This window comes from Carcharhinus amblyrhynchos, chromosome 1 (assembly GCF_965287045.1).
Source record: "Carcharhinus amblyrhynchos chromosome 1, sCarAmb.v2.hapA, whole genome shotgun sequence".
NCBI lineage: Eukaryota > Metazoa > Chordata > Chondrichthyes > Carcharhiniformes > Carcharhinidae > Carcharhinus > Carcharhinus amblyrhynchos.
Genome location: NC_137324.1, coordinates 88404065 through 88548243, shown reverse-complemented (window position 1 = coordinate 88548243; position 144179 = coordinate 88404065). Strand labels below are relative to the sequence as shown.

The 144179-nt window shown below is 40.9% G+C and overlaps 1 protein-coding gene across 5 annotated transcripts; it reads left to right on the top strand.

Moving 5' to 3' along the window:
- Positions 1–27553: 27553 nt before the first annotated feature.
- LOC145343028 (kelch-like protein 5) lies at positions 27554–143299 on the top strand. 5 transcript variants are annotated; one of them, XM_080188784.1, is made up of 12 exons: positions 27554–27625; positions 52588–52664; positions 72545–72730; positions 73402–73538; positions 76355–76551; positions 89405–89617; positions 123080–123266; positions 126738–126962; positions 128530–128692; positions 132074–132286; positions 135410–135581; positions 138830–143299. In XM_080188784.1, exons 3-12 carry the CDS (start codon positions 72588–72590, stop codon positions 138884–138886), a joined length of 1707 nt encoding a protein of 568 aa, XP_080044910.1. In that variant the 5' UTR covers positions 27554–27625; positions 52588–52664; positions 72545–72587; the 3' UTR covers positions 138887–143299. The 5 variants fall into 5 exon arrangements, with proteins under 5 accessions (XP_080044910.1, XP_080044920.1, XP_080044900.1 ...); XM_080188794.1 differs by lacking the exon at positions 27554–27625 and adding an exon at positions 28027–28187 and having other exon boundaries at positions 72548–72730; XM_080188774.1 differs by lacking the exon at positions 27554–27625 and adding an exon at positions 28027–28187.
- The last annotated feature ends 880 nt before the right edge of the window (positions 143300–144179 follow it).

The window sequence follows — 144179 nt, the reverse complement described above, 5'->3', positions numbered from 1 at the left end:
GGAACATCCTAGAACTGAGATGAATGGTCTTTGACAACCGCAATCGTCTTCCTTTGTGCTAGGTATGGCTCCAGGCAGTGAAGCATCTCACTCAATTCCCATTGACTCCAGTTTTGCTAGAGGTCCATGATGCCACATGCGGTCAAATACTATCTTGATGCTAAGGGCAGACACCACCATCTCACCTCACCTCCTTTGTCCATGTTTGGACCAAGGTTGTAATTAGATCAGGAGCTGAGTGGGCCTGATGTAACCAGTCAGATGCTATCACCTCCAAGTATTTATAAATTTGCACTATGCAACACTGCTTTTGAATGTTATCCAAAAAGTGCAAATTGGGACCATTTGATAGGCTTTTGATTTTGACATAGGTGCAAGATTGGTCCATCAAAAATCTCCATCTTTTATCTTGTCAGTGTACAGGAGGTTAGGCACATTCATTTTGTCGCAGGCACCCACATCATTTTAGACACACTTTGGCACCCACTATTGTAGAGGGACAGAAAACAGTGGCAGAGGCTGGCTGCTCTGAGGAAGTTGGCTCCTCCACAGGAAACTAAAAGCTGTGTGCGGAATCTGCAGCAGCTCCATCTCCCAGGGAGGCAATTAATTAAAAACATACAAAGATTCAGCTAGAGGATCAGACTCCACTAAGTAAGTGGTTTGTGCCCCTCCAGCAATCTAAGTACCAGCCATCAGTCTTCTACCCAAAAAACATTGATTCCTGGGATACCCCTCCTTTTACCTGTGTGGCATGGGGAACAGAGGTTCCATTCTAAATAAGGCTTTGTTGAAACTTGACATAATTATCAGGAGATAGCTAGATCCCATTAATTTTGCAGCTTTTCCATCATGTTCTCCACTTGTGTTGATTTGGCAGAAGGGCCACAAGTATTAAGCACAAAGAAATAAATTTTGTCTGTCTTAACCTTTCCTAGTTAAGATCAAGTGTTACCTTTAAGCAAGAAAGAGTAGTTCATCATAGCTTCCATGTAAAATGTATCAACTTCAGTAAAGATTTCCTGGTTTGTGTTGGCTATGCACACAAGTATGTGGCTTTCCTAGTGCTGGTTTAAGCAACTATCATAGGGTTTGTAACAATTTTAATCAATCAATTGAGGTTGGCTTGTCTGAGTATGAATTCCCTGATTAAGGGCCAAATTGATGGGCCAATCAGGGAGGCCCATGCTCTGTATTTAAACAGGAGTGTCAGTTACTCTGGCACTCTGGACGTAGACTGAACACTCTGTACAGTGTTGTTGGCTCTTGTAAATAAAGGAATTTTGGTTAAAGGAAGGACTTCTGCCTCTGAGAACTTATTACAGAATGATAGAATGCAGAAGAGGCCCTTTCGCCCATCAAGCCTGCACTGGCACATCAGAATCACCTGAACTCCTCACCGAATCCCATCTGCCAGCACTTGGCCCATAATGCTATGTTGTACCAAGTGCTCATCCAAGCGCTTTTTAAAGGATGTGAGATAACCCTCCTCTAACACGCTCCCAGTCAGTGCATTTCAGACTGTCACCACCCTTTGGGTAAAAAAAAAAGCTTTTCCTCACATCCCCCTAAATCTCCTGCCCCTCACCTTGAATCTATATCCCCTCGTGACTGACCCTTCAACTAAAAGGAACAGCTGTTCCTTATTCACTCTGTCCATGTCCCTCGTAATCTTGTGCACCTCTATCAAGTTGGCCCTCAGTCTTCTCTGTTCCAAAGAAAACATGATGTAGAGATGCCAGCATTGGACTGGGGTAAACATAGAACATAGAACACTACAGCACAAACAGGCCCTTCGGCCCACAAGTTGCGCCGACCACATCACCTACCAACCTACAGACCTATCTATAACCCTCAATCTCATTAAACCCCATATACTCATCCAGAAGTCTTTTAAAAGACCCCAGCGAGTTCGCCTCCACCACCACTGACGGCAGCCGATTCCATTCACTCACCACCCTCTGAGTGAAAAACTTACCCCTAACATCACTTCTGAACCTCCCTCCCCGCACCTTAAATCTGTGTCCTCTCGTAGCGACCATTTCAAACCGGGGAAATAGCCTCTGAGAGTCCACCCTATCTATTCCTCTCAACATTTTGTAAACTTCTATCAGGTCGCCTCTCAACCTTCGTCTCTCCAGGGAAAAGAGTCCCAGCTCCCTCAACCTAACTTCATAAGGCATGCCTCCCAGTCCAGGCAACATCCTTGTAAATCTCCTCTGCACCCTTTCAATAGCTTCTACATCTTTCCTATAGTGAGGCGACCAGAACTGCGCACAATACTCCAAATGGGGCCTGACAAGGGTCTTATAAAGTTCCAGCATTACCTCCCGACTCCTAAACTCAATCCCTCGATTAATGAAGGCCAGTACACCATACGCCTTCTTGACCACCTCCTCCACCTGCGAGGCCGATTTAAGAGTCCTGTGGACCCGGACCCCAAGATCCTTCTGCTCCTCAACACTACTCAGACTTCTGCCCTTAATAGTGTACTCGTTCATCCCGTTGGTTCTGCCAAAATGGACGACAACACATTTATCCGCGTTGAAGTCCATCTGCCACTTCTCCGCCCAGTCCTGCATCCTATCACAGTAAGAAGTCTCACAACACCAGGTTAAAGTCCAACAGGACTAAAGAAAACACCCCAAGCCTACCCAACCTCTCTCCATAACTTAAATGTTCCATCCCTGGCAGCATCCTGGTCAATCTTATCTGCAGCCCCTCCAGTGCAATCACATTCTTCCTATAATGTAGTGACCACAACTGCACACAGCACTCTAGCTGTGCCCTCACCAAAGTTCAATACAACTTCAACATGACTTCGCTGCTTTTGTAATCTATGTCTCGACTGATTAAGACAAGAGTCCCATATGCCTTTTTCATCACCCAACTAACATGCCCTTCTGCTTTTAAAGATCAATGGACAAACACGCCAAGGTTCTTTTGTTCCACAGAATTTCCTAGCATCATACCATTCATTGAATACTTCCTTGTCAAATTACTCCTTCCAAAGTGTATCACCTCACACTTTTCAGAGTTAAATTCTATCTGCCACTTATCTGCCCATTTGACCATTCTGCGTATATCTTTTTGTAGCCCAAGACACTCTGCCCCACTGTTAACCACTTGGCCAATCTTTGTGTCATCTGCATACTTACTAACTTATCCCCCTCATAGTCATCTATGTAATTTATATAAATGATGAATAATAGCCGGCTCAACACAAATCCCTGTGACACGCCACTGGACACTGGCTTCCAGTCACTAAGGCAGCCTTCTGTTATCATCCTCTGCCTCCCATAATTGAGCCAATTTTGAATTCACTTTATCAAATTACTCTGTATCCTATGTGCATTTACCTTCTTTACAAGTTTCTCATGAGGACCTTGTCAAAGGCTTTGCTGAAATCCATATAAATACATCGGCTGCACTACCGTCATCTAAACACCTGGTTACTTCCTCAAAAAAATCGAATAGGCATGACCTCTCTCCGACGAAGTCATGCTGACTATCCCTGATCAAGCTTTGCCTCTCTGAGTGGAGGCTGATGCTCTCCTTCAGAAGTTTATCCAATAGTTTCCCTGCCGCTGACACTGGTCTGTAGTTCTCTGGTTTATCTCTACATCCTTCTTAAATAGCGGAACCACATTAGCTGCTCTCCAGTCATCTGGCACCTCTCCTTTGAGACAGAAATTGAAAATTTGGGTCAGAGTCCCTGCAATTCCCTTCCTTGACGCTCACAGCAGCCTAGGACATAATTCATCTGGACTTGGAGATTTATCCACTTTAAGGATAAATCCTTTTTGGATTTTGTCAAGGTATAAAAGTAACATGGTTGTTGTGGTGGGAGATTTTAACTTCTCCCATTTTGACTGGGACTCACTTAGTGCTAGGGGCATGAATGGAGCAAAGTTTGAAAGGAGCATCCAGGAGGGCTTCTTGAAACAGTTTACAGATAGTCCAACTAAGGAAGGAGTCGTATTGGACTTGATATTGGGGAATAAGCTCAGCCAGGTGGTCAATGTTTCAGTAGGGGAGCAGTTCAGGAACAGTGACCACAATTCAGTAAACTTTGAGGTACTGATGGATAAAGATAAGTGTTGTCCTCAAGTGAAGGTGCTAAATTGGGGGAAAGCTAATTACAACAAAAAAGGCAGGAACTGAAGAATGTAGATTGGGGGCAGATGTTTGAGGGCAAATCAATATCTGGCTTGTGGGAGGCTTTCAAGTGTAACTTGATAGGATTTCAGGACAGGCACATTCCTGTAAGGATAAGTATGGCAAGTTTCAGGAACCTTGGATTACGAGAGATATTGTGAGCCTAGTCAGAGAGAAAAGGAAGCACTTGTCAAGGCTAGGAGGCTGGGAACACATGTAGCAAGTGTGGAATACAAGGAAAGTAGAAAAAAAACTTAAGCAAGGAGTAAGGAGGGCTAAAAAGGTTCACGAAAAGTCACTGGCCAGCAGAATTAAGAAAAATTCCTTAATTCTGCTTTTTATACATATATGAAGATTAAGAGGGTAGCCAAGGAGAGGGTTGGCCCACTCAAAGACACAGGAGGGAATTTATGCATGGAGCCAGAGAAAATGGGCAAAGTATTAAATGAATACTTTGCATCAGTATTCATCAAAGTGAAGGACTTGGGGGATGATGAATCTGGGGAAGGGTGTGTAGATAGTTTGAGTCACGTTGAGATCAAAAAGGAGATATCGGGGGTCTTGAGAAACATTAAGATAGACAAGTCCCAAGGGCCTGATGGGAATACCCCAGAATACTGAGAAAGACAAGGGAAGAAATTGCTGGAGCCTTGAGAGAAATCTTTGCATCCCCACTGTCTATAGGGCCCCCAGAGGATTGGAGAATGTTGTTCCTTTGTTTAAGAAGACTAGCAAGGATAATCCATATATTTATAGGCCGGGTGAACCTTACATCAGTGGTAGGGAAATTATTGGAGAGGATTCTTTGAGACAGGATTTATTCCAACTTGGAAATAAGTGAACAAAGAACAACACAGCACAGGAAATAGGCCATTCAGCCCAACAAGCCTGCGCCGCCATTTTAACATTCAGTGAACGCCTCATTCCAATTCTTCTTCTAAACGTATTAGCGAGAGACAACATGGTTTTGTGAAGTGGAGATCATGTCTCACCAACTGGATCGAGTTTTTTGAGGAAGTGACGAAGATGACTGATGAGGGTGGGGAACTGGATGTCGTCCACATGGACTGCAGTTAGGCCTTTGACAAGGTCCCTCATGGCAGACAAGTACAGAAGGTGAAGTCGAACGTGATCAGAGGTGAGCTGGCAAGATGGATAAAGAACTGGCTCAATCATAGAAGACAGAGGGTAGCAGCAGAAGAGTACGTTTCTGAGTGGAGGGCTGTGACACGTGGTGTTCCTCAGGGGTCAGTGCTGGGACTTTTGCTGTTCGTAATATATATATAAACGCTTTGGAGGAAAATGTAACTGGTTTGATTTATAAGTTTGAGGACAACACAAAGGTTAGTGGATTTGCAACTTGTGATGTGGACCGTCATAGGATACAGCAGGCAATAGATCAGTTGGAGACTTGGGCAGGGAGATGGCAGATGGAGTTTAATCCAGACAAATGTGAGGTGATGTATTTTGGAAGATCTAATAAGGATAGGAAATATACAGTAAATGGCAGACCCCTTAAGAGTATTGACAGGCAGAGGGATCTAGGTGTACAGATATACAGGTCATTGAAAGTGGCAATGCAAGTGGAGAAAGCAGTCAAGAAGGCATATGGCCGGAGCATTGAGTTTAGAAATTGACAAGTCACGTTGCAGCTGTAAAGAGCCTTTGTTAGGCCGTACTTGAAATACAGTGTTCAATTCTGGTCACCACAATACCAGAAGAATGTGGAGGCTTTGCAGAGGGTACAAAAAAATTTACCAGTTGCCTGGTATAGAGGGCATTAGCTATGAGAAGAGATTGGAGAAACTTGGTTTGTTCTCACTGGAATGACAGAGATTGAGGGCGACCTAATAGAAGTCTACAAAATTATGAGGGGCGTGGGTAGAGTGGATAGTTAGAAGCATTTTCCCAAGGTAGAAGGGTCAACTACTAAGGGGCATAAGTTTAAGGTGCAAGTTTTAAAGGAGATGTACGAGGCAAGTTTTTAAACACAGAGGATGGTGGGTGTCTGGAACACGCTGTCGGGAGACGTTGTGGAAGTAGATATGAAAATAACTTTTAAGGGCATCTGAACAAATACATGAACAGGATGTGAATAGAGGAAATGGTCCCCGGAAGGGTCAGGGATTTTAGTTCAGTTGAGCAGCATGGTTGGTGCAGGCTTGGAGGGCCGAAGGGCCTGTTTCTATGCTGTAATTTTCTTTGTTTTTAAGGTTGCCAACAGCTTCAATACCTTGTTCTTCCCAATGAAAATTTGCAAAATTAGTATTCAAAAGCAAATGTTGTATCATCATATCTCCAATTCCACATCAAAGAATACATCCCCAAAAATGTCTGTAAGGATAAAAGCGATCACTTCTTAAAAGCTGTAAGGTGTCACAGAATGTAAACATTCAAGTCATAACATAACGAACATCCTTTTGATGCTCATGTGAAGGATTTTTCATAAGCTACCAAGAAGAGACAGTTTGAAATTTTTGTAATGCATCTCCAGAAATGGATCCCAACCATTTGTGTGGAACAAATCATATTTAAGATCCCATATACCTTGATATTGCCATAACGCCATGGAGTGACGAATTATTCTACTGAAAAATATTGATGGTAACACATGTAGGTAAAATTTCAAGTAAAGTTTGACAGCCTTCTAAAACTAATTTAAAGGTTGTGTCGCAATCTCTGAGATTATTCAGTCCCACAAAATACGTACAATATCTCAAAGGTGACAATGGCTTGAGATGCTATCAGTTTTGTATAAGACTGCCATAACTTACGAGCACATCATCCTCTGTTAAACTCTTTACTTTCTCACAAATCATTTTAAAAACATCTCAGAGCAGATGCAGGAGTAGTACAATGGCAGGAACAAGAAATCAATAATCAAGTGAAGTTGCTTTTCTCATATGTAGATAACAAGATCCAAAATTTACAGTTCAGATATTATTTGTTGATGGCAAGGTGTTATTTAGACTTGTGCTAAAGGATCTTCTATCTCGTTTGTCTTTCGTTACAACGTTAATGATGTTCATCATCTGGGGTGTGTGATCGAGTCCAGTGGGTATGTAAATTCTTCTGATAGGTTCTGGTCATGGACTGAAACCTGGGCTCGAGATAGGGCTTTCTTGGAGCAGGCTAGTACATTTCTTCATGCTGTTCATAAGGCAGTTCATAAACGTACCAAAGCTTGCCTGTAATTTCATTAAAATTAGAGAGAGTGCAACACCTGTTTTTCAGGCACCAAATGGGCTCCAAAGTCTTCAATAAAACAGAAGCGTGTACAAACTCACGTCTAACCAGACCATCATGTTGGTACTGTTAAGTCTATCGGACTCAGGACAGCATATTGGAATTATGATAAGAGCTAAATATCTATTTAAATTATTGCAAGATTTTTTCAATTTTGGCATGCTCTGGCATGTGATTTGCCACATACTGAACTCTCCCAGCAACAATTGGTGCTAACAGGACTCCTCGTCAGCACTAAAGGGATTGTGCAATACTTACAAGTTTTGTACTGTCTTTTCAGAATGTTGGTTATCCTCTGGCTAGCTCACCTTGCTTGCACAGAGCAAAATTTTACTGGCATTGCAATGTTGTTGGTAGTCACAAAGATAGTTTGCCTGTAATTATGAATGGTCTCACAGGCTCTTCATGAAAATGGAGATGAGGGGGAGGAGCAAAGAAGAATTCAGGAACAGACAAAGCTGCTACAGGAAGGAGAGAAGAGGAAACTGGTGTTCAGGGAGCACTTCTACCACACCTTCTTGAGAATCAATGATTGAGATGCCTTTGTTTCATAAAGGAAGCTGTCACTGATTTGCTGCAGCGACAGCTTGACCCTCACTCTGCTTGTCGCTTTCAAGGTCACCATGGTCCTGAGCTCCCAGAGACCAGGAAATCAAGGAACCTTTCACCAACTCATCACTCCTATTCCAAGTGCACCTCAATTCTTTTCACCACCATCATAGTGCGTTCCTTCAATCTATACTCATGGGCCTTGCCCCCTGTGAAATACAAATATGAACACTACCCTCAAAGCCATAACAAAAATAAACACATACACAAGCTTGTTTGAAGGTTGTGCAATACAACCAGCATTACATCCATCAGCCTCATTTGGTAGATAGGGTAATTGAAGTCAGACTCAGTGCATTTGCAGCAAAACTTGGATATTACCTCACCCTGCAATGAGTTGGCATTTACGATCTCCTATCCCAAAGCCTTGGCTTTTGCATACTCTTGCACAGTGATTCACCATGTAAGTGATGCTCATCTAAACTAGCCAGTAAAGATGCACAGTGTCAAAATCTGAAAAGAAAAATGTGTTCCAAACGTGGATAATAAAATTAAAGATAACATCAGATCAAAGAAAGAGGCTATAATGTTGTCAAAAGGGGTAGTAAATCCAAGAATTTAGCAAAGGAAGAGCAAGAAATTGATAAAGAAAGAGAAAACAGAATAAGAATAGACTAGTAAGGACCGTTAATCAGATCATAAATATTTCAGAGGTACGTAAATAGGAAGAGTTTAGTGCATGCACTCTGGGACTGAAGACAGGTGAAATTACAATAGAGAACAAGGAAATAGCAAGATAGTAAGCAAATACTTTGCATCTGTCTTCATGTCAAAGACACAAAACATTCTGGAGATAATAGGGAACCAATGATCAAGTGAGAATGAGGAACTTAAAGAAATCAATATAAATACAGAAACAGTACTGGAGAAATTAAGGGAACTAAGTGGTAGCAAATCCTCTGCACTTTGTGACCTTCATCCTTGGATTTTAAAAGAGCTAACTGCAGAGATAGTGGAAGCATGGATATTTACTTTCCAAAATTCCTTGGATTCTAGAAAAGATCCCAAGGATTCAAAGGTACAAATGTCATTTTGCTGTTTAAGAAAGGAGAGAAAACGAGGAACTATGGACTAATCAGCATAAAGTCAATATTGGGAGATTGTAGCATAAATGCAAAGATGATGGCATAGAGATTGGACTAACAACCCAAAATTCCAGGCTAATGCTCTTGGAACATGAGTTCAAATCCCATCAAAGCAGCAGGTGAAATTAAATTTTTTAGCTGCAGTTGTATGTACAATTCTGGTCTTACCTAAGGAAATATACTGCTCATAGAGGGAGTGCAACAATGTTCACCAAACTAATCCCTGAGATGGTGGGGGCCTGCGAGGAAAGTTTGGGAGATTAGGCCTGTACTCTTTCAAGTTTGAATAAATGAGAGGCCATTTCATTAAAGTGTACAAAAGTTTTACAGGGCTTGACAGAGTAAATGCAGGAAGGATATTTCCCCTAGTTTGGTGGGCGGGGTCTGGAATCAGGAGACACAGTTTCAGAATGAGAGGTAGGCCATTCAGCATCAAAATGACGAGTTCTTCAGACAGAAGGTCTTGAATTTTTGGAGTTCTGTACCCCAGATGCTCTGCAGGCTCAGTCACTGAGTATGTCCAAAGCAGAGGTTAGTAGTACTCTGGATACCAATGACATGAAAGGATATGGGGAAAGTGTGGGGAAGATGATATTGAGATGGAAGATTGGTCATGATCTTGTTAAATGGTGGAGCAGGCTTGAGGGGCCAAATGGCCTACCCTTATTCCTATGTTGAATTTATTATTAGATATGTGGTAATTGGTCATTTAGGAACTTCTAATGTAATTAAAGAATCAATCTGGATTTATGAAAGGGAAATCGTGTTTGACAAATCTGTTAAAAGTTTTTTGAGAAACATAAGAAATAGGAGCAGGAGTAGGCCATCTAGCCCTTCGAGCCTGCCCCGCCATTCAATAAGATCATGGCTGATCTGTCGTGGCTCAGTTCCACATTCCCGCCCTCCCCCCATAACCCTTAATCCCCTCTCTTATCAAAAACCCATCAACCCGCGTCTTAAAAATATTTAGCGAGGTAGCCTCCACCACTTCAACGGGCAGAGAATTCCAGAGATTGACCACCCTTTGAGTGAAGAAGTTCCTCCTCAACTCCGTTCTAAACCGCCCCCCCTTTATCTTGAGGCTGTGCCCCCTAGTCCTACTATCCTTTCTGAGCGGGAAGAGTCTCTCCACCTCTATCCTATCCATCCCATTCATCATCTTATACGTCTCAATGAGATCTCCCCTCATTCGTCTAAACTCCAACGAGTACAAGCCCAGTTTATTCAGCCTCTCCTCATAGCTCAACCCCCTCAACTCCGGCATCAGCCTAGTAAACCTCCTCTGCACTCCCTCCAAGGCCAAAATATCCTTGCGTAAGTACGACGCCCAAAACTGCACACAGTACTCCAGCTGCGGCCTCACCAATGCCCTATACAGCCGCAGCAAGATCTCCCTACTTTTATATTCAATCCCCCTCGCTATGAAGGCCAGCATCCCATTCGCCTTCCTGACCACCTGCTGCACCTGCAAGCTGGGTTTTTGCCACTCGTGCACAAGGACCCCAAGGTCCCTCTGCACCGTTGCCTGCTGCAGTTTTTCGCCACGTAAGTAATAATCCTTCCTACCATTATTCCTACCAAAGTGGACCATCTCGCACTTGCCAACATTAAATTCCATTTGCCAGTTCCTGGCCCATTCGCCCAGCCTATCTAGATCCTTCTGTAGACTCTCCACACCCTCCGCACAATTTGCCTTTCCACCAATCTTGGTGTCATCAGCAAATTTCGACACCCTACACTCGGTTCCCTCCTCCAGATCATCTATATAAATGGTAAATAGCTGAGGCCCCAGCACCGACCCCTGAGGCACTCCACTAGTCACCATCCGCCAATCCGAATAGCATCCATTGACCCCCACTCTCTGCCTCCTATTTGACAACCAATCCTCTATCCACGCTAACACCCTACCCCCAACTCCATATCCCTCGACCTTCTGCAATAACCTCCTGTGAGGTACCTTGTCAAACACCTTCTGAAAATCCAGAAAGACCACATCCACTGGCTCTCCTCTATCCACCGCCCTAGACACATCCTCAGAACTCCAGTAAATTTGTCAGACACGACTTCCCTTTAATGAAACCGTGTTGCATCTGCTCTATCAAGCAATTCCCCTCAAGATGCCTCGCTATTTCCTCCTTGATGACGGATTCTAACATTTTACCTACAACAGACGTTAAACTAACCGGCCTATAATTCCCTGCCTTTTGCCTGGCACCCTTCTTAAACAACGGCGTAACATTAGCCGCTTTCCAATCTTCCGGCACTTCCACGGAATCCAGCGACGTCTGGAAAATAACCACCAAGGCATCCATTATTACCTCTGCCATTTCTTTCAGAACCCTCGGATGCATTCCATCCGGTCCTGGCGACTTGTCCACAATCAGTCCCTCCAGTCTGTCGAGCACCTCCTCTCTAGTAACAGTAATGTCATTGAGGCCCTCCAGTCCTACCACCTTTCCATCTCTAACACCCGGCAAATTATTCACGTCCTCCTCCGTGAAGACAGAAACAAAAAAGTTATTCAGGACCTCAGCCACATCCCCATCCCCTACCACCAAGTCCCCCTTCTCATCCTCTAAGGGACCAACGCTCACCCTAGCCAGCCTCTTCCTTTTTATATATTTATAAAAACTCTTGCTATCCTTTTTTATATTAAGCGCTAGCCCAGCTTCATAGTTTCTCCTACCCTTCTTTATCATCTTCTTTATCAATCTTTGTTGACATTTAAACCTCTCCCAATCCTCTTCTCGCCCACTACTCTTAGCTACTCTAAACGCCTCCACTTTTAATTTAACACTTTCCTTCACCTCCTTCGTTATCCACGGCTTATTACCTCTCCTCCTACTGTCCTTTTTGACCATCGGAATAAATTTCTGCTGAGCACCAAGAAAGATCTCCTTAAAGATCCTCCACTACTCCTCAGCAGACCTACCTTCCAACGCGCTCCCCCAGTCCACATTTGCCAATTCTTCTCTCATCCTACCGTACTCCCCTCTGTAACATAACTAGTAAGATGGATAAGGGAAAGTAGATACAGTGTACTTGGATTTTCAAAGAGCATTTAATATGGTGCTACACAATAGATTATTTCACATAATTAGGGCTCATAAGATTGGAGTAATATATTAACAAAAAATGAAGATTACTAATGCACAGAACACACAGTAAGAATAAACAGGATATTTTTGAGATAGTGGACTGTAAATAGCACGGTACCGCAAGAATCTGTGCTGGGATATCAGTTATTACAGTCTATAATAAATGACCTAGATGAGGGGACTGAATTTAATGTATCCAAGTTTGTTGATACAAAGTTAAGTGATGAGGAGGACGTAAAGAGGATACAGAGCAATATGAACAGGATAGGTGAGTGAACAAGAGTTTGGAAGATGGAATACAAAGGGTGAAGATATCCACTTTGATAGGAAAAATAAAATATAATATTTCCATTTCTCTGACCCTGCATTCAACCCTGGAACACCTAGCTAACAAGGACACCTATGTCGGACTCCGATTTATTGACTACATCTCAGCCTTCAACACTATTACTCCCATGAAACTCACCTCCAAACTCTGTGGCCCAGGCCTCAGCATCTCCCTTTGTGACTGGATCCTGAACTTCCTAACACACAGACCACAATCAGTAAGGATAGCCATATACATCCCCTCCACGATTATCCTCAACACTGGTGTCCCACAAGGCTGTACTCTCAGCCTCCTACAATATTCCTTATACACCTATAACTGTGCAGCCAAATTCTCCTCCAATTCGACTTTCAAGTTGCTGACAACACCATCATAGTGGGTCGGATCTCAAACAATGACAAGACACAGTGTAGGAATGAGATAGGGAATCTGGTGAACTGGTGTGGCAACACCTCTCTCTCTTAATGTCAACAAAATGAAGGAGATTGTCATCCGCTTCAGGAAGTGTAAAGGAGAACATGCCCCTGTCTACACCAATGTGGATGAAGTAGAAAAGGTCGAGAGCTTCAAGTTTTTAGGTGTCCAGATCACTTGTTCTGGTCCCCCATGCCTACATCATAGTTAAGAAAGCCCACCAATGCTTCTACTTTCTCAGAAGACTAAGGAAATTTGGCATGTCAGCTATGACCCTCAGCAACTTTTTCAGATGCACCATAAAAAGCATTCTTTCTTGTTGTACCACAGCTTGGTATGACTCCTGCTCTGCCCAAGATTGCAAGAAACTACAAAACGTCATGAATATAGCCCAATCCATCACACAAACCAGTCTCCCATTCATTGACTCCGTCTGTGCTTCCTGCTGCCTTGGCAAAGCAGCCAACATAATTAAGGACTCCACGCACCCTGGGCATTCTCTCTTCTACCTTCTTCCTTCGGGAAAAAGATACGAAAATCTGAGATCACGTACCAACTGGCTCAAGAACAGCTTCTTCGCTGCTGCTGTCAGACTTTTGAATGAACTTACCTTGCATTAAGTTGATCTTTCTTGACACCCTAGCTATGACTGTAACACTACATTCTGCACTCTCTTACCTTCTCTAGGAACGGTATGTTTTGTCTGTACAGCACTCAAGAAATAATACTTTTCACTGTATGTTAATACATGTGACAATAATAAAATCAAATCAAATTTTTTGAACGCTGGAAGATCGAGGCATAATTGCACTTGAGGGGAATATGGGTATCCTTTGCAGTGCAGAGGACGTACCACCCTGGGTGGGGGACAATGAGAGAACAGAAGGCATTACCAAGACTAGGCCTATATTCCCTGAACATTAGGAAAATGAGAGATGATTGGATTGAAACATAAAATTCCTAAGGAGCTTGACAAAGTCGATACTGGGAAAATGTTTCCCCTATTTGGGGAATTTAGAGCACTTGGTCACAATCTCAGAATAAGGGGCTAGTTTAGTTTATTTATTAGTGTCACAAGCTGTGTTACAATGTGGAGGTTGACCCCCTTTTAAGAAGAAACGCCAAATGCCCCAAAAAGGAATACCTCACCTGGTAATCTGATAAAAGTGTGTGGGAATATGAACTGTTCTTCAGTAGTGTTTAGTGGTTAACCAACAGAAGTACCTGACACTCACTTTAAAATGAACACTTAACAATTTATTTATTTAACTAACAAGGAATTTTAAATAACAACTAACATATCAAATAAAATAAGATTCTAATAGAATGCTGTTCAAATAAATACAATACTCATTCATTAACCAAAAATATATAATAATAGAATCAGTAACTCAAAAAAAAACACTTTTTGTGGCTTTTGGAAACTTTTGGAGTTCCTCTGTTGATTCCTCTGTCTGCAAGTTCTTTCTGATTTGGTACCTTTCGCTAGTTAGATGGTGCATTCTCTTAACAGAATCTGAAGCTGACAGAGTTGAGAGCTACTCTCTCTCCCTCTCGGCGCTTGAGAGGTGGCAGTTCTGTCGTTGCTCTCCTGTTCGTTCCCCCCTCCCCCGCACTCTCTTTTATACCTGTGATGAGCTATCAATTTTCCTATAATACAATTGGTTTGAAGTTGTCAACATCTTCAGATTCAAATCTTGTAAGTTCTTGGTAGGTGAGTGCCTGCTTTAAATTGAATGGGCAAAATTCAAACAAAAGCAGGTTGTCTTGTCAAGACTACTGCTTGACTTATTAATATAAATATTTCAGCTTGGACTCTGAACGTGCTTTGCATTTTAAGTCTCCAAGTACGCAAACAAAACACCAACTTTTAAAGGGACCATGCAATGTTTTGTCTTCTCTAGCATTTTTACAAATTTTTACATCTTTACCAACATCAAATTCCAACTTCACAAACTCAACTTTGCAACAATAGGCTTACATTAACATTGCAATTAAGTTACCGTGAAAATCCCCTCATCACCAGACACCAGCGCCAGTTTGGGTACACTGAGGGAGAATTTAGCACGGCCAATACACCTAACCAGCACATCTTTCAGACTGAGGGGAAACCGGAGCACCCAGAAGAAACCCATGCAGACACAGGGAGAACATGCAGACTCTGCACAGACAATGACCCAAACCAGGAATCAAACCCAGGTCCCTGGCACTGTGAGGCAGCAGTGTTAACCACTGTGCCACAATGTTGCGATTTACAACTGAGATGAGAAATCTCTCCAGTCAGAGCTTTAATCTTTGGTTTTTCTCTCCTAGAGAGCTGCAAATACTCGGTTGTTAGGTACATTCAAGGCAGATATTGATAGATTTGGGGTATTTAGGGAATTAAGTGATTTGGGGATAATTCAAGAAAGTGATGTTGAGGTAGAATGGTGGGGTAAATGTGAAGGGCCAAATGCCTATTTAAGCTCGTATTCCTTATGTTGTAATGACCGAATAGCTCCTACACCCTGGAATGACAGGATCTCTCGCTTACTACCCAAATTTGCACCAAAAGGCTTGCAAGATAGCACTGAAGAATTGACAGTCTCTCTCGGAACTTCATTGCAGATATTTTTGCATTAGACAGAGTGTATTCAGAGAAGTGTTAAATACATTCTATAACTGTACCAATGAACAAAGAACAAAGAACAACACAACACGGGAAACAGACCCTTCGGCCCAACGAGCCCGCGCCGCCACTTTAACACTGTGAGTTCCCTCTTCCACCCATGACCTTTGTCTACGCCTATGGCACTTCACATTGGAAACCAGATTGAGGGGAGACTAATTTAGGGACAATTTGTTACACCAATCAGCCTAAGAGCACATCTTTGGGATGTGGGAGGAAACCGGAGCACCCGGAGAAAACCCAAGCAAGCACGGGGAGAATGCGCAAACTCCCACAGACACTGGCCCAAATCCATGTATCTGCACAGCAAACAGTGATAGTCACTGAGCTGTCGTGTTGCCCACCAGCTGGTCCAGTTTAAGTGTACACTAACGACATGAAGCACTAGGTTACTCTCGAAACATCCAAGAGCAGCCCTCGCACGACCCACTGCGTGTACGCATAGCACATGCAATACTGGCTGCAAACCTGAATAATTATAATCAGCAGACAAGTGCCTTGAGCTGCTAGAGCCAACAATACACGTCCTGCACCCCCATTTTCAGATTTGTCTGAATTTCTGGGTCATAATGTTCTTACAAAAAATTGCAGCACTCAAAGAAAACCATCAAAAATGTAGTTAATAGCCTTGACATTGAAACTTTCACTCCTAACGCAGCTGCTGATCAACACTCACCTGAGCAAGCCCCAGTGCATTTTTAAAAGCTTATATTGCCAAAAAGTCACCTGTATAATAATTTAACAAAACTCCCATAATAAATCAACTGAAGCTGTTAAAAATCATACTGATTAGAACTAGAATATTAATTACAGCATAGTCAAAGGCATCTGGAAACAAGAAGATTAATATTTTATCAGGAATTTATACCAAAACCTTAAAGGTGAAAAATGACTAGGGGAGTTAGAAAGGCAACTCCCCTTCCTCCTGCACACATAATGAAAGCTGCTCCATTTTGTTAATTAAAGAATTATAATTGTTATAGGCTGCTGGCTGAAGTTAATTAACTCTATCTGCAATGTCTGCAGTTTCATTCTACATAATCTTACTATATTGTATTGTCTTTTATGACTAAATACAATTCTAACTAAGGTTTATTTTCTGAATTGAATTCAAAACTAAGTACATTCGGGACTCTTTTATTTTCCGATCTTTCTTATCGAATTGGAAAATAACTGTTGACCAAAGTACTAATTAGAATGCAATCCTATTTGCATCCAGTAATTGCATCAAGCATTCAAACATAGTTTCTAATTCATCATATTAACAATCAATCTTTTGGGACACTATACATACATTGGATCGACTCTGGAGAATAGTCTTAAATCCAAATGGGCTGATGAGTTTAAAAGTGCTTTTCGGTCTAACAAAGAAATGAGTTTGGACATCAATCTAATTCCTAAATGAAAAAGGGAAACTTCAGTGTTGGTCGTTAAGCAAGCAAGAGAGTCCATATAAACCAACATGGAAAACAAGAATAAGCAAACTAACAATGCAAACTCAAGATAGGAAAATGGATGCAGCCACAATGAAAATGTACAGAACTATCATAGTTTAAACTGAGGTGCATCCAACATTTCAGCAATTGTACAGCATAAAACTGGCAAAATTGCATCGTTTTCTTCATTTCTTGCAGAAAAATCTGTTGTTGATATGATCATATATTGCTAAATTGGAATTGTTAAATTGTTTAAAAAATATTTAAATGAGCCAAAACGTCACATTTTATTTCCCAGCCCAATTCACAGTAGCACTTTTCTTATTTTTAAAATGCTGTTGTTTTTCTTATGCAGCTATATTTCTTTCAGGATGTTGAAGTGTCATTTTGGAATGGCAAAGTGCTACTCCCACCATTGCCAGCTCATCTGAGTTGGTTACCTATTTTGAACTTTCTGCAAATGAAGACTGTTCGTCCTGTGTTTTTACATGAACCAAATCCCTGCAATTTGGGATAAGATCAACACTAGAGAACAGTAGTTGACAGAAGTCAGTGCCTTGTTAAATTGAGAGGGGAGAGGGAGAAGAATGGCAAGTTCAACAAGGTTGGTGGAAAAAAATCCTTCTTCTGCAAGATGGTGAGAAATTGAGCAGACTTCAGTGAACTTTAGTTATGATGAGGGTGGATGTGATAGAATAACTACATGGGTAAATTTTGGGGAATTTGTGCTTGGCTCTTCTGATGAAAATCAAAATGTTGCTTTGTTTTTCAAATTTATCATATTTCATTGGTGAAGTATAAGCATGCTTCATTTTTCATGTAAAGGTTCCCTTTTTTCCCAGGGAAGCATACTCCCAGCACCACCATTCCTGGCCCCAAAACAGAAATGCACAATCAAATGCACCTTTAATATCTGGATTTCTCCCTTTCCTTTTTCATCTATTTATTTATTTTCTCCATCAAAAATTGAATTGATTTATTGTCATGTATTTGGATACAGTGGAACATATTGTTTCTTGTGAGCTATAAAGACAAAATATACTATTCATAGAGTACAGAGGGGAGAAGGAAAGGTTAGGGTGTGGAAGGTAGTGTTGCAGTTACCGATTGGGTAAGGAGCAACATCAGCTTAATTTGTGATGGGATCAAAGGTCTGATGGCAGCAAGGAAGAAGCTGTTTTGAGTTGATTGGTATGCATTTTCAGACTTTGTATTTTTTTCCTGATGGAAGAAGGTGAAAGTGAGTATGCCCAAGGTGCATGAGGTCCTTGATTATGCTAGTTACTTTTCTGAGGCAGCGGGAAGTATAGATGGGAGGCTGCATTCACAACTTCTTGTAATTTCTTGCAGTCTTGGTCAGAGCAGGAGCCATACCAAGCTGTGATGCATCCAGAAAGGTTGCTTTCTATGGGGCATCACAAAAATTGGTGAGAGTCGTAGTGGACGTGCCAAATTTCCTTGGCCTTCTGAGAAAGTAGAGGCATTGGTGGGCTTTCTTAACTATAGCATCAGCATGAAAGTACTAGAACAGATTGTTGGTGATCTGAATACCTAGAAACTTGAAGCTCTCTATCATTTCCACTTCATCATAAGAACATAAGAACATAAGAAATAGGAGCAGGAGTAGGCCATCTAGCCCTTCGAGCCTGCCCCGCCATTCAATAAGATCATGGCTGATCTGTTGTAGCTCAGTTCCACTTTCCCGCCCTCTCCCCATAACCCTTAATCCCCTCTCTTATCAAGAACCCATCAACCCGCTTCTTAAAAATATTTAGCGAGGCAGCCTCCACCACTTCAACGGGCAGAGAATTCCAGAGATTCACCACCCTTTGAGTGAAGAAGTTCCTCCTCAACTCCGTTCTAAACCGCCTCCCCTTTATCTTGAGGCTGTGCCCCCTAGTCCTACTGTCTTTTTTGAGCGGGAAGAGTCTCTCCACCTCTATCCTATCCATCCCATTCATCATCTTATACGTCTCAATGAGATCTCCCCTCATTCTTCTAAACTCTAACGAGTACAAGCCTAGTTTATTCAGCCTCTCCTCAGAGCTCAATCCCCTCAACTCCGGTATCAGCCTAGTAAACCTCCTCTGCACTCCCTCCAGGGCCAAAATATCCTTGCGCAGGTGCGGCGCCCAAAACTGCACACAGTACTCCAGCTGCGGCCTCACCAATGCCCTATACAGCTGCAGCAAGACCTCCCTACTTTTATATTCAATCCCCCTCGCTATGAAGGCCAGCATCCCATTTGCCTTCCTGACCACCTGCTGCACCTGCAAGCTGGGTTTTTGCGACTCATGCACAAGGACCCCGAGGTCCCTCTGCACCGTCGCCTGCTGCAGTTTTTCGCCACGTAAGTAATAGTCCTTCCTACCATTCTTCCTACCAAAGTGGACCACCTCACACTTGCCAACATTAAATTCCATTTGCCATTTCCTGGCCCATTCGCCCAGCCTATCTAGATCCTTCTGCAGACTCTCCACACCCTCCGCACAATTTGCCTTTCCCCCAATCTTGGTGTCATCAGCAAATTTCGACACCCTGCACTCGGTTCCCTCCTCCAGATCATCTATATAAATGGTAAATAGCTGAGGCCCCAGCACCGACCCCTGGGGCACCCCACTAGTCACCAACCGCCAATCCGAATAGCACCCATTGACCCCCACTCTCTGCCTCCTATTTGACAACCAATCCTCTATCCACGCTAACACCCTACCCCCAACTCCATGTCCCCTGACCTTCTGCAATAACCTCTTGTGAGGTACCTTGTCAAACGCCTTCTGAAAATCCAGAAAGACCACATCCACCGGCTCTCCTCTATCCACTGCCCTAGACACATCCTCATAGAACTCCAGTAAATTTGTCAGACACGACTTCCCTTTAATGAAACCGTGTTGCGTCCGCCCTATCAAGCAATTCCCTTCAAGATGCCTCGCAATTTCCTCCTTAATGGCGGATTCTAACATTTTACCTACCACAGACGTTAAACTAACCGGCCTATAATTCCCCGCCTTTTGCCTGGCACCCTTCTTAAACAACGGCGTAACATTAGCCGTTTTCCAATCTTCCGGCACTTCCCCGGAATCCAGCGACGTCTGGAAAATAACCACCAAGGCATCCACTATCACCTCCGCCATTTCTTTCAGAACCCTCGGATGCATTCCATCCGGTCCTGGGGACTTGTCCACAATCAGCCCCTCCAGTCTGTCGAGCACCACCTCTCTAGTAACAGTAATGTCATTAAGACCCTCCATTCCTACCACCTTTCCATCGCTAACACCCGGCAAATTATTCACGTCCTCCTCCGTGAAGACAGAAACAAAAAAGTTATTCAAGACCTTAGCCATATCCCCATCCCCTACCACTAGCTCCCCTTTCTCATCCTCTAAAGGACCAACGTTCACCCTAGCCAGCCTCTTCCTTTTTATATATTTATAAAAACTCTTGCTATCCTTTTTTATATTAAGTGCTAGCCCAGCCTCATAGCTTCTCCTACCCTCCTTTATCAACTTCTTTGTCAATCTTTGTTGACATTTAAACCTTTCCCAATCCTCTTCTCGCCCACTACTCTTAGCTACTCTAAATTCCTCCGCTTTTAATTTAACACTTTCCTTCACCTCCTTCGTTATCCACGGCTTATTACCTCTCTTCCTACTGTCCTTTTTAACCATCGGAATAAATTTCTGCTGAGCACCAAGAAAGATCTCCTTAAAGATCCTCCACTGCTCCTCAGCAGACCTACCTTCCAACGCACTCCCCCAGTCCACATTCGCCAATTCTTCTCTCATCCTACCATACTCCCCTCTATTCAAACAAAGGACGCGTGTCCGGGAACCCACTTTCTCCTCCTCCATCTGCACCAGAAACTCCACCATACAATGATCACTCTCTCCAAGAGGATCCTTCACCGCAAGGTCCCTAATTCTACCCGCCTCATTACATAGCACCAGATCCAAGATAGCTCGCTCCCTCGTCGGCTCCAACACACACTGTTCAAGGAAATTATCCCGGCAGCATTCCAAGAACTCCTCCTCGAGCCCACCTCGTCCAACAGGGGTCGACCAATCAATATGCAGATTGAAATCTCCCATAACTACTGCCGTCCCATCTTTGATGTAGACAGCGACATGTCCTCCACTACATTTCCTGATGACAATGACTATTTCCTTTGTTTTATTGACATTAAAGGAGAGATATTGTCAAATGAAGCAATAACATCCAAACCTCTAGTTTTAAAATACAAAAACATATAACTACCTGTCTTGAGATGTCATAGATTTATAATCATAGCTATGCTTAAGTCATCTACATTTTGAAGCTGTGTCACTTGTTTTGAAGATACTAATGAGCCAATAAAAATTCAGAATAAATTCTTAGTTTTAGTTTATTTATGAGTGTCACAAATAGACTTACATTAACACTGCAATGAAGTCACTGTGAAAATTCCCTAGTCGCCACACTCCATCACCTATTCGGGTACACTGAGGGAGAATTTAACATGGCCAATCCACCTAACTTGCACAACTTGGACTGTGGAAGGAAACCGGAGCACCTGGAGGAAACCCATGCAGGCACACACAGTCCTGAGACCGAAATTGAACCCAGGTCCCTGATGCTATGAGGGAGCAGTGCTAACCATTGCACCACCATGTTGCCAATTTTCTTGACTGAACTGATCTCAAGTATGGAAAGGTAAACCTGAAGTGCACAATACACACACTGGTCACCAGAATTAATGTTATATGCTGAAAATACAATATGAGGCTAGTTACTTGGTGGATGATGCGCCTATTTTTAGTTATCTTTTTAAAACCCATTTTGCTATCGAGCTTGACACAATAACTTGCATTTATGTAGCACACTTTACATAATAAAACATTCCAAGTCACTTCACTCAAAGCACACAAACAAAGTTTGACACTGAGCCACGTAGGATACTAGGTCAGATGACCCATGAATTTTAAGGAGCATTTTATTGGATGAAAGAGGCGTAGTGAGGTGGATGGTTTTAGGAAGATATTTCCGCAGCTGCCAGAGCTGAAGACATAGCTGCCAATTGTAGACCAAGTAAAATTGCAAATTTTACGAGGTGAAAATATTGGAGCAGCGCAGTTTTCTTGAACTGGTGGGCATTAGATTACTGAGGAGCCAGCCCATTGTGGCACATGTGCTAGTGAAGATATGGGTAGCAGATTTTTGAATGAGTTCAAGTTCATTTCGGATAGAAGATGCGAGCATTGGATCAGCCGGCTGCAAAGGTAACAACTGCAACCTTAATGGCCACTTTAAGAAGATGGTAGAGAAGGACACAATTGACAAAAACAGTTTACTTAGACTGCAGAAAAACTGACTGAGGGGCTGAAAATAGAATTCTGAAAAAGAAAATGGGAGACAAAATTGGCAAACGACAATGGAGGTCAACAATGGGAAACATCTAAAATGGTGTTCAGAGTGCAGGAAAATTAACTAAACATTATAGAATCTCCATGGATCAATAAAGACAAAAAGGAACAATGAGTACTTCGGAAAGAGGGTTACATTAATTACATATACAGCAAAAAACCATATGATAAAATATAATACAAAGAGATTGGGAGAATAGTCAAAAAAAATTAGGAAGGCAAAGAGCAACCATGATATTAAATTACCAAGAAACAAAACAAAATGGTAACATATTCTACAAGCACATCAATAAAAAAGAGCACCATGATGAGAATACAGGAAGATTATAGGATAGGCAGGATAATACCATAGGTAACAACAGAGTAATATTAAATAATTATATTGCTTTGATATTTACCAGGAAGATGGCGCAGGCAGACATGACATTGAAAGATGAGAAGTGCATTTAAAATTAAAAAAGGGATATATTGAATAAACTAATCAAACTCAGAGGATAATGCCACTGGTCAAGATGAATTGCATCCATATATTTTTAAAGAATCCAGGAAAAAGAGAGTAGAGGCATTACTACACATAGTTAATAACTCACTAGATAAACGTGTAGTACCCGAAGACAGGTGGATAGCCAATGTAATTTCTGTATTTAAGAAAGGGGACAGATTACGCTCATCGAATTATAGACTGATGAGCATGATTAACATGATATATTATGGTCCCTGTAGAGACCAATAACATTAAAAAGTATATTTATATTCCCAGTGACTGACTTAAAGGAACTGCACAACAGGATTTCAGGTTTAAGACTTTTACAGTTACAAACAAACAAACTAAAAGCAACATTTTCCGAGCATTACATAGTAGACAACTAGTACTCTAAACTATAAAGAAGAAAACCCCCTTTAAAATTTCAACAAACCCCTGCCATAGTTACATTTCATTGCCTTTTATCTGCAGAATTGCATCTTTTTTTACAGGAACCAGTCCAACATCAGTCCTCGTTACCCAACAGGTTTGCTTCTGCTCATTTCACCAAATTGTGACATTGAATGGCAATCAAATGGCACTTCTCCCAGTTTTCACACACGTCCTGAGTTGAATAGCAGTGGTAAGGCCTATCCTTGATGATTCCTGTTCACATAAATGCAAATTTTCCAGAGTCTTTAGTTTGCCATGATATACATCATCTCCAAGTGTTCGCTTCACAAAAAGGCCACACTCTCCTCTCTATTGATCACACCAGCTGCAACCTTTGTCGCTCTACAAGACTGCTCTTCCTGTCTGAAAAACCATAAGCAAAAAGTCTGCCCACAGTCAACCCCAACTGATCCAGCCAGGAGGACTGTCTACCTTATTTGTTTCAGTTAACATTGTGAAGAACAACACTGTCAGCAGGGTGTTAGCCTTTTAATATAGTACTTAATCTACTCTGATCATGTTTTAATTTCAGAATTGCACTCTCTTTCACAGCTGCAGATCTTTTAATGTCCAAGTCTGTAAAGAAATATCTCAGCCAATTATAAAATTAAATTATTCTCCTCCTGTTTAAATGCAGGGTTACTTGATCATTAAATTTGTTCCTTAATTTAATCTTAATATATTCTTCTCCTGGAGATGTAGGTTTTAACACCATCTCTTTAGCTGTTTTAAGAACATCATTAAGAGTGTTATCAATTATGAGTCAAAAAAAACATTTGTACTCTTTCTTGCTCAGTTCATAAATGATAAAAAAATTCTTTTGGTTTTCATTTTCCCATTCAGTACTGGCCCTAATTCCTTTCTTGCAAGAGTAACTGCGTTCTTCATTTTGAAGTTTTAATGTTCAACATGTGCACATATTCTTCCTTGTAGCTCTACGGTATCACTATTAATTACACCAGGGTCATTTAGTTTTAAAGCACTGACTTCCACTGTTCCACCATCAGGAATGCGTTGAGGGTTTAAGTAAGTTTTTTGCCTCGGTCTTCACAGAGAAGGACACGAATAGTTTGCCGGATGTTAAAGATAGAAGGATGGTAGGAGATGAGGGCCTTAATGCAATAAATGTCATAGAGAGGTAGTGCTCCATAGACTAATGGGACTGAAGGTAGACAAGTCCCCGGGACCGGATGGAATGCATCCCAGGGTTCTGAAAGAAATGGCAGAAGTGATAGCGGATGCCTTAGTAATTATTTATCAAAATTCACTGGACTCCAGGGAAGTGCCGGAAGATTGGAAAAAAGTTAATGTTACGCTGCAGACAAAAGGCAGGGAATTATAGGCCGGTTAGTTTAACGTCTGTAGTTGGAAAAATGCTAGAATCTGTCAAAGAAGAAATAGCGAGGCACCTAGAAAAGAATGGTTTGATCGAGCAGATGCAGCATGGATTCGTTAAGGGAAAGTCGAGTTTAACGAATTTATTGGAGTTCAATGAGGATGTGACTAGTGCGGTAGACAGAGGGGAACCAGTGGATGTGGTGTTTTTAGATTTCCAAAAGGCATTTGATAAGGTGCCTCACAAAAGGTTGCTGCAGAAGGTTAGGGTGCATGGAGTTGGGGGTAAGGCGTTAACATGGATAGAGGATTGGCTGTCTAATAGGAAGCAGAAAGTTGGAATCAATGGATGCTATTCTGGTTGGCAGTCGATGACCAGTGGAGTGCCGCAGGGATTGGTGCTGGGGCCTCAACTGTTTACCATTTACACAGATGATCTGGAGGAGGGGGCTGAGCGTAAGGTGACGAAATTTGCTGATGACACGAAGATGAGTGGAAAAGCAAATTATGTGGAGGATGTGGAAAGTCTGCAGAGAGATCTGGATAGGCTGAGCGAGTGGTCGAGGACCTGGCAGATGGAGTATAATGTTAGCAAGTGCGAGGTTATCCACTTTGGCAGGAATAATAGTAGGGGGGATTATTATTTAAAAGGCGAAAAGCTGCAGCATGCTACGGTGCAGAGGGACCTGGGGGTCCTTGTGCATGAGCTGCAAAAACCCAGTCTGCAGGTGCAGCAGGTGATCAAGAAGGCAAATGGAATGTTGGCCTTTATAGCGAGGGGGATTGAATATAAAAGCAGGGAGGTCTTGCTGCAACTGTACAGGGCGCTGGTGAGGCCGCAGCTGGAGTACTGTGTGCAGTTTTGGTCGCGACACTTGCGCAAGGATATATTGGCCTTGGAGGGAATGCAGAGAAGGTTCACTAGGCTGATACTGGAGATGAGGGGGCTAGCCTATGAAGACAGACTGAATAGACTGGGTCTGTACTTGTTAGAGTTTAGAAGGCTGAGGGGAGATCTTGTAGAGACGTATAAGAAAATGAAGGGGATAGATAGGGTAGAGGTAGAGATTCTTCCCACTTAGAAAGGATAGCAGGACTAGAGGGCACAGCCTCAAGATAAGGGGGGAGCAGTTTAGATCGGAGTTGAGGAGGAACTTGTTCACTCAAAGGGTGGTGTATCTCTGGAATTCTCTGCCCGTTGAAGTGGTGGAGGCTACCTCGCTGAATATATTTAAGTCACGGGTAGGTTTCTGATAGACAGGGGAATTAAGGGTTATGGGGAGAAAGTGGGAAAGTGGAGCTGATCTACTTCAGATCAGCCATGATCTTATTGAATGGCGGGGCAGGCTCGAAGGGCTAGATGGCCTACTCCCGCTCCTATTTCTTATGTTCTTATCAGTTTTGATTGTTGCCTTTATCTACTTTGACACTTCTTGCTCAGTATCTGCTTGTAGGTTGAATTCAGACAACTAAAATTAATTTCCAGCTGCTCCTTGTTGTCAGTCTGATGTTCCATGTCTTAGAGTGTCTGAGGTTTTTGCATCCTTAATTGAAACTGCAATTTCCATAGCAATTTTACAGATAATTACTGATTTCTGTAAACGATTTGATTGCTATTGTACATGCAAATCCCAACAGTTGCACTGGACTTGTCTGACATCACTGGAAATAGCAGTACTTTATCTGCACTGATGCCATTTTCTATATGAAATTGATACCATTAAGAGGCATCTTCAACACAATTTTCACAACTACAATACCAGAAATTAAACCACATTTTAAATTAACTTTACACTAAAGAGTGGTTAACAACACAATTGATACCCTTAATCCATACATGCTTAAAAAGTGTACTCTCTAGAAGGAGTTTCATCTACCACCAGTGACTGAGCTGATCCTGTGTCTCTAAGAATATTAATATGTTTGTCGGAAGAAAAGATGAGAAGACCTTTGCCCAAACATGCTTATAACTCTCTATGCTCAGGTCTTTTCCTTCATTAATACATTTAAAGTTAGTGGTTTTTCCACAGGCACCACCTACTGGTATAAATATTTTCTGTAGTCACATTATGCAAGCCCACAGATGCTACCATTTTGGATTTTACTTTCCAATAATCCATTTCAGATTTTAAGTACAAAATAACATATTTCACACCATGAATCATACTTATCCTTCATAATGTCTTTTTTTTATTACTGAGTATTTTTTCATTTGTTTTCTTCCTCCCTATAACCAGTATTCTGTTCATTATCATGTCTCATCTCTTCATTTCGCCATGGATTTGCAAAGGTCTGCTGCTAGTCAAATGTCTGAGAGACAATTTATAGCCATCAACTATAATTACAACCCTTATCTTTACGATATAGGTGGGAGATTATTGCAAAGAAGCATTTTTTTAAATTTTTCCATTAGCATCATGTAAGGTTTTCAAAATCTGGCTCAGTCTTCATTGCCATACACCACCTGCCAAATATCATTTCCTTTTCTCTAGAAAATTTCAAAAAAGTCTGATTATGCCACTACCATAAATTTTTTAACTTTTCCTTGTAAGCTTCCGGCACCAGCTCATATGCGTTGAGAACAGAATTTTGCAATGAAGCATAATCGCTAGGCTGCTTGCCTGAAAGTTACAAGTACACTTTCCCTTTGAAATAAGATTGTACAGCTTTCCTTCAGCCATTGCAACTTAATACAATCTTAATGGTACCAGAAATCCATGGAAAAACATTTCAGGAGAAGATTGACAATCTATCTCATTTTTCTTGAAAAAGATGATCTTTAAATTGTGGAAGTTTTACTTGAGTGGATACAGAATGTTTCCTTCCGTGATTATGCAATAACATAAGCGACCGTCACTACAAGAAATTCAACACGAAATTCAGAAGAAGCTTCTTCATCATATGGGGAAAGAATGTAGAACTTGTCACCACAGGTTTGAAGTGAATATTCAATACATGAAACATTTAATGGAAACTAGACAAAACAAATGAGAGGGGGAAAGATGAATAGGCAGTTGATGTACTTAGATGAGGGAAGATGGGAGGAGGTTTAAGTTAATATGGGCTGGTCTGTTTTTGAGCTGTTGTATATTCCAAGTGAGGTATGAATGTTGGGGCTGGTAGGGAATAAAAGTGAGGGACATCATTAACCTATTAAAAATGTAGCACTTGCATTTTTTGGCTGTAACATATAAAAATTCGTTGCATTTACAGTGAAACACACGAATATTTAAACGACTGCTTTTGCGCGTAACCAACTAATGGGGAAAAAACTACTCACACCTCCAGCGCGCTCCGTCCTGAATGCGCAGGCGCGCGCGCGCAGTAGCGGAGGCGCAGTAGCGGAAGTGCAGCGCGCAAGCTGGGACTTGCTCAGTGTTTGTTGTGGTGGCAGCGGCGCGGGAGCCCATTGGAACGCCGAGTTTTCAAACGTTTATAGCAAACGGCCGGAGTCGCACTCTCAACGGCCATCGCCGGGAGCGTGACGTCAGCGCGGTGAGTACACGGCACGTCAACAGCTGACGCTCAGTAAGAGGGGAGTGGGGGAGCGGCTGGACGAGATGTCTCAACTTTGAGGGAATTTAAAACGGGCGTTACATCTAACGTCAAAGTTACTACTTACTACCCCTGTCTGCTACATGCAAGTTGACGTGCTTACTCACCGACCTGTGTTTAAATGGGGTTGTCTGCTGGAATGTTACTTACCCCAGACAGCTCGCGTTTAGGGTGGACAGGGCGAGAACGGAGACAGAAAGTAGCAAAAAAACTCCTCTCGATCCGATAGCCCATCCCCAGCACCTCAACATTAGCCTTACTCTTTGTCTCCTTCCACTCAGCTAATTTCCTAATCAAGTCATTTATTTGCCTTCAGTTCCATGAGCTTTAACCTCAGCTAACAATCTCTTATAAGGGACTTTATCAAATGACTTTTGTAAATCTGTATAATTAGATTCACTGGCATTTGCCCATCTACAACTTTAGTCACCTCTTGAATCTTTGAGGTTCTTCATCCCTGACTTACCCTTTTACCCTCCTTGATCAGCTGAAAATTTTTTGAGTTACCCTGTCCCTAATCTTGCCTGAAAGGTTAATTCTATTTGTCTCCAGACAGATGTTGCCAGACCAGCTGAACATTTCCATCATTTTCTGTTGTTATTCCCAATGATAGATGTTAGGCTTACTGATCTATATTTCCCTGGTTTCCCTCTGTCACCTTTATTAAATGATGTGGATATGCTGGAGTTGGACTGGGGTAAACACAGTAAAAAGTCTGACAACACCAGGTTTCAGTCCAACCGATTTATTTGATAGTAAACTCACTAGCTTTCAGGTTAGCCCCTTCGTCAGGTGAATGGAGAGTTCTGGCCTCAGACAGAGCATATAAAGCACAGACAGTTTACAGATTACTGATTAGAATGCGAATCTTTACACCTAACCTGCTGTTCAAGTCTTAAAGTGGCTAACAATGTGAGTGGAAGGAGCACTGATCACAGGTTAAAGAGATGTGTATTGTCTCCAGACAGTACAGTAAGTGAGGTTTTGCAAACCCAGGCAAGTCACGGGGGTTACAGATAGTGTGACATGAACCCAAGATCCCTGTTGAGACCACCCTCATGTGTGCGGACCTTGGCTATCAGTCTCTGCTCAGCGACTCTGCGCTGTCGTGTGTCATGAAGGCCGCCTTGGAGAATGCTTACCGACACGGAGGAATTCATCAGGCGAATGAGACTGCGTGAGTTTTTCCACAAACCCCAAGAAGCCAACAGCTAACACAATGAGACAGCCAATGAACCAGAACAGCCGACAGAGATCCGCAGTGCAACAACCGAAGAGGAAAGAGTCCAATTGGACTCCTCCGGAAGGCCGCTGCCCTCGACTGGACTTGTATGCCCAAACCATCAGGAGGTGCGTTAACACCAGATTCATCAGCCGCACTCACAAGACAGCCCCGAACATCACCCGAGCACAATGCAACGCCATCCACACTTTCAAGACAAACCACAACATTGTCATCAAACCAGCAAAGGAGGGGCCATCGTCATACTGAACAGAACAGATTGCTGTAAAGAAGTGTACCGACAACTAAACAATGAGGAACACTACAGACAGTTACCCACAGATCCAACCAAAGAACACACTCGTCAACTCAACAATCTGATCAAGACCTTTGATCTGGACCTTCAGAGCACCCTCCGTGCTCTCATTCCACGTACTCCCCGCATCGGAGATCTCTACTGCCTCCCAAAGATACACAAGGCAAACACACCTGGTCGTCCCATCGTATCGGGCAATGGGACTCTGTGTGAGAACCTCTCCAGCGATGTCGAGGGCATCCTGAAACCCATTGTACAAAGAACCCCCAGCTTTTGTCGTGACACTGCGGACTTCCTACAGAAACTCAGCACACATGGAGCAGTTGAACCAGGGACGCTCCTCGTCACAATGGATGTCTCGGCCCTCTACACCAACATCCCCCACAACGATGGCATTGCTGTGACTGCCTCAGTACTCAATGCTGACAACTGCCAGTTTCCACATGCAATTTTACAACTCATCCGCTTTATCCTGGACCACAATGTCTTCACCTTCAACAACCAGTTTTTCATCCAGACACACGGAACAGCCATGGGGACCAAATTTGCACCTCAATATGCCAACATCTTCATGCACATGTTCGAACAAGACTTCTTCACTGCACAGAATCTTCAACCGATGCTATACACTAGATACATCGATGACATCTTCTTCCTTTGGCCTCATGGTGAACAATCACTGAAACAACTATATGATGATATCAACAAATTCCACCCCGCCATCAGACTCACCATGGACTATTCCCCAGAATCAGTTGCATTCTTGGACACACGCATCTCCATCAAGGACGGTCACCTCAGCACCTCACTGTACCGCAAGCCCACAGACAATCTCTCAATGCTCCACTTCTCCAGCTTCCACCCTAAACATGTTAAAGAAGCCATCCCCTATGGACAAGCCCTCTGTATACACAGGATTTGCTCAGATGAGGAGGATCGTGACAGACACCTCCAGACGCTGAAAGATGCCCTCATAAGAACAGGATATGGCGCTCGACTCATAGATCGACAGTTCCGATGCGCCACAGTGAAAAACCGCACCAATCTCCTCAGAAGACAAACACAGGACACAGTGGACAGAGTGCCCTTCGTCGTCCAGTACTTCACCGGAGAGGAGAAGCTACGACATCTTCTCCGGAGTCTTCAACATATCATTGATGAAGATGAACATCTCACCAGGGCCATCCCCACACCCCCCCTTCTTGCGTTCAGACAACCATGCAACCTCAAACAGACCATTGTTCACAGCAAACTACCCAGCCTTCAGGAGAACAGTGACCACAATACCACACAACCCTGCCACAGCAACCTCTGCAAGACATGCCGGATCATCGACATGGATACCATCATCACACGTGAGAATACCATCCACCAGGTACATGGTAAATGCTCTTGCAACTTGGCCAACATTGTCTACCTGATACGTTGCAAGAAAGGATGTCCCGAAGCATGGTACATTGGGGAGACCACGCAGACGCTACGACAACGGATGAACAAACGTCGCTTGACAATCACCAGGCAAGACTGTTCCCTTCCTGTTGGGGAACACTTCAGTGGTCACGGACATTCAGCCTCTGACCTTCGGGTAAGCGTTCTCCAAGGCGGCCTTCACGACACACGACAGCGCAGAGTCGCTGAGCAGAGACTGATTGCCAAGGTCCGCACACGAGGACGGTCTCAACAGGGATCTTGGGTTCATGTCACACTATCTGTAACCCCCGTGACTTGCCTGGGTTTGCAAAACCTCACTTACTGTACTGTCTGGAGACAATACACACCTCTTTAACCTGTGATCAGTGCTCCTTCTACTCACATTGTTAGCCACTTTAAGACTTGAACAGCAGGTTAGGTGTAAAGATTCGCATTCTAATCAGTAATCTGTAAACTGTCTGTGCTTTATATGCTCTGTCTGAGGCCAGAATTCTCCATTCACCTGATGAAGGGGCTAACCTGAAAGCTAGTGAGTTTACTATCAAATAAATCGGTTGGACTGAAACCTGGTGTTGTCAGACTTCTTACTACCTTTATTAAATAGCAGACAAATAGGTGCAGTTTTTCAAATCCAAAGGACAGTTCCCAAATTGAGAGAACTTTTGGAAGACTATACTTAGGGGATGTCAAATGTTCATAACTATTTTTAAAATTCTTGGATGGAATTTGATCCTGGATATTTGACACTCCTTTGAAACTCTTTTTGATTTCTTCATTCCGTTTATCTTGCTTAATTTTGTAGGGTCCTGGTCCCTGCTTTGTGTCCCTGGGGTGTCAGCATACTGACCTACTTGTAAAATTACATGTAAAACCAGTATTTTATTTAGAATTCAAATATCTTTCATCCAAAGGCAGGGAAAAGAGGAATGAGCCTCTCCATCATAATTTTGCAGTTGCTAGTAAACAACTGTAGCTCTGAAAAGAGGATTGGTGGGCAGTCTTTATTCATCCTGTTGGTAAAGGAAACCATGAAGTACAGAAAGACCCAAGAAGGGAAAAGTCAAGTAATAATGTAAAATTAAAAATAACCATCTGCTTAATAGACAGTTGGATAATACATTAATAATTAAGAAATACTGTCATTTTAATGGGGGGGGAAGAGTGTGAAAAAAGCCGACAATTCAAATAGACTTTTAAAATGTGTGGATTAGAAAATAAAGGAAAATATAAAATAGTTTTTTAAAAAGTGTAAAAAATAGAAAAAATTGATAAAGCCAAAAACAAGATCCATTCAACTGCATGAAAAATTATTGTAATTGCTGAAAAAGGAAAAATTGTAAATATTTTGAAAAGGAACAAAGTAGAGTCAAAAGGAAAAAGCAGGGAATGGGTTAGCCCTATCAAAAAACTGTCATAGGTATGATTATTTTGGATTTTTTAACTTGTTAATGAATTTGGTCTTGTTGGTAAGGCTAATATTTATTGCCTATTCCTAATTAACCCTGAGAAGACAGTGGTGAACCACCTTAACTGCAATCTGTGTAATGTAGAAATACTCAGTGTTTTAGGGAGGAATTTCCAGGGTTTTGATCAGGTGACACTGAAGGGATGGCAATACATTTCCAAGTCATGATGGTGCATGATTTGGAGAGAAACTTACAAGTGCTGATGTTTCCATGTATCTGCTGCCATAGTCCTTAGATGGTGTGGGTTTAGAAGTGCCGTTGAAGGATCCTTAACGAGTTGCTGCAGTGCATCTTGTAGATTGGTGATGTAGGAAGTAAATGTTTAAGATGGTGGATGGGATGCCAATCAAACAAGCTGTTTTATCCTGGATGGTATTGAAGTTAGAACATAGAACACTACAGCACAAACAGGCCCTTCGGCCCACGAGTTGCGCCGATCACATCAACACCTACCAATCTATAGACCTATCTATAACCCCCAATCCCATTAAATTCCATATACTCATCCAGAAGTCTTTTAAAAGACCCCAGCAAGTTCGCCTCCACCACCACTGACGGCAGCTGATTCCATTCACTCACCACCTTCTGAGTGAAAAACTTACCCCTAACATCACTTCTGTACTTGCCTCCCCGCACCTTCAATCTGTGTCCTCTCGTAGCGAGTTCTTGAGTATTAATGGAGCTGTTCTCTATAGGCGCAAAAGCAAAATACTATAGATGCTGAATGAAACAAGAACAAAAAATGTTGAAAATATTCAGCACTTCTGGCAGCATAAATTGAGTTCTGATGAAAAGTCACAAACTTTCCCCACTCATCCTGGTAAGTGCAGAACATTCCAACACAGTCCAGACTTAGCTGATTATAGATGTTGGACGGCTTTGGGAAGTCAGAATTCCCAGCTTCTGACCTATTCTTGTAGCACAGTAAGAAGTCTGACAGCACCAGGTTTAAGTCCGACCGATTTATTTGATAGTAAACCCACAAGCTTTCGGGGTTTGTCCCTTCGTCAGGTGAATGGAGAGTTCTGGCCTCAGACAGATCTCCACATCATGAGTTCTATCTGAGGCCAGAACTCTCCATTCACCTGACGAAGGGACAAACCCTGAAAGCTTGCGAGTTTACTATCAAATAAATCGGTTGGACTTAAACCTGGTGCTGTCAGACCTCTTACTGTGTTTACCCCAGTCCAACGCTGGCATCTGCACATCTATTCTCGTAGCCACAGTATTTACATGGTTAGTTCAGTTAAGTTCCTGCAATGGTAATCTCCCCCACTCCAGAATGTTGATGGTGGGGTGATTCATTGATGACATAAGAACATAAGAAATAGGAGCAGGAGTAGGCCATCTGGCCCTTCGAGCCTGCCCCACCATTCAATAAGATCATGGCTGATCTGTCGTGGCTCAGTTCCACTTTCCGGCCCTCTCCCCATAACCCTTAATCCCCTCTCTTATCAAAAACCCATCAACCCGCTTCTTGAAAATATTTAGCGAGGCAGCCTCCACCACTTCAATGGGTAGAGAATTCCAGAGATTCAGAACTTTAAAGTTTATTTATTAGTGTCACAAATGTGCTTACACTAACACTGCAATGAAGTTACTATTGGAAATCCCCTAGTCATCACAGTCCGGTGCCTATTCGGGTACACTGAAGGCGCAATGGTTAGATTATTTCTTGTGGGAGATGGTCATTTCTTGGCACTTGTGTATTATCAATGTTACTTGCCACTTACCAGCATAAGCCTGAATGTTGCCTGCATGCAGCCACTGCCTGCTTCAACGTCTAAGGAGTTGCGAATGGAACTGAACACTGCACTCATCAATGAACGTCATCACCACACCTGACCCTGCATTAGAGGAGAGGATGGATGGATGAAGCAGCCCAAGATATTTAGGCAGAGGATATGATTGAGATGATTGGCTGCAACAAACACAATCCATCTTGCTTTTTGCTAGGTAAAGCTCCTATCAGAAAGTTTTCCTTCTGATTCCCATGGACTTCAGTTCTACTAGAGCTTCTTGATGCCACATTTGATCAAATGCTCTCTTTGCATCAAGGACAGTCAATCACACTTCATCTTAGGTATTCACCTATTTCATCCATGTTTGGACCAAGGCTGTAATGAGGTCTGGAACCAAGTGGCCCAAACAGAACCTAAATTGAACAGCAATACCAGGTAAAGTGGCTGAGTGCCACTTTATCAGACTTAACAACATTTTCCATTATTTTATTGATGACTAAGAATAGACTGATGAGAAGATTACTGGCAAGATTGATTTTTTTTCTTTTTCTGGACAGGACACACCTGGCCAGTTTTACATAATGCCAGGTAGATGCCAGTGTTGTAGCTGTCCTGGAATAAATTGATCTCCAAAAAAATGCTGTGCCACTAGTCAAGCCTTCAGCACTACTGTCAGGACATCGCCAGGGTCCATCCATTCTTTACTCTACAGAGCGTCTTCACCCGTTTCTTGATATCATGTGGAATAAATCGAATTACCTGAAGAAAACCTCTGATGCTGGTGATCTCAGGAGAAGAGTGAGATGATCATCTACTTGGCAGTTTTGGCTTAAGACTGTTGCAAATGCTTCAGCCTTGTCTTATGCACTCATGTGCTAGACTCGATCATTGTTTAGCATGAGGGTGTATATGGAGCCTCCTCCTCTTCATGATTTAATTATCAACTACCCTTCACAATGGACCTAATTACCTCCTTTTGCACTGTTTATTCTGTGATTCCAAATATTGATTAATTCACTTCTTCTGCTTTGAAGAGGGAGGTAACCTGAAAACATCAAATTGATGATGCATTCTGCAATAGTGCTTTGGATTGTTGTAATGCAGTGGAATTTTGCCTCCTTATCTTCCACCGCAGATAATTTTTCCGTGATATAACTAAGTTAAGATCTAAATTGGAAGAAAATCACTCTGCAGAGCCTCCATTTTAAATTTGCATTACATTGTGCAACATAACTGGAAAATCACCAAAATAGGAAAATGGTGTTTAGATTTAGGCATTTTTGGCAGGGTCTCCCAAGTTTCCTTAGTAGAAATGTAGCAACAACTTTGAATAGATGTAGCATTAGAATTTCTTTACACAGAAATGTGTTATTTGATTGTTATGTCCTGATTAGAGCAGGACTTCAGTTTAACGTCCCAAAGCTTCTACTTTTTATTAATGCATGTAGCTCGCGTCAACCATTAGGACTTCACGCTGAAGGAACTGTTTGTGATTTCGCAATCTTGCCTTCTCAACCTTGCCCCCCCACCAGAGATGTGATGATCCTCGGGTCAAAATCACCACAGTCAGCTCTCTTCCTCAAAAGGGGAGAGAAGCCGATGGTCATCTTGGACTATGGCGACTTTACCTTCCCTTCAAACTAATTTAGAAAAATACAGCCACGCTCAAAGTATAAGGATTTTAATTTTTTAATTTATATTTTAGTTTTACTTTTCTCATAAATTTTTATACTTAACCTATTCTGCTGAAATGAAGGGCTAAAGACTTTTTGTTGTTTTCACGTGTGTCTAAATAAGCAGTTATTTGCTGATAACTGTGATCTCTGCGACTATTACACTCGTTCTTTTTAAAATTATTATTTTTTTCTCTGTTAAGTCCTTTGTCTTTGCTTGAAGATTTTCTTACAATGTATGATTGAGATCAGGAACTCATTGTACATTGAAACAGAAGCATAATGCTCTCCCCAGCATATCACTGCATTGCATGTCATCCATTTCCACAATGTTATTCAAAAACTCAGAACAAAAAGAAACTGATTAAGTTTAAACTTATTTTATTTAAATACTGGTTACAATCAGTAATTAAAATAAAATGTTTACCAAAATAAATTGGAAAAGCATTTCCTGACTTATTACTGAGCTTAGCTTTTAGTTTTTATACCAAAAAAAAATTTTCTTTGTGCATCATTTGGCCTAAATGCTTTCTTTTAATGATAATTGTAAGATACTGAAAATACTGTAAAGTGGTTCTTTAAAGACCTGAATAGTTCTGATTTTCTGTGGAAACTGACAAGTTTAAATCTATAGCAGTTGAGTTATGTATCCCTACACTTACAAGGCTGCTGTTGATATTGAGATTTTGAAAAAGACTTGCAAATGTTTTGTCTCTTTCTGATGAACTTGAATTTTACCAGTGATGAGTTGTGTTCTGCATTGGAAAGATTTAAGAAATCTGTAATTGTGGTTATTTTATGTATATTACTGTTATGTGTTTTCTACTCACTATCTGCACAGAACATTTGGACCTTATTTAACTTTGTGGACCACAGTGTATTTTTTTTGTCAATAATTGGCAAGCAAGACACTTTTTTTGTTATAGATCATGCAGTAAAGAATTCTACTGGTTGATGTAGATACTTCACACACGTATTCATGATTTTCTCTTTTGGTCTTTCAAGAAATTATAAACTTAGAAGTCTCTGAGATGTCACTAGACAAAGCATCCCATAGGTTTTTAGATGCAGGTTAAATGTACAATATTTCCCACTTGCTTTTGTATAATGTATAGAATTGTTACACCTCTGCATAGAAAATATCAGCTAAGAAATGCTCCTTTATGCAAAATAAATGTCATGTTCCCTCTTAGCTCCTTTTAGCAAAATGGAAATTTTATACGTCCATTTTTGAAGATATATTTTGCCACCCTTAGTTATGAGAAATTGGTGAACCATCTTGTGATTCACAGTTGTCTATGTGGTGGAAGTGCTCTGACATTGATGTTAGGTTATGGTGCATAAATTGGAGGTGACTGTGTAACCGCATTAATGCTATTGTTATTCTTCTTGATGTAGAAGTTCATAGGATTGGGTAATCATGGTAAATTGCTACAGTGCATCCAATGAACATTGCATTCTGCAGCCGCAGCAGAAAGGATTAGATGAGTCCTGAGTGTCAGTCAAAAGGACTTCCCTGTTTCTTAAGTATCATTGTAGTTGTGCCCATGTAGGCAAGTACTGTGCATTTCGTCAAATTTACAGTTGTAGATTGAAAATGTAGGAGATACATTAACAAGTCAGGAGGTAAACTGTTCATCATGTATGCGACCTTGTTCAGATATTAGTTTCTGTCAACATTAAAAGAAATCTGGGCAGCAAGTGACTAACTGAAAGAATTATGCCATGAGGTTTCAAGTTTCTAAACAAAAACAAACTACTGTATATAAAGAGAAATCAAATACAAACTTAAAACAAAAGCTTATAAAGACTTCTGGCTATAAACTCAGCTCTACTTATTACTTTCTTCAAGATTTTCTTTGTATATCGTAAGAATCACTTTTTAAATTCACTTTTCAGGACCAACCCAAAGATATGCTATAGCCCTCTGGAATTCACTTTACTTATCCTCAGTATTCCAACTTTCTCTGAAGTATGAAATTTCTCTGAAGTATGAATCCTTCCATTAGCTTTTGGATAAGTTATCCTCCAAAATCTCTTCAAAACCTCACAACTGTGGGCTTTTTAATTCAAACTTTGGATTTGTCTCATTCTTCAAGCTAACAGCTGATCTTCATTAGATTTCTTCCTCTAGCTCCAAGTGAGGCAAATCTTCCACAGCACTTTTTTTCACAAAGCCTAAACCAAGCTTGAGCCCCACTTGCATTCTGCACAATGAATGATAAAGTTAGTATTTTCCCTGCTCAATCTGTAGATCCAAGTCTAGATGACCCTTCGTCAGAGCTGAGAGGAAAGAAAGTCAGCAGAGATTTATCACAGAGTGAAAGAGCCAAAAAGAAATTCTATCAGAGAGAAGAGCAGCACTTCTTCAGTGAAGGCATTCCTGGAAGAGAAGTGACAGTGAGTCAAACAAAACCGAAACACTGCGGATGCTGGAATCTGAAACAAATACAGAAAAATGCTGGAAAATCTCAGCAGATCTGACAGCATCTGTGGAGAGAGTAGAGCCAATATTTTGAGTCTAGATGAGCCTTCATCAGAGCTGAGAAGAAAAAGAATCAGCAGAGTTTTATCACAGGGTGAAAGAGACAAATGGAAATTGTGACAAAGAAGATTTCTTCAGGGAAGGTTTTCCCAGAAGAAGTGGCAATGAGTTATACAAAAACAAAGTACTACAGATGCTGGAATCTGAAACAAAAACAGAAAAATGCTGAAAAATCTCAGCAGATCTGACAGCATCTGTAACAACCATAGCCACAACTAATAGGTGAAAATTGATTTGCATTTTTCAATAAATTTGAATCTAAAGACCCCCATCGCTAGATCTCCATCTCCATCATGAGATTTTTGTACTCGTGTTGACAAGGTGTTACAATAGTTTCGCCCAGATGTGAAGCTGTTGTGCAGATACCACCACCACCACCACCACCACCACCACACACACACCCCCCCCACACACACACACACACACACACACACACACACACACACACACACACAAAGGTTACTGTAGCTATCAGGGGAGGACTTGGCCAGGCAGTGCCTTGGCACATTTTGGCATTGCAAGCGATGATAATGTTGGCAATGGTCAGGAGGAAGGGGGGAGGAGGAGTGAGTTTTTTCACCAGATTCTCATAAGATTCCACCCTATGTATATGACCTCCAAGGCTTTACAGACACTGAAGAGGTGACCAAAAATGTTGTTGAAATGACAAAGAACTCAACTTAGATTTTGCACCTGAGGATGTTGATGAATCAATGACATTACGTCTTGTAGAATTAACTATCTCATTGCATTGAAACAACAAAAAGTGGCAGAGGGAAAAGAAGATACACCCACTATTGAAGAGACTCCTCCTCATAAACTCTTGTCAGCACACATGTCGTTTGAGGCCATTAAACAATTGGAAGCTGTCATGTTATGATTTGAGGAACATGACCCTAACATTAAGTGGAGATGCTGGTGTTGGACTGAGGTAAACACAGTAAGAAGTCTCACAACACCAGGTTAAAGTCCAATAAGTTTATTTGATAGTAAACGCCACAAGCTTCCGGAACACTGTTTCTTTGTTAGGTGAGTGCAGATTTCTGATCGCTGGCCAGCATGGGACCCTCGTACTGCTGCCCCGCCAGTCCCTACCACTCCGTCTCGGAGTGCCCCAATCTCCAGCATCCCCACCAATTGTCCCCTAGGCCCCGCCCTTTGATACTGCCTCATGCCCAATAGTCAGTACCAGGGGGCACAGGCTGGTATTGCCAGGGTACCATGCCCAGGGACACTGCCTCCTTTCCATCTGTTCCCTTAGAGGGTCCTGATTGCCCCCCCTTCACTCCAGCGGGGTCTCCTACTAATTCCGTACAAGTGGGGAACCATTCTAAACCCCACCAGAGTGAACTACTGCTGGTGAGGTGGGAGATGCTATCAGGCCCAGAGAATTCCATGCTGGGCCGAATGATCACATCTAAAATACATTTAAAATACATTTTTAAAAGATTTAAATTACTTACCTCTCCTCCCACTGGCTTCCGGCACGGACCTGACTGCACCTCTTCTCTGGCTGTGGGAGACATGCATGTGTTCCCGATTGCATGCGTGAATCTCATGAAATGCCGACACGCGATTCTCCCATCATGACACACCAAAAAAGATGCGCATTGGGATGGGAGAATCAACCCCCAGGGTTTTTAGGCATTGGCTCAGAAACCAATCACCCATTTATAACATTGTTCTTCTGGGAAAATCAGTTCCGAGTTACAACATTTCGACTTGCAATTGGCTCCTGAAAACTGCATCTTGTTATATGTCCGAGGACTGCCTGTATTTTCTGTTAATACTGTCAGGCCTCTGGATTCTTGTTACCCTATGCAGCTGGATCCCCATTGATGGACTGTGGCCCTCTCCAATCCAGTCACACATGCACCCCTTCCCAGCTTTGACTCTTCCATATCCCAGGGCAACTTTCTCAGTGCAGCAGAATCCTCTTTACCTTTGTAGTTGCCCATGTATCCTGTAACTGACTCCAAGATGCCATGCCAAATTTAGCCATAAACCACAGGTATCATAGTGCTGCCAAGCCCAGAAATTCATCAGCAAGCTAAACCTCCACATTCTAGCCCCTACATTCAGGTGCATATAGTAAATACACCTAAATTCAGGTGTGAATTAAACAGTAAATGGTGGAACTCTTGGGAGCAATGATATACAGAGGGATCTGGGCATACAGGTCCACAGCTCCCTGAGAAGGGGCAACACAGTTGGATAAGGCAGTCAAGAAGGCATACAGCATGCTTGCCTTCATCAGCGGGGCATTGAGTATAAAAGTTGGCAAGTTATTGTTACAGCTGTATAAAACTTTAATTAGGCCGCATTTTGAACATTGCGTGCAGTTCTGTCGCCACACCACCTGAAACATGTGGATGCTTTGGAGTAAGTGCAAAGAAGGTTTACCAAAATGTTGCCTGGTCTAGAGCGTTTTGGGTATGAGGAGGGGTTAGATAAACTCTTATTGTTTTCACCGGAAAGGTGGAGGCTGAGGAATGACCTGATAGAAGTCTACAAAATTTTGAGAGGCATGGACAGAGTGGATAAGCAGAGGCTTTTTCCCAGGATGGTAGGGTTGACTACAAGAGGGCACAGGTATAAGGTGACAGGTGGTATGTTTAGGGAAGAAATGGGGGGAAAGTTTCTTGCGGAGTGTGGTGGGTGCCTGGAACGCTCCGCTAGTGGAGGTAGTGGAAGCACACTTAATAGCAACGTTCAAGGTGTATCTTGTTAGACACATGAACGGGAGGCAAACAGAGGGATAGAAACCATGTATCGGCGCAGGCTTGATGGGCCGAAGGACCTGTTCCTATGCTGTATTGTTCTTTGTTCTCTTTGCTCTTCAGCTGGAGCACAGATTCCTACACCTAGCAGTGCTTACAGTGCTAAACAGCAGCTCCCAACTCACTTCTTCCTAAACTCCAAAAGAAAAGAAGTAACAGTGCTTCCCCTATAATCCCTTCACTCCTACAGAGTTGTATTCCAACTCACCTTTTCCATTTTTAAACTTCTTTCACAGGATGTAGGGGGCAGGCTCGAAGGGCTAGATGGCCTACTCCTACTCTTATTTCTTATGTTCTTATGAGGCCATCATTTATTGTCTATCCTAATTGCTTTTGAGATGGTGGTGGTGAGCTGCTGCCTTGAACCATTTACAAGCATTTGCTGCTTTTATTTCAGATTTGAGCATTTGCGGTAATTTGCTTTGTCTCACTTATCCCAATTCCGTATAGGGAATAATTCTTGCTTCACACTCCATTCCTCCATCCTTTGTTTGAAGCCTTGCCGTGGAAGGGGCAAATTTAATTTAGTCATGGATTCTTTCCTGTAGCCTAAAGCTGGCCCTTGATAATAAAACTGGCTTTACATAGAGGAAATGTGCACTTTTACCCACGGTTTTATTCTAATCCTTCTTGTGTGGTCCCATACACAGGCATTTCATCAGCAGGATGGAGGGAAAATTTAAAGTCAAATAGTTAAAAGCCATTTCCTACTGAATAATGCCATAATGTCATTGCGATGGCCTGGGAGATGGATCACCTGCTTGCTCTGTGAGTGGAGAACAATATTTGAGATGGTATGAGAGAAGGACATTCAAAAAAAACTCCCATATGTTTTAAAGCATCATTTGGCGCAAATGTGTTTTAAAATATTTTTAAAATTCAGATTCATACCATTCTATGTAAATAGAACTAAAGCATTTTACAGCAAGCGGTTCTGTTAGTGGATTAAATATGTAACCTCTAAATTTAATTATGTTGTGATTTCTGTTAGACATTTTCTTAATTTGCATGTAGCCTATAAATGTAAGTATCATGAAATAATACTTTGACAAGAAAAAAATTCACTGAAGTACACAAATACCTATTTAACTAAATACTGCAACAAATTCATAATATTTTGTTTTCTTAATTTTGTTGTAAATCTAGAATATAATTTTTTTAAAAACCCAGGTTACTTCATTACAGAACCATTATTTAGTCTGGTTGAATACTGTTGTGCTTGGTAATTGTATGATTTAAATTTGTATGGCTCAATTACCACGCACTGCTTACAAAGTTGTTGTATTTAAAATATTTATAAGTTTCCTGGGAATATTGATTGAGTGTAGAGTAGTCTTTCATAACGGCTATCCATTAGCTGTTATTACAGAAGACATTTTGACCTTTTTAATAAACCATTTGTAAATTTGATTATTTTCTTAAAATAGAATCTAAACTCTTTCATCCTGTCTCATTTTTCGAACTTAAGTGCTTCAGGAAGAATTTCAACGAACTAGGTTGAAGTTTCCCTTTCCATCTCCCCTTTCTTAATAGAAAAATAGTGCACATTACCACTGTGCCTCTTTCTTTTCTGTGAACTTTGAGGCATTTTCTGCTGCAAGTACCTGTACCAGGGCTGAATTTTTTTATTCATTTGTGGGACTTAGGTGTCACTGGCTGGCTAGCAGTTATTGCTCATTTGTAGTTGCCCTTGAATTGAGTGGCTTGCTAGGTCATTTCAAAGGATCGCTCTGGAATCACATGTAGGCCAGACCAGGTAAGGACAGCAGATTTACTTCCCTAAAGGACATTAGTGAACCAGATGGGTTTTTCTGACAATTGACAATGATCATCAATAGATTCTTAATTGCAGGCTTTTTTTTATTGAATTCAAATTCCATCGTCTGCTGTGGTGGGATCCGAACCCGGGGTTCCAGAACATTAGCTGAGTTTCTGCATTAATAATCTAGTGATAATACCACTGGGCTATCGAACTCCAGGGCTGAATCAGTCTTGTCTATGATTTTTCATGTCATATATGTGTTTAAATCTGTTATTCATTTAGAATTAATTTGAATGTTGATAACATTTGCTGGTGTTCAGAAGAGTAAGAGACAGTTTGATTGAAACATATAAGCTCCTGAGAGGTCTCATGGATGTGGAGAGGATGTTTCCTCTTGTGAAAGAAGCTATAACTGGAGGTCACTTTAAAGATAAGGGGTCAGCCAGTTATGACAGAGATGAGGAAAATTCTTTTCTCTTGAAAGATCATGAGCCTTTGTAACTCTCTTCCTCAAAAGACAACGGAAGCAGAGTCTGTGAAAATTAAGTGGTGGTAAATTGATTCTTGATAAGGTTAATGGAAGTAGGTGGCCGTGTGAAGTTGGGATTACAACCTGATTAGCCATGATTTATTAAATGGCAGAGCAGGGGCTGAATGGTCTAATTCATATGTGAGCATGATAAAATAATGTGGACCAGATTTTACTCCCTTGATTAGAAGTTTTGTAAGTGCAGGATGGATTTTGTTGAAGCTCATTTAAATCTTTGAATTTAATTGCATCTTTGTTGAAGGGTTTCAAGAAGCAATTGCCATTTAATCCAGAATTTATTTTTAATCACAAATGTTCTTATTTTGTTTAAGTTCATATCCAACATTTGGAAATTCTGAAGACAGTGCCTCACTGAAAATGAAATATTGATGGTTTAATATCCTCTGGTTGCATACTGTTTGGTACATTTGAGTAAAATTCCTTTGGGCGCTATTTTAACACTGTCCTTAACTTATTTAAAATAGTCAGTTGTTAAACACTGTTATTGGCGGAAATTAAACCTGTAGAAGTTTTATGACTTAAAAGATAACTTTCTACTGCTGGTTTTGTAAAGTAGTAATTCTAGTCTTTGTCTCATCCCATTCCTTTGGGTTCCCTCTGTAATCTTGTTCTAAAAAACTGTAAATAATGAAATTTAATGTTTGTAATCACATTATGTTAATGTTACCTCCTTTTAGTTTCCCAGTTTCTTAACTGAATTCCCAATTAGATGAACACTGATCTGTAATGTGCATTTTCACTTTATAATAAGATTATGCATGCTTTCCACATGGCCTCAAACTTAAAAGTTTAAAATTACTTTGCATTTATGCTGAAAAATTAGCATTCCCATTCCATTGGCTTTAGCCTCAGAGGAAGAAAAGTCATTTTTTCTAGAAGGCACTGCTGATCCTTAATGCATTTTTGTTGTTTTCTAACTTCAAACGCAAGTGACTTTTTTAAATTCCTGGAGAAAAATCTGTTCCAGCTTTAGCACTTACCATAAAGAGCATTTATAAAGCCATTTTGAGATATATAACTTCCTTGGAATCCAGTTTTCAATAATCTTTTGAATCGCTATGATTTTTGTCAGATTGGAATTGAATAGAACCCCCTCAAGCAAATGACTCGCATTGTATGTACACAGTGAATATTACATACATCACAATTGTATGGCAGCACCCTAGAGTGCAACTTGATCTATTTAGGCAACTTAAATACCATTGCACCATTTGTACTGACCATTTTGAAATGCCTGTAATGTTTCTTTGATTTTATTGAAGTACCTCAGAATGCAACATGTATGTAGAAAATCTGAATATTATTGTACTTTGAGTGATTGCCATTTTGAAAGATATGGTAATGTTATTTCTGATATTTTCCAAATAAGGTATATTTTTGCAAACCAAAAGGTAAATATTTTGACTTTTGTTTAATATTAATGAGTTGGAGCCACTTCTGGCTGTATTGTGAAAATTCTAGCCACAATTTTGTGTTGGTGAAAATTTGGCATGAGGTTGGTGGGGCAGATATTATGCTTGTTTGTTCTGCTGCTGATCCTGGCAAATCTTCCATGGTCAGACTAATTTGAGTAATTTCAGCAGAATTCCCATGTGTATTGGAAGCCTGTCTCAGACAGGGAAGGAAATGAATCTAGAGAATATCAGGACCTACATCATTAAAAGATGGCCAACTTCCTTCAGGGCAGCTGAAACATTTTATTTTTGAATTTTCTAAACAAGGGATTTTAATTGTAATCCACTATCTAGCACAGCATCAGTATTGCCAGGAGTGTACTGATGTTTCTAGTACTGGTGTTGCTATTGCTTTAATGACAGGAAATGCCATCGTATAGTTTTTCCCATGATTAACATATTAACCCCTCCTCCCGCCTCCCCTTTGTCTTGTTGTATAACTTCTCTTTTGGGATTTGGAGCAGTGGGAGTAGCCGCAAATCTGAAGCCTGATGACAAGTCAGAAACTGTACGCAGTTGTATAAAAAAAAACATATATACATGTATATATCATTTCTATATATAGGTTTATTTTCCTCAATCTTCACACAATAACATGAATTGTCATCATCCCTTGAGTTTGTGTGTATCCGAAGAAGGGAATGCATTTAACAATCTTAATGGTTTTATGATTTCAGGCTTTCTTGTGTTGTCTGTGAGGTGAACTGCCAGTATCAGTTACCAAAATGTTCATATAAAATAGTGTGACAAATGCTCAAACATTCAAGTGCTTAAACTCAATAATTTTCTTAGGCTCCATTCATTCAAAAAACATTCTCCATTTGTTGATGTAACGGTGCTTGAATTCTTTATAAATTATAGTAGTTGGTAATTTATCAGTTATTTGACCTATGAAGATATACTGCCAAATTAGTTTGAGAAATCAACAAAATACATTGATTTCATGAGATATATAACAAATTATGCACGTTGTTAAATAATGATTTCCTGTGCCTTGTAATTTTGCACAAGTATGTCAACAACTATAGTCACATGACAGCTGGTATGCCATTTGGCGCTGTGCACTAGTCAGGATAATGTTTGTTTGGGGAGCTGGTATAGAAAAGATGGGCCAAATGGCATCTTTTGGCACTTTAATGATTCTGTGATTAGGCAGGAGAGAGATAGTGCTGAGAGGCAAACAAATACAAAGAACAACTTAATAATTAGGCTGTTTTCATTAGAACTGGGGTGATTACAGATTTCATAAGTAACGAAACAAAAACCCAGCCTGCAGGTGCAGCAGGTGGTCAGGAAGGCTAATCGGATGCTGGCCTTCATAGCGAGGGGGATTGAATATAGAAGTAGGGAGGTCTTGCTGCAGCTGTATAGGGCATTGGTGAGGCCGCAGCTGGAGTACTGTGTGCAGTTTTGGGCGCCGCACCTGCGCAAAGATATTTTGGCCTTGGAGGGAGTGCAGAGGAGGTTTACTAGGCTGATACTGGACTTGAGGGGGTTGAGCTATGAGGAGAGGCTGAATAAACTAGGCTTGTACTCGTTAGAGTTTAGAAGAATGAGGGGAGATCTCATTGAGACGTATAAGATGATGAATGGGATGGATAGGATAGAGGTGGAGAGACTCTTCCCGCTCAAAAAAGACAGTAGGACTAGGGGGCACAGCCTCAAGATAAAGGGGGGGCGGTTTAGAACGGAGTTGAGGAGGAACTTCTTCACTCAAAGGGTGGTGAATCTCTGGAATTCTCTGCCCGTTGAAGTGGTAGAGGCTGCCTCGCTAAATATTTTTAAGACGTGGGTTGATGGGTTTTTGATAAGAGAGGGGATTAAGGGTTATGGGGAGAGGGCGGGAATGTGGAACTGAGCCACGACAGATCAGCCATGATCTTACTGAATGGCGGGGCAGGCTCGAAGGGCTAGATGGCCTACTCCTGCTCCTATTTCTTATGTTCTTATGAAACAAGATGGATTGAAACAAAAGTACTCCAGGGATCGGGGAAACCTGAAACAAAGGAATATGAATAGAAAATTAAATATAAGGTTTAGGACTGAAAGCAGGAGAAACATTTTTTCGAGAGGGGTGAGTGCTGTAATATGCACTTTCAGGGTTGGTGATTGAAAGCAGAAAGCATGTCGACATTTAAGTATGTTAAAAAATGGTTCAAGGTAAGGAAAATAAAGGGATTTAGGAACAGTCAGACAGCTAGGATTAGAACTACAGTTTGTGTGCAAGATGAGTAGATTGATGGAGTGGAATGGCTTGTTTCTGTGTCATAGTTTGTGTAATTCTATTGAACAAAACTCCAAGGTTATTGCATACAGCTGTTTGGCTGTAGTGCACTTCACACTCTCGCTCTTGAGAAAACCAGACAAAGACTCGGAGTTTCAGACAATGTCTTTAATACAGACTATGGTACAGGCCAGTTCTGGTGCTTCAGCAAGTCATACACCCAGGAAAAAGCCTCAATCCAGGAATTAAGCCATTATTTATGGTTAAGATTCAGTTACAAGAAATTAGCCTATACCAATCAAAGATTTATATTTGCACATAAGTTATAAGCATATAGACTCACAACTATCGATTAAGAACATAAGAACATAAGAAATAGGAGCAGGAGTAGGCCATCTAGCCCTTCGAGCCTGCCCCGCCATTCAATAAGATCATGGCTGATCTGTCGCTGCTCAGTTCCACTTTCCCGCCCTCTCCCCATAACCCTTAATCCCCTCTCTTATCAAAAACCCATCAACCCGCATCTTAAAAATGTTTAGCGAGGCAGCCTCCACCATTTCAACGGGCAGAGAATTCCAGAGATTCACCACCCTTTGAGTGAAGAAGTTCCTCCTCAACTCCGTTCTAAACCGCCCCCCTTTTATCTTGAGGCTGTGCCCCCTAGTCCTACTGTCTTTTTTGAGCGGGAAGAGTCTTTCCACCTCTATCCTATCCATCCCATTCATCATCTTATACGTCTCAATGAGATCTCCCCTCATTCTTCTAAACTCTAACGAGTACAAGCCCAGTTTATTCAGCCTCTCCTCATAGCTCAACCCCCTCAACTCCGGTATCAGCCTAGTAAACCTCCTCTGCACTCCCTCCAAGGCCAAAATATCTTTGCGCAGGTGCGGCGCCCAAAACTGCACACAGTACTCCAGCTGCAGCCTCACCAATGCCCTATACAGCTGCAGCAAGACCTCCCTACTTTTATATTCAATCCCCCTCGCTATGAAGGCCAGCATCCCATTCGCCTTCCTGACCACCTGCTGCACCTGCAAGCTGGGTTTTTGCGACTCATGCACAAGGACCCCGAGGTCCCTCTGCACCGTCGCCTGCTGCAGTTTTTCGCCCCGTAAGTAATAGTCCTTCCTACCAATCTTCCTACCAAAGTGGACCACCTCACACTTGCCAACATTAAATTCCATTTGCCATTTCCTGGCCCATTCGCCCAGCCTATCTAGATCCTTCTGCAGACTCTCCACACCCTCCGCACAATTTGCCGTTCCCCCAATCTTGGTGTCATCAGCAAATTTCGACACCCTACACTCGGTTCCCTCCTCCAGATCATCTATATAAATGGTAAAAAGCTGAGACCCCAGCACCGACCCCTGGGGCACTCCACTAGTCACCATCCGCCAATCCGAATAGCACCCGTTGACCCCCACTCTCTGCCTCCTATTTGACAACCAATCCTCTATCCACGCTAACACCCTACCCCCAACTCCATGTCCCTCGACCTTCTGCAATAACCTCTTGTAAGGTACTTTGTCAAACGCCTTCTGAAAATCTAGAAAGACCACATCCACCGGCTCTCCTCTATCCACCGCCCTAGACACATGATGTAACCAGATTAGGTTACATCATGCATATATAAGGGTATAGTTGCTTTCATCAAGACCTGTGGTTTTCTCTCAGTTTTCCCCATGTGATACAGCTTGCAGCTTATGTGATTATTAACCCTTTCGTGCATCCAATGTTACTTTTAAGCCTACCTACAGTGAGCTCAAGGAAGACAGAAACTTTTTTTTAAACATTCCAACCTGAATCATAAGTATAATGAAATAAGAGCGTTAAGCTTGATTTATTATTGTCGCTCAGGATTTGTCCATTTATTTTGTGCCATTTGATCTGTGAAATGGTGTGCGACAGGGCTGATTCTGATACTTAGTGGCAAAAGTATTCCTGCAATTAGAAAGTTTTCAAAGGATTTGATTTGTTGTTCCACTTACGAAAAATAGGTGTTAACTCTGGCTTAAAGATTTCCTTGCACATTGCATAATGACCACTTTTCCTTTTATGAAAAGCTGTTAATTGACTCAAAATAGAAATGCAGTCTGTACCACCATATATCCTGAGTACAATGGCAAACTAAAGACCACTATACTGCCAGCTTTATAGTTGTAAGCACTTTACTACATTTAAACTTTGCTTTCTCCCACAGTCCTGATTTTCAATGAATCTAGGACAGGCAGAAGCAGAAAGCTACATTGGCTTTGCTGTCTGCCCACCTTCTTTGTTTTCTGGGGGTGGATCCTGTCAGAGAATGCACGTGGGCCTTTTGTTCATGAATGTGTTTGATGAAGGTGAGTGATACACAGTCACTGCTATGTTTTGCCCAGCATTCAAAAGACCATCAGAGGAAGCCTCAAGGCTTCAAAATAACAGGAGCTTATACCAGCATGTTCTAAGAAGTGTACGAATTCCATCAGCGAACATTTTAAGAAGATTTATTTTTCCCGACAGCTTGGCAGCTGCCTCTTGCTCCTGCTCTCACAACTTTCCACTCTGCCATAAATGTCGCCATATGAAAAATCTGAGCCTATTTTTTGTTACAGTAACTGAAACATCTTTTATTGCAGTAAATGTAAAATGACATCCTGAAACAATAACCCTGTAGTATTTTCTTTGTCTGATTTATGGTTTATTTTCTTCTTGAAGTATTTTTGTATTTCAGACACAATTTACAACCAGTGGTTTAATTTCAGGTCTGTTTGGTTTCTGGGACATAGATTATTGGAAGTATAAATGTCCTAGATTTGTCTCAATGGTAATGTCAAAGAAACATCTGAACAAAGAGTCAAGAAAACTTGTTTGTAGATATGAATCTTATGTCAAATATGACCAGAAAAAGTCTCTCTGATTTTAGAATCATGGAACTAAATTTCATGCTCCCCTGCCAGTGGGTTTTTAGATAGAGGACTGTATGAAATTGAAGGAACAGAATTCCCTCTGGTTTCCTGCCCACCCCAACCTGGCAGCAATTTTGCACTGGGGTGAACAAGGTCACGGATAGGACATCTGCCCTTTCCCCAATTGAGGCCCTGAATTTTTAGGTTTTACCTGGGGGAGACACTAAAATAAGCCGGCTTAGATCTCGGGCAGAAAATTGGGAGTGCTTCCATTAGAAACTGGAAGTGTTGGCCATTGCAGGTACTGCAGTGCAGTCCAGGCAGAAGATCAGCGATAGAGATGCAGAGGTAAGGCAAGTGGGACTCATATGCTGCAGCCTGATGGGGCATTTAGGTATGAATGGTGGGTTGCAATTAAAGAACTAGAAGGGGGAGATGATGTGATTACTTAAGACAAATCTGTAACTATTCTCAGCTAGATGTGCCTAGTGAATTATCCCCCTCAGTCTCCTCCTGAGATCCCCATCATCATAGATGCCAGTATTCGGTCAGTTTGATTTACTCAACTTGGTATTAAGAAATAGCTGAATGCTTATAGGCAGTGGACCCAGACAACATTATGGCTGTAGAACTGAAGATGTGATCCAGCCCAAAACCATGCCCCAAACAATTGCTTATCAATTTTTAATGGGGGTATGTATTTTTGGTGTGTTATACTACAAATGAAGAGGGTGCTAAAGTATATCTTCATTCATAGTTAAAGATATTTAGTTGGTCCACCCTCCTCCCAGTGTATAACTGAGATGTCGGCACTCTTCTAATTCCAATGTCTTGAGTGTCCCTGATTTTAATCCCTCCAGCATTGGTAGCCTTATCTTCAGTTACCTAACTTTAAGTGCTAGAATTTCATCTTCAAATTTCTCCATTGATTCCCTCCACTAAGACACTCCTTAAACCCTACCTCTTTCTTGGTCATCTGCCCTAATTTTTCCTTCTGTGGCTTGCTATCCTATTTTGTTTCATAATGCATCTGGGAAGTACTGTGGCATGTTTTATTACATTAACATTGCACTTTAAACACTGTTGTTGTTGTCAAGGGACTTTGAATAAATAAGGAGATGTTTTTTAGTGGCAGAATATTTTAGATAATCAGCAGAAGAACCAGTGGGAGACACATTTTTTAGCATGCAGTAAGTTGTGATCTGGAACGAACTTTCCCAAAAGGCAGTGGAAGCAACTGAATCGTAACTGTTGAAAGGGAGTTGATATGTACGTGAAATGGAGCATGTTGGAAGAGTTGAGGAGTTGGACTAATTGGATGTTCTTTCAAAGATCCAGCACAGGCACAATTGGCCTCTTTCTTGGAATCATAGAATTCCTGCAGTGCAGAAGGAAGCCATTTGGTCCATCGGGTCTACACCGACTCTCTTGACAGAGTATTCTATTCAGGCCCTGTCCCCCTAACCCCACACATTTAGCATGACTAATCCACCTAACCTGCACATCTTTGGACTTTGGGAGGACCCTGGGAGAATGTACAAACTCCACACAGACCATCACCCAAGGCTGGAATCAAACCCAGGTCCTGGTGCAGTGAGGCAGTAGTGCTTGCTACTGTGCTGCCCTCTCTGGGTCAAAAGATTCAGGCCAAGATTTTACAGCCTTTCTTGCCTGGTGGGATATTACGGGCCTACTGAACAGGATGGAGGTTTAAATGGCCCATCACATGTGCCGAGGTGAGGTGATTTGGGTGGGGGGTGGGTGTAGATACACCATGGCAGGGCTGTAAAATCCTGCCCTCTGTTCCTGAGATTGACACTTGCCAGTTTTATATTTAGTTTTGTGATTTTGTTTTTAATATCTACTCTAATTGTGCTGCCTAGCAATTTCATAATTATGAATAAATCGTCATAATAGAAGTCCTCTACAGTTACCAATTGAATGTATGAGGTATTGGAAAAATCAGAAAATCATTGAGAAATTAAGATGAAACAGATGGGATTATACTGATAGCAGATGTTTAAAAGTTATTTGATGATGGGAGATGTTTTTAAATGGATAAAGACTGGCTTTGGAAGTAGTTAAGTATAGTTCTGTTGTATTTGATATCTTTTGGTCACTTTAATTCTTGTAAGGATATGAATGTGTCTATTTTTCAGATATTTAGTTACTGCAGGACCCTGTCATTGAATAGCACCCAAATTATCACTGCTTAAAATTGTGAATCATGCAAAATTAATTATACAATAATGTGAGATTTAATATGAAACCTTTTGTTTTTCAGACTGACTGGAGTGATTGCACTGATTCTGTCTGCATTTTCTCACATTCAACCGTAGGAAATTAAAAACCTGAATGTCGGTAAGTGATCTTAATTTCATTTTACATTTTTGCTCATCGCATGGTGTTACTGCATATTTTGTAAGGACAATTGTGTATTATTCCAAGTAGGTATTCCGATTTACTGCATAACTTATCTTAAAAAGAACATTAACATCTTTTATTTTTAAAACGTGCAAAGGAATATGGAATTTGTCCTTTCTAAAATGATGAAACATTTTGATAGGGTTAACAGCAGCACATAGAATTATGCTGTATCCATTGCTGATGAATTGATAAAGCTATAGCTTGCATTTATATCCAAGATACTTTGAATTTGACAATTCTAATGCACTCCTGGCCAGCCTCATCTCCCATATTTATAAACTTAAATTCATCCAAATCTCTGCTGACCATATTAGAATTAGTGACAACAAAAACAGAAAATGCTGGAAAATTTCAGCAGGTCTGACAGCATCTGTGGAGAGAAAACAGAGCCAACGTTTCGAGTCTGAATGACCCTTCATCAGAGCGGGTTGCCCACATTAGAATCAGTGGTAAACTCAAATCAAAAAATCCTCCTGTATCTTAATTCTCTCAAACTCCCATCCACCCATCACACACCCTTGCTCATGGACCTACATTGATTCCCATTTGACCAATACGTCAATTTTAAAATTCTCATCCCTGTTTTCAAGTTCTCCATGGTTTCTGCACTCCTCTAACTCTGGCCTTTTGTGCATTCGCAATTTTAATTGTCTCAATATTGCCGATCATTCCTTCAACTGCTGAAGGCCAAAGCTTTGAAATGCCTTCCCTGAACTCTAAAAATCCCTCTGAATGCAAAAGGAGACTATTCAACCCATCAAGCCTGCACCAGCCACAATCCCACCCAGGTCCTAACCCATAACCACATGTATTTACCCTGCTAACCCCTGACACTAGTGTGGCCAATCAGGTTAACCTGAACATCTTTGAACTGTGGGAGGAAATCAGAGCATCCGGAAGAAACCCATGCAGACACTTGGGGAAGGTGAAAACTCCACACCGACAATCCCCCAAGGCTGGAATTGAATTCGGGCCCTGGCTGCAGTGAGGCAGCAGTACTAACCACTGTGTCACCATGCTGTCCATTTTTCTATTTTCTCTCCAGATGCTCCTTAACATCTACCTCTTTGACCAAGATTTTTGTCATCTGCCCTAATATCTTCTGTGGATTTGGTATCAAATTTTATTTAATAGTACCGCTATGAAGTGCCATGTGCCATTTTACGTTGTAAAAGACAGTTGCAACACGGATACAAAATTAGCTGAGTGACAGAAAACAGAATAGCAGTTAAAGGATTTTTTTCAGGTTGGAAGAAGGTTTGTAGTGGAGTTCCCCTTGCATCAAATCCTTGTTTTCCTGATTTAAATTTTTGACCTAGAACTTGGTGTACAGGACAGAATTGGAAAGTTTCCTGATGATACGAAATATGGAAGTATTGTGAACTGTGAGGAGGACTGTTGCAAGTCAGGATTGTATGTGGCTTGGAGGGGAACTTGCAGGTATTGGTATTCCCATGCTGCTTCTACCTTTGTCCTTCAAGGTGGCAAAGATCATGGGTTTGAAAAGGATCAATGGATCCTTAGTGAGTTGCTGCAGTGCATCATGGTACATACTGCTGCCACAGTGCATCGGTGGTGATGGGAGTGATTCTTTAAGGTGGTAGGTGGGGTGCCAATCAAGCAGGCTGCCTTGTCCAGTTTCCTGAGTATTTGTTTAAGCTGCATTAATCCAGGTAAATGGAGACTATTCCTTGTAGATAGTGGATAGGCTGAGGGGAGTCAGGGAATGAGTAACTTGAAGCAGAATCCCTGGTCTCTAGTCTCTGATTTGCTCTTGTAGCCACCGTATTTATATGGCTGGTTCACTTGAGTTTCACGCCAGTGGTAACTCCCAGTATGTTGGTACTGGGGATTTGCCAAAGGAGAGGTGTTGGAGCAATGGTATTGTCACAAGACTAACAATTTCGAGACCCAGGGTAATCCTCTGAGGACCTGGTTTCAAATCCCACCATGGCAGATGCTGGAATTTAAAATCAATAAAACATCTGGGATTAAAAGTCTAATGACGATTATGATATCATCGTCGATGATCATATAAACCTACCTGGTTCACTAATGTCCTTTAGGCAAGGAAACATGCTGTCCTTACCTGGTTTGGCCTACATGTGACTTCAGACCAATAGCAAAGTGGTTCACTCTGAAATGCCCTCTGAAATCGCCTGGCAAGCCACCCAGTTGTATTCAATAACAACAAAGAAAACTCAAAGGAATGAAACCGGACAGATCATCAGCATTGACCTAAGCACCAGAAATGACAAAGGCAAACCCAGCCCTGTCTACCAGGCAACGTCTTTTTTCCATTTGTTTATGGGCTATGGGCATCATTGTCTAGGCCAGCATTTATTGCCCTTCTCTGAAGGCAATTAAGAATCAATCAGATTGCTGCAGATCTGGAGTCATCTGTAGACCAGATCAGGTAACTTTGATTATTCACAGTTTGCCATTTTTGTTTTACATAATTAAGATCATTGGAAGATCCTTTATGCATCAAGAGCTAACTACATTTCATTCTCTTGCCAGAGAGAAGGAATTGGAACTAGCACACGGCTTTGCAGGGGTTGCAGGGTTTCCCATGGTGCAGGATGTCATTTACCCTTTGCACATCTCTTTGGGAACACCAGATGTCAATTTTGCTCCCTACTGAAACCAACAGGGATTCAATTGCTGTCTAACCATAGGCAGAAAATAATTATTGATCAATGTTTGGCATCCTTGCAGCAGTATTGATGCCTTCACCTTGCAGCAGTATGTCATGTCAGCTGCATTTGAGCCAACCAAAGGTTGGAAACAGGGTGACACAGTCTCTCCACTGATGGTGTGGATGATGGATTTTGGTGTGACATCCATGCACACACTGAGCTTGCCATTGAGGTTCAGGTAAGAGAATTGCTTCATGAACACCCTGGACACAATCTGAGAGATCTTCTTTCCCCACCTCCTCTCTGTTCCAGCAGTTTGTCTTGCTTTACATAACCTCTGCCATTCTCCAATTCACATTGCATTCTAAGGGGAATGTTATTTGTCTATCTGTATCTCAAAGGGACCGGTTTGTGCAGAAGCCCTGGAATCATCAAAAAACGTCTGTCAGCACTGCTCGCTAAAGACTTTTGAAACAATGCATACAATGTTAACCATGCTGTATGTCTGCTGTGTGCTGCACAACCTCACGATCATGAAGGGGAAAGCCTTTATAACCAGGTATATGGCAGTGATGAAGTGAAGGATCAGAATGGGATGAAGAGGAAGAGAGGAGGTGCTCTCAACCACCCCTTTTAGAAGAACATAAGAACTAGGAGCAGGAGGATGCCATCTAGCCCCTCGAGCCTGTTCTGCCATTCAATAAGATCCTGGCTGATCTTTTCATGGACTCAGCTCCACTTATTCGTCCACTCACCATAGCCCTTGATTCCTTACTGTTCAAAAATTTATCTTTTTATCGGGGAATCTAAAGAATTCATCCAAATTCAATACTAGTAACAGTTTCACACCTTAACTATCCTCTTGTGTTCACTTGGCCACAATGCAAAAACAAAAGCCATGACAAAAGAAAAATTCAAAACCAAATTTACAAATGAAAACATACCATTTTGTATACATATGTTAACTAATCACCTTTGTATATTTTCTTGATACTTGTGTTATGCGTGCCTTTGCCTATTGTGAGAATCACGCAATATTGACTTTAGATTTTTGGAAAATTGATACTTCACTTTGCATCGAAAAGATAAGTGAATACACTGCATTTGAAACAAAATGGAATTGAGGGGTCAGGTGACCTTTTTCTTTTCTGTCAACATGCATGGATCTACACAAGACCTTGGAAGAACCCTGCATGCCTGGACAAGACAAGATATGAAAGATCTTTCAGACCATTTTATTGAGAAGGCATTACAATGCAACAAACCTTTCCTTTGGATTAATGCTGCCATTATACAAATAGTTAGACAAACCAGTTCACATTATCCTTGCAGACTTCTTGGCTGCAGAGTGGAATTTCAAAGAAAGAATGTGGTTTTGTCACACCCAATCAGAAGGATATTAAATGAGTGAAACTCAGAAATTATGGCCAGGATTCTCCCAGAAGCACAGCAGGCCGAGCAACATCAGCCTCTAGTGGGGTTCGCGATTGGCATCTGGTCAATTGTGAGTCTCCCAGGCCCTTTTTTCCATGCACTGACTACCATATGGAAATCATTCTGAACCCGCTAATGTCTCCCTGACTGTCCCCCAGGAGAGGTCCCCACCAATGGAGATCACAACTGCTCCCCACCAACAGAGAATAGAAATGCTCACCCTGCTAGTGGGGACAGAGACCACTGAAGAATCCTTGGAAGGTCGGGATGGGGGGGGTGCCCCTTGGGTGATGCCAGCCTGGCATCTTGGCCCTGCCCACTGGGCAATGCCAAGAGGGTGGAGCAAGAGGGCAGTGAGGCCTACTGGAGGGACGATCGGTGATGGTGGTGGGCGGGAGGAAACCCTCTGCCATTGCAATGGGATCGAATGGTGAAGGGATGTTCAAGGCTGGTCATAAGAGGGAAGCAATTGGGGCTAGCTGTGGGAGGAGGGGAGATCGGGCTGGTCATGAGAGATGTGGTCCAGGCTGGTCATGGGGGTGTGGGGGAAATCAGGTCTGGGCAAAGGGTTGGGGGGGTGGCTGGTGATTGGGGGAGGCCAGCAATCGACTGTCCAGCAATGGGGTAGGGGGGTGGGGGGAAGTGTGCATGTGCTGATCTCTCCACTGACAGATCAGCTCATGCACGGTGGCTCACTCAGCACAATGCTGCTGGTGTCTCCAATGGGATGATGCCCCACCCTCCACTTTCTGGCATGAATCTTTCTGAGACATTCTGTGTAGCGTGGCGATTCATTCAGCTAAGTATACCCAAAAACAGGAGGGGATATTTTCCAATTTCCCCACCCATTGGGCAGTTCGGTTTTTTTGGGAAACTCCTGGTCTATATGTCAATGGCCAAAGCATCAGTGACCATTTGTGAAGATAGTGAAAGACGGATACGATGGTCACATGACGGAAGTCCAGTTTCTGACAAAGAGCATTTAAGAAGACACAGTTTTTGGAAGCAGGAAGCAGAATGAAAGAGCTCCAGATGAGCAAAACAGCAGGGCCCTATCTAAAATGCATCAGGAGTCAGTGAATTCAGGTTGGCCTTTACCCACCTATCTGAGGACTGAAACTAGGTTTTTGATGCAGAGGTTGGACTGCACCTCGACCGGAATGAAGCTAGAGGAACCTGCTACTCCGAGCAATAATCCACTGCAAGTCTGTCTTCGTGAATCTCCAAATTCTATTTCTGGAGTGGGCCAAGAAGGAAATCACAGCAAAGTGTCCAGCCTTCATTTTGAAAGAAGCAAGTGTGACAGTGAAGCTTTGAACTTTTAAGCGTTAGGTGCATGCTATATCCTTTGTAATCACCATTTATTGTGTGTCTGTGCGAGTGGATGTTATTGCATATACATTTGGAGTGTGGAATTATAAATTTAATTCTTTCTGGAAAAAAACTGTCAATTGTCTGTTCTTGAGTGTTACAACATTTCAGGAGCTTAAGCAATTTTACTTTAGAACAACTGTCTTTGGTCAGTCGAGAAATAGAAAATGAAGGGACCGTCTGGCCATGGGGACGATTCTACCAGTCCACTGTGCCGCTCCAGCAGCGCAGCAGGCCTGGAGGAATCTACAGAGGCTGGGCGGTCCTTGCTGAACATCACAACCTCCATGGCATAAGTTTCAGTGTCATTTCAATACTTAAATTGGGATTTACATCCCACTGGACCCGCTAATATCCCCACCCCTAGCGTGGTTTACTGTTGCTCCCCATGAACAGGAAACAGGCAGCCCGACCCACTGGTGTGAAGAATGGCCATGGGGGCACCCCCAGAAGGTCGGGGCTAAAGGAGGGGTGCCCCTTGGGCAGTGCCAGCTTGGCTACCTAGCACTGCCCAAGAGGCAAACTGGCAATGCCCAACAGGCACCTTGCCACTGCCCACCAGGCTGATGCACCCAGGCAACCAACAGCGCTTTTAGAATTGGCTTGATGGTGAGATAATTGAAATGAGCATGTTAACATGCTGGCTGCATTGCAGTAAGCAGGCTCGGGTTAATCTTATGTTGCAATCACCTTATCTGTTTCTGGAAGGCATCAAATTTAACCCCAGATTTTTTTTTACTTCAGATAGCCATTAGAACATGAAATAATTGATCAGACTGCACAATTATTTGCAAAGAAGGCGTATTAATGAAAATGGGGAAGGGGCACAGGAAAGGTATTAGATTGATAGTTTCAGCAGTGGCAGAAATGTGAAAGACTGAATAGCATCCAGTTATGTTGTAATTTCTATCATTCTAGTGTTAGTTGCCATAAAAGCTACACAATACCCCAAAGAGAATAAGTCGAAGTTTCAGTCTGAATTATGATGATATCGAAGCACTGGTTCTAGTGACAGTCAGAATATAGTATATTACACCAAAATAACAGTTCTGGAGCTGGATTCAGACCCAAAAGAAGCCAACCGATTTGTGATTTTTATCCCATCTGAGCTGATTTCAAACGCTGCAAAAATTGTGAAACATCTGAACTTTAATTTTAATATGTTCAATTACTTCTACAAATCTGGGTCAATATTTAATAGATATGTTCTGTAATTATAGAGGATCATCAATTGTTATAGTAAAATATGAGTAACTGGTAAAGATCCAATCAGGCATGTTATCTATTATTTCAGACAACCAAGCACTCAGAATCTAACAACAAATTCCTTTAACGCTTAATGTCTAGCCCTCGACAGCAAAGGTAGATTTTTTTCAACCAATTGCGGAAGTGAATTTTTTTAAACTTTTATTTAACTAAATAAGGTTTATTATTCTTTGAAATGCTATGTTTTTAAAATAAATTAAGCATATAAACTTGAAAGAAAGATGCTCAAAAACATGAGATGTTAATATTGCTCTGCATATTGCAGTAAGATGCCAAGGAGAATATTTAAAGGGTTAATGTAATAAAGAGGAGGGAATGTGATTGGAAAAGACTGTGATAGGTTGCTACATGTAAGTTACTCTTACATTCATTTGTGGTTCAGAGGAAGGGGAGTGGTGGTGTTCAGCTTTCAAAAAGGGTTTAATGAATGCTGTCAGTGTTTTTTGAAAGCAGCTCGCTGGGATGTAGAGATGAAGGTGATGTAAAGTGCATTGATTGTAACAGTGTAAGTTGATTAAGAGGTGCTCTTGATTGAAGGTGCAGGCTTGTCCCTGTCTCCTCTTCACATTATCCTCATCATCTTTGTCATTATTTGATGTTCTGATGGTAGAGATTTAAGAAGATTTTATTTCCATGTGAAAGCAATCTTGTTTCAGTCGGGCAGAAGCAGGATTCTGGAAAGCATATCTATTTGGACTGAGCTGTGCTATATACTGTGCTGCCTTACGATACAGCAGAGCCTCCTCTGTTGCCTTGACAATTGCTTAGGTGAACAGAGAATGTCTGTTTCTCGCAAAGAATTTGATGTGAAGCAGATTTTACGCATCCGGTGGAGGTGGTTTGGTCACCCTGCATCCCAACCTGCCACATCCAATGACAGCCGCCGGGGAGAGTTTTGGAACAAAGAGCAAGGTGCATCAAATAGCGGAAGGAAATTCTTAGACCCTGGGCACTTGCCTCTACCATTGGCTTCCATTAACCACCAGAGACCCAGCCAACAGGAAATTCAAAACTCACCACCTTGGCATCTGCCCCACGCCCCAGATCTTCCTGTCTTTGAGTTTACCGCTGACAGTTATGAGGGCACACGCTGGCATGACAAACATGAAGCTGAAGATGAAGGGAGTGAGGAAGAGAATGAAACAGACAGCAGTTCTTGCAGGTTAGGAATAAGGATTTTAAACAGGCAGTGTTAATACTGATAATCAGATGCATTTTATTTTTATCATCCCATTATTTTGGTGATCTGTAAAATGCCCCTTTTAATACCTATGTTATAATTGTAATGTATAGCAGTGTAAAACTTGATCTGATCGTGAAGAATTTAATTGAATATATATATATATATATATAATTGAATATAGATATATATATATATCTATATGCATTAATTTTATTGGTATCATATTAAATACATAATGTATGAATATATTGTGTTAAATCTGAACTTCTATAACATGCAAATAAAATTTAGGGTTAAATGGTTAATAAATTGTCTGGTAAATGAATAATAGATGGCTGTATATGATGTAGTGTACACCCGAGAGTAAATACTTTCTTATCTTAATCTGAGAGATTACAGTGCAGCAAAAGGTGATGATTTTTTTTACAATCTAATAATATATAAGCACACTAATGTGTGTGTCAAGTGAAAATTATTACTCAGAAGATCCTCTGCTTAGCTACAAAATAGTACCACAGTGTGGATCAGGAAAATATCATCACACGGTTTTCATTTAAATGAAATAAATGTTTTTCAAGGAAATAGATATAGATTTTATTTAACTTCTTAATACTACATATTTCCCTTTTGCATGTATCCTCTCTTTAAAGTTCTCTGGTTCTAATATTATAAAGAAAAAATGATTTCTGATTTGCCAAAGGTACCCTGCAAGTACCTACAATAACAAAGTGCTTGTTACATTAAGCAAAATCTAATTGTAAAGTTAGATAATAAAATGTTCTTTTTTAAATCTTGACAATTTTTTTAAATTTGGTTTTATCCACAACTTGATGCCTGTTTGATGTACAGCGTGCACAATGCTTTTGTATTGAATAAAAATGTAAAGTGTACTTTTAAAAGATAATCTGATTTGTCAAATGAAAGCAGCTAAATTACACAGGAAGTTTAATACAGAAACTCAGTAACTGCTGTAGTATAATATTTCAGGCTGTTCAATCAATTTCAATTAGTCTTTCATTCATACACTCGTAGAATCATGGAATCCCTACAGTGCAAAAGGAGGCCATTCAACCCATCAAGTCTTATACCAACAACAATCCCACCTAGACCTTTTCCCTGTAACCCCATGTACTTCTACTACAATTTCCCTGGCACTAAGGGGCAATCTACCTAACCTGCACAACGTTGGACTATGGAAGGAAACAAGAGCACCCCGAGGAAACCCATGCAGATGCATACGGTCGCCCAAGGCTGGAATCGAATCCAGGTTCCTGGTGCTGTGAGGCAGCAGTGCTAACCACTGTGCCATAGAGCACTCATTATACATTATATAGTGTTGTAAATTTTCATAGTGCTAAAACAATGTTCTAATTGTATTTCCTTTAAAGAGATTGTTCTGGAGAGAAAATACACACACAGCAAAATTTTCATCATTGCTTTCTACAAGCATCACAATTGTGTTACAATAGATTGCTATTTGAGGAGCACAATATTTTAGAAAATGATTAATGTAATTGTTGCATTGATCAGCTGTATCAACAACATTATCAAAGTTGAAGATTCCCTTATTTTTAAATAGAGAATTGTTTCAATATACATAAACAGGCATTGTTTACATAAGGCTTTCAGATCTAATACAATTGTTTTCTCTATTTAGTATAATAACTATTAAATCATGTGTGTGTGTATAGTCTTTTTTTACTTATAGTAGATGAACATGGTTAGTGTAGTAAATTTGGTAAAATATTATGAACTAAATACATCAGATAGTGCCACGACAAACTCATATAACGCTATAGGTAAAACCTATTTTAGATCTTGGTGGTGATCCAAAATTTGCCACTCCCATGTATTCAGAGCCGGTTCTCTCCCCTCGCCTCCGAATATCACCAGTATCGGATTCTTTCCCCCTCGATACTCCATCCAAACAGCTATCCAAACTGGCATTCCCAGCTCCCTCCCATCCCATAAGTAAATGAACACCCACCACTCCCATTTATTCTGACCTCTATGGCACCATCTGGCTATGTTTCTCTCCCCTGAGGCTGTCCTCACCTTTACACCCCGGTGGGATCACCACGACAGGTTCATGTGGGTCACAGTGGTTAGCACTGCTGCTTCGCAGTGCCTGGGACCCGGATTTAATTCCGGCCTCAGATCAATGTCTGTGTGGAGTTTGCACGTTCTCCTCATGTCTGCATGGGTATCCTCTGGGTGCTCTGGTTTTCTCCCACAGTTTAAAGATGTGCAGGTTAGGTTGGTTGGCCATACTCTGGGGATTAGCAGAGTAAATATGTGGGGTTACAGGGATAGGGTCTAGGTGGGATTGTTGTCGGTGCGGACTCAATGGGCTATATAGCCTCTTTCTGCACTGTAGTGATTCCATGATTCTATGTCTGGGAACCTGATGTAAACTGTGTCAATGTGATGTCACACTAACAAGGTTTGAAATTACGCTTTGGGTTCCATATATGACAAAGGGTGTGGTTAGTAATATATTAATGCACTTAAATGTATTAAAATCAGGTGCATGCCCGTTGTGGGTGTCAGCCTGATTATGTTACCGCCAAGAGCTACTGAAAATCAAAAATTGTGATCTGGCCAGTGAGAGTCACAATTTCTGGGTTTCGCCAGATCTTGAGCCCCCATTGCCATTCCTGTGGACAGCATGAGTGACCTCGAGATCCCCCCCCAATGTTTCAGAAAATTATAAATATTTGCCATTTCATTACATATATATGATCTAAAATAGTTCCTAACACAAGATTTAAAGACAATATACAAATGCTACAAATGTATTTTACCAAAAGCTGTCAAATAATTGCTACAGCAAAATATTAAAAGCAACTCAACTGAAGTTTAAAGTTGCTAATAAATTGTTATTGGTACAAAGTTAGCCTTTGGCCTGCCTGCTGTGTTTCAGACACAGGTTTATAACTATTTTCTAATCCATTAGGACATTTGACATAGCAATTTATTAAAATTGATGAATTCATAACTAAGATGTGTGGATTGATTTTTTTTTCAAACCAGATTCCCCAACCTGCAGTTCTTGATTTTAGGCTTTTTGTATGAATAATGTGAATTTTTTTTTGTAGCCAACTTGATCTTTGTAAGTGGTCATGTTCTGAAGTGTTGTTGGATAGAAGTGTAGTCTGATGAGTAGTATTCTGTGTTGTGTTTATCAGTACAGCATTGTGGACAATCAGAGAACTGGGTCAGGACTACTGGGAATGTGCAGTTGCAGTGTTTCCATACTAATACGAATCTAAGATTGCTGTTTTTGAAATAATTTTTTTTGAGCAAAGGTAATTTACTAGAATGCTCAGCTTGTGGTCATGCTTCGTGGACCAAAAAAAACACTATTATTTGTCAAGCCAAATAAAATATGCCATTTTGTGAAATGGACACAACCGATGAGCTTCTTTGTTTGAACTCTGGGGAAGAGTGGATTTTCAGAGTGCTTAGCTGTCCTCATGTTTCCCTTGCTAACCTAATCGGAAGAATGGATTCTGTCACGGATATTGGAGGTCACTGTGGGACAATTACAGGATACTATATACGTGCACTGTCTAAGTTATGGTCAAGGTTCAGGCAGTTCAGTATTGACTGGGAATGCATTACAGTAACTTTATATTTTGCACCATATCGCTTTTAATTATAGGAATTTTTTGATGAACTTAAATTTCTTTAAAACTTTATATATAACAAAGATAAAGGGTTGAGGGATTGAGGAGATACCCCCAATTTATCCATACAAATTTTGGTTTTTTTAAGTAGAATTTTTAATGGAACTGTTTCTACATCAGAACAGGATTCAAATGAACTTTCCCAACCACTCCAAGACTATGTGACCCCAACCCAATAACTTATTAATTACGTAAGATGGATTCCTGTTGGAACCCTCATTACCAAAAGGGAATCAGCAGCCTTTAGCCCTGTTTTGACAGTGTTGCAGTGTGACACCTGCTATGGCAGCAGAAGTGGATGGAGCATGATTGTAATGGCAGAATTTCTAATCCAGACTCTCCATGAACCGATTGGCCAGGAAGAGGTGAGTGATCTTTTGGGAGGGAGACAAGACTGCTACTGAGCGTACTCCTTCCAAAAGGCTTTCTGACACTGCACCAGGATTAGCTGCCAATCCCCCCTGACAGCCATGTGAGTTGGCTGAGAAAGTGGGCAGGGAAGTTGGTGGGATGATGGGCTGTGGCACCATTTACACATGCTAGGTGATGGTTAGTCTACCTCCATACAGAAGAGGAAAGGAGTTCAATCTAAACCTTGACTTTACAGTAGGGGAAGAAGAAGAAAGTAAGAACAGAGTGTTAGGAGATTTATTAATCAGGGGAGCAAACAGGCATTTCTGTGGCCAAAGACGTGACTCCAGGATGGTGTGTTGCCTCCCTGGTACCAAGGTCAGGGATGTCATTGAATGTCTGCAGGACACCCTGAAAGGGAGGATGATAAATTTGAGGTTGTGGTACATGTTGGTATCAACAATATAGGTAAACTTTGAAGTCTTGCATCAAGAATTTAGGGAGTTAGGCAGCAGATTAAAAAGCAGGACCTCTAAGGTTGTAATCTCTGGATTATTCCTGGTGCCACAGGCTGGCGAGTATAGCAATAGGAAAATAGTGCAGATGAATGCATGGCCCAAAAGTTGGGCCATGATTTTAGATTCCTTGATCACTGGGACCATTTCTGGGGAAGGTGGGATATCTACAACAGGATGGTTTGTACCTGAACCACACTGGGGCCAACATCCTTGTGGGTAGTTTTTCTTGTGCTGTTGGGAGGAGTTTAAATTAGCTTGCCAGAGAGAAGGGACACAGAGCATAATAAACTGGAAACACATCATCCTGAAGGACAGAACTAACCTCCATGAGAACTTCTTTCATCCACAAGCAAGTCAGAGAGAGTTCAGCTATGTTGAGTGTCAAGAGAGTTGCACAAGGATGGATGATCTTTACTTTATTGCTAGGGGTATAATAATAAGACTGATGATTTAGGGTCATGGGTTAACACATGGAAGTGTGATATTGATGCCATCACAGAGATATGGTTGAGGGAAAAGCAGGACTGGCAACTCAACATTCAGGATATAGCATCTTTCGGCAGGACAGAGGACGGTGTAAAAAGGTTTTGCACTATTAATTAAGGAGTCAATTATTAAAATAAGGAGAGATATGTTGGAAGGGTCTTAAAAGGGAACATCCACATTACTAGGAGTTTACTAAGGGCCCCCAAAGACAAAATGAGAAATAAAGGAGCCGATATATAGACTATTCACTGAGATGTGTAAGAATAATAATCGGGTAATTATAGTGGGGGATTTCAACTTCCTCGACGTAAATTGGAATAGCCATAGTGGATTTTTTGAAATGTATTCAGGGGAGTTTTTGTGTTTTTAATGTAGAAGGCCGAAGAAGAGGTGGAGCAGTGCTGGATCTGGCTCAGGGGAATGAAGCTGGACAAGTGTTCAATGTGGCAGTGGAGGAGCATTTAATAATAGCAACACAAAAGTTTAAGTTTGTTATGGACAAGGAAAGAGATGGTCTGCAAAAAATGGCTTTGTAAATTGGGGGAAGGTATATTTTATTAAAATAAGGTAGGATCTGGCGATAGTTGACTGGGAACAGCTCCTTGTGGGAAAATCTCCAGCGAAGCCTGGGTGGCATTCAGAATGGGGAGAGTAAGGTCCAACATATTCCCACCAAGGGAACTGTAGGAGCAATAAGTTCAGGAACCCTGGGTGTCTAGCCCAAATCAGGAGTGGATAAGGAAGAAGGGAAAGGCTTTTAGCAAGTCCAATGGGAACAATTCAGCTCTGGCCCTAGAGGAATATAGAAAGTGCAAGACAGAATTTAAGAAAGCAACTAGAAGAACAGAAAGTGGGCATGAAAAAGGACTTTCGAACAAGATTAGGGAGAATCCTAAGATATTCTATAAATACATTAAGGGAAGAGATTAACCAAGGAAAAAGGAGGGCAGTTTGTGTGTGAAGCCGCAGGACATTAGAAAGGTGCTAAATGAATACTTCTGGTCAGTCTTCACTCAGGAGAAGGAAAAAGATGGAACAATGCCAAAGGACTGGAGGACAATTAATGTGGTTCCACTTTTCAAGAAGTGTGGTAGAGATGAACCAGGGAATACAAACCAGTGAGTCTCACGCCACTGGTAGGGAAATTATTGAAGAAAATCCTGAAGGGGAGAACTGATCTCCCCTTGGAACGGTATGGGTTGATTAGAGGAACATCACAAGGTTCAGCGCTGCATCCTTTCTTGTTTGTTATATACATAAATGATATAGGTAAGAATGTGAGGGGAATGATAATTAAGTTTGTAGTCGACATCTAGATTGGTAGGCTGGATAATAGTGAAGAAGATGGTTATAGGTTACAGGAAGGTGTAGATGGGTTGGTCAGATGGGCAGAATAGTGCCAGATGGTATTTCACCCTAATTGCGAGATTATGCATTTAAGAAGCAGTACCAGAACAAGGGAGTAGTTAACTAGTGTTTCCAAGGCAGAACACTGGGAATCCCAAAGGATCAGATGGATCTTGGGTACTTATTCACAGATCTCTGAAGATGGTAGAGCAAGTGAATAGCTTATTTAAGAAGGCATATGGGACACTTACTTTCGTCAGTTTGTCTCTTCTTTGGACACAGGTGAGGTCCCAGAAGACTGGAGGGTAGCAAATGTGGTACCGCTGTTTAAAAAGGGTAGTAGGGATAACCCTGGTAATTGTAGACCAGTGAGTTTGACATCGGTGGTAGGAAAATTATTGGAAAAAATTCTTAGGGATAAGATGTATGAGCATTTGGAGCGTTGCGATCTGATTAGGGATACGCAACATGGCTTTGTTGGGGGGAGGTCTTGCCTTACGAATCTGGTAGAATTCTTTGAGGAGGTGACATAAATGGTTGACGATGGGAGAGCCGTTGATGTCATCTATATGGATTTCAGTAAGGCGTTTGACAAAGTCCCTCACGATAGGCTGGTAGAAAAGGTTAAGGCACATGGGATACAAGGACAGGTAGCTAGGTGGATCGAAAACTGGCTGGGCAATAGGAGACAGAGAGTAGTTGTCGAGGAGTCCTTTTCTGGCTGGAGGCCAGTCACCAGTGGTGTGCCGCAGGGCTCAGTACTGGGACCTCTCCTCTTTGTAGTATATATAAACGACTTGGAAGAGGGCTTAGGTGGTGTGATCAGCAAGTTTGCAGATGACACCAAGATGGCAGGATTGGCAGATACTGAGGAAGACTGTCAGGTGACACAACAGGATATAGATAGGTTGGTATATTGGGCAGATAGATGGCAGATGGAATTTAATCCTGACAAATGCGAGGTGATGCATTTTGGAAGGAATAATGCAGGGAGGAGGTAATGTGATAAAAGGTAGACCGATTAAGAGTATAGAAATGCAGAGGGACCTGGGAGTGCAGGTGCACAAGTCTCTGAAGGTGTCAACACAGGTAGAGAAGGTTGTGAAGAAAGCTTATGGAATGCTAGCCTTTATACAAAGCGGTATAGGGTATAAGAGCTGCCGTCTAATGCTTCAGTTGTACAGAACGTTGGTTAGACCGCATTTGGAGTACTGCGTCCAGTTCTGGTCACCTTACTACCGGAAAGACGTGGAGACCCTGGAGAGGGTGCGGAGGAGGTTTACCAGGATGTTGCCTGGCATGGAAGGACTGAGTTATGAGGAAAGGTTGGAGAAACTGGGGCTCTTCTCCTTAGAAAGACGGAGATTAAGGGGGGATATGATAGAGGTGTATAAAATACTGAAGGGAATAGATAGAGTCAACAGTGGTAGGCTTTTCCCTAGATTGGGGACAATTACGAGAGGTCACGATCTAAGGGTGAGGGGGGAGAAGTATAATTTGGATATGAGAGGAAGGTGTTTCACGCAGAGGGTTGTGGGGGTATGGAACGCGCTACCGAGTAGGGTGGTGGAGGCAGGCACGTTGGACTTGTTTACTTAGATAGACACATGAGCGAAGCAAGGATGGAGGGTTATAGTAGAGGGTATTAAATAGGGTCAGAGCCTCGGGACGACACCAGAAATGTAGTATTACATGTTAACGTTTTGTCTTTTTATTCCACGGGTGTCGGTCCACCTTGTTGTCAAACGAGGGACATGCACACGGTGGGTCGTGCGTGGGCTGCTCTTGGAGGTTCCGGGAGTGGCCTAGTACTTCATGTCGTTGTGTGTGCATAATCCTGGACCAGCAGACGGGCGCCGCAACAGCTCAGTGACTATCACTGCTAGCTGTGCAGATACGTGGATTTGGGCCTGTGTCTGTGGGAGTTTGCGCATTCTCCCTGTGGTTGCGTGGGGTTCCTCCGGGCGCTCCGGTTTCCTCCCACACCCCAAAGATGTGCTCTTAGGCTGATTGGTGTACTAAATTGACACTGTTCTCCCCTGAATCTGGCTACATTAGGGGTTCCACTCACATACACACAGGGCAGGGTAGGTGTGGGAAGATGCGGCGGCGCGGGCTTGTTGGGCCGAAGGGCCTGTTTCCCGTGCTGGGTTGTTCTTTGTTCTTTGTATAAGAGCAGGGAATTAATGTTGGAGCTATACAAACATTGATTAGGCCACAGTTGGAGTACTGTGTGCAGTTCTGGTCACTTCACTAAAAGGAGAATGTGATTGCATCAGAGGGGTGCAGGGGAGATTCACCAGAATGTTGCTTGAACGTTTGAACTATACAAAGAGACTGGATAGGCTTGAGTTGTTTTCTTCAGCGCAGAGAAAGCTGAGAGGAGATGTGATTGAGGTGTATAAGTTTGAGGGTGAACAGTTGGAAGATATTTCCCAGAGCAGAAATAACAATTACAAGGGGGCACAAGTTCAAGATAAGGGGGAAAAGGTTCAGTGGAGATGTGCGGGGGAAGTCTTTTACACAAAGGGTGGTGGGGCCTGGAATGCAGTGCCAAGTGAGGTCATTGAGACAGTTACGTTGGCCACATTTAAGACTTATCTTGATAGGCATATGAACAAACAGAGAATAGAGAGATATAAGTGATTGGTATAGATAGATAAACATGATTGGCGCAGGCTTGGAGGGCCAAAGGGCCTGTTCCTGTGCTGTATTGCTCTTTGTTCTTTGGATCAAGTTGGATCCCCAAATTATTGTGTCTAAGACTGGACCCTTTTCATACCAGAAGAATGAATTATTTGTAAACATGTGGACCACTTGAGGAGTAAAGAGGTAATGCAGAAGTCAGTGTTGCCATCAAGAAATGTTTTTGAAACCGTAAGCACTGAAATATCTGGTCAACATGTTATCAACATAACTGCTGTCTCCATGGAAGCGTATAGTGATCAATTGCTGGTGCCAGAAGCAGTATCTGTTCTTGTAGTTCCTATTGATGTTGATCCTGTGGAAACATCTCAGTCTATAGAACTACACCACTCTGCGAGGAACAGTAAGTTCCCTCAAAGATTCTATTTATAATTGCCCAACTTCATCTATATAATGTTTGGTAAGCATTTAGGATGGAATGAATTAGTTATTGAAGATTGTATAAAGGACTTAAAGGGGGAGGAATGTGGTGATTATGTCTTTAAGGGAAAAACAGCAGAGTAAGGATTACTTGGTCTGGGTGACCAATTGGGACTCGGTGTGAAATCACCCCATGATGAAAGGGGCTCCTAGGCAGAAACACTTTTTGGGAGCTAAATACAGCCATGAAGCTTACTGTACAATTCCTATTAATAAATACCTTTCAGTGTTCACTAATGAAGTCAGTGAAAACATTTCTTTACAACTGTACAGGGCATTGAGACTGTACTTCAAGTACTGTGTACATGGTCACCATAAGAAGGACATACTTGTATTAGATGCAGTACAGAGAAGATTTATTAGGCTGATTTTTGGATGAGGTTTGTTTTATGAGGAAAGATTGAGCAAGTTAGGTCAAAACTAATTGGAGCTCAGAAGAATGTGAGGTGATCTTATTGAAACATAAAATATTCTAAGGGGGCTTGATAAAGTAAGCGCTGAGAGCACTTTTCCCCTTTGTGGGATAATCTGAAACCTGGAGTCGTAGTTCAAAAATAGATGGTCTCCCATTTAAGAGGGAATGGGAAAAATTTCTTCTCCCAGGAGGTCATTAGTGTTTAGATTTCTGTTCCCCAGCTAGCAGTGGAGGCTGTACGTTGAATATATTCAAAGCTGAATTAGAGAGATTTTTGATTAATAAAGGAGTCAATGGTTTTAGGGGTCAGACAAGAAAATGGTATTAAGGCCACAATCAGATCAACCATAATCATCTTGAATGGCGGAGCAGGCTCAACTGCCTACTCCTGCTCCTATTTTTTGTGGTTGATTTATTATATTTTCTCACTCCCTAGAGATAAACCTCCACTCATTCCCATCTTTCCTGTAGCATGAAAGGATTAGAAATTTGCCTTTCAATCGTGTATGTGTCTCTCATTCCATGCTACAGTGCATCGCAGTAGCAGTGTGCTCTACCATGTCCTCTCTACCTCATTCTTAAGAAATGTTTTAAATGCAGGGAACGATATCATCAAAATAACCTGTACTCACGAAGCATCTTGAACACATCTGCCTTGAATTTTAATTCAGTATTTTTTAGTCAGAATGTTAAAAGGGTAACCATTGCCAATTTCAGAGCCCTCAGCATTTTTCCCTTGCTGTGATAAGACCCATTTAGGTCAGTCTGCACTTGAATGCAGGGTAAAGCCAGTACTTAACAATCCTAGATTTAAGGAGTTTTTTTTTGTTTAATCATAAATGCCATGTCCAGAGAACATTTAGGATGTTGTATGAATATTAAATTGGTTATACCATGTGGTGTTTGTAAGAAGGCATTTCAGCAGGTTAAATTTGCCAATGGATTTTACTTCTTATTTGTGGTGCATGGTTTTCTTTCAGAGAGTGATGGCTAGAACATGAGGAAATTTTCAACCAGCAGTGTACTGGTGAAATTATTTTAGATTTGTTTAGTTCAGGTAGATTCTATATAAACTTAAAGAATATTACCATTGCTTTGTAGAAACAACACAAACAAATGAAAAGTAATGAATGCAATTGTGTCAAATTAATTATTTTACTGGCGCATGATGGCATCTTAACTAAATGAATTGTAAACAAATGTAATTGTACCAAAATTCAGAGCAATAATTGCCGTAATTAATTTCCAGTGAGACAAAAGGATGAAGAAATTTGAGGAATTGACCTCTCTTAAAGTATCAATTTAATGGCAGTTTATTGCACTGAATGATTGTTGCAAGCACAATTAAATAATGGGAGATTTTTAATGCTACCCACTGCATTGCTAGTGTCAATGCTAATGAATGAACAGGGAAAACATATAACTAGGTGAGCAGACCTTGGACCTCTTCCTTACCCAATGCGTGCTCCAGATAGGCCATATTTTAAAGGCAGAATAATCACCTTCTTGTGCAATACCCTCCAAGAATTTAAGTCTCATCATATTGACCCATTGTTACTACGCCATTGGTGGCCGTGCCTTTAATTGCCTAGGCCCCTTCCTCCTTATCCGTTCTACCTCACTTTTGTTCTTTACAACTGTTCTTAAAACCTACTTTGTTGAACAAACCTTTGGTCATCTGACCTATTATCTCCTTATATGGCTCAGTATCATAACCTGTATGCTCCTCTGAAGCACTTTAGGACATATCATTATGTCCAAGGTGCTTATATAAATATGTGATTGTATTTGTAATTGAATACTTTCAGAAAGCACAATTGTGATTTTTCACTATATTGCTATTTAAGAATAAGGCAGTGCAATCAAAGTAATTATGCTGTAGTTAACAAACGAGAAACGGTAAAGTCTATAAAATGAGGTTGCTTACTGTTTATATCTACTTTTATAATTGCAATCTATAGAGGTATTCATTATCTGGCTTCTTCACAGCAGGACTTCAAACAGCAGTCAGACCCTATCCTCATGCCACACCATGGATCCTTCTGCTCCTGAAGAGTGTTTTCAGGCATTAAACCATGCAGAACAGACCTTCAAGAAGATGGAGAACTATCTTCGACACAAGCAACTGTGTGATGTAGTGCTACTGGTTGGTGACAGGAGAATTCCAGCTCATAGGTGAATGGAAAATGTGCCAACGTTTTGTGTAATTTATATCAGTGTCGGCGGTTTGTCGGGAAATCAATATCAAACTCTAATCATTAGAATGTGCACTAATATAAACACTGCCTCTTTCAGTCTTGTAATCTATGGCACTCTACGTAACAGTTGGTGTTCGTCAGGAACTAGCTATTTTAAAAACATAGTGAAATGTTGTTAAGAAATATGTCACCAAGAATAACAAAGCGGTTATGATTTTTTTCATCATTTTACAGAATCCACTAACAGACCAAATAGCCAGTTACAGTTTTCAGGATGTAGCTTCTTTATACATTTCGGTAAAGGTTTGCTTAATCCAAACGTGACTTTGTAATCATCTCTTTAAAAATAAATTTGGGTCCTTTGTTCTTGCTTTTCTCAGTACATAGTACATTTTATTTAGCTGCTGATGTGAATGGGAAAACCACTGTGCGATGATTAAAAGAAAACGTTTGACACTTGTACATCGTCTTTCACATTAGCAGCCAGCGAAAAAAAATTGAAAATCTCTTTAATGCTTTAGCCTAAATGACATTGTGTATTTCCGATGATGAAACACATTATGAGTTCATAACATTCTCGATGAGCCTATGTCCAGTAGTTGAAAATTATAACAGTTAGTAAGACCAGTTTTCTTCTTGCATTCCTAGGTTGGTTCTGTCTTCAGTTTCAGACTACTTTGCTGCAATGTTCACAAATGACGTAAGGGAGGCTAAACAAGAAGAAATAAAGATTGAAGGCGTTGACTCAAATGCATTGTGGGCATTAGTTCAATATGCATATACAGGTGACTACAAACCAATCAATTACTGAATAAAGTAGGAAGCGTCATGTCTGACTATTGTGTTAAATTCCAGGGCAGCACGGTGGCATAGTGATTAGCACTGCTACCTCAAAGCGCCAGGGACCTGGGTTCGATTCCAGGCTTGGGTCACTATCTGTGTGGAGTTTGCACGTTCTCCCCGTGTCTGTGTGAGTTTCCTCCGGATGCTCCGATTCATCCTACATGCTGAAAGACATGCTGGTTAGGTGCATTGACCCGAACAGGGACCGGAGTGTGGCTACTAGGGGAATTTCACAGTAACTTCGTTGCAGTGTTAATGTAAGCTTTACTTGTGACTAATAAATAAACATTAAACTTTAGGGATCCGGGTTCAATTCCCAGCTTGGGTCATTGTCTGTGCAGAGTCTGCACATTCTCCCGTGCCTGCGTGGGTTTCCTCCTGATGTTCTGGTTTCCTCCCACAATCCAAAAGACATGATGGTCAGGTGGACTGGCAACTAGAGAAGTTGCACAGTAACTTCATTGCAGTGTTAATGTAAGCCTACTTATGACATTAATAAATTAACTTCAACTTTAAACTTCAAAATTTGAAATTTTAAATTCCAGTAGAAAAATTTGCGATTTACATTTTCTGGATAAAATAGCTCTGTGTTATTTTGTTTGACCAAAAAGCAGTTTTACATAATAAATTTAGTGCCGATAGCCTTAAATATTTGCACTAGACAAATTCAATAATGGCCACTTTTCAAGAAGCTGAACGTGAAATCTCTTTTGTGATATCAGGGAGGGGAGGGTGGTGGTATAGTATAGCCCAAATTCTCCATCTTATATTGCTACTCACTGAGAATAATAGGTTACAAAACCAGTCCTTAAGGGAAATCATGGTGTGACTCTCATATCTATAAGTTTGGAAGAACAAATTTTGTACCAATACAAGTATCTTCTGTTTAAGGAATTGTTTGATCAGATCAACAGTTTTTGAAAAATATGGCTATGTTTGAATTTTGACTTTGTATGCCATCACTCTTTACTGTAACCAGCATACAAATAACTTATGTCATGGTATTAACTTACTGCCACTGGTAAGTTAAGATCATGCATATTGGCTATGCACTGTTCCAAATAAAGCAATCCTTAACTACGTCTATAACCATGCAGTTATCTTGAATGCCTAACAGCCCTCTTGCACTACCTGAGAAACATTTAAGTTCTTTAACAGTCCAGTGAGTAATGCACAATTGGTCAATGCAGGTTAGTCAACCATTTGGATATCAAGACTTTATCAACATCAGTGGATGTAAAACTAATTTTGTTGGTAATGCTTTGGAAAACCCATGCTATCAGTATGGCTCCACTCATTTAGCATTAACCATTGATCTCCCCTTGGAATTTGAACTGCATCAAATTGAGTTGCTCCCATGCTAGTGGATGAAATTACAATACCTAAAGTAGTTTACGGTGGATCTGACTTTCATGATCCTCTCATGATGAATGTAACCTGTGGATTGCTGAAAGGGTATCTAATGAAAATGGCTTGCAGCATAATGTACAACAATCAACTTTCCCATAAAACATTTAAAGAATGGTGAAAAATTAATCTCTTGGTTTTCTTCTCTAATCCGTTACTCTTAATAACCAAGACAAATGTAATCACCAAATGTATGCCTCAATTAACGTGCTATTCATGTAACAAGTTGAATATAGGCAACCAAATAAAATATAAAGATTTTTAAAATGATTAATTAAAATCCATTCTCAGACCAATATACTGTGTCATTGGAAAGAACCATTGACACTTTTCTCCAAAGATCTTTTTCTCTTTTCCATCCCCAGAGAGCCAAAGCAAAGCAGTGTGGAAGTATAAGAGATCTTTAAAGAGCCAGATATGGTAGAAAGCAAAGAGAATAGGGCATAATGGTGAATAAAAGGGAAAATAAGTTATTTGGGAAAGGACACTGGCAGTGAAAGCAAGCAACACACAGCAGGAAGAAGGGGGAATGTGGTGACTAAGGATGTATTGGATAGCTGGTTGAGGGAAAATCACAACTAATGAGAATGACAGAATGCATGCTCTCATATTAGCAGTAGGAAAAAAAGAAAATTAATGGCAGGAACAAAGAGGCCAAGGAATTTCTTGTTTTAAATTAGTTAAAATGATACTTAACAAAACATTAGAAACAGAATAAAGTTATATAAAGAGGTTACATTAATAATTGCCAACTAAATACAAAATTACATTTAAAACAGCAACATGTGCCTTGATTGGAAAAATAAGGCATTTCACCACCTACACCTCAAAATGTCCTTATAAATGTTTTCAGACAATTCTCTCCTACCTGTGTCTTTGTACATACGTCATTGATGCTTTTGCATACTGCTTGTATAGGATAGATTATTTACTAGAAAACATGCTGTTTTTTTTTAATACGTTTATTTGACTGCAGGTCTGAATTTTTCAGAGTCAAGATATCCTACTGTATGAAGAAATAATCTGAAAAGGCCATCATTAAGAAACGTATCTAAATTTTGCATTGCATGTGCCAAAATAATTTTCATACAGTGACAGTAACATTTGGAAGATTATGCACTTTGAAAGAAAGTTATTTAATATATCAAACAATAGTTTCTTTATACATCAAATATGAAAATTGCATACAAAAACAGTGAACAGAATTAATGTCTCAATTAGTTCTGCCTTCTCTCCACAGATGCTGTCAGACCTCCTGAGATATTCCAGCATTTTCTGTTTTTGTTTTAGATTCCAGCATCCACAGTAATTGCTTTCTTCATAGAAGAAAATTATGTTTTTTTTCCCTTAGGTCGCCTGGAATTGAAAGAAGACAATATTGAGTGCCTGTTGTCCACAGCCTGCCTCCTGCAACTCTCCCAGGTTGTGGAGGCATGCTGTGGGTTCCTGATGAAACAACTTCACCCATCCAACTGCCTTGGAATTCGTTCATTTGCAGATGCACAGGGCTGCACTGACCTGCATAAAGTGGCACACAACTACACAATGGTATGTATCTAGGAGGGATGCTGCTTCACAGTCATTAAGTATGGAATGAGTGAAACATGATTTAATGAAGGAATAATTTGTTAAAAAATTCATTTTGGAATGTGTTGATTGATTCTTGAACAATTTGCAAAGTGAGCATAGACAGTGCTTTGTGCTTTGGCACAATGTAGTAATAATTCTATAACTCGATAACTTCACAATTTAAAATTAACTACTATGAACTGATATCAATCCAATTGTAACAAAATGTTGCAATAGTTATAAAATCAGAAATTCTGAGAATCATAGAATCCCTACAGTACAGAAGGAGGCCTGTAAGCTTGCACCGACCCCAATCCCACCCTATCCCCATAACTCCACATATTTACCCTGCTAATCCCCCAAAACTAGGATCAATTTAGCATGGCCAATCAACCTAACCCATGCATCTTTGGACTGGGGAAGGAAACTGGAGCACCCTGGGGGAAACCCCCACAGACATGGGGAGAATGGGCAAACTCCAGAGAGACAGTGACCAAACCAGAAATCGAACCCAGGTCCCTGGCGCTGTGAGGCAGTTGTGCTAATCACTGTGCCACCATGCTGCCCCAATTCTACTACATGTACACAAGTAAAAAGGGTTAAAATCTAAATAAAGACATATCTGCAATAAATGACAATGTACTGAGTAGTATTTCTATCAAAACAAACCTTTGTAAATCAATCTTAGATACATATACAACAACAAACTATAATTGTATAGTACCTTTATCATGATAAAACACACCAGAGTACTTCAGAGGAGTATTTTAAGACAAAATATGCCATCAGCCATATAAGGAGGTATTAGATCAGGTCACCAAAAGCTTGAGTTAAGTTTTGAGGAACGTCAAGGACAAAAGTGAGGCAGAGAAGTGTAGACAGGGAATTCCAGAACTTGGGTCAAGGCTACTGAAAGCTTCTCCATTAATGATGGAACGGTTAAAATGGGGTTTCCTAAGAGTTCAAAATTAGAAGCGAGTAGGTACCTTGGCGGGTTTTGGGGCTGGAGGAGATTAAAAAGATAGGGAGGGAGGCTTTGAAGAAATGCGAAATCAAGGATGAGAATTTTAAATTCAAGATATTGCTTTGCCGATGACACTAAGATAAGTGGAACAGCAAATTGTACGGAGGGTGTGGAAAGTCTGCAGAGGGATCTAGATAGGCTGAGCGAGTGGGCAAGGACCTGGCAGATGGAATACAATGTTGGCAAGTGTGAGGTTATCCACTTTGGTAGGAATAATAGTAGGAAGGACTACTACTTACAGGGCGAAAAGCTGCAGCATGCTACCTTGCAGAGGGACCTGGGGGTCCTTGTGCATGAGTCGCAAAAACCCACCCTACAGGCGCAGCAGGTGGTCAGGAAGGCAAATGGGATGCTGGCCTTTATAGCAAGGGGGATTGAATATAAAAGTAGGGAGGTCTTGCTGCCACTGTACAGGGCACTGGTGAGGCCACAGCTGGAGTACTGTGTGTAGTTTTGGTCGCCGCACTTGCGCAAGGATATTTTGGCCTTGGAGGGAGTGCAGAGGAGGTTCATTAGGCTGATACCGGAGTTGAGGGGGTTGAGCTATGAGGAGAGGCTGAATAGACTGGGCTTGTACTCGTTAGAGTTTAGAAGGATGAGGGGAGATCTCATTGAGACGTAAAAGATGATGAAAGAGATGGATAGGATAGAGGTGGGGAGGTTCTTCCCGCTCAGAAAGGACAGCAGGACTAGAGGGCACAGCCTCAAGATAAGGGGGGAGCAGTTTAGAACAGAGTTGAGGAGGAACTTCTTCACTCAAAGGGTGGTGAATGTCTGGAATTCTCTGCCCGTTGAAGTGGTGGAGGCTACCTTGCTAAATATATTTAAGACGCGGGTAGATAGGTTTTTGGTAGGCAAGGGGATTAAGGGTTATGGGGAGAAAGCGGGAAAGTGGAACTGAGCCACTTCAGATCAGCCATGATTTTATTGAATGGCGGGGCAGGCTCGAGGGGCTAGATGGCCTACTCCTGCTCCTATTTCTTATGTTCTTTACCAGAATCAATATCGATCAGCTAACAGGAGCACAAGGGTGATAAGATGAATGGGACTTGCTGTGAGCAAAAACATGGGCAACCAAGTTTTGGAGAACCTCATGTTTACGGAAAGTAGAATGTGGGAAACCAGCCAGGAGTGTTTTAGAAAATCAAGTCAGCGATACATAGACATGAATAAACTTTATTTATTAGTCACAAGTAGATTTTACATTTACTGTGAATGAGAGTTTCAGCACATAAGATGGGCTATGTCAGGAGAGTTACAGAGATGGAAATAGATGATCTTATATGGTTGGTAGTTCATCTCAGGGCCAGATACCACAATTGCAAACAGGCTGATTCAGTCTCAGACTGTTGTCAGAAAGAGGGATGGAATCTAGTTAGGGAGTGGTGTTTTGAGCAGGGATCAGAAAACAATTGCTTAAGTCATCTCAATTGAAGGAAATTTCTGATCCATGAATGTTGGATGAGCGACTTGATAATTTAGCAACAATGGAGGAGTCACGAGAGATGACAGTGAGTTGTTAGTGTGGATGTGAAAACTCATCCTGTGCTTGAGATGATATCACAAAAAGCAGCAAGTAGACAAAATTGGAGTTGACCAGGGATTGATCCTTGGCGAACAGCAGAGGTAATGCTCAACAGAGAACCGGTATGGACTAGATGTGTTGAATGTGCTATAATGACTCTCAATACCCCCAATTATCATCATAAAAATGTCTGAATGGATGCCAGTTGGTTTCCAATGTGCTACTGCAGCCACACTTGATTCATTCAGAATTCTGAGAAAATGTTGATTCTGTAGTGCTACCGTGAATGAACAATGTATTCAACTGGGGGTTGAATGCTTTCATGCAGTGAGTAGATGATGTAAAAATCCTAAGTAGAAAGGTATTTTTAGAAAATCATTTCCACAAATAATTACCCTTGTCGGATGGGCACCTCTTGGAGCCTCTCTATTATAATGTTATTTAGTTCCCAATGGTGATCTGAAATTGCTTTCACTAGTAATCTTTAATATGTAGTCAGAGCTATTCCTTTTCAGCAGCAGTTGCTATGGAAACTGTTTGAACCTAGCTGTTCGGGGTCATTTAAATTGTATTAATCTCTCAATAATTAAATGGAATTACAGGGATTCTATACCATAGTGTGCAGTGTTTCTTTCAAACAAATTAAAGGAAAAATAAATGTCTACTTGTAGTACTTTATGTTAGTGGAAATACATTGAAAGAATATATAAAATTTATAGCGAGAAGGTGTTTCTGAATATTTCACCTTTACATTAAGCTTACTATTCAGGGCTCCTCCTATTCAAGGCCATTCTGCCTTTTCCCTATTGGTTCAAACTCCTAAACTTTGGAATGACTCCACGTATCTTACTGGGAACCAGAACATCATATTGGCCTGGGATCCACCTGACCCTAGGAAAACATGCCAGCAGATGGTATGCTTCATACTCAGCTGCTGGTTTACTCTGCATGGCTCAAGTGGCTCTAGATCGCTGCCTGAATCCAGTTAAAGAAAATTTCTAGGTTGTCCTATAAGGACACTAGTTCATAACATGATGTGCATTGGGGAACGTAACAAATAGTACCTTTAATTCCATGTGTAATGTGTTTAGATGAAGTACCTCCATTTGATCAATGAACTGTTAGCTTTTTGTAACTAATGCCTGTCAGTTAAAGCTATTTCAGGATCCCCTTTTACAGGAGCCCTGCTTCTAAATAAGTGACAGAATTACTATAAGACAATTCATAAAACTACAAAACAGAAGGAGAACATTTGCCAGTTGCTGCATCTAACTGGAACAATCTACTCAAAACCAAGCTCCTCGCCCTTTTTCCATATTGAGGGCTTTTTGGGGAATTGGAGAAACTCACTAAGGTAAGTTTATAAAAGCCTTTTTCTGCTGTTCCATCTAATCCCATCAGCAAAGTCTAAGGAGGAATCTTACCTTCTCGTCTTGCTGGTCAAAGGGCAGGGTGAGCTGATAAGATCGGAAGGCAGGTGAAAAATTGGGTTCACGCCCAATTTCTCACCTATCATGATCTTACTAAGCTTGGATATCCTGGGAGATCAGTCTTGCAAGCAAAAAGGGTGCAAGGCTGATTTCAATATTTAAATCTATTTTAAATAGAATTTGAATATTATTAACCTGGGACTTGATTGTCTAGGTGAACATCCTTACTGGCGAGGATCACGTAGTTTGCATCAATGGAGACCTGGTGTGATGGCCTCGCTGGTAGGCAAAAGGCCACTGAGACCACCCCCCCCCCCGGAAAGTCAGGGGTAGGGGTTGGTGTGCAGTGCCCTTGGGTGGTGGCAGCATGGCACATTGACAGTGCCCACCAGGCATCAGACTATGCCAATGCACGGGACCTGAGGGTGGCTAATGGGAGGGGGTGAGACCTAGATGGGGCAGAGAGGAGGTGGGAGGAAGCTGCACACTCTGCAACCGAGAACGGATGGGGGAAAATGCACACTGTGCAACTGGCAATTGACTTGGGGATGGAGGTTGGGCAGAGGAATCAACCAGACCAGGAGGTGGGGTGGGCGCTAGTCAGCTGTGCGCAGAACAGAGATCTACTTATGCGCAGTGGCGCAATCTACTGTCAGCTGCCGGCTTTATTGAAAGCTTAGGCCCCATTCCCTATCCCTACTGGCAGGAAACAGAGTTTGCATTATTTTTTGAACAGAGTGGCATAAGATTGGATGCTTCGCCAAAAAAAAATCTGAAACTCTCCCATTTTCATGCATGTCCTGGCCTTAGAATTCTTTTGGTAAGATCGTCCCCAAAGCCTCTGCTGCAGTGCACTACCCCTTGCCTCCCCCTTGCCCCCACCCTTCCAACCACAAAACCTCACAAGGGGTCTGGACTGACTGATCTTCTGTGATCTTCTTCCACTACTGGGTTATGGCCTTGAAGCTGCTTGAACTTCATACTTCCCCAGCTCGCACCTTCCACTGTAAATGGCCAGGAAGTTGGTCAATGGAATCCAACTTGCACTCCTATACGAACTTGCTGTTTGCTCCCACCAGTTTCCTGCCAGGAGTTGAAATTGACCCAGAAGTAGGATAGCTTGATCTTGTTTTCGGAAAAAGTTCGACACAACATAGAGGGCTAAAGGGCCTGTACTGTGCTGTGCTGTTCTATGTTTCTATATTTCAGAAGTCTCTGCATTGCTAGATCATTTCCTACTTTTATGATCTTTTAGATCAGAAAGTGACTTGCTCTTTTCTTCTTTGGGTGATAATATGAAAATTGTAGCCTCTTGTTATCAATTTACAAATCAATAATCTATTGTTGAATAATCTTTCAAAACCTTCATAGTTTTGGAAACAACATAGTTTGAGAACTTTCATTAGATGGCAATAACCCTTTTCTAGTGAAAAAGGTCCCAGTTTTTCAAGCCTTTATTCATAATTATTTCTAGTATTATTGAAGTGATTCTTCACTGGCTCTAATTTGCTTCCTAGTCCAGAATGCCCAAAATCGCACAATAATCTAATTGTACCTCAACAAATGCCTCGTAAAATTCACAAGGCACTTTCTTGCTTTTGAACTGAATGTCCCATATATAAAACTGAGACACATTTGCCATCCTATGGCTTACTTTTTTGTAATTGCGCTTTTTAAAGAAGGGGAGGAGAAACTATGAAGCTGGGCTAGCGCTTAATATAAAAAAGGATAGCAAGAGCTTTTATAAATATATAAAAAGGAAGAGGCTGGCTAGGGTGAACGTTGGTCCTTTAGAGGATGAGAAAGGGGACCTAGTGGTAGGGGATGGGGATATGGCGAAGGTCTTGAATAACTTTTTTGTTTCTGTCTTCACGGAGGAGGACGTGAATAATTTGCCGGGTGTTAGTGATGGAAAGGTGGTAGGACTGGAGGGTCTTAATGACATTACTGTTACTAGAGAGGCGGTGCTCGACAGACAGGAGGGGCTGATTGTGGACAAGTCCCCAGGACCGGATGGAATACATCCGAGGGTTCTGAAAGAAATGGCGGAGGTGATAGTAGATGCCTTGGTGGTTATTTTCCAGACATCGCTGGATTCCAGGGAAGTGCCGGAAGATTGGAAAACGGCTAATGTTACGCCATTGTTTAAAAAGGGTGCCAGGCAAAAGGCGGGGAATTATAGGCCGGTTAGTTTAACGTCTGTGGTAGGTAAAATGTTAGAATCCATCATTAAGGAGGAAATTGCGAGGCATCTTGAAGGGAATTGCTTGATAGAGCAGACGCAGCACGGTTTCATTAAAGGGAAGTCGTGTCTGACAAATTTACTGGAGTTCTATGAGGATGTGTCTAGGGCGGTGGATAGAGGAGAGCCGGTGGATGTGGTCTTTCTGGATTTTCAGAAGGCGTTTGACAAAGTACCTCACAAGAGGTTATTGCAGAAGGTCGAGGGACATGGAGTTGGGGGTAGGGTGTTAGCGTGGATAGAGGATTGGTTGTCAAATAGGAGGCAGAGAGTGGGGGTCAACGGGTGCTATTCGGATTGGCGGATGGTGACTAGTGGAGTGCCCCAGGGGTCGGTGCTGGGGCCTCAGCTTTTTACCATTTATATAGATGATCTGGAGGAGGGAACCGAGTGTAAGGTGTCAAAATTTGCTGATGACACCAGGATTGGGGGAACGGCAAATTGTGCGGAGGGTGTGGAGAGTCTGCAGAAGGATCTAGATAGGCTGGGCGAATGGGCCAGGAAATGGCAAACGGAATTTAATGTTGGCAAGTGTGAGGTGGTCCACTTTGGTAGGAATAATGGTGGGAAGGACTATTACTTATGTGGTGAAAAACTGCAGCAGGCGACGGTGCAGAGGGACCTCGGGGTCCGTGTGCATGAGTCGTAAAAACCCAGCTTGCAGGTGCAGCAGGTGGTCAGGAAGGCGAATGGGATGCTGGCCTTCATAGCGAGGGGGATTGTATATAAAAGTAGGGAGGTCTTGCTGCAGCTGTATAGGGCATTGGTGAGGCCGCAGCTGGAGTACTGTGTGCAGTTTTGGGCGCCGCACCTGCACAAAGATATTTTGGCCTTGGAGGGAGTGCAGAGGAGGTTTACTAGGCTGATACCGGAGTTGAGGGGGTTGAGCTATGAGGAGAGGCTGAATAAACTAGGCTTGTACTCGTTAGAGTTTAGAAGAATGAGGGGAGATCTCATTGAGACGTATAAGATGATGAATGGGATGGATAGGATAGAGGTGGAGAGACTCTTCCCGCTCAAAAAAGACAGTAGGACTAGGGGGCACAGCCTCAAGATAAAGGGGGGAGCGGTTTAGAACGGAGTTGAGGAGGAACTTCTTCACTCAAAGGGTGGTGAATCTCTGGAATTCTCTGCCCGTTGAAGTGGTGGAGGCTGCCTCGCTAAATATTTTTAAGACGCGGGTTGATGGGTTTTTGATAAGAGAGGGGATTAAGGGTTATGGGGAGAGGGCGGGAAAGTGGAACTGAGCCACGACAGATCAGCCATGATCTTATTGAATGGCGGGGCAGGCTCGAAGGGCTAGATGGCCTACTCCTGCTCCTATTTCTTATGTTTCTTATGTTATATTCCCCTCCTCCACTCCAAAATGATGTTATCCCAAATTTATCAGTTTCTAGAGTTTCTGTTGCTCCATTCAGTTTAAAAAAAATCAATATTTCAGACATCTTCTTTTCACTGTTCTTTTTTCGAAACGTCATGTTTTACTTTCCTCTGCATTAAATTGTCTCTCAAATATCTAACATACTGGCTATCCTGTTTAATGTGCTCTTTCTAGCTCCCGCATTCTTCCTAAACTATCGCATGCTACTGATTTGGTACCACAATCAAATTTTATAACATTCCTCATGCTAAATCTAAATCTTTTATGGAGACTGAAGAAGTTCCACCACAAATCTTTGGGGCAGATGGTCCACAAATTGAAAAAACATCTGTTTCGCTCCACTCTATATTGTTGGTCTTCTATCTCTGCTTTAGCCACATTCCCTTTAAAACTATAGCAGCAATTTTGAGATTACTACCACCCTGTTTGCACATAAAAGCAGTAGCAAGCCCAAAATTGCGTGAGAAACTGATGCATCACCACTTATTTGCCCATTCATAACTTGGGGATAGCTGATCCTGGTGACTGGGCTTGGCACCAAAAAACAGGCAGGAACCTTGTGAATAAACACAAATCGGAACCAAATAACATAGTTATTCTACTCCCTGCCACTTTCATTTCTCCTTGCAAGTTCTTGCCTGTGACAATGTTATCAGGCAGATGGAGTGCGCACCCCCCACCACCAAAATAGTGTCTTGCACAATTTACAATAATTCATGCATTACCCTAATTAGGTACCTTCATAAAATCTATACTTCATGTCCATTTTATCTTCCTTTGTGATGGATTCTCTGATTTACTCAGGATGCTTCCATCTTCAGTTAATTCCAGAATCCAAACATATCGCTATGTGCTAATCCATAACTGATGGTGACAATCTTTATGTAGCGTTTGATGCAAAGCTCATCAATGCAGTTTAATCTTCTTACTAGTGACAATTGATGTACTCTGCTATACAGCACATATGGTTATTTAATGACTATTTGAAAATTTTATTTTTACACGTTGAGTATCCTTTATCTGAAACCTTTGGAGCTGGTTGCATTTTGGATTTCAGATAATTTAAACTTTTGGAAACAGTATATAAACTTACAGTAGCCTAAGCCAAGACTAGCTATAGTTTAAAGTCAATAAAATGGCTAGAAAAGTAAGATGTATCACTGAATAATAAATGCAGAGTGCCTGTATTAAGTTTTGTTTTAACTTTTGTTCTGTACAAGAATCACAAAGTAAACAGTGCAGACAAACAACTGAACTTGCCCTGCTTAAGCTCAATGAGGTTGAAAAAAAGTGCAGTTCTCTGATTTACAAATAAATGCTACTTGACCTGTAGTTTGGAGTATTAGTGTGGTCATATAATTCACTTGTTGAAATAAATCTATAGACTATATAGGAATTTGACTTGTGTTTTTTGAGTGATTCTGACAAAGCAATATTTATTGTTTATCCCTGAGGACATTCAGAGTCAACTGAGTGAGGGACTGGATCGCATGTAAGCCAAAAGGAGTGAGGTGGCAGGTTTCTTTTCCTAAAGGTCTTTGATGAATTGGTTGGGGTTTTCTAACAATCCAGCAACTTCCATCATCGTTTTCTGCTGCCAGCACACACATTATTATATTTTAAAAATCAGTTTCACAACTCTGGCATGCTAGAAGTTGAACTTGTAACTTCCAGATTTCTAGTCCAATTCCATAACCACAAACCATGTGTCTCTGTGCCAATATTTTCTCTCTTCAGCTATCTTATTTGCTGTGAAATCTAAAAAAGGATTTCAAAAGCTTGTTATTCAAAATAGTTCTATATGTTTCTCTTGCCCAAAAGAGCAAGTGCTTAAATCTAAGATTGAATCCCTTTTGTATGCCAAGTAAGATAAAATATATAACTATATTTATGTCAGGTTCAATTTATCAGCTGAATTCTACTATCAAAGAACATAATATTTTCCACGACTAACTAATCTTTCTCGTGCATCTGGCCACAGTCCCATTACAGACTCATTTAAATACGTGAGATTTATCAATCACTGCGTGGACTATAACCACAAACAGCCAAGTTTTGATGGATAGGCTAAAGCTTCAGTAGTTTTCAAATAAATGGAGCAGACAGCATCGTATTTTATCACTTCTTCTATTTCTCTGTTGTCACTAATATATCGGCACACTGCTTATCCTAAATAAAAGGAGTGGTGCCTCCTCCTACAGCCAAAGAATAGTAAGGTGATTTTCAACTGCAGGCCACCTGTTTCCTCTCTGTACAATGGGCAGTCAGCAGTTGACAATCTGTGACGGTTGGAGGGGGCGGGGGGGAAATTTGCTTGCTCCATTGGTGCAATTTTCAGATGGACCTGTAGATAGATAAGTGGTAAGCCCATCTGCTTATAACAAGAAACTAATACAATGATGATGATGACATATTGAAGACGATAATGTCCAACAATCTTTTTGGGCAGAAGTCAGTATAATTGTTCTTATTTATTGCCTCATTGATCAAAGGCGTAAAAGTGATGTGAGAAAAAATATTTTCAGCCAGAGGGTGGTTGGAATCTGGAACAAACTCCTGAGAGAGTGATAGGGGCAGATTCGATCAAGATATTCAAAAGAGGATTGGATGACTATCTGAAAAATAATATGCAAGATTACAGGGATGAGGCGGGAGAGAGAGATTAATGGAATGTTCTTTGAGAACCAGTGCAGACTCAATGGGCTGACTGGCCTCCTGCTCTGTGATTATTCTGTCGCACCTTTCCCCTACCTCGAGCTCCAAAAGACCATTTGCAGTAGTGCCAATTTGACACTTCTATTCACTATCAGAGGCTTGCTTATGCTCTCTGAGTTGTGCCACTAATCGATGTCAAATTCTGAATCTTGACTTGTGTCTGGCAGAAATTGATTGAAAGATTTGAATTGAATTTTTAAATAATTTTCCTTTAATAAATTTTCAATTGTATGTCTCTGTCACACAAAATAGTTTGTTTTCTCTTGTAAAACTATTGGTAGACAAGGCCTGAGAGCAGACAAATTGACCCTAAATTGGCAAAGATTTCAGGTGAACTGGCACTCTGTCTACAGGAGTCTGTCAGAATAGCTGCAAATCGGGCCACTTACTGTCTCTTTGCCTTTAGACTTTATGCAGCCAAAAATTCTCACTTCCTCTGTTGCACTCTCACCATGAATCTAGCAGAGATTCAACGGAAAGCTTGTAAAGTTCACTGGGACCTGCAGGCACCATCTCTTAGACTATGCTAGGTATTCTCACAGATCTTTGTAATGGGTGGAATCTCTACATTCCCCTTGCACAAGCAGTGATGTGGAACAGGTGGGAACTCCTTCGACTGGGGATTTCCAAGACCTTGACTTCTTGGCTACCTGCCAGCTTTAGGGGCTCTTATGCCTAGAAGGAAGAGGCACCTAGCCCCTTCAGAGGCAGAATCATTGATTTATTATTGTCACATGTATTACTGTACAGTGAAAAGTACTGTTTCTTGCATGCTGTACAGAAAAACTATACCACACATAGAGAAGGAAAGAAGAGGGTGCAGAATGTGGTGTTCCAATCACAGCCAGGGTGTAGAGAAAGATCAACTTAATGCAAGGTTTGTCCATCCAAAAGTCTGATGACAGCAGGGAAGAAGCTGTGTCAGTTGATACATGACCTCAGACTTTTGTACCTTTTTCCCAATGGAAAAAGGTGGAAAAGAATATGTGCAGGGTGTGTGAGGTCCTTAATTATGCTGTCTGCTTTTCCGAGGCAGCGAGAAGTGTAGACAGTGTCAGTGGGTGGGAGGCTGGCTTGCGTGATGGGCAGAGCTTCATTCACGACCCTTAGTAGTTTCTTGCGGTCTCGGGGAGAGCAGGAGCCATACCAAGTTTTGATACAACCAGAAAGGATGCTTTCTGTGGTGCATCTGTAAAAGCTGGTAAGAGTCGTAGCCAAGTTTCCTTAGCCTCCTGAGAAAGTGAAGGCATTGATGGGCTTTCTTAACTATAGTGTCAGCGTGGGGGGGAACCAGAACAGGTTGGCAATCTGGCAACTAGAAACTTGACCATTTCCACTGTATCTCTGTTAATGTAGACAGAGGCACATCCTCCACTACACTTCCAGAAGTCAATGACTATCTCCTTTGTTTTACTGACATTGAGGGAGAGGTTATTGTTGTCGCACCAGTTCACCAGATTCTCTATCTCGTTTCTGTGTTCTGTCTCATTATTGTTTGAGATCGATCCACTACGGTGGTGTTGTCAGCAAACTTGAAAATCAAGTTAGAAGGGAATTTGGCCACATAATCATAGGTGTATAAGGAATATAGTAAGGGACTGAGCCTTGTGGGGCACCAGTATTGAGGATAATCGTGGAGGAGATGTGTTGCCTATACTTATTGATTGCAGTCTTTGGGTTAGGAAGTCTAGGATCCAGCCACACAGGGAGGAGCCGAGGCCTTAGGCCACAGAGTTTGGAGACAGGTTTTGTAGCAACCATGGTCAGCTTTAGGCGTACACACGACACTTAAAGAAGGAAAAGGATCACAAGACAATTTGGTTCTCCTGACAACGGGAACTGTCAGGTCAATATTTTGTTTTTTCCCGATGAGGGAGAGTGGTGGCAATAGCACATCAAACCCCAACAAGGCTCTATACACTTTAGTTTGGCAGTTCCTCACATCTGGCAGGCATCCAATGCATGTACTTACTGTTACAGGTACTTCCATACAAAGTACATGGTCCACTGGGGTCAGTAATAACATCTTAAATGCCACTGTCCTCTACCTTGCTTTCTCAAGCAAAAAGGACATTGCAAGACCTAAATGAAACTATCAAAATAAATGGTTAACAGGAAAGCATTCATGCAAGGTTTTCAGCTAGCTCAAATGCACAGTCAACTAATTATGTATACATGTCATTTACATAAGGAAACTCATTGCATAAACTACTTTGAATAAATTCCAGATCTGCTGTTTTTATGGTTCCGTGATTAATCAATCATAAAAGTTGCAGTCATTTTTGAAATTTCTCCTTGTCCTTAAATTGCATGCGCTCATTCACTTTTGTATTTTCAGGTAACAAATATGGCAGAAGATACAATCTGTTTAACATTTTTCAGATACATCAGCTTCCATTTTGCATTCTTTTGTGCGAAGCACCAGATTGTTCATTTGCTTTTAATCCCATTTTAAAATACTTACAGTACACCTGCTTAAGAAGAACACGGGGTGATATTTCTTCTTTTGTTCCAGGAGCACTTCATGGATGTGATAAGGAATCAGGAATTTCTCTTACTGCCAGCAAACGAGATAGTTAAGTTGTTGGCCAGTGATGACATGAATATACCAAATGAAGAAACCATATTGAATGCACTGCTTAGCTGGGTTCGGCATGATACCGATAACAGGCAGAAAGAACTTAGCAAACTGTTGGCTTACATCAGACTCCCTCTGCTCTGTCCTCAGGTAAATTACATTCTTGCTTTCAATTATGATGTGGTCTTATGGCTTTTCTCGATTATTATTTAGCTGATTCCTTTAATTCATGAAAGAGACACTGTCTTCGTCAACAATAAATGGAAAACCTTTCATTTCAGAGAGAATAAAAATCATCAACAAATGATATATGGTGCATTTTAATTTGACTTGTGTTATTGAATCTGTGGTCCCATTTTCATTTTGATTTTCATCATTCTCTGCGAGATCATTCCCTTTAAACGAAGGGGAGGAATCAGCCCATCACTACAATCGGGAATAAAGTGGGCTTATCAGAATTAAATCATTCCCATCTCATGTAACTCCCCAGTTTTTCGGGTGATGGGATCACGGTTCACGATTTTCTCTTACCCAAAAGACAGGAAGCTATATTCCTATCCCCAGTGCACTCCTTTTAAGGAACATTCTAGCCAAAAATGTTGGCGGACTACCTATTCTAAGGGATCCCCCTCCAAGAGATTTTCAGAGTAACTTATACAGTGTTAGTGGAAGCCTACTTGTGACGATAATAAACAAAAAAAAATTTAAAATATATTCTGCATATAATGCATACTCTAACAGGTGAGAAAGATATTGGGTTATGAAAATCCACACACAAAGCAGAGGGATGTTTTATTGTAATATCCAAATGAGGCAAGAGTAAAATAATCTCCCTCGTCATTTCCCAAAGTTTCATAGAATCCCTACACTGCTGAAGGAGGCCAATTGGCCCATCAAGCCTGCATCAACAACAATCTCATCATGGCCTATCCCCATAATCCCATGTATTTGGCCTGTTAATCTCTCTGACACTAAGGGGAAATTCATTGTGGTCAATCCTTCTAATTTGCACATCTTTTGAGTGTGGGAAGAAACCAGAGCACTCTGAAGAAACCCATGCAGACATGGGGAGAATGTGCAAACTCCACACAGACTGCCGTCCAAGGCTGGAATTGAACCTGAGTCCCTGATGATGTGAGGCAGCAGTGCTAACCATTGTGCCACCATTCCAGACGCTACTCCAACTCCAAATTATGCTCACGTAAAGCACTGAGCTTTGTGCACCAGGAAATTTAAAGGGCTAATTAGTCAAAAATAATGGATTTACTCTTGAAATTTGCTTGCTTTTACTAATCCTGTGAAGGTTAGTATCAGTTCTTAACCGCTTAACATGCGCTCACAGTAGCAGAAGAAAATCAGCTGCTGTGTTGCCATTTTTTATTTACATAATTTTATTCAATATGCTGCCTGTTACAGCGCTTTAATTGATTGATTGCGCTTTCTCTTCATCTTATTAAAAATAAGTAATAATGGACTCGGTCCATTGCTATTTTCAGCTTTTCTGGCTGGTAGTAATTCATACTGAGTGCAGTTAATGGACCCTTAGAGTGTGATTTCCAAGTTGCATTCTTAATGGGTGACAGTAAACAGTCAGTGTCAAAGCTATTTGATCAAAGTAGTTTCACAGACTGATCCTGTCCATTCCTATTTTAATAAATACAAAACTTCTCCCTCTTTATGTTACAACACATACTTTGTCAATGAATTTTTAGCTCGACTATGTCTTGGAAATTTAACATGATTTCTGTTTGAAGTATTCTGATGAGATTTAATCTGTTTTCATGTAAGGAGGATATGAGACAAATATACAAACATTCTTTCGAAACTATTTTCTTACTTTAAGAACAGGAAGCTTGCCTCTGTGTCACTGCAATGAAGGAAACCTAATCAATTCACTATTGTTTAGCTACTGCCTCAGGTCTGCACAAAGATAATTCATGCAAATTAGGGAATTGGGGGGACTCATAATCTGTGATTGCCAATAAAGGTTAAGATGTGTTTGAAGACAGGTGAAGGTTCCAAAAGCTTTGAGGTCCAGGATCTTCATTATTCCAAGTCAGGTATGATTTGATGGCACACAGTAGTTTTGCACCTAAATGAAAAGGCCTGAGGACCAAAGGAAATTTTCCTGTGGATCTTATCAATACAAATCAAATGATGTGCAAGTGATAATCAGGAACAATGATGTAACTTGCCTTTTCACGTCTCAAATTTCAGCCGCATGCCAAAGTCCAGCAACAAATTTGGGTAAGGGAATGCTTGGTGGTGAGTAGAAAGGGAGAATTGCAAGGGCAGTCTGCCAGTATTGTGGTGTTAATTTGTAGAGCTAACTTGTTCTAATTCCCACAGAACAAACTTTTGGGAAGTTTCGTATCTATTTTCGAGTGGCCTACCACAGTCTCTTTAACTGTGGCTGATTCGATATGGTCCTCTTCCCTGCTAGTTTGGTTATCGTTCTTCGCATTGTACATCCATTAAACAGATTCAATACCTGTCATATTTCAACCTCTGCTTTTGAGCTTGATGTATTGAACCTATCTCCAGATAGTGATTGCAGTGTTATGCACTTCCACTTGCTGTTGTGATTTTGAGAATAAGATGGTGATTTTTACATGTCCAAATGACGTGGAAATAAAAAAATTACAGGTGGAAGCAGAAGAATTCAAACATATTGGTTGGGATGTTCCAGACCTTCTCACCAGCAGGATCTCTGGTTGCACTGAAATGCGCCCCCCACCCGACCCTGAATCCTCCCTTTCCCCTTCCCCTTGCTCTTGCTCTTGCCCTTGCCCTTCCCCCAGCAAGTTCCCCAGTAGCACGGTGGATGGTGAGCACTAATGCCTCACAATACCAGACACTTGGGTTTGATTCCTGGTTTGGGTCACTCTCTGTGTGGAGTTTGCATGTTCTCCCCATGCTCCAGTTTCCTCCCATAGTCCCAGGGTGGAAGAGTCAATTACTAGGGGGCATAGGTTGGTGTGAGGGGCAAGGTTTAAAGGAGATGTAGAGGCAGATTTTTTACACAGAGGGTGATGGATGCCTGGAATGCTGCCAGGCGGATTGTGGAAGCAAATACAATAGTGACTTTTAAGAGGCATGTTGACAAAACATGAATTGGATGGGAACGGAGGGATATGACCCATGGAAGGATAGGGGATTTTAATCCAGTCGGGCACCATGATCGGTGCAGGTTTGGAGGACTGAAGAGCCTGTTTCTGTGCTGTAATTTCCTTTGTTCTTTGGTTAGGTGCATTGGCCAGTGTACCCGAACAGGTGCCAGAATGTGGCAACTAGAGGATTTTCACAGTAATTTCTATCCAGTTTTAATGTAAGCCTACTTGTGACACTACATAAACTTTAAACTTCCAAACAAATGAATGTACAATGCAAAGAACTTCATTGAACCCGCTATGGGAAAACACACTGCAAGGGAAGGGGGATTCCAGAGAATTCACCCATTAATATTTAGTGCAGGCAAAAATTTGGTGAAAGTTTAGCAGTATGTTTTACTCTGCTCTATCTCTTTTGCTTCTGTATTTGTTTTATTCCTGTAATAAATCTGACCTGTGGACTGGAATCTTACCACCGTTCATGCTGGTGGGATTTTCCCATCCCACCACAGTGAATGGAGATTTGGCTGACTGCCAAATTCACTGACTTCACTGCAGTGGGAGTGTGGCATGAATGACATGTAAGATTGTGCCCTTTAATTTAGCCAGAAGTATTTGATATGAAATGGTTAGCATCCTTTTCAATATGCAATATGAATTATCTTGGGAAAGATTAATCCTAAGTGATGCTAAGCCAATTCACTCACTGGCTATGGGCAGCATGGAATAAAATCTGAAAATGCTATATCCACTCAGCAAGTCAGGCAGCACCTAAGAAGCAAGAAACAGAATTAACACTTTAGGTTGATGATTTTTTTGTTCTGACAATCTGTCCTAACAACATTATCACTTTTCTCTCCCCTTAAGTGCTGCGAGGCCTGTCTGAGTATTTGTAGCATTTTCTGCTTTTGTTTCAAATTTTCAGCATTCATGTTTCAGCGTTCAGTTTCTTTTGTAGGCAACATAGATCTGTCTATGGAAACTGCTTCGTTGTGAGCGCAAATAAATAGTTTGGGTAAAATGCTGTTTACTCTCCAGCAGGGTTTTGTTGGATAACAATCCAAAGTCGGAACTCAGGTTGATTTTTTTTTTAACCTCTTAGCCTGAGGGCACTGAAGCTAACTGTAGCAGCCCTACAGCTGTGCCAGGTATGGTCACTAATTTAAAATAGACTGGCGATAGAAAATAATCTTTTATTTATGGCTGGATGTTTAGTCAGTAGCCTACCTATGGTTTAAACTGCATTATAAGGCCAATCAGATCAGATACTACAATATCAGGCAATCACAATTCTGATAATGAAGCAGAAAGAAAAAACTTGCATTCTTATAAATTCTTATCACATCCTCAGGGCATCCTAAACTGTTTTGCATTCAATAGATTGATCTTGAATGTTGTCTTGTAGACATACACTGCAATCAATTATCAGATAGCAGAATCTCACAAATGGAAATGTTTGACTTGCCTTTCATGTTAGAGTGTCTGAGGGAAAATGTTGGCTAAGCCACGTAAGAAACTCAGGGCCCAATACTGAGTTCAATAACTTTAGACTGTGACTTTTCTCCTCCATATTGACCCCTCTTATTCATCCAAAAATTATTTTTGTCCCAACATTAACTACCCCCCCCCTTCACTTGGCCATCTGTCATTTCTTCTTAAGTTTTGCTTATACTGAGCCCTGATCTTTGTTCTTCTGTTAACACATGTTGTTATTTTACCTTAATGCCACTAACAGCACCTTCCATGGCTTTTCATACTTCCTCTATCTTATGCCCTATATATCATTATTGCCATCTCTCCTAGCTCCCACCCATCTCTGATCTGCTTTTTGACCTTCTACCCTTTTTTCACTCAGCATATAATCCGTCACGTTTCTCCCTGTCTTTAATTCTAAAGAAATCATATGGACTCAACATTAACTCCCTTTCCCTTTTCATAGACGCTGCCAGATCTGCTGCGTTTTTTTCCAGCATTTTCTGTTGTTATTAAATAACTTACTTTGCTTCAGAGAGTGTCATGAGATCTTTTATGCCCTTTCAGCAGGCTTTTGAGGCTCAGTTTGCCGTCTAATTTGATTTGATTTATTATCGTCGCATGTATTAACATACAGTGAAAAGTATTGTTTCTTGTGCGCCATACAGACAAAACATACTGTTCATAGAGAAGGAAATGAGAGTGCAGAATATAGTATTACAGTCATAGCTGGGGAATAAAGAAAGATCAACTTAATGCAGGGTAAGTCATTCAAAAGTCTGACAATAGCAGGGAAGAAGCTGTTCTTGAGTCGGTTGGTACTTGACCTCAGACTTTTGTATCTTTTTCCCAAAGGAAGAAGGTGGAAGAGAGAATGTCCAGGGTGTGTGGAGTCCTTAATTGTTCTGGTTTCTTTGCCGAGGCAGCAGGAAGTGCAGACAGAGTCAATGGATGAGAGGCTGGTTTGCGTGATGGATTGGGCTATAGTCACGATCTTATGTAGTTCCCTGCAGTCTTGGGCAGAGCAGCAGAGCCCTATCAAGCTGTGATACAACCAGAAAGAATGCTTTCTATGGTGCATCTGTAAAAGTAGGTGAGAGTTGTAGCTGACATGCCAAATTTCCTTTAATCTTCCGAAAAAGTTGCTGGGCTTTCTTAACTATTGTGTCGGCGTTGGGGAACCAGGACATGTTGTTGATGATCTGGACACCTAAAAACTTGAAGTTCTCAACCCTTTCTACTCCATCCCCGTTGATGTAGACAGAAGCATGTTTTTCTTTATGCTTCCTGAAGTTGATGCCAATCTCCTTCGTTTTGTTGACATTGAGGGAGAGATATTGTTGCAGCACCAGTTCCCCAGATTCTCTATCTCATTCCTGTATTCTGTCTCGTCATTATTTGAGATCCGATCTACTACGATGGCGACGTCAGCAAACTTGAAAATTGAATTGGAGGGAAATTTGGCTGCCCAGTCATAGGTGTATAAGGAGTATAGTAGGGGGCTGAGAACACAACCTTGTGGGGCACCGGTGTTGAGGATTATCATGGAGGCGTGTTGTTGCCTATCCTTACTGATTATGGTCCGTGATTCAGGAAATCCAGGATCCAGTCGCAGATGGAGGAGCCGAGGCCCAGGCTATGGAGTTTGGAGATTAATTTCATGGGAATAATAGTGTTGAAGGGTGAGCTGTAGTCTCGTAGGTGTTTGACATAGGTGAACTTACTATCTCAGCTAACAGTGCAGCACTCACTCATGAGTTCTACATTGAATTTTCAGATCATGCAGTTGAATTTCAACAAGAATTCTCCTCAAGTCTGCTTTAACTTCAGTGGAGTTTTTCCAGAGTTTCCACCTAGTGTGGCAGGGGGAGAAAAAAAATTGGAGTATTTAATTTATAACTAACGAGTGGAGACATCTGGGTAGCATTATTTCCTTAAGCTCTGTATCTGCTGCAGAATGTGCACATGGGGGATGGTGTTTGATACTCAAAGTTGCCACCCAATAAAACCATAAGCAGCAAACACATCAATTGAGCACATTCTGTTGCCAACTTTCTTGCATCTAACTATCAGTAAGGAATAACTTTAATAAGCTCTGGTGGGGGTAGTTGAGTTTTTTGTTGCTGGAGTGATTTGTTGTTCAGCACTTGCATACTAAAATGCTACTTTCTGCTTATCAGTCCAAACCATGAATATTGACTGTATCCTGCTGCAGGTTGGCATGGACTATTTCTTTATCAGAATAATTGTACCATCCAGATTCAAGTGACCTGATCCTCTGCTCACCTTAAATGAGGATTTATCATCAATGAAGCAGTTGAAGGTAGTTTTGCCAAGGGCATTAGCTTGAGAAACTCCTGTTGCTTTGCCCTGAGGCTGCGATGTTTGGCCTCTGACAACGTTATTCACCTTCCTGTCGGTCTTGAATGACTTAATTAATTGTAGGACATTCCTGCTGACACTCCCTGTACTCCTGCCATTTAGCTTATTCTGGGCTCCTTGGTTGAATATTTCTAGATGTAAGAGACATCTATCCCTCTGACAGCTTTCAACTTGTATCCATGACAGGATCAAGGTGGGGATGAAATCTGAAGCTCGGTGGCTCTGGTAGAACCCAAACTGAATGCACTGTTGATGAATTGGTCCATCACTTTGATGATTGGGAGGAGGGTGAACATATGGTATTCGGCCATATTGTGCTGTATTTTATTTTTTGAAGATCAACCTGATTCCTAGAAATCCCCTTGTTCTTGATGATGGTAAAGGTTTCTCAGCCTGTAGCTTTGTGATGGACAAAATAAAAAAGGCAAGTGCCAAAAATTTGGGAAGGAGCCGAAAAATGCTCGTCTGTTAGCATCTGATAAGAATCGACATTTAACAAATTAATTTGACTTTTCTCATCATCCAGATACTGGACCCAGGTGCCAATACAAACTGGACCTTAGTCCAGTAAATGCTTTGGGGTGAATTTTCCTGTCCTGCCTGCCACAGGGATCTTAGTGAGCGGGAGGCAGACCATGCAAAGGTCCGTTGACCTTGGACGAGATTTTCCGGTTTTGGGGTGAGGGCAGCCAGAAAATCCCACCCTTTGTATTCTTCCAAAGCCCTCAATGGGACTTATATCTACTGTTTGTTTAATAACTGTAATTTGTCAGGAGGACTAAGAATATTCCAGAAATACCTCTTGGTAGGCAATGGCATCCTCTATCACCCTCCATCTCCAAGAGTTTTGGGAACAGTATTGTCTGATCTGAAAGTACCTCTGCCCGATCTTACAATTTTGATTTTAAGTGCTGGTGGACTTGAAATTAGGAGTGTTTTAGATCCTGTTTTTAGGTGCCCCTATACACATTCTGCCTGCAAAAATATCAGTGATTCCGAATCGCACTGCACAAGCCTGTGGAAGGGGCTAAATGCACCCGAAATCCTGCAGCTCCAAACGGTGTCTCCAACTGCACATGCACAAAAAAAAGATAAAATATGGCTCCCCTGCCGTATCGCTCCCAGGCAGATAATGCCTCCCCCTGGCCCCAGAGACATTGCCCCACCCCCCTTCAAATTACTGATCCCCTTAACCCCCAATCCCCACCCAGACCGATCGTGAGTCCCTCCCCCCCCTTCCCCCTCATTGATCTCAGGCAGAGTGGCAGCGTATCCCACACCCACCCACCCACCTATCTCAAGCAGAGAGTCGTCGGACTCTCTTGGCACTTAGCTCCTCACTAACTGGAGCACCCGAATCAAACTTCTGTGGAGCAAGTCTGTTTCGAGCCAATTCTGGTTGGGTGAATGTGGTAGTAAAGAAGGGGAGTGCCAGTAAGGGCATGCAGCCCACTATGTCAATTTAAATGCATTTAAATGGCCGTCGTGCCCATTGTAGCTGCAGTTCCGATCGTAGTCAGTTTTGGGTCTTGGTAAAGGGGGAACCGATGCTAAGACTGAGGATCGTACTACTCACCTCACGCCTGACTCTACCAAATTTTCCTGCCTGAAAATGAGTGCAAGTTGATGGTAAAACCGGGCCCTTGCTGCTTCTAATAGAAAGTAGTCCATTTCTACACTATCGCTTCCAGGATTCAGCTACTGAAATTTTTGAGAAAACTTGTTTGCTGATCCAAGACAAAAATATGCAGCTTTACAGCGTCACGGAACATTCAAACTTGAAATGTTAAAACTCTGCATAAATAAAATGACAAAATGATAGGTTAGTTATTGCTAACCTTCAGATTGACAGCTTGGCAGGTAATTAAAGCTCTGCATGCAACCTCTGTGCAAACTAGTATCATTTATTCCAAAATTAATCCCTGAGGTTTTCCTAAATGTGACAGTAATCAACTGCATAACAAGCAGAAGCAGCAGCTTTTGTTTCATCATGTTGCATATTTCAGAAGGTGAGGATTAAATAAAACAGTTTAAAAAAATGTCCAAGACAAATAGCTGTGCGTGTGAAATAGTTTTAAAAAGATTGCCTTAATTTTTGTGTACATATTTTTGGCAAGGAATTACGTACAATCACTATACATAGAATCTACAATGCTAAACTTCTGATAGCTAGTTGGTGAAAGAGGAAATCAGAAGACAATCTTTACTCAATTTTAATTTTTCACAAAGTACTCAAAAGTCTACAACCCACCTCCTTTATGTCTATATTTTACCTTAATTTATACAGTTAGCGTTCCCTTTTTTCTTTTTTAATAAATCATACTCTCAAACAACATTACAAAACAAATAGACTTCACACATGTCTCTAAGCACATCATTCACAGATTTCCCTTCATGATCAGTCAGAAACTTAGCTGATGTCCCAAGTTTGCTCACTATCCATTTCTCCATGACTTTATTCACAATTACCCTTTTGTCCTCGCCATATATTACTGTAAAAAGACCAAATCTGGTTGCCATGTCTATAAAATCTAAAATAAAAATATTTCTGTCTTTGTAACTACTTCATTAATGTCACGAGTTAAAGGAAGGCTTATAATAGGACATAGTGGTGTCCTCCAATATTTCATTCGTATTTCACATTTTGCATTATTTCTTTGAGCTTTTTGTGCTTCTCAATTACACCTGCATCCTTCAGCAGAATTTTAAATCATTGACAGGAAAGGTAACCAAATTGTCTGTGCAGCTTTAAGACTATTTCCTTTTTTCTCTCTGATTCTTATTACCTGATACCATTAATACTTCTCCAACATTCTGATTAAGGGGCTGCAATAATATCCAGACTAGTTAAACTACAGATTTGGTGACTATCCAAAAACAATTACCTCATCGTATTCCATGTCCATTTTCATTTTTATCCTTTTCATGAAAGCTTTACTTAATTGCAAAGATATCTCACTCTAGACCACATCAGTACTAACGAAGTGGATAATCCAGCTCTTTTGCATGGAGTCACCACTCTTTTTAGTGACCTCAATGTGTTGCCACCCTCGAACCTAAAAGTAGAACTTCTGCACTACCTGACCTTGCGTCAAACCTCATTACTGAGTGAATATTGATAACATTTTAACCAAACTGTTCCACACACTATCAAAGTGCAACAATTATCTAACTCCACAGTTACTTTGTCACTTTGAGAACCCTACTGTTTTGCTTTGAGCTGTTCATCACAATGGTATTTTGTGTCACATATGAACATGTTAACCGTTCCCCAGGTATTCCTGAGGTTCATTCGCCTACTATTCCCGCTTGAATCCTGCCATCTGCTGTGGTATCCAGATCTGCCAAAGTGCTTTCTATACTTACATAAGAAATAAGAGCAGAAGGCCATTTGGCCTCTTGAGCACGCTCTGCGTGTCAATAAGATCACAGCTAGTCCAATGTGGCTTTAACTTCACTTTCTTTGTGAAACAAAAGTTTGCCCAAGCTCCTCTTGAATATATTCAATGATCCAGCTTCCACTGCTCACTAAAGACTAACAATCCTCAGAGAAGAAATTCCTCCTCATCTTTGCCTTAAATAGGAGACCCATTACTTTGAAACTGTGGCCCCCAGTTCTAGATTCCCCCTTGAGGTGAAACATCCTCTCAGTATCTACCCTGTCAAACCTCCTCAGAATCTTTTTATGTTTCAATAAGATAATCTCTTAATCTTCTAAAGTCCATTGATAATATGCCCAACCTGCTCAACCTTTCCTCATAAGATAACACCTTTGACCCAGGAATCAACTTAGTGAATCTTCCCTGAACTGCCTCCAATGCAAGTATTTCCTCCTTAAGGTGACTAAAACTGCGCACTGTACTTTAGGTGTGGTGTCACCAATGCCCCGTAGAGTTGTAGCACTTTCCCACTTTAGTGCTCCATCCCCTTATAATAAAAGCCAACATTCTATTTGCCTTCCTAATTATTTGCTATACCTGCATGCTAACTTTTTGTGGTTCATGTACAAGGACAGCCAGCTTCCTCTATACTGGAGCATTACTCTCCAATAAAATAATATGCTGCTTTTCTATTCTTCCTGCCATAGTGGGCAAACTCACATTTTCCCATATTATACACCAGCTACTAAGCTTTTGCCCACTTACTTAACCTATCAATATCCATTTGCAGACTCTGTGTATCCTCCTTGTAACTTCATTTCCTACTTATCTTCATATCTTCAGTAAATTTGGCTACAATACAGTCAGCCCCTTCATCCAAGCCATTAATATAGACCATGAATAATTGAGCCATTCACACTAATCCCTGTGGCACTCCAGTAGTAACAGTTTTCCTCACCTAAAAATTACCCATTTATTCAGACTCTCTGGGCAGAATCTTATCAAAAAATGGCAAAGTGTCAGGGTCTGACTGAAAACTGGTATCTTACTCTTCGGAGAAACATGCAGGTTTTCTTGCAAGATCTGCCTCACAACGGCAGGGATCCGGGTTTGATTCCTGGCTTGGGTCACTGACTGTGTGGAATTTGTACATTCTCCTCGTGTCTGCATGGATTTCCTCTGGTGGTCCAGTTTCGTCCCACAGTCCAAAAATGTTCAGGTTAGGTTGATTGGCCATGGTAAGTTGTCCCTTTTTGTCAGGGGGAACTAACAAGGAAATATGTGGGGCTATGGGGATAGGGGCAGGGTGGGATTGTAGTTGATGCAGACCCGATGGGCCTAATGGCCTCCTTCTGCACTGTAGAGATTCTATGATTCTTAAGACATTTTGTCAAAAAAGGATGTGGGGGGAGGGGAGGGGGATGCCTAAACATGCCAGTAAAGCTGATTGTATTGAAATCAGAGCAAGAATAACCGTTCTCCCATTCTACCATCCCTGCTTCACTATCAACGCCAGCATCTCTCTCTCTCCCCAGCTAACAGCTCTCCTGGCACTGCAGTGCTGTGCCTGGGACCAAGTGCAGGAAGCCAGTGTGCATTAAGAGACAGGGTAACTGGGTAGGGGATGCCTTGGAGTTGGCCAGTTAAAAGTCTTAAAAGGGGCAAGGGCAGGCTTCCCAGTCGAGGTCCTACCCATCTTGCCATGAAATTGTGTCCGAGTCCCAAAAGGAATCCGTCTGTGAAATTTCATGCTCCCCTCCCCACCACCTCAAAACCCACTGGGAGAGTGTAAAATTTAGGCCCAAAATTGATTGTCAGTGTAATTCTTTGCACAATCAGGATAGTTTAGCAACTGTTATGCAATCACTGAATCATGTCTAGGCCAGAATTTTGCTGTCCCGCCTGCCACGGGAATTGGAGCGGGCGAGAGGCGGACTTTGGAAAGGTCTGTTAATCATGGGTAGGATTTTACTGTTTCGGAACAAACGAGACCATGAAACCTCCTTACTAATGTTGAACACTATGTTCTGAGCTTTGCAAGTGAGGGCTTGTTGAGTATGGTCAGTAAATGCCCTGTTTCTAACAACTGAAGGGACATGCTATGTGATGTGATCCACTACCTATTGGGTCATCCAGCCTACATATCTGGCAACACATTGGTACTGAAGTTCATATACCACATTATTCATTTGTGTAATGCAGAAAGTCTTTCTGGCTTCACAGCAGCATCCTGTAAGTGCAAAATACCACTCTTGGTACTGCAAAGTAGCAACATGAAATGGCCAGCTACGCCATAACCCTTAATCCCCTTGCCTGTCAAAAACCTATCTACCCGCATCTTAAATATATTTAGCGAGGCAGCCTCCACCACTTCGATGGGCAGAGAATTCCAGAGATTCACCACCCTTTGAGTGAAGAAGTTCCTCCTTAACTCTGTTCTAAACTGCTCCCCCCTTATCTTGAGGCTGTGCCCTCTAGTCCTACTGTCCTTTCTGAGCGGGAAGAGCTTCTCCACCTCTATCCTATCCATCCCATTCATCATCTTATATGTCTCAATGAGATGTCCCCTCATTCTTCTAAACTCTAACGAGTACAAGCCTAGTTTATTCAGCCTCTCCTCATAGTTCAACCCCTCAACTCCAGTATCAGCCTAGTAAATCTCCTCTGCACTCCCTCCAAGGCCAAAATATCCTTGCGTAAGTGCGGCGACCAAAACTGCACACAGTACTCCAGCTGCGGCCTCACCAGTGCCCTCTACAGTTGCAGCAAGACCTCCCTACTTTTATATTCAATCCCCCTCGCTGTGAAGGCCAGCATCCCATTCGCCTTCCTGACCACCTGCTGTACCTGCAGGCTGGGTTTTTGCAACTCATGCACAAGGACCCCGAGGTCCCTCTGCACCGTAGCATGCTGCAGTTTTTCGCCATGTAAGTAATAGTCCTTCCTACCATTATTCCTACCAAAGTGGACAACTTCATACTTGCCAACATTAAATTCCATTTGCCAGTTCCTTGCCCAATCGCCCAGCCTATCTACATCCCTCTGCAGACTTTCCACACCCTCCGCACAATTTGCCGTTCCCCCAATCTTGGTGTCATCAGCAAATTTCGACACCATACGCTTGGTTCCCTCCTCCAGATCATCTATATTAATGGTAAATAGCTGAGGCCCCAGCACCGATCCCTGGGGCACTCCACTAGTCACCAACTGCCAATCCGAATAGCACCCATTGACCCCCACTCTCTGCCTCCTATTTGACAGCCAATCCGAATAGCACCCATTGACCCCCACTCTCTGCCTCCTATTTGACAGCCAATCCTCTATCCACGCTAACACCCTATCCCCAACTCCATGCCCCCTAACCTTCTGTAACAACCTCTTGTGCGGCACCTTATCAAACGCCTTCTGAAAATCAAGGAACACCACATCTACCGGCTCTCCTCTATCCACCGCCCTAGACACATCCTCAAAGAATTCCAACAAATTCGTCAGATTCGACTTCCCCTTAACGAAACCGTGCTGCGTCTGCTCTATCAAACAATTCTCCTCGAGATGCCTCGCTATTTTCTCCTTGATTACATATTCAAGCATTTTCCTAAAACAGACGTTAATCTAACCGGCCTATAATTCCTTGCCTTTTGCCTGCTACCCTTCTTAAACAATGGCGTAACATTAGCCGTTTTCCAGTCTTATCCTTCTTATCCTTCCAGGGTAATCTGAGGCAGTTTGGGCACTTTCCAGCACTGAAACTGGCTGCCTTAGGCCCATTCATGAATTTGCACAATATACAGTGAGCAATGATCTGATTGGGATTGCCATTATCCCGCAGGATAGTTTTGTTTCAAACTTGCATGGTGAGCAAATGTATCGGGCCGTATTTACAAGGTTGCTGATGAGGACAAGCTTAAAGCATGAGGAATTGCACAATCCCAATAAAATATTGACCAGTGAGACCACTTTCGCACTGTACATACTTAAATTTAGTTAACACTGTTAACATACAGCACAGAAACATGCCATTTAGTTCAACTACTTTATGCCAATGTTTAAGCTACACACAGGCCTTTTTCCATTCTTAACATCTCTTCCAACCTTGTTCATCCTCTTTTATTCTGTATAATAAAACAAAATACCGCAGATGCTGGAGATCTGAAATAAAAATCATGGTACACTTGTTAACACGGCTCCCTCACAGTGCCAGAGACCCAGTTCGATTACCAGCTTGGGTCACTGTCTGTGCGGATTCTCCCCGTGTCTATGTGGGTTTCCTTCGGGTGCTCCGGTTTCCTCCCACAGTCCAAAAGACGTGCTGGTTAGGTGATCTGGCCATGCTAAACAAAATTCTCCTTCATTGCACCCAAATAGGTACTGGAGTGTGGCGACTAGGGGATTTTCACAGTAACCTCATTGTATTGTTAATGTAAGCCTACTTATGACAAACTAAACTAAAACAGTAAGTGCTGGAAAAGCTCAGCAAGTGTGGTAACATCTATGAAGAGAGAGTTAATGTTTCAAGTCCGAATGGAAGGCAAATGACCTTCATTGCAAGGAGATTGGAGTACAGAAATAAAGAAGTCTTGCTGCAATTGTACTGGGTTTTGGTGAGATCACAAGCGTCTCAGCCCCAAAACATGCTACTTCGTCAGGGACCTTCCTTCCATTATAAGATCAGAAATGGGGATGTTCGCAGATGACTGTACAATGTTAAGTATAATTCACGACTTCTCAGATACTGAAGTAGTCCGTGTCTTAATGCAGCAAGACCTGGACAATATCCAGGTTTGGGCTGACAAGTTTCATGCCACACAAGTACCAAACAATAACTCTCTTCAGCAAGAGAGGATCTAGCCGTCATTCAACGTCATTACCATTGCTGAGTCCCCACTATCAACATCCTGGGAGTTACCATTGGCCAGAAACTGAACTGGACTAGCCATGTAAATACTATGACTACCAGATCAGGTCAAAGACTAGGAATCCTGCAGCGAATAATCACCTTCTGAATCTCCAAAACCTGTCCACCATATGGTACATTAAGAATGCAGTGGAATACTCTCCATTTGCCTGGATGAGCACTGCTCCAACACCATTCAAGAAACTTGACACCATCCAGGACAAAGCAGCCTATTTGATTGCTAACCCTTCCACAAACATTCAATCCCTACCTGCCACCAATGAGCAATGGCAGTTGTGTCTACCATTTACAAGAGGCATTGCAGGAACTCATCAAGATTCATGAGGCAGTGCCTTCCAAATCCACAACCACTACCATCTAGAAAGAGAAAAACAGCAGAAACCTAGGAACAACACCACCTGGTGTTCCACTCCAAGCCACTCACCATCCTCACTTGGAAATATATCACCATTCTTTCACTGTTGCTGGGTCAAAATCCTGGAAATCCCTCCTTAACAGCACCGTGGGTATATCTACACCTCGGGGACTGCAGGTGTTTAAGAAGGCAAAGACAAGTAGAGCTGGGCAATAAATGTTGGTCTAGCCAGCAACCCCCAGATCCCATAAAATGAATTTTTAAAATTATGAAATGCTGTGTGCAGTTGTGGTCTCCACATTTTAAAGAAGTGTATACTTGCGTTGGAGGCAATACAGTGAAGGTTCACTAGATTGGTCTCTGTGATGAGGGGTTTATCCCATGATGTAAAACTAAGTCAATTGGGCATATATTCTGTGTAATTTAAAGGGATAAGAGGTGATTTCATTGCAACCTACAAAATTGTAAAGGCGCTTCATAGGAAAGACGCTGAGGGATTGTTTTTAATGGTTGGGGAGTCTAAAACATGGGGGCACAGTCTCAGGATAAGAGACAAGTCATTTAGTACTGTGATGAGGGGAAATTACTTTTCACTGAAAGGTTTGTGAATTCTCTACGTTTGTTTCTATGTGTGTTTCTACCCCTGAGGGTAGTGGATGCTCCATTGTTAAGTACTTTTAAGGCTGAGTTAAACAGATTTTTGGTATCACAAGGAATTAAGGGATGTGGGAGGCAGATGGGAAACTGAAATTGAAGTTCAATATCACCTGTGCTGGTATTGACTGGTGGAGCAGGTTTGACAGGTCATATATTCTGTTCCTGCTCCTGTTTCTTGTATCCTTGTGACTTATCTTCAGAACTCTGTTCAGAAGCCTTCACTTTCATTCCGTTTTACAAAATAGAATCGTTATGACACAGAAGGAGGCAATCCAGCCTATCAAATTCATGCTGACTCTCTGTGGAGAGTTAGCCCCATTCCCCAGCTTTATCTCCAAAGCACTGCAGTTTATTTTCCCTCTATCCAATTTCATTTTGAAATCATTGATCGTTTCCACTTCCACTATTCACAAGATCCACACTGGCTGATGAAGTCAAAATCAGTGTCTGCATCTCTCACCTCTATACCTCGACAGCGTCCCAGCTATCCCCAATTATGTGTTCAAATACTCATCACCTGTTTCCCTTAACAATATAACAGTCAATTGACATTGATAAAGCTTCACAATGTCATATGACATTGACATTTTGTAGGCAGCAGGTTCTGGATCATTTCCACTCTGTGTAAAAGCAGTTCTTCCTTGCATTCCCCTGCATCTCTTGACCAAAACTTTACATCTATGCTCCCTTTTCCTTGTACTATCAAGTAATGGAAACAGCTTTTATTTGTCTACTTTATCTAAACTTGTCATGATCATGGACACCTGTATCAGATCTCCCCTTGACCTTGTTTGATCCAAGGAAATCAACCCCATTTTCTCCAACCAATTCTTGGAACTTGTATGTGATCAAACACCATAAAACATGGAAGTGACTTGTACTGTGTAAAAAAAATCATAAATGTTTAGTTTATGATTTAATAAAAACATGAGAGAATCTGTTTTTTGCTAAGTAGCAAAATTGAATTCTGAAGAAAATGTGTACTTTGGAGCCATGTGTTCCTACAGTTATGTACATAAGCTATTTTCCTGTTTGCATTAAATGGTTTTAATTAAAAAGAATTTAATGTTTCACCGTTTTAGTGTCGTAATCCAGTTTGAACATTCAAATTCCTGCAATTGGTTTTAACACAGCTGTTTCATTCCATATTCCAGTGAGATTCAACTAGAATCTGTCTTGGAATCTAGGAACAACAGTGTTCTAGTAAACTGGGGTCAACTATATAATTTATTAACAGATGCACCAGCAAATGGGATGGCCATTGCCATTTCCATACGTCCATGCAGATTAAAAATGTCTGCTTTCTGAATTTTCAGGAATTTCAGTTTATAGCAATGCTAACTTCAGGTTTTACTTTTCCGCCTCTGTGTCCTCATATATTGGGCAGGATTTTCCGCAGCCCCCGTGACTTGTTTTGTGGCAAAGGGGAAGCCCACCATTGGCCGGCAATGAGATTTTCCACTTCCGCCATTGTCAATGGGGCTTCTCATTGCTTGCACCCTCCACTGCCGGGGAACCCATGAAGGAAGGGTCACCATTGGCAGGACCAGAAGATTCTGTTGGTGGGAATGGCTGAAAAATCCCATCCATTGTCTTTTCAAATAGACTGTGACATCTCAGCAAGAAAACTAAATCAGAGTACATGTGCACAGTTGTAGAAGATGCAAAGTTAGATTAAAGGAATCAGTCAAAAGTTAGAACTTCACGCTTCTTCAAAAGCAATTTGCCATCATAGAATAAGAAAAAAGATCTTTGGAAGACTGCATTTTTGACTATTTTCCTTAAGTATCTGGAAAATTTTGACAATGCTGTTGTCAAACACTGTTACAGCAAAGCTCCACATTCAGAAAGTAACAAAAGTACTCAAAAATAAATGCATCTTTAGCCAAAAATCCAGCTATAAAATTGGCATATGGCTGAAACTATGTTTGGGCATTCATCTCTCCTGAACAAGATTTTCATTTTAATGTGCCGTGAACTGTTGTATTGCCGGGTCATGGTGCTAAGAGAAGCATTTGCCCACAAGAGACGTCTGCCCTATTTTTGATCTTTCGAAGTTGATTTCTTCATTTTTTTAAAAAATCATGGAATCCCTACAGTACAGAATGAGGACATTGAGCCCATTGAACCTGCACCCACAACAATCAGACCCCAGGCCCTATCCCTGTAATTCCATGTATTTACCCTCTTATCCCCTCTGACATTCAAGGCAATTTAGCATGCCAATCAATCTAACTCGCACTTTGGACTGTGGGAGGAAACTGGACCACCCAGAAGAAACCTACACAGAGGAGAATGTGCAAACTCCATACAGACAGTCACCTGAGGCTAGAATTGAACAGCAGACCCCTGGCGCTGTGAGGCAGCAGTGCTAACCATTATGCCACTATGCCACCATATGTTAATATCCTTGAGTGACAACCATCTGGATCTGGATAATTCTCTGGCTTCAATCTGAGCAATTTATCTGTTTTAGTTTTTCTCTCCATACCTGTAAGTTTCTTCCTTGCCTAAACCTGTAGTCTTTGTCATGTCTCAGGTATTCTCCTCATACATTATGAAGGTTGAAGCAAAATATTAAGTTAGCATTAATACAGTGTGCTTTTGCTCTGCTAGTTTCTATTTAAATCTCTTTTAATGGTTGCATTTCTTTTAGTGCCCTATTTTTAAACAATTCTGCACATGTTTGGCACCATGTGCAAGTTTTCTTTTTTCCATATTCCCTTTTTATTCTTCATGATATTTTCTTTATTGTTATTGTTTTACTGTGATCCTTCCAGTCCTAATTTGTGCTACTTTGGGTTTTTTTGCATAAACCATCTTTTTCTGACCTCCTATCTGCCAATTATTTGCACTATTACATAGCACTGTTAAACTTGGCATCTCCTGTGCCCATTTTTATTTTTTCCCTTCTTTGCTAACTATTCTAAGCAATTGATTCTTAACTGTGCCCTGCAGTCCTGTTCAGTATTTTAAAATGACATTGTATTTTCTATACCATCTTAAGCAGTGGATCTATAAAGGCCTCAAAATTTTGTCCTTCATTATTTCTTACACATTATTTCTCATGGTGGAAATGAATATCACAGTGTTCAGTTTGAAGCTAAAAGACATTTTTTTTTCATCTGTCAACAACCTACTTCCACTTTGATGCAGACGAAAATGCATTTTCAAAGTCGGGAAGGCAAAACTGAATATTGCTTGTGTTTTTGATCATTTATCTGCAAGACGAAGTTGATAGATCCATGTTCTTCAGATCCTGCTAGAAATTTGAGGTGAGGTTCTGATTTCCTAATAGCTTTGAGTTTATTTTCAACTTTATAACACATGATTTTTAAAATAATAAAGGAAGCTCATACTGACCTCCATGGGGCCCAATCACTGTATACTTGATTTATTACACCCATGATGAGAAGTGACAAAAAATCATCCATCACACTTCATACAATTCTTTGGATCCATAAAGGCAGATTTCAAATTCTGCTTGAAGAGTTCCTTTAATTTCCATTTATTTTTAGTATATATTACATTTTGCAACAGATCTGATCTTCAACCTAAATGCATTGATCTGGTTCATCGGGTTCTTGAAACTTTAATAATGGTCCACTAGCCAGTGAACAGGTATTTTACATTAGTCTTCATTATACAGGATACAAGTAACATCCCAGAAGCAGCTCGTATTTCAGGAAATGAAAGGGAAGGAAAACCTCAGGTAAATTACAGTTACCAAAGAAATAGAATGGAATAAATTGTTGGAGCTGTCAGCCGACATGAGTCCGGGTCCTGATGAACTTCATCCTAGGCTCTCAAAAGAAGTGTCTATGAGATAGTTGATGCATTAATTTTAATTTTCCAAAACTCCCTAGATTCAGGAAGATCCCTTTAGATTGGAAGAAAGCAAACGTAACTCCATTGTTCAAAAAAGGAGGGAGATAGAAAGCAGGAAACTGCAGGGCAGGTAGCTTAACATCCATTATTTGGAAAAATGTTAGAAATTATTATTAAAGAAGTTATAGCCACGCACTTGGATATTCTCAAGGTAATCAGGCAGAGTTAACTGTGTTTTCTGAAAGGGAAATAATTTTTAACCAACTTACTGGAGTTCTTTAAGGAAGTAACGTGATGTGGATAAAGGAGAACTGGCGGATATATTTTTGTACTCAGATTTTCAGAAAACATTTGATAAGTGCCACATTACAGATTATTGCGAAAAATGAAAGCTCGTGCTGTAGGAGGTGACATTGTGACGTGGATAGGTAGGTAGATGGTGGATAGATAGGTAACATAGTGGCATGGATTGGTTGGCTAATAAGAAGCAGAGAGTAAACAGAAATGGGTATTTTTCAGAGGTTGACAAGATGTAATGTGTGTTGTGCCACTGGGAAAGAAGATAATCGGAGAGTGCAAGGGATGGTAAGTTGGCTTTGGTGCTGTTGAATATAAGTGAATTGGGAGGCTTGGAAACTATTGAAAAGAAACAGACTTTGGAAAAAATATGATTTAATTAAATTAAACAGAGTTTAATGAGTTCCTAGATCAATGCTGGCTAAGACTTTGACTGTTTACAACTTATATAAATGACTTAAATGAAGGGATTGAAGGGACAATAGCCACAGTTGGTGATGATGCAAAGATAGATAGGGAAGTAAGTTATGAAGAGGATATCAGGCTCCAGAAAGATATAGCTAGGTTAAGTGAGTGGGCAAAGATCTGGCAAATGGGGTATAACGTAAAAAAATGTAAAATTGTCCATTTTGGCAGGAAGAATACAAATTAAGTATATTATTAAAATTGTGAGAAATTGCAGAGCTGTGAGGTGCAGATGGATCTGGGTGTCCAAGTGCACGAATCACAAAAGGCTAGTATGCAGATACAGCAAGGAATTATGAAACTCATAGAATAGTCTTGTTTATTGCGAAAGAACTTGAATACAAAAGTAGAAATGCTTCAGATGTGCAGGACAAATCTGGAGTATTGTGTATAATATTGGTCATCTTTTTTAAGGAATGATGTAAATGCATTGGAAATAATTCAGATTTACCAAACTAAACCTGGAAGGATTGGATTGTCTTAGGAAGAAAGATTGGACAGGCCAGGTTTGTATCCCATGAGGTTTAGAAGAATAAGAGGTGACTTGAATGAAACATACAAGATCCTGAAGGGTCTTGACAAGATTGATGTAGAGGGGATGTTTCCTCTTGCAGGAGAATCTTAAACTAGGGGTCACTGTTTAAAAATAAGGGGTTTCACTTTTAAAACAGAGATGAGGTGAAATTATTTTCTCTCCAAGAGTTGTGAGTCTTTGGAACTGTCTTCCTGAGAAGGTGATAGAAGTAGAGTCTTTGAATATTTTTAAGGTGAATAGATTCTTGGTAAGTCTTACGATCCCAGATGATGTTATAACTGGATGGAAAGATCCTAAAATGGAACCGTGGCACAAAAGATTGCAACTTTTTTAATAAGACATGGAGGGGCAACAAGAAAAAACATTTATTAAACATGGAAATTTGGATTATGATATAATACTCCTTTACTCCCCACTTAACAGATACACACAGATTTTAAGATTAACATGGATGACAAAATGTATCTTAAGCTACAACACTCTCAGTAACACAATCTCCCTTTAAACACATAAGATGGCTGTGGTTTGAGATTCCTCCTTAGAATTCCCCCCAGATGATTGTCACATGAGTGTTCCCAAACTCCGTTCCCAAAAAAAGCTTTAAAATCTTCTTTCACAACACTGCTTTCCATCAGTTATTTGCATTCCAAAATCCAGTCTGGCTTTTCCAAATGACTCTTTTAAACAAAACTACTCTACTATTAACAGTGAATCCAATATCCAGGTTTTACCACTTCCCCTTTCAGATTTATTTGTCTTAGCTATCATACAAACTATTCACAAATGCTTCAACTGTTGATCTGTTGATTCCTAGACTCTATTAAGATGGCATCAATATTTTGATTTAACTCTGAAGTCTGCTTTACCACTTTAAATCTAGTCACTGAAACTGTTTCTTTAACTCAGAATTCTTTACTTACTATTCCCCTTGAATTCTCCTGAATAGTACCTTGGTCTCTGTTCTCTTAATTTCAGTCTTCTTGAGACATTCTTTATGTCCCAATTCCCCAGTTATCTGGACTCCATTTGCTTCTTTGGACAGTCCACCTCTTTGCAGCTCCCTTGTCATGTCCAGTCTTCTGACAGAATTGAGAGATGTGCACTCCCCAGTGTCTTGTCTCCAACTGCAAAAATTCAGCTAAACAAAGAACAGAAAGTCTTCCTACCTTAAAAGTTTCCCAGTTATTAAGCAATTACTGTTACTCCAGTCTACTCTTCACGCTGTAACCCCCTCTAAGCATAATAGAATCACAGTTGGAATCAAAACCAACATAAGAACATAAGAAATAGGAGCAGGAGTAGGCCATCCAGCCCTTCGAGCCTGCCCCGCCATTCAATAAGATCATGGCTGATCTGTTGTGGCTCAGTTCCACATTCCCGCCCTCTCCCCATAACCCTTAATCCCCTCTCTTATCAAGAACCCATCAACCCGCTTCTTAAAAATATTTAGCGAGGCAGCCTCCACCACTTCAACGGGCAGAGAATTCCAGAGATTCACCACCCTTTGAGTGAAGAAGTTCCTCCTCAACTCCGTTCTAAACCGCCTCCCCTTTCTCTTGAGGCTGTGCCCCCTAGTCCTACTGTCTTTTTTGAGCAGGAAGAGTCTCTCCACCTCTATCCTATCCATCCCATTCATCATCTTATACGTCTCAATGAGATCTCCCCTCATTCTTCTAAACTCTAACGAGTACAAGCCTAGTTTATTCAGCCTCTCCTCATAGCTCAATCCCCTCAACTCCGGTATCAGCCTAGTAAACCTCCTCTGCACTCCCTCCAGGGCCAAAATATCCTTGCGCAGGTGCGGCGCCCAAAACTGCACACAGTACTCCAGCTGCGGCCTCACCAATGCCCTATACAGCTGCAGCAAGACCTCCCTACTTTTATATTCAATCCCCCTCGCTATGAAGGCCAGCATCCCATTCGCCTTCCTGACCACCTGCTGCACCTGCAAGCTGGGTTTTTGCGACTCATGCACAAGGACCCCGAGGTCCCTCTGCACCGTCGCCTGCTGCAGTTTTTCGCCACGTAAGTAATAGTCCTTCCTACCATTCTTCATCAGCAAATTTCGACACCCTGCACTCGGTTCCCTCCTCCAGATCATCTATATAAATGGTAAATAGCTGAGGCCCCAGCACCGACCCCTGGGGCACCCCACTAGTCACCAACCGCCAATCCGAATAGCACCCATTGACCCCCACTCTCTGCCTCCTATTTGACAACCAATCCTCTATCCACGCTAACACCCTACCCCCAACTCCATGTCCCCTGACCTTCTGCAATAACCTCTTGTGAGGTACCTTGTCAAACGCCTTCTGAAAATCCAGAAAGACCACATCCACCGGCTCTCCTCTATCCACTGCCCTAGACACATCCTCATAGAACTCCAGTAAATTTGTCAGACACGACTTCCCTTTAATGAAACCGTGTTGCGTCCGCCCTATCAAGCAATTCCCTTCAAGATGCCTCGCAATTTCCTCCTTAATGACGGATTCTAACATTTTACCTACCACAGACGTTAAACTAACCGGCCTATAATTCCCCGCCTTTTGCCTGGCACCCTTCTTAAACAACGGCGTAACATTAGCCGTTTTCCAATCTTCCGGCACTTCCCCGGAATCCAGCGACGTCTGGAAAATAACCACCAAGGCATCCACTATCACCTCCGCCATTTCTTTCAGAACCCTCGGATGCATTCCATCCAGTCCTGGGGACTTGTCCACAATCAGCCCCTCCAGTCTGTCGAGCACCACCTCTCTAGTAACAGTAATGTCATTAAGACCCTCCATTCCTACCACCTTTCCATCGCTAACACCCGGCAAATTATTCACGTCCTCCTCCGTGAAGACAGAAACAAAAAAGTTATTCAAGAGCTTAGCCATATCCCCATCCCCTACCACTAGCTCCCCTTTCTCATCCTCTAAAGGACCAACGTTCACCCTAGCCAGCCTCTTCCTTTTTATATATTTATAAAAACTCTTGCTATCCTTTTTTATATTAAGTGCTAGCCCAGCCTCATAGCTTCTCCTACCCTCCTTTATCAACTTCTTTGTCAATCTTTGTTGACATTTAAACCTTTCCCAATCCTCTTCTCGCCCACTACTCTTAGCTACTCTAAATTCCTCCGCTTTTAATTTAACACTTTCCTTCACCTCCTTCGTTATCCACGGCTTATTACCTCTCTTCCTACTGTCCTTTTTAACCATCGGAATAAATTTCTGCTGAGCACCAAGAAAGATCTCCTTAAAGATCCTCCACTGCTCCTCTATACATATAAACACTTCTGTCCAGCATGAATCTAATTGTAGGCTTTACTCTCCCTGCCACTGAAACATTAAATTAAACCCACTTAAAACTATACCTTGTTTCTAATGTTTACCCATACAAATATAAATCCCTTGAAACTACTTTTGTTTTCCTAATAGTAAGCAAGAGGGTGATACAGTTTTGGGATGGGGGGGATGCATATTTGAGGTTACTATTAGATCAGCCATGAATTTAATAAATGATGAAACAGGCTCAAGGGGCTAAATGGCTTACATCTGCACTTTGTTTATATGTTTGTATATTTTGCTCATCTGTCAGTCTCCATCCATTAGAGATTTTAATTAGCACTGGGAAAGTAACGCCCATGTGTTCTTTAAAACAAAGCTAAAATTCAATTTATGGTCTCTCTAATTATTATTATTGTTGAAGTAATTGTTTTCCAAGAGTCCTATGAGACCATTTTGGGATCTGCAGACATCATGGCATGTTGGGCATTTGTTGTCATGTGGAAAGCCTGATTATTATTATCAGTTTCAGTCATGGTGTGTTCTTTTTGCCGCTTTCGCTTTTCCTCTTCCCTGTTGTTGGGCCTCAAAATGATGGGATCCTTCCCAAGACATTGCTGCCACCTGGTTCAACCCAAGGCAATGGATTTGATGTTAAAGTTGCTTTGTTTCATGGTGGTTTTCTGCACATCCTTGAAGTGTTAGTTCTGTCTTCCACCCTGATTAAGTTGGGAGAAGATCATCTGCTTTGGTAGCCTGGTATCTGACATCTGAACTGTATGACCAACCCAATGAAGTGATGGTGGATAATCATAGCCTCAAAGCTTGAGGTGTCTGTTTGCGAGAGGACATTGATGTTAGTGTGTCTGTTCTGTCTTAATTTATAAGATTGGCAACATTGATAATATGACTGCAGTGCTTTCAGGTACCTCCTATATGTTGTCCATGTTTCAGCCCTGTATGGTAAGGAAGAATTCACGATCATATGGTGGATCACAAGCTTGATTTAAGTTTTAATGTCATACTTTATTCCACAGGTGGCCAAAGCAGATTTCAGGTGATGCTGGTTTTCTTCATAGACATAGAATATGGAAAATAAGAGGAGGAGGAAGCCATTCAGTCCTTCGAGTCTGCTCCACCAAGCATTATGATCATGGCTGATCATCCAATTCAACAGCCTGATCCTGCCTTCCCCCCCATATCCATTGATCCCCCCTTCACCTCAAATGCTATATCTAACTGCTTCTTGAAAACATTCAACATTTTGGGCTCAACTACTTTCTAAGGTAGTGAATTCCATAGGCTGACCAGGCTCTGGATGAAGAAATTTCTCCTCATCTCTGTCCTGAATGGTTATCAATGTCAGCCTTCTATGAAAGATAACCTCCAAGATACTGAATATGTTCTACATTTTCCAGGCACTCATCATGAATCCCTATCAGTGGGGCTGGGGAGTGTGCATTTGGAGCTTGCTGATGGAGGACTTTGGTCTTCTGAATATAGAGAGTATATGGGATCTGATCGTATACTTCAGTTGCAAAGAATAACTCTACCACTAGCTTCAGAATTACATTTTATTATTTTAAAGCTAAAACAAGTAAAAGTTATTGGTTTGGTTACTGACAGTATTCTCAAAATATTAAATTTGTTCAAATTAGACTTTGCTGAAATTTCAGGGAGAAATCATCTGAAAACATGTGACCTTGCGTACAATAGGGCCACAATTTTTTGTAACTATTACAAAAGATTTGAATATGTGTATTCATGATCCAACTTCTTATTAGTTGTACAAACTTGAGACCATAGTGATTAACCTTCTTCATTCGAACCTTAGAAGCTATTTATTTTTACATTTATTTGGTTTCATATTTAAGTTGACCTTGTCAACCTGTCTGCAGGCTTTGACATCGTTGACTAAGCCATTCAACATCTCTCCGTTGCTGTCCAACTGGGTAGGACTATGGTGACCTGGGTTCTGTTTTTATCTATCTTAGCCAAAGCATTGCCTGAAATGGCTTCTCCTTCCTCCCTCTTGCCATTATCCTTGGTAACCCCCAAGGATCTATCTTTGGCCATCTCTTATATCTATTTGCATGCTGCTCCTAAAATGTGTAAATTTTTACATATACTCTACCATACCTTTCAACTCCTCCACTGTCACTTAATTAACAGAATACTTGCTTGACATCCAGTACTGGAGGAGTAGAAATTTCCTCTAATTATTGGATAGACTGAAACCATTGTCTTTTGTCCATACCACAACAAATTACATTTCATAGTGACCAAATCTATTCCACCCCTGGCGAGAGATGAGATTGAATCAACCTGTTTGTAACTTTGGTGCCATATTTGATCCTGAGATAAACTCCTAATAACGTAGTTATACCATCACTAAGGCTACCAATTTCCACCAGTGTAACTCTGGTTCCACTGGTTACAAACTCACACCTGCCTTAACTTATGTGCTGCTGAGATCCTCATTTAGGTCTTTGTGACCTCTAGACTTGGCTATTCCAATGCAATCATGGCTGGCCTCCAACATTGTACCTACTGAAGCTTAAGGTCATCCAAACACTGTTGTCCTTGCATTTACTTGCAACGAGTTTATCTACCAATTACCCTTATGCCTGCTGACCTACTCAATTATTTGGTTAAGCAACACTTCAGTTTTAAAATTCTTATCCTTGTTTATAAAGCCCCCCAGGGCCTTTCTTCTCTTCCCCTCTATAATCTCCTCCAGCACCACAAACCTCTGAGATATTTGCACTCATCTAATTCTGGCCTCCTGAACATCTCTGAATTTATTTGTTCCACTGTTGCTTACTTTGGCTTCAGCTGTCTGGACCCTAAGTTCTGGAATTCCTTCCTTAAATCTCTGTCTCTCCATCCCCTTCTAGTACTTCTTACAATGACCTGTTTGACCCAAGCTTTTAGCCATCCATCCTAACATTGCCTTATGTGGTTCAGTGTCAAATTTTGCTTTGTAATTCTCTGTGAAGCACTTTGACAAGTTTTATTACAATAAAGGCAATATGTGTATGTAAGTGTTTTATATATCTATCATCCCTAGTGACTAAGTAGGTTGAGTGAATTTACATCATTACCTGCAAATAATTGTTGTAGAACACAAAAGGAAAATTCTGAACTGTACACCAGAATCTGAAGGGAGAAAATGTAGCACATTTCATGCTTTAAAAAGTCAAAAATGTTAACTAGTAATTTTTTTTAGGCTTGTTCAGTTTTCAGTAATCCATTATTGTGTTCATTTTATTATATTACTTTGTTTATTTTGTTTTATCATTGTTCATAGCCTTACTAACTTGTCAACCTCTTATCTACTTAATTGTATAAATTAATAGTTCATTTTAAAATATTTTTGTAAAGTGTGAAATACTGAATAGAAAGTGAAGCATTCCCATCAAGCACAGCCGTAAATTAGTTAGAAGTACAATGGAGACTTGGTTTACATTCATAAATGAGGAATCCACCAGAGTCCAAACGAAGCTGTCTGCTGCAATGAATAAAAGTCCTAGGAGATTCCAGGTTTAATATATTTAAATTTTTTTCATTCATTTAATCTTCATTTGTTAGAAGGATATTGCCATTAACCAACAAAGGGAAAATCAACCAGGACATGACCTTTGAAAGTTTTATAATTTAATTAGTCGGCTCAGAAACAAACCCTCTTTCAGATCATGGAAGATCACGCCCACGCCCCCCCCCCATTGCAAAATCCATGGGTTTTGGCTGCATTTCCATTTCCTGGTGAATCCCAGTTATAGCATCCTTTTCCCCCTTCAAAGGAGGATGCTGCAGTGCATCAGTCAACTTCACAAGGAGAAACAGCTGGTTTTATCATGCATGAAAATTCAAACTACAGGAGAATAAGTGTTATGACTAAGTGATACTATGTGATCCTGAGCTCAGTTTCACCTCTGAGCTATTACTAAATCCACTTTCTTTCACTTCATCAGCATTGCCTGCCCCTGCTCCCATTTCTTTCCTTCTGCTAAAATCATTAGACAAAGGTTTGATTTTCCAGCACCCTTCCAGCTAGTCTTTCCACACCAAAACTTCACAAATTTCTACTAATCAACACCCAGTGCTGTCCAGCACAGAGCTCCATATTCCTATCAACCTATGTTCTCCAAGCGCCATTGGCTTCCTGAACTCCAGGGCAAGAATTTCCAAATTCTGGTACTTGTTTACAAATTATTCCATGGACTCACCTACAGTTGCTAATTGATCTTGTGCCTTACATTTCCTCTTTTATAGTATTAAACAGCTCCTGATCCATTGTTTCTTCCATTTCAAGTGGCTCCTTGTTTAGCTATTTTATTCTTGCCATCGAGGATTCTCTGTCCAGTCCACTCCGATTAATCACCTCTCTCCCTGCTTCCAAAAGTCACCTCACAACTCCTCCTCCTCAACTGTGCTTTCATTTTCAATCTGATCTTTTTAGTTCCCCACCCACATCCTCATACTTGATGCCATCATAATTTTTTTCTCCTCTAGTATTAAAACTGAAAATCTGCAGGGATTGAATCTGTGTTGGGATCTGGTTCAGTTACTAACTATGAGGTTTGCCAGTTCTGAGGGAGTGATGTCTAGATTTCAAGAGACTACTTGTAACTTATGTGAAAGTAAAAATTGATCCCTTATATTTGAACGTGTATTCGCCTTAGATGGATTCCTGCATCTTCCTGGTCGCTGAGGTATTGCAGGGCTCACTCCTATCAAAGTCAAAGTGGGAGACCACAGGACTAATCACAGATTTTTTATCTTAGAACCATAGAACCATTGAAAATTACAGCTCAGAAACAGACATTTTTGCCCTTCTTGTCTGTGCCGCACCATTTTTTGCCTAGGCCCACTGACCTGCACTTGGACCATATCCCTCCACACCCCTCTCATCCATGAACCCATTCAAGTTTTTCTTAGATGTTAAAAGTGACCCCACATGTACCACTTTATCCAGCTGCTCATTCCACACTCCCACCACTCTCTGTGTGAAGAAGCCCCCCGCTAATATTCCCTTTAAACTTTTCTCCTTTCACCCTTAACCCATGCCCTCTGGTTTTTTTCTCCCCTAGCCTCAGTGGAAAAAGCCTGCTTGCATTCACTCTATCTATACCCATCAAAATCTTATATACCTCTATCAAATCTCCCCTCATTCTTCTACGCTTCAGGGAATAAAGTCCTAACCTATTCAATCTCTCTCTGTAACTCAGCTTCTCAAGTCCCGGAACATCCTTGTGAACCTTCTCTGCACTCTTTCAACCTTATTTACATCCTTCCTGTAACTAGGTGACCAAAACTGTACACAATACTCTAACTGCGGTCTCACCAATGCCTTAGACAACCTCACCATAACATTCCAACTTTTATACTCGATACTCTGATTTATAAAGGCCAATGTACCAAAAGCACTCTTTACGATCCTATCCACCTGTGACATCACTTTTAGGGAATTCTATACCTGTATTCCCAGATCCCTGTGTTCAACTGCACTCTTCAGAGTCCTACCATTTACCCTGTACGTTCTACTTTGGTCTGTCCTTCCGAAGTGCAATACCTCACACTTGTCTGCGTTAAATTCCATTTGCCATTTTTCAGCCCATTTTTCTAGTTGGTCCAAATCCCTCTGCGAGCTTTGAAAACCTTCCTCACTGTCCACTACACCTCCAATCTTTGCATCATCGGCAAATTTGTTGATCCAATTTACCACATTATCATCCAGATCATTGATATAGATGACAAACAACAATGGACCCAATACTGATCCCTGCGGCACACCACTAGTCACAGGCCTCCACTCAGAGAAGCAATCCTCCACAACTACTCTCTGGCTTCTTCCATTGAGCCAGTGTCTAATCCAATTTACTACCTCCCCATGTATACCTAGCGACTGAATCTTCCTAACTAACCTCTCATGAGGGACCTTGTCAAAGGCCTTGCTGAAATCCAGGTAGACAACATCCACTGCCTTCCCTTCATCCACTTTCCTGGTAACCTCCTCGAAAATCTCTAATAGATTGGTCAAACATGAGCTACCACGCACAAAGCAATGTTGACTCTCCCTAATAAGTCCCTGTCTATCCAAATATTTGTAGATCCTATCCCTTATCACACCTTCCAATAACTTGCCCACTACCGATGTCAAACTTACTGGCCTGTAATTTCCCGGATTTCTTTTGGAACCATTTTTAAACAACAGAACAACACGAGCCACCCTCCAATCATCCAGCACCTCCCCCATGAATACTGACATTTTAAGTATGTCTGCCCGGGCCTCTGCAAGTTCAACACTAGCCTCCCTCAAGGTCCGTGGGAATATCCTGTCCAGTCCTGGGGATTTATCCACTCTGATTCACCTCAAGACAGCCCAGCACCTCCTCCCCTTTAATCTGTAAAGGTTCCATGACCTCCCTACCTGTTTGCCCTAGTTCTGTAGACTCCATGCCTGTTTCCTCAGTAAATACGGATGCAAAAAACCCATTTAGTACCTCCCCTATCTCTTTCTGTTCCATACACAGTCTACCACTCTAGAGGACCAATTTTATCCCTCACTATCCTTTTGCTCCTTACATACCTATAGAAGCTCTTTGGATTTTCCTTCACTCTGTCTGCCAAAGCAACCTCATGTCTTCTCTTAGCCCTCCTGATTTCCCTCTTAAGTAGCTTCTTGCACTTTTTATACTCCTCGAGCATCTGATCTGTTCCTTGCTGCCTGTATATTTCATACAACTCTCTCTTCCTCTTAATCAGCGTTACAATCTCCCTCGAGAACCAAGGTTCCTTATTCCTATTTACTTTGCCTTTAATCCTGACAGGACCATACAAACTCTGCACTCTCAAAATTTCTCCTTTGAAGGCCTCCCACTTTCCATTTACAACCTTGCCAGAGAACAGCCTGTGCCAATCCACACTTCCCAGATCCCTTCTCATTTCATCAGATTTGGCCTTTTACCAGTTCAGAACTTCAACCTGAGGACCAGATCTATCCTTATCCATGATCAAGTTGAAACTAATGGCATTATGATCACTGGAGTCAAAGTGTTCCCTCACACTCACATCCATCACCTGCCCTAACTCATTTCCCAATAGGAGATCCAATATTGCATCCTCTCTAGTTGGCACCTCTACATACTGATGTAGAAAATTCTCCTGAACACATTTTACAAACTCTACCCCATCTAAACCTTTAACAGTATGCGATTCCCAATCTATATGTGGAAAATTAAAATCCCCTACTATCACAACTTTGTGTTTCTTGCAGTTGTCAGCTATCTCTCTGCTGATTTGCACCTCCAATTCTCGCTGACTATTGGGTGGTCTATAATACAACCCCATTTATGTGGTCATACCTTTCCTGTTTCTCAGCTCCACCCATAGGGCCTCTGTAGACAAGCTCCCTAATCTATCTTGCCTGAGTACCGCTGTAACATTTTCCCTGACCAACAATGCCACACCCCCCACCTTTTGTCCCTCTGCCTCTATCACGCCTGAAACATTGGAACCCTGGAACGTTGAGCTGCCAGTCCTGCCCCTCCTGTAGCCAAGCTTCACTAATGGCTATAATGTGATATTTCTACGTGTCAATCCACGCCTTCAGCTCATCTGCCTTCCCCACAATACTCCTGGCATTGAAATAGACACACCTCAAAAGATTATTTCCACCACACTCAACCCTTCCATTTGTGCTTTTGCTTGAACTAACCTGTCTTTTTACCCCAGCTCCACTATCTGCTCTGGCACTCTGGTTCCTGTCCTCCTGCCAATCTAGTTTAAATGCTCCTCAATAACACTAGCAAACCTCCCTGCAAGTATATTGGTCCCATCTTGTAAGGAGCATTACAGAATTCAAGTGATTGTTTTCATATTTGTCTGTTATATTGATGCAGCAGTTGTTTTTTGGGACATTTGCTGGGTTTCTTGCTTAGGACGTCTAGCAGGCAGCTTCCTGGAATGGTTCGGACGGCAAGATTCTTGCCAACTCTGGATAATAAACATTTTGTCCTGGCTTGAAAATGTATTTGCCAGAATCACACCAATTTCTGCACTACTTTGATATATAGAAGTAGCCTGTGGAATTTGAACAAATTAGTAAATAACTAATTAATTGGTCTTTCTTTTGTAGAAGTTCATTTTGCACAGGCAAGATCCTTTCCTAACATGCTGTTCATTATTTTTGGATTCTTGTTGGAGTGTTTACTGTTGATTTTTGAGTGTTCTGACTGTTGCTGAGGGCAACGTGCTACGTCAAGTCTCCAGTCAAAGAACTAAAAATGTGATTCTGAATTAAGGCCTTATTGTCTCATGTTGTAAGGTTGTTTGGTGTCACACAAAGAAGCCTGGAGGGTTGTATGGTTAAATATTACCCATTTATAACTATGTGCCTATCAAAGCATAGCCCTGACGGGTGCTGTCACCATGCTGGCTTCTTCCAGACTCTACAACACACAGCCTACCATCATGTAATCCTCTACATTGTACCATGGGCGGAACTATCCTCCAGACCCATATTAACCCTTGCTCTGCCCGAACATCCTTAATCTACATCTCACTTGACCATGCGAATATAGTATCTTTCCCTAGAATTTGTAAATGAAGGATGAACTTACTTAAAAATATGGGGAAGCTAACACCTACTGTCCTACTTAAGTAACAATAATCTTGTTTTTTCATTACAAGAACACAGTGCAGCAGTTTAGTGAGGCATGTCTTATTTGCTAGTTTCAGTGTTTAAGTACATTGCAAATTAAAATCTCTACTCCAAATTAATCTAAAATATATAACTAAGAAATGTATCTTTTTTATAGAAGGAAATTGAAGAAGTTATAGTTTTGTCACTGTGAATTTATTTGCCTACCTGTTAAATTGAATGTTTTGCATTATTTTCAGTTAATAATAGAAGTTTATTTGAATTTGAATTATTCCCAATAGTTTCTTGCAGACATGGAGAACAACATGCTATTTAGGGATGATATTGAATGCCAAAGACTTATTATGGAAGCAATGAAATATCACCTGCTACCAGAGCGACGAAATATGCTGCAGAGTCCTCGGACTAAACCTAGGAAATCTACCGTTGGTGTGCTGTTCGCAGTTGGAGGAATGGATGCAACAAAAGGTACTGAGAATTGAATAATTTTGAACTCGTATTGAATTTTTTTTGGCACTAACCTCTCCTGCTCAATATTGCTGACTGATGTGTGTGTTTTTAACAGATTTTATGATATAGAGATAGCAGTTTACAGTGGTGAGTTCATACTTTGTTATAAATGTTCCAGCTGTGCTAAAGACATCTCTTGCCTGTAAACCAAATTAGGTTTTTTACAGGCTGTTTCTTCAGAATGCCAATTCTCCCAAGTAGAGCAGCTGCCATACAGTTGCATCTAATCCTGTATAGTTAAGAAGATATTTTTATTTATACAGTCCTGCATTTGGGTGGTACTTGTTTTGCAAGGCAATTGAACTCGTTGATTGTTTAAAGTGATGCAAAGTGTTTTGATCGCAGCTGATGTTAATATTGGACTAATCAGATGAATTCTGACCTGCAAGATCATAGCTTTTGTTTTGAGAAACCATGGAGATAGGTTACTGAACAAAAGTCAGCTGATATACTTTTAATACAAAAAATAAAATATTTATCAAACAAAAAAACTTGTCAAAAAATGATTTCCGAGCTTTACCTTTGCCGTTACACATAAATTTGGAAAGATAAAACAATTTAGCATATTTATTTTATAATCTAATATTCGGGATAAGTATGCAGTACGTTACCAACTGACAAACTGTGGGCAGACACACTGCATTCCAAAGTACATGACAGAAGCAACCTAAAGTGAAGCCAAGCTGCCAGAGGCGTTTTTAAAAATCTTTCTGGTGTGGTATTTCCTATGCAAATCAAAGAACTACGGGCTGGTCATCCAACCAACTGTAGGGGAAGAGGAAAAAGATATACAATGTCTTTATAGTCCTCAGTACACTGTACAAAGGCAGAACAAACCCAACAATTCTGTCCAATCCTAACCTCTTCATGAAATCACAGAAGTGCTGCAGCATTTATGACACCATGTGCTATCACTCTTTGTCTCTAAAATTTACAATACCAAAGCATTTAAACCATAACTGTTACTTTGGTGAGGGCCAAATCTACTCAATCAAAACATCAGAATGGTGGGAATCATCCTTGAAGATATGAAACAGAAGTGGTATCAATTAGCTTTATCAAAAGCCAATATTATGGTAAATACCTGAGGCAGTATTGAGAGTTTTATTGTACAGCTGAAAGTGGTATATTTGACCTGGAACTGCTGCATGCTGCCACTGGATGCCAGAAGTGGGGTAACTGATCTATTCCTTGATGCTAGTGCTCCTTCCTTTGATAAGCACAACATTCATTGAAGTGAGAAATAGAAATGGTATTTAGCAACAAAGCATGCATACTATTTTATCAATCTGGAACAAGGCACGTGTGCTAATAGGGAAAAGGTTCACAAGTTCCTGATCAAAGTAACATATTGGAACTAACAAACAAGCCACTGAACGTGGCCAACGTATTGCTCTGTCAAATGTTGTTTATGTCCAGTCACTAGAAAGCAAAAATTATCAAAGTAAAATATTATTGAAATAAAATAGCCAAATTATTAAACTACAAATTGGGCATGATATGCTGAAACTGTATACATTCTGATCAAATAGTACCTTTGTCCACTTCTGATTGTGCAAACTTAAATGTCTCTTCTATGCTTTAACAATGTGCAGAAAAGAGCCATATGGCTGATCATTAATGTCAAAGAATTGAGTTCTATCGATGGGCTGGCAAAACTTCATCCTATCAATTTTGAAGAGGCAAACAATGAAGCCTCAGATATATGTGACATTAAGCGGCATAGAAAAGGTACGTCTAGAACACCAATTGAAATTAAACCACAAGAGTGGGACAAAGGAAATAAACCCAAGCTGGCAGAAAGCAAATTAGTTACTATAACAATTTTTTTTCACATAAACAATAATCCTGTTGATCAGATGCAAGGACTGGGAGTTGTCAGAATCATTCAACCAAACATCACTTTTATCCTTTATATTGCATACAAACTTGGGTCAGAAATTTGTAAATGGAGTACTTAGCTTCGAAGAGCCACAGCTACAAGTGTGCTGTTTAGTTTTAATTAAAAACTCAATATATAGTAAGCCACTAAAATGCAGCTTTTAAAGACTCTTTGCTTTTGCTCAAAAGAACTTTCTGGGGAGGCCTAATTGTGCTTTTTCACAAATCATTGCAGCTGCTCTATTGAGAATGTTAAATGCATTATCTGGTTAATTTTGGGCAGTGTTGTAGCCATTTGCAGATTTGTCAGGATTTGGAAATAAAGTACGAAAGCAGGATGTTGTGATTATTCTTCAATTTTGCACCCATAACTGTAGAAGGTTCCAAGGAAATGTAACAAGTCACTGAAAATTTCAAAGCTTTATGCTTTGATGCTTTCTTGAATCATGTGCCTGGATTTCTGTAGAAAATATATACCATTCATATCTTCATTGCTCACAAACCTGTTCTTGAACTTATAGATTCAACACTGCTGCAAGTTGGGATTTTGTATACTGTAATAAAGTGATCACAGTTATAACTGTATACCTGAAGCTCACCACAAACGTACATAGCATTGCACATTTTGCCTAGTTCTTTATTTTCATGTGTCATGCATTCTTTAAGATCCAATGTAGGCCCTTTATCATTCTCACCTACATGTCCCATGGTATTGTCACATGCCAACAAGGGATCGGCTTCCATTTGTTTAATGAAGACATTCATCTTGACTTGTCCACGTTTCTCTCAATTTCACAACTGCCTTGATGCTGCCACCCTGCTCTGCCTAATGCATAAGGGCTGATTTTAACCTGGAGCTGCTCTGATGGAGTCTTTTGTATGAGACATTAAACTGGCACTGAAGAAGAGTAAGGAAGTTCACCTGGTGGCCTAGCCAATACCACTAAAATGGGCAGTACTTATTGTCCCAAAGAAGTCTGATATAATCGTACCTGCAATGCTATGTACAATTCTGGCTGCTATATTCCAATAAGAATATTAGGCATTGGAGGTATTATAGGAAAATGTAGCCAAATGATAGTTTACAAGATATGAGTTGAGGTCAAAGAGATGGGTTATTTATTTTAGAAAAGATTGAAGAAAGATATTATCCCAGTATTCAAGATTCCTAACAAAATAAGTAAGTGTATCCCTCGTAATCTAGTTCCCATTGTCTCAAACTATGGAGCCAAGGGAAAATGGCTCAAGCTTGGAAAAGGCAGTTTACATAGACTGTTTAGATTCAAATGCTTTAAACCAAACGGCGAATACACAGAATGGATTACTCAAATAGGTATTGGAGGCAGATATTGTGACAAAACTTAAAAGAGAATTGGATAGATAATTGAGGATGAAGTGGAACATGCATGAGTAATATTTTTGATTTCTGTGGATATCACAGCTTTAAATTAAAATACAAGTTTTCACAATTGTGGAACTTTCTTTAAACCCAAGAGCAGCAGTTTTCATTAATTCTGTGCATTAATTTTGATTCTGATTGTTGTACAGGTGCCACAAGTATTGAAAAATATGACCTACGTTCTAATACATGGACTCATGTAGCAAATATGAATGGGAGGCGGCTGCAGTTCGGTGTGGCAGTGCTGGATGACAAACTTTATGTTGTGGGTGGTAGAGATGGACTGAAGACCTTAAATACAGTAGAGTGCTACAATCCAAAAAGTAAAACCTGGAGTGTAATGCCTCCTATGTCTACACATAGACATGGCCTAGGTAAGTGCATCAGTCATTGAACATGCAAAAGCTTTCAAAAGCAATTAGAGGCTGCACAATGAATTAACATTTTAGACTGTCATTCCTACTCTGTTATCTGCATGGGCAACAATCTTCTTTTAGCTAGGGAGAGAGGAAGTCAAGAGAGAACAAATTCTGACGTAAACCACATTTCAAATCGGCTGAGCAGAACGTTGTAAATGTGACAACTATGATTAGTTTGTCCTGTGATTCAACTAAACAAAAATGCAGAGGCAAACATATACAAATTGGAAGAGAAAATTGTTACTGTAGGTGTGTCAAACTTCTTTGTGTCAGCACTAGAGATTAGATGTAACAATATTTTGCATTCAACTCATTTCTGTAATATAAGTAGTTACTGACCATAATGTGTAAACAACAGTATTGTATTAAAACAGTCACAATTACTCTTGTTGAGTTATTATTAATTTTACATTTAGTTTTGATCATGGCCTCTATCAACTACTTGAACTTGCAGTGACAAAAGTATACATCTTACTACTTCTGAGACCTGTCCAGCTTGCAGTCAGCCAATTATAAAAGCAGATGTATTCAGAATATTGATAACATAAAAAATGAACAAAAATAATGATTACGTAGCTCATAACTTTTATTTAGTTCTTAATTTAAAAAGTTCTTAATTATATAACCTTGTGTGAGATATCCTTCCGTAATGGACATGTTGAGACAAAACCATTTGTGGAATTCATGCCTCTATATGGACTCACCAAAACTAAAAATCCGTGGATTCCCAGAGCTAACATTTCCAAACTCAAAACATAACAATAAGAGCTGCAGAGAAATCAGTTTGTCATAAGTGGATGTGAATAGCCTCCATCCATTCCCCATTGCGTAGCAATTGCTTCCATCTTCAAATCATTTATGTGGGCAAATGGGACTATTGACCTGATTGAAACTGACTTCAGAAAACAAATCCATCACTCTAGGAAGAAACAAGCCAGTCTACACAGAGGACTGTTGGTCGGTCTCCTTTTCCACTTATTTTTATGAGTTCAAACCCTTTCTCCTGTTTTTGAGAACTTTTGGAGGTCCAGGGTTGATCGTTGGTAGAGGCGGTGAAGAAGGAAAATATAGGGGAGGAGAGGAGACCTTAGTGAAGGATGGGGGCCTGCAATGGGCCCATTGGATCCATAAAGGAGACACTCCCAGCTCGGACTGCCAGCAGCCCACTCCATGAAACCAGACATGCTGGACAGATGGCCCCAGCTTCCTGTCGCCACAGTAAAAGTGAATTAGATAAGTGAATTAGATAAGGGCATCAATTGGCCGACGAGCTGTTATGCCTCCTGACACCTCCTCTGTCACTTATAAAATTGCGGTGGGGACGTTTACAGCTTCCTCCTGCCAGACCTCAACTTATTAACTTATTCTCATTGAAAGTAGGAATAAGGAAATCTTCTTGGGCACAGAATCTCTTGAATTGATAGACTTGGTTTTATTTTGCAAAGTGCCATTACTGCATTAATTGTCAAATTTGTATAGCTTTCGATCTACAGTCTGTTGAAAATGTTCTGCTCGTTTATAGGTGTGGAGGTTCTGGAGGGTCCTATGTATGCTGTAGGTGGACACGATGGTTGGAGTTATCTAAATACAGTTGAACGATGGGATCCCCAAGCTCGACAGTGGAACTTTGTTGCCAGCATGTCAGTGCCACGAAGTACAGTTGGTGTAGCAGTACTTAATGGAAAGTAAGAAGAAATTGTTGATGTAATTTATTCTTCATTATTGTGTATGTATAGGGAATTTCAAAAATCTCGCTAAAACTAATCCATTTGTCAGCATTAGTCATTTGCAGAGTTTTGTAAGTGACGGACCCATGATCTGCTCTGTTAAAGTGGTGTGGTCATTATTGCTCTCACGCTTTTATCCACTCAAATCGATGATTGAATATTGAAATTCCCCAGCCAAAACTTAGATAGTATGATTTATTGATTGCATTTACTTTCATGGTTTACTACCTCTGCAGACAGCAGGGCATAGCCAAATTCTTCTGTCCTCATTCGCATCGGGATTTTCTGGTGTCGCTGAAAGGGAAATGGTGTTTTGGCTGGAATGCCAAATTTTACATTTCTCATTCGCAACAGGCCTCACCACAAGACCAGAGAATCCCTCCCCATGTCATTGAACATCACACCAATTAGTATAAAAACTATTAGAACACCTACTCTGAGACAGCAGGGCAGACCTTTGCTTTCAACAGCATGAATATTTGCATCATGGTACATGCTGTTGCAGATCACTACTCCCATCACTTAGATTCATACGGTTTATCTCCAGCTAGCATTGAAAAATCAGCTTGTCTCGAGATTCCAATTTATAATTCTATATTGAATTTGCTAACTCTTTTGTTCTTGGTAGCAGCTACTTTCTGCTTGTTAAAGAGTTATTTGAGATCAAAACTTTCAGATTAATTTTTGTATCTTTAAAAAGACTGCAAAATTATTTATCTTAGTTTGATTTAATGACTGAATACCTTTTAATTTTGATCTGCAGTCCTTTAAGATCTTTTTGCTCAACATATCCTGCAGGACCTTTTTTTCCTTCCTCCCTGCGTCTGTCAAGTTAAGCAAGAGGCATGTGATAATGATGGGTGGAATTTCCCCCAAAGAAAGCTAAGTGCCATAATGACGAGAAAACCAGAGTGATCAGCGCTGGTCTGTCAGGCATGTTCCGGACCACAATTATCCCCACACACAGTCACTTTTTGGGAGAGTAGTGAATTGCATGCTGGTACTGGCGGAGGGTGGGAGGGTGTCTAAAGACACCTGTGAGGCTGGCTGCAGAACGCTCAGGTACCATTTTGCAAGAGTGCCCCAATATCATAGTGCACAGGGAGACACCCTCCTGCCGTGGACATCTGGACTTGCTTCACTCTTCATAGATAGAACCCTACAGTGCAGGAAGAGGCCCTTCGGCCCATCGAGTCTGCACCAAGCACAATCCCACCCAGGCCGTACCCCCATATCCCTACATATTATACCCACTAATCCCTCTAACCTATGCATCCCTGGACACTAAGGGGCAATTTCTTAGCATGGCCAATCAACCTAACCTGCACATCTTTGGACTGTGGGAGGAAACTGGAGCACCCGGAGGAAACCCATGCAGACACGAGGAGAACGTGCAAACTCCACACAGACAATGACCCAAGCCGGGAATCGAATCCAGGACCCTGGAGCTGTGAAGCAGCAGTGCTAACCACTGTGCTATCGTGCCGCCCACGACACATTCCCCCACCTCCTTTCCAACACAGGTCACCAGATTCAGAGCCCTCCAGATGGGTCCCTTGCCTGATCCCCAACATGCCTCCCGTTATGTCCCTTTTCATGCTCCACCTCTGCACAAACCCCCTGCATAGTCCCCCCAACATAGCCCTCCCTGCATAGCTTCCCTAACATAGCCTCTTCATCATACCCCCCACTCAGGCACACCTGTCATATTGCCTTCTTGGGCTCTGCTCCAACCTACTGTCATAGGCCCCATTCTCTTGGCATTGCCCATGGCACACTCGCAGTGCCTAACTGGTGTGGCCATCATGCCCACTCTCCGCGAGTGGAGACCAGTAGTTATTCTTGCTGTTCTCATGCTATGCCCGAAGATCGCAAGAATCCAGCGTCGAATGGGCTATGCATATTTAAATGCTACTTTAGCATGATCTGGTTTGCACCATTAGAAAGTGACCTGGCTGGTTGCAAACTGTTTGGTGCTAGGCAAGGAACTGATTTTTACACCTGCACGCTATTTTCTGGAATAGACACGATCTGCGCTAAGTCAGAAGGTTGGAAAATCTCCCCTGATATTTCTGCCACATATTCTACATTACAACAATGGCTGCACTAATTAGGTGCTTCATTGGCTGTAAAGTACTTTGTGATGTAAGTGCTAAAGCAGATCTTTATTTTTTCCTATTCTGAGCTCACAGCATCCAACAACGCCAGCTCAACATAGTACTGTCCTGTCAATTGGCCAATTACTTCTAACCTTGTTCACTAAATTGATCCAAAACAGTGCAGATGAAACTTTAGAAATTTATAACATTTCAATATGATTATATAAAATGTTTTCAGAATTTTAAATTACCTAAACCAACTAAGTGCGTTGTTTGCGATGTTGAATTGGCATGCATGTGTGTTACATTTTATTACAGCATTAAATGTATTAACAAAGCTGTTGAGTTCATGATTGGATTATTGGCTGTGGTACAACTAATAGAATACAAAGGATAGCATTCCAAAATCGCACTTTATGAACTTTCAATCAACAAAAATCATCCATGATGGAATTTTCCTGAATATCGGCAAAGGCTGATAACAGACAGGAAAAGCAACATTGAACCATAGACGTCAACGGTGGCTTTCTCCTCCATATCATCCCAGTCTTAGTAAAATGTTTGGGAAGGTTCCACAATGTCATGGCTCAGTCAGAGCTCTCCCTGCCAGCAACTTAACTCTTTGACGATTGTGATGCCATTTTTAAAGGGTGCACTGAAATTAAACAATAACCCATCTCCCTCCACCCCCAGCCCTGCCCTCAGCACACTGTCCAGGGAGTGCCGAGGCATGACCCTCTCCCTCTGAGCAATGCAATTACGAGCTCCTGTGAGAGGTCTACTCACCGGGTGCACACCTTGGGAGATCTGTCATGATTCATGCCAGTCTGTCTTCATGCCAACATGAATGGACTTTCTTATGGGGCAATAATTCAGCCATAGAGGCCTGATAATGGAAGGTAAATATATGGAAATGATGTTCCCGATATTGAGTGTCGAAAATCCCATCACGTCAGGGGTGAGGGTGGGAGGGTGGTTGGTGCGAATAATTATGTTACACTTTTGTGTTGGCATGAAACATGTTTTGGGCCTCTTGCAAGATTTCTGCTCCCATCACCAAACCAGCCCAAAAAAGATGGAAGCAGAAAATTCTGGCCCGGTTTTCCAGCATGCGCTCCTGACAGGTGAGGTTCCATGCACAGAGGGTGATTTTGTAAAGTTAATTGATAAGCATTAAGCTAAAGCAAATGCTGGGTTGCATTTCTGGGAATGTTACAGTTGATTTTAATTTTTTTTTAAGACTGTATGCTGTTGGAGGTCGAGATGGAAGTTCTTGCCTTAAGTCTGTGGAATGCTTTGACCCCCACACCAACAAATGGACTGCTTGTGCACTGATGTCTAAAAGACGGGGAGGAGTGGGAGTTGCCACCTGGAATGGTTTCTTGTATGCCATTGGAGGACATGATGCACCAGCATCTAACCTCACTTCAAGGCTGTCTGACTGTGTCGAGAGGTAAATGAATTATTTCTCAATGACTGCCTACAATAAATGTGTGTTATGATCACGTGTTAAGCACTATATACAGAAAGACTAAATCTTTGTAGTTTTCAATAATCGTACATTTAAAATATTATGGCAGGCAGTTAATAGCTACATGGCTAATACTGTGGTTTCCAGTGAGATACCATTGTTCAAAATTCAACTTTGATTGGGCTTTTGCTTTTCCTAGAGTCAGGGTTGGATTGGATTGTAGAAGAAGGGAAACCTGCTTTAGAGATGAATGTGCTTCAAAATTTTTTAATTGATAATGAACTGGCATGGACTAAACATTATGAAAATACATGCAATCAAGCACCACCACCGCCAGCCCCCACTCCCCTCACCCTCACCCCACCAGCACCCACAGACAAAAACAAGCACAATGTAACTGGATCTGGAGAATAAATTTGCTAGTAGCAAGAGATATGTGAAAATAAGATTTGGATAAAATGATTTAAATAAAATATTAACAATTTGGTAAAAATTGCCAAAATGTGGAAATGATTATTGATCTAAAGTGCAGAATTTTGCAAAATAAAGCACCATGCAATGACAAAATTAAAATTGAATGGAAAGTGGAAAATCTCTAGTGACAGAGAAAGATGCAAACTCTGGAATTAATTCTGCAAATCTGAATTGTCCTATATACATTATGTTTAGCACACTGAATCAAGTTGGCTATTACCGTGGATTAAATGCAGTGCAGAATTTTCCCATGATGATAATGTAGAGTTTATTTCAATCTCAATAAGGCATTTTATTGTGTCATAATTTTTCTTTATTTCTAAACTGTGTCTTTTGAAAGTAGACGTACTGGAAACCATTTAAGTTTATGCATATTTAGATAACTAGTCAGCACAACCAAATTTGATTTTTTTAATGAATTCCATTTTATTATTCCTGGATCTACACTACTCCCAGGAAATGTAACTAATTTGATCCAAATCCATGGGAGATGGTATCAATGCTGTTTCTTGGCCAACTACCAAGATTCCTTTCCTTGAAATTTATGTCCATCGCATTGATCTTTATATTTAATGTGGATATATAGCTCCTTTCCTCATATTAAATCTATTAAAGGGAATACACTTGTGGAAAGCTTCTAGTTTAACGACCAAGAACAAGTAGCTGAGTGCAATTGAAGTGATAAAATTGAGATTTATTTGCAACCTCCTATACATAAGACCTAGCTGTCTATAAACATGAATAATTGGCAGATTAAAACTTAATACTCATTGCTGAATGCTTGACTATTTGTCATAACTATTATTTCAGTGTTATCACTACATTGTGAAAGTTGAAAGCAAAAAGATTTTCAGTGAACATGAGCATTAAGTTTCTAATATATCTAAATTATTTACATTCATGTTTTTGGGAGGAAGGTGAGGCTTTTTAAGTTGTCATTTAAAATCATGTCTCAGAGAAAGCATCCACACTTTAATTATTTATTTATCTCTAAAGTACTGTCACAGACTGATTTCTTTATTCAGCATTGTATTATGATGAAGATATTAATAGAAATGAATTGACATATATGTAGGGAGTTAACAGCAGGTGGATAACAGCAATCTGTAACACTGGAGATGGTTCTGCAGAGATTGCACAATTCAAGCCTGAATGCATTTTTCATTATGTAATAGCTGTTGATAATTACTTTTCTTAAAGAAGCAATTTCTCAGATATAAACCTAAAATTGTGTAGATTTTACTCCTCGTACACAATCTTGCTTTAAAGGAATAAGTATTAGAGAATCGAGTAAAAAGGTTAGCAGACCTTTTTTACAGCATTTCAATCTTTCCAACCACTAAAATGAATGACTGGAAAATCAAGGAGTGCCACGATCTGAATGACCTCTAATCTTTTCTATCAAAAGAAGATTTTGTGCTCCTAATGGTCCTGCAAAATTAACCTTGTAGCCTCAAAGCCAAATTAATGCTGCAAACTTCTGACTTTTTTATACTTCTCATATACAGTACTGGATGAAAGTTTCAGGCCACTCTCCAATTTAGTATAACTCTAATGGGAAAATAATGATCCAGTCTAGTAGTAACATAGTAAGAGCCTAGGAGTCAGAAAGTCCCATGTGTTCTGCCAGGTAAGTCAGTTGACTACATTTATAACTTGGATATATACTTAGAAAGGAAACATTTGTACAATATGGGGTAAGGCAGGGAAGTCGGACTAATTGGATAGGTTTTTCACAGAGTTAAAGACACAATGGGACAAATGACCTGCTGTGGTGTAAGATTTAATCATTTTATAATATTAAATTGAATCCACAGTTGGTAAAAGAACATGCTGTACTCATTATAGAAGTTGGCATTCCATACTGAGGAAATGAAGAACTGACTTTGCTCTTATTTTCATTCCAATGATGAATGTCACTCCTCTCCACAGTCCAAAACCAATTATTGAAGGGCTTTAGGTTTTGGTGGAAGTTCTTACTTGAGGCTAATTGCACCCATTGCTTTCCAGTTTTGCAAAAATGTTGCAATAGTGACATTCAATTGTCATTAGTATCTCAATCTCATTATTTAGTAACAACTAAAGATTCTGATATGTTAATCGATTTTCACCTGATGGTAGGAAGATGCTTTTTCTGTATCTTGCAGAAAGTCCTCACTCACATTTGCAAATGTTGAATTAACGGTGATTACACAAATAAACTCAAAGATCTCATAGAGAAAAATGTCATTTTCTTGAAAGTACTTTTAAATCACCATTAATGGCACACATCTTTTCCAAGCACCTAAGTTTAGATAAAAATTGAAAATTTTGTGTTTCTGTAGTAATTCTTCTAATCAGCTAAATTCCAAAGCAATTCAGTTTGTTTTCTTAAACCAGTGTAATCCTGTCATTGGAAGGCTGAGTTTAACATTGGAGTGCAGGGCAGGTGGGATAGTGAATCATTTTAACTCTAAGGATCCCATTTCTGTGGCCTGACCAGAGAATTAACTTTATATGTCGTCGTTAATAATTTGGATTTCATGTGAGTACAGTTTGTAAATGTGAACTTATTATTGTGTCTGAAGCATGGTTCAGAAGGTGTTAAATATTTGGATCTGATCAGAAAAGTATGGCTATGCTTGCTTGCAGGTATGATCCTAAAACTGATACTTGGACATCAGTAGCACCAATGAGTATCAGCAAAGATGCAGTTGGCGTCTGCTTACTTGGTGATAGGCTGTATGCAGTTGGAGGATATGACGGACAGTCATACCTAAACTCTGTGGATGCCTATGATCCACAAACTAATGAGTGGATGCAGGTAAGTGTAACAATGTAGAAATTTATACATTTTTATTACTTTGAAACATTTTGTTCTACACTGTACATAATTCTAATCTTTCATTCTTAAAAAATTTAGAAGCCTTAAAATGTCTTATTGTTTGTTCTTGCACTTAGTAAGCCCAAATGTTCTTTTTTATACTGTAGACAAATACAAATTCAACCTGTTGAAAAAAAATTTCCAACGCCTCCACTTAGCGTAAAACATACTCAGAAAAGTGTCTTCAAGAAGTTCTCTCAATGTAAATATCATCCCAGCTCAAAAATCTGAAGCTTGGGTTACCTACCTGGTTCTCGGCTACCTAATAGCACTGGAGAAGAATTTGGGAGGGGAAGGGGTAATCTAGTTGTCATTGTCCATGCAGGAACAAACAACATAGGTAGAAACAAGGTGGAGGTGCTGCTGAAAGAGTGTCAGGAGATGGACTGTAAATCAAAGAAGTAGGATCTTGAGGGTAGCAATCTCTAAATTATTAGCTGCGGCATATGTGCAGATTGTCATAGGAGCAGGAAAATTAACACATAACTAAAGGGTTGGTATGGGAAACAAGTTCTTTTTCATTAGGGACTGGTACCAGTTCTGAGACAAGAGGGAGCTATATCGATGGAATGGACTCCATTGAACATATATATCAATGTGATGCATATATTTGTATGTATCTAGCTGGGTGATATAGTCTGGGCAAACTATTTACAGTAATAGTGTGGAAGGCAAGTTTATGGAATTTATGCAAGATAGTTAACAGCCCTTTGAACTGGTCCAGCAATGTCGAGAAACTAACTAGGTAACAGGCTATTTTGAATCAAGTGTTGGCCCCAGTGGCTTTATATTTGAGTTAATTTCCTTCTGGTTACCAGATCACATGAGTATTTATTTTAGAGAATTGTGCAAATTAGCAGGGTAACTATGTGGAGTTACAGGGATAGCACCTGGGTAAGATGCATTATCAGAGTTGGTGCAGACTCGATGGGCCAATTAGCCTTCTGCTGCACAATAGAGATTCTATGATTTTATTTCTCTGAACTGAGGTGTTTATCAGGAATGACATTTTTGCATTCCTTTCCAGCATTCTCTTCTTTTATTTTGAGTTGAAAGGTACATTTTAAATCAAAATTGACTTGCAAAACTCAATGTTGATGAAAATGTGCAGAATAAAGTCCCCATGATTATGTACCACCCTTATTACATGGGCCTCTAATTTTGATTATGCTCTGTCCCCACAGTATAGCAATGATTAGAGGGCTCAGAACCAGCTCCAACAATGTTTTTTACCCCTGCTAATTTCTTAGTTCCACCAAACTGATTCTTTGATTTACTGAGCTAAGATCCTATCAATCTAGCTTTGTTTTTTCCAATTTTCCCTGACTAGTCACTAATAGTGCATACCCTATTATCTTTGTTAATCTCACTGTCCCTTCCTGACCCACTCTGCGTATTTTTACCTACAACACTGCTCTGGTCCAGAGCCTCAAAGGTTTTCTTGCTTTTGAATTTTTCCTTTCCTGGAGCTTTCCACCATCCACTCCCCACTTTATTAGTTTAAAATCCTCCCTACTATCCAGATTATTCGATTCAACTGTCCCCAGCCCAGTTTAAGTGGAGCCAGTAACAGCTCCTTCTTCCTGTGTCCCATATCACTTTCAACCAAACTTTGTAATCTGTTTATCCCTATGCCAGTTGGCAGGCAGGTTAGTTAAGATTCCAAAAATGATTCATTTTTGAAATGATTTAGAGCTTAATTCCTATAACTATCTCAGCAGAATAGTTCTAGCTATGTCATCACTTCTCCCATGGACTACAGTAACTGGATCCTTCCTCTCCCATTCGGAGTCTATCTTCAGCCTTAGGGAGCTGTCATTAACCCTGGCACCAGGTCGGCAGCACAACCTTTAGAATTCCTGATCGCAGTAGCTGAAGAAAGTATGTATCCCTACCACTGCCACATTCCTTTTCACTTCTGCCACTTGAATGGCTTGCCAAAAGGACAGGATGGATACTGCATCTTTATGTCCTTGGAATGTGTAAAGACATTGGCATGTGGCAAGATTCTAGATCAAAATTAGCATGTTTCAGTCTCCTGTAGCCAGGTACTTGCCTTCTGATGAAATTGCCACAGAGGGGATGTGCCCGAGTATTGATCTCCCAGTGGTCAGGTGCCCATCCACCCTACAGAACTTGTTATCACCTACTAAGTAAGCCATACTTGAAATAAAAACAGAAAATGATGAAAAAACTCAGCAGGTCCGGCAGCATCTGTGGCGTGGGGAACAGAGTTAATGTTTCAAGTCCAATATTAGCTCTACTTCTTTCTCCACAGATGTTGCCAAACCTGCCGAATTTTTCCAGCGTTTTCTGTCTTATTTCATATTTCCATTGTGCAGAGTATTTTGCTTTTATTAAAGTGCATTATACCTGTTGGTCGACATCAAGGGTTGAGACACCTTCATCACTATATTCTTGATCCCCATAACATTCTGACTTGCAGTCTTATCCTCGTGTCCCTGACCATTAAGCAACTCTAAAATTCAACTTAATCTGAGGGGTGCGGCAGCCTCCTAGAACGAAGTGCCCAAATAATTGTCCCTCTCCCTGGATGCCCTGTATTATCGGAAGCTCTAACTCCGACAATAGTTAAAGCTATTGTCTAACTATTTCTGAAATTCTGAACTGGAATTCCTCAAGCTACAGGTTTGATTGTCTGGGGTTGCCACGCTCTACATAAACCTCCACACTCTGCTGTTACGACACACCACTTGCCATGCCATGTCTACTGGAGATTGAGAAAGAAGAACAAGCACCATCTCCATATCCAACTTGCACCAAATTCTGACTTTAATCCTCTGGAAACAAAGGGCTGTTTTGCTGCCACACCATGCTCCTAAATATTACATTCCCCTTTTCTGATCTATCTTCAGGTCATATTGGGTTGTTCTTCTTTCCCAGCAAATAATTTTTGTTTCTACGTCTTCAAAGTTTTTTGAGCACTCATGGCGTGTTTCTCCTATATTACAGTTCTGTTTTGTTGCACTTTGATTGCACAAATTATTCAAAACAAAATATTTTCCACTCCCTTGTCTTCATATTTAAATTGTACAAAAATAAAGCTGTTGTAAAGCATTGGTAAAATGAAATTAATTGAAGGCGTTTGACATTGAGTGAGGATTAAATATTTATTGTGCCTCCAATTCTATTTTCAGGAAGTTAAATAAGCTTCTTTTTTTTTACAGGTTGCACCACTGTGCCTTGGAAGAGCTGGAGCATGTGTGGTCACTGTTAAACTTTGATTTTTTAAAATATAAATTTTGAACTGTGACCATTCCACACGTTCGTTGAGAAATAAACTTGCAACATCCCTTCATCTTTATTGGAAAATGAAAGAAAGCTAAAAATTTGTCAAATGTTAACTTGCTCAGAATTTTTTGGGGCCTAAACATCTGTTTTATTAGACAATTCTGTTGAGTCTTGGAGTAGAAAATCCCAGGTTGTAATTGGCACACACAATTTGAAACACTAAGGGCTGGATTTTACCAGCCAGCTGTGCACAAGAAAACAGGTGGGTGGACATGTAAATTAGGATTCCATCCACATTGTACACTGTACACTGCCTGCCTGCCCACCCATATCCCATCATGATTTGCCAGGGAGTGGGAAGGTGTCACGTGGCCTGCCCACCCATGATCCAACTGAGACCCAACTAATACCCAGTGAAGGGCCTCATCCTGCAGCCATTCCAATTTAACTGGTGGCAGAATTCCAAATTAAGTGGCGGCAGAGAAAGGTGTAGTCTGGCAGGTTTAATCCTGCAGACTGCTAGTCAGTGAATGGGTGGGAGGTAATGGGGTTGGTGGTACCTCCTTCTCAAACCCTCTGTGGCAATCAGAAGCCCTCCACACAGTTTTACTGCCTTTCCTCTGTCCTGTCTGACATGACCCTCCTTGTTGAGGCCTGCCAACCCAGCCCTAGCAAGATTCCAGACTTGCCTGGGTTTGGGGGAATCCACGTTTCCACTTCTACCCAAGGCTCCAGGGGTATCAGCAGTGGTCACCAACGATTGTTGGTACAGGGCTACTCGCCTTCAGTTGGGTGACACAGTATGAGGCAGGATTTCCTCCTGGAGATGGACAGAATTCCCACCTCATTCTAATTAAAGTGCCATCACCTGAAAACTTAAAATTGGGTGAGGCAGTCAAATGGAGGGAGGCTTCCACTGGAAATTTACATTTGGGTGCGGTGAACCCTCTCTCAGCCTATAATTCAGCCTCCAAAACTGAGGTTCAAAGATATCTACGCATTGACCGTTCTTCTATTGCCTTCCTAAAGTAGAATCAAAACATTGTGGAATCAAATTTTATTTTGAAATATCTGCCATCTCTATTTTAGAGTTGTGATCTGATTTCTACGTGTTGAAATTTCACTGCTCAAAATTCTTATGGAGAAATCAATTTGTGCAGATTAACCAGGGATCCGGAAGGACTGCTGTAATTTTTGCAATAATGTTTTAGCTTTTAACTTGTGTGATTTTAGTCTACTTCCCCAACCTCATCCCCTGCCCCCTTGATATTGATTCTTCGCCGACTTGTAGGTTCTGTTCTCTGATCGGTTTTCAATAACAGTGCAAAATACAAGTTCTGGAATCTTCATAGTTTTCTTAATAATATAGGTTTCATTTCCATTCATCTGAACAGGCCATATTATGTAACCAGGGCTGGAAATAGTACATGTATAAGCCTAATAATATGGACTCAGTGCACATTATAGGAATAATTTTCCACTTTTGCATTTCCCGTGGAGAACAACACAAATTAGGAGTTTAGATTTGAATAGTAGATGCAAAATGTTGCAGCTATGGTGCAACCAGCTTCCTATCCATCCATTCACATTACTAGATTAAAGATGAGGCAGGCTGTATGAGCTATCCTAATGTGCAGCGTTAGATGTCTGAAGCACAAAAATGGAAAATTGCCCCTTGTATTTTGTGTCTAGTTGTACCTTTGTCTTAATGGAAACTAGATGTTGTTATTTCCTTTGGCTGTGTTCTAAGCATATTTTCTCTTTGCTTTTAATCCAAGCTGCCTTCATTAAAAATAAAATAAATGCAGGTACATTTTTAATATGCACGAGAGCTTAATATATAGAAGACACTGTAAATGTTTTTTGTTTGTTTGTACAACCTATTAATGTGTAGTTTTTGCTATTGATATATAGCTTGTAACATTCCAAATTTTCTGTTCTTTCATGTTACAAAATGTTTTCAGTTTGCACATTTTATGTTCTAAGGCAAGCTCTTAACTGACCAAATACAGATTGCACTCTTAGCAATGTGATTGTTTTAATTCCGGAAGAGCGCTGAAGAACTTCATGTTATAAAAATCATGAGGTGTAATTCATGCCTTAATCTAAATCTCAGCTTTCCTTTGTCTTTATGGTTTAGTTTTGGTTTTTATTCTTATCAGAGAGTCTGTTTGCTATCAATATTATCAAATTTTATTAGCAGAGGCTTGTGGACCTCCTACCTCCTATCAAAGATTCATTAATTTTATACATCATTTTGAGTAGTTGATGATTCTTCAATAGTTTGACTTCAATATTGTTTTCTTTAAAAATCTAACTGAAATGGGTGAAATAGCAAACAAATTAAACACATTCCAGATTTCCTCAATTCTATGATTTCTCCTAATTCATGGACTTCAATAACTCCCAACAGGTACGAGCTAAAAACAATGTGCCACTTTCTCTTTCATAATGGCTTGACTGCCAATTATTTAACTTGCACACAGATATGGCCTTGTTTGATTTTATATTGTTTGATCGTATTATATTTTAAGCCGTCTTATTGTGAATATTCACTTTGGTAGTGCTGCTTGGTTTAAGGAAGTCTGTGCCTTGATCAGAACTGATCACTTTTGTTCATACTAACTTTCTTTAAACTGTACATCATTGAGTTACCTGTTATACATGGCACTTGTAATTGTGTTGTCCATTAGTTATACTTATTTAAATATTGATTTAACGGTTAAAGAATTATATACTGATGTATGTAATTTTTCGTGAATAGTGCAGTGATTTAAGTACTCTCCACTTGCATTTATGATGAGGGTTAATTCTTCTCATTCATAAATTTATAGTAATTGGTTCACTGCTTGTTCTTAATTTCAGTATGGATCCCCAGTTAACTCATTGGATCATTATTTGAACAATCAATTCAAGATTAACCTGAAAATTGAGAACTATTCTGCCAACTTCAAAAAAATCCTAGCTTCTTTGAGTTCTACACACATTACTATTTTCTCTTTAGACCCTTTTGCTTCCTAAACAATACATATATCCTGAGTGACAAAGTAACATCATTTAGTCATTGGTAATAGTTTCTGGTTGAAATTCTGCACTTTCTAATAGCCATAGGCCCCAATTGCGTTTATCTGCTGATAATCCTGAAATCGAGTTTCCGATATTTTCTTCCAACTAATTTCTACTCAACTGATTTATTTTATATTTGAACTATGCTTCAGTAAGGAAATGTCTGTCTTGTTCTAAGAATGGACCAGACTGTTAGGAAGAATATTTTGGAATGTAGAGAATTAACAATGTTAACACAACAGATCCGTATAGGGAAGTGATGGATTATAGAAAATAAAGGTTGGCCACCAATCACTAGGCATTTTAGGGTAGTTATTGCTGCCATCTGTCAGAGATCAGCTGTGTTTTAGAACTTAATTTTTACCTATAGGCTCATGTATTCACATTGGTGTCTTCCTAAAATGACACACAAATAATGATTAAGGGAAGCAGTGCCTCAAAATGATCGTAGAAAATTAGAATAACTAGAATAAGAAAGATAACTTCTTCTAAGAGAGCAGCTCCTTTGAGGAATTAAAAGGGCATGGAGTAGACATATGTTAGGGAGTACCAACTTGTTTTTTGTACCTGAGGTCAGAAGATAGTGGGATGAAATCCCCTCTTGAACACCGAATCTAGGCTGATACTTCATTACATGACTGAGGGTAACCAATATTATCAAACAGCAGATTAATTGATATGCTGTGTGCAAAATGTTTGGCCATGTATCAACTGTGACTACACTTCAAAGTCATTTGCTATCTTTGACAGTGACATTCAGAATTGTAAAGCACAACACCCTTGCTGTAAAACGTAATATTTTTTATCTCCTTTAATTTTTTTATCCTTATACAATTTCTTCCACTTCTTGACTAAGAATTGTGAGCAAGTTTTAGATTCCATATCGTCAATCAATCTGTTTCAAGTATAGAAAAAAACACACTGCAGTTTGATATTCTACTTCTTACAGCATCTGTCACACCAATATACGGTGCAATTATAGTATCAATTGATGCCTGGGTAACCATTTTGTAATCTCAGATCAGTAACAGTTTTGATAAAAAGTATATAATGTATAAAATGATTGTACAATGTGTATCGTAGCATGTATTGCTGGACAGTAATATTTGTGTTTAAAGTGTATTAAATATAACAAACTTCTAAGTATATTAATGTCTAATCTATTGTTAGGCTGATACTTGTTGCCGTGGTATCAAGATTTATGAACAATTCCAAAAAACTCTTTTGTATACGTACAGTTATTTATCTTACCTCTTTAATTGACCACATCACGGCAATTATACGTTTATGTAGCATTTCACAGCCACAGGAAGATAATTAAAGATAACTGTTACCTGAAAGTATGTTGCATTGCACTATTTTAAAACCTGTTTCACCTTGAAGGATTTCCATTTAACTGCATGTAGCCTGTAGAACTGTTTGCAATCTCAGTATGCTATTCAACCCTAAGCTGAGCTTCTGACCCCATCTCCTCTCCGTTACCAAGACTACCTACATCTAGCTCACCCATCTCATCCTGAGTTGAGTTCCATTGCTGTTTAGATTCTCATTTGTTTCCTCCAGACCTGGAGGAAATAACATAAAAGCAAAGTGCTGGAAATCTGAAACAAAAACAGAAAGTGCTGGAAATACACCACATCTCCAGCAGCAAATGTGTAGAGAGAATCAGGACGGAATTCCCACTCCCGTTAGTATCAGACATGTTTGGTGATGGGAGTGGAAAATATCACGAGACGGCCAAAGTCACATTTTATGTTAATGTGAAAGCTTACCATGATCGTCCCCTCCCCCGCCAGTCGCGGGCCTCATTTCGTACTGTTCAATGTCAGGAACCTATTTCAAATATATGTGCATCTCATTATTGGCCTCATATACTGGAATCATAATCCATGCCCCCATCAAAATATCCACCCACAGCATGTGATGTCAGATGGTTCAAATCACAACTGGTTTCAAAAGGCATGCACCTAACAAGCACCCCTCCAAGGGGAGCTTAGAGGTGAGTGCAGTGCTTACAGAGTGGCTCTGTATTCAGAGGGAGAGGGAGTACCAGCATTTGACTCAGGTATCACCAGGCTTGACTTGGAGTACCAGGGTTTGAATGAGGGTGAGCAGCCTTTGACTCAGGGCAACATGGTTTGACCTGAGGGAGACTCGGTGGCATAATGGTTAGCACTGCTGCCTCACAGCATCAGGGACTTCGGTTCAATTCCTGGGTTG

Coding starts and splice junctions, on each gene's coding strand:
- LOC145343028 (XM_080188811.1), top strand. CDS start 60,220: ATGTCTGTTTCTCGCAAAGAATTTGATGTGAAGCAGATTTTACGCATC. Junction 89,618..123,079: donor TCCCTCTGCTCTGTCCTCAG/GTAAATTACATT, acceptor TATTCCCAATAG/TTTCTTGCAGACATGGAGAA. Junction 135,582..138,829: donor AAACTAATGAGTGGATGCAG/GTAAGTGTAACA, acceptor TTTTTTTTACAG/GTTGCACCACTGTGCCTTGG.